The 139,817-nt window shown below is 38.2% G+C and overlaps 17 protein-coding genes, 2 non-coding genes and 1 pseudogene across 37 annotated transcripts; 9 read left to right on the top strand and 11 right to left on the bottom strand.

Annotated features, from left to right (window-relative positions):
- The first annotated feature begins 5,780 nt into the window (after positions 1–5,780).
- LOC112171689 (UPF0481 protein At3g47200) lies at positions 5,781–11,544 on the top strand. Its single transcript, XM_040508611.1, has 4 exons — positions 5,781–5,882; positions 6,115–6,210; positions 9,764–10,012; positions 10,137–11,544. The coding sequence occupies exons 1-4, from the start codon at positions 5,781–5,783 to the stop codon at positions 11,160–11,162; spliced, it is 1,473 nt and encodes a 490-aa protein (XP_040364545.1). The 3' UTR covers positions 11,163–11,544.
- Positions 11,545–14,758: 3,214 nt separating this feature from the next.
- LOC112173734 (probable sugar phosphate/phosphate translocator At5g25400) lies at positions 14,759–16,407 on the bottom strand. Its single transcript, XM_024311416.2, has one exon. The coding sequence runs from the start codon at positions 16,209–16,211 to the stop codon at positions 15,177–15,179; it is 1,035 nt and encodes a 344-aa protein (XP_024167184.1). The 5' UTR covers positions 16,212–16,407; the 3' UTR covers positions 14,759–15,176.
- An 8,909-nt stretch (positions 16,408–25,316) lies between these two features.
- On the top strand, positions 25,317–25,388 carry TRNAG-UCC. The gene has a single exon. It is a non-coding gene; the product is annotated as a tRNA-Gly (tRNA).
- A 215-nt stretch (positions 25,389–25,603) lies between these two features.
- On the bottom strand, positions 25,604–28,209 carry LOC112171687 (probable L-type lectin-domain containing receptor kinase S.5). Its single transcript, XM_024308832.2, has 3 exons — positions 27,915–28,209; positions 26,790–27,539; positions 25,604–26,424 (listed from the first exon to the last, which is right to left on the bottom strand). The coding sequence occupies exons 1-3, from the start codon at positions 28,207–28,209 to the stop codon at positions 25,604–25,606; spliced, it is 1,866 nt and encodes a 621-aa protein (XP_024164600.1).
- A 1,176-nt stretch (positions 28,210–29,385) lies between these two features.
- On the bottom strand, positions 29,386–30,264 carry LOC112171685. The gene has a single exon (XM_024308831.1). It carries the CDS (start codon positions 30,262–30,264, stop codon positions 29,386–29,388), a length of 879 nt encoding a protein of 292 aa, XP_024164599.1.
- A 5,188-nt stretch (positions 30,265–35,452) lies between these two features.
- On the top strand, positions 35,453–37,276 carry LOC112171684. The gene is made up of 2 exons (XM_024308830.1): positions 35,453–36,515; positions 36,771–37,276. Exons 1-2 carry the CDS (start codon positions 35,453–35,455, stop codon positions 37,274–37,276), a joined length of 1,569 nt encoding a protein of 522 aa, XP_024164598.1.
- Positions 37,277–48,785: 11,509 nt separating this feature from the next.
- LOC112172346 (DEAD-box ATP-dependent RNA helicase 15) lies at positions 48,786–53,521 on the bottom strand. 4 transcript variants are annotated; one of them, XM_024309644.2, is made up of 13 exons: positions 53,464–53,521; positions 53,286–53,358; positions 53,061–53,177; positions 52,832–52,932; positions 52,084–52,256; positions 51,703–51,934; positions 51,492–51,610; positions 50,809–50,865; positions 50,535–50,719; positions 49,965–50,109; positions 49,739–49,822; positions 49,587–49,650; positions 48,786–49,086 (listed from the first exon to the last, which is right to left on the bottom strand). In XM_024309644.2, the coding sequence occupies exons 3-13, from the start codon at positions 53,168–53,170 to the stop codon at positions 49,076–49,078; spliced, it is 1,281 nt and encodes a 426-aa protein (XP_024165412.1). In that variant the 5' UTR covers positions 53,171–53,177; positions 53,286–53,358; positions 53,464–53,521; the 3' UTR covers positions 48,786–49,075. The 4 variants fall into 4 exon arrangements, with proteins under 4 accessions (XP_024165412.1, XP_024165413.1, XP_024165411.1 ...); XM_024309645.2 differs by having other exon boundaries at positions 53,061–53,174; positions 53,464–53,514; XM_024309643.2 differs by having other exon boundaries at positions 53,286–53,514.
- Positions 53,522–62,198: 8,677 nt separating this feature from the next.
- On the top strand, positions 62,199–63,447 carry LOC112172181 (protein BUNDLE SHEATH DEFECTIVE 2, chloroplastic). 2 transcript variants are annotated; one of them, XM_024309424.2, is made up of 5 exons: positions 62,199–62,358; positions 62,442–62,530; positions 62,650–62,713; positions 62,811–62,901; positions 63,174–63,447. In XM_024309424.2, the coding sequence occupies exons 1-5, from the start codon at positions 62,301–62,303 to the stop codon at positions 63,259–63,261; spliced, it is 390 nt and encodes a 129-aa protein (XP_024165192.1). In that variant the 5' UTR covers positions 62,199–62,300; the 3' UTR covers positions 63,262–63,447. The 2 variants fall into 2 exon arrangements, with proteins under 2 accessions (XP_024165192.1, XP_024165191.1); XM_024309423.2 differs by having other exon boundaries at positions 62,805–62,901.
- An 86-nt stretch (positions 63,448–63,533) lies between these two features.
- On the bottom strand, positions 63,534–64,812 carry LOC112172179 (probable carboxylesterase 6). Its single transcript, XM_024309421.2, has one exon. It carries the CDS (start codon positions 64,501–64,503, stop codon positions 63,568–63,570), a length of 936 nt encoding a protein of 311 aa, XP_024165189.1. The 5' UTR covers positions 64,504–64,812; the 3' UTR covers positions 63,534–63,567.
- Positions 64,796–64,868, top strand: TRNAR-ACG. Its single transcript has one exon. It is a non-coding gene; the product is annotated as a tRNA-Arg (tRNA).
- A 99-nt stretch (positions 64,869–64,967) lies between these two features.
- Positions 64,968–67,688, bottom strand: LOC112172180 (SPX domain-containing protein 1). The gene is made up of 3 exons (XM_024309422.2): positions 67,237–67,688; positions 65,927–66,053; positions 64,968–65,647 (listed from the first exon to the last, which is right to left on the bottom strand). Exons 1-3 carry the CDS (start codon positions 67,546–67,548, stop codon positions 65,205–65,207), a joined length of 882 nt encoding a protein of 293 aa, XP_024165190.1. The 5' UTR covers positions 67,549–67,688; the 3' UTR covers positions 64,968–65,204.
- A 3,502-nt stretch (positions 67,689–71,190) lies between these two features.
- Positions 71,191–74,504, top strand: LOC112171683 (RNA-dependent RNA polymerase 6). The gene has a single exon (XM_024308829.2). It carries the CDS (start codon positions 71,191–71,193, stop codon positions 74,398–74,400), a length of 3,210 nt encoding a protein of 1,069 aa, XP_024164597.1. The 3' UTR covers positions 74,401–74,504.
- Positions 74,505–77,194: 2,690 nt separating this feature from the next.
- On the bottom strand, positions 77,195–78,761 carry LOC112173343 (ethylene-responsive transcription factor SHINE 2). Its single transcript, XM_024310953.2, has 2 exons — positions 78,350–78,761; positions 77,195–78,005 (listed from the first exon to the last, which is right to left on the bottom strand). Exons 1-2 carry the CDS (start codon positions 78,427–78,429, stop codon positions 77,399–77,401), a joined length of 687 nt encoding a protein of 228 aa, XP_024166721.1. The 5' UTR covers positions 78,430–78,761; the 3' UTR covers positions 77,195–77,398.
- Positions 78,762–79,684: 923 nt separating this feature from the next.
- On the top strand, positions 79,685–84,043 carry LOC112169271 (phospholipase D alpha 1). Its single transcript, XM_024306284.2, has 5 exons — positions 79,685–79,813; positions 79,966–80,065; positions 81,184–81,237; positions 81,355–83,218; positions 83,418–84,043. The coding sequence occupies exons 2-5, from the start codon at positions 79,976–79,978 to the stop codon at positions 83,852–83,854; spliced, it is 2,445 nt and encodes an 814-aa protein (XP_024162052.1). The 5' UTR covers positions 79,685–79,813; positions 79,966–79,975; the 3' UTR covers positions 83,855–84,043.
- A 1,081-nt stretch (positions 84,044–85,124) lies between these two features.
- LOC112173439 lies at positions 85,125–89,239 on the top strand. Of its 5 annotated transcripts, none has more exons than XM_024311062.2 (6): positions 85,125–85,478; positions 85,662–85,778; positions 87,481–87,736; positions 88,511–88,598; positions 88,850–88,916; positions 89,002–89,239. In XM_024311062.2, the coding sequence occupies exons 2-6, from the start codon at positions 85,770–85,772 to the stop codon at positions 89,053–89,055; spliced, it is 474 nt and encodes a 157-aa protein (XP_024166830.1). In that variant the 5' UTR covers positions 85,125–85,478; positions 85,662–85,769; the 3' UTR covers positions 89,056–89,239. The 5 variants fall into 5 exon arrangements, with proteins under 5 accessions (XP_024166830.1, XP_024166828.1, XP_024166829.1 ...); XM_024311060.2 differs by having other exon boundaries at positions 85,128–85,478; positions 87,486–87,736; XM_024311061.2 differs by lacking the exon at positions 85,125–85,478 and adding an exon at positions 87,057–87,062 and having other exon boundaries at positions 85,755–85,778.
- A 5,066-nt stretch (positions 89,240–94,305) lies between these two features.
- LOC112169606 (EIN3-binding F-box protein 1) lies at positions 94,306–98,065 on the top strand. Of its 2 annotated transcripts, none has more exons than XM_024306662.2 (2): positions 94,306–94,643; positions 95,363–98,065. In XM_024306662.2, the coding sequence occupies exons 1-2, from the start codon at positions 94,619–94,621 to the stop codon at positions 97,264–97,266; spliced, it is 1,929 nt and encodes a 642-aa protein (XP_024162430.1). In that variant the 5' UTR covers positions 94,306–94,618; the 3' UTR covers positions 97,267–98,065. The 2 variants fall into 2 exon arrangements, with proteins under 2 accessions (XP_024162430.1, XP_024162429.1); XM_024306661.2 differs by having other exon boundaries at positions 94,309–94,643; positions 95,342–98,065.
- A 2,844-nt stretch (positions 98,066–100,909) lies between these two features.
- On the bottom strand, positions 100,910–105,142 carry LOC112172135 (protein WVD2-like 5). 4 transcript variants are annotated; one of them, XM_024309329.2, is made up of 9 exons: positions 104,781–105,142; positions 103,937–104,207; positions 103,602–103,847; positions 103,434–103,477; positions 103,170–103,241; positions 102,955–103,054; positions 102,770–102,841; positions 102,586–102,696; positions 100,910–101,827 (listed from the first exon to the last, which is right to left on the bottom strand). In XM_024309329.2, exons 2-9 carry the CDS (start codon positions 104,192–104,194, stop codon positions 101,339–101,341), a joined length of 1,392 nt encoding a protein of 463 aa, XP_024165097.1. In that variant the 5' UTR covers positions 104,195–104,207; positions 104,781–105,142; the 3' UTR covers positions 100,910–101,338. The 4 variants fall into 4 exon arrangements, with proteins under 4 accessions (XP_024165097.1, XP_024165098.1, XP_024165099.1 ...); XM_024309330.2 differs by having other exon boundaries at positions 103,434–103,474; XM_024309331.2 differs by having other exon boundaries at positions 103,617–103,847.
- Positions 105,143–111,272: 6,130 nt separating this feature from the next.
- Positions 111,273–114,183, bottom strand: LOC112172770 (putative L-ascorbate peroxidase 6). Of its 7 annotated transcripts, none has more exons than XM_040507586.1 (10): positions 113,945–114,183; positions 113,750–113,882; positions 113,516–113,643; positions 113,360–113,430; positions 113,191–113,233; positions 112,962–113,058; positions 112,696–112,779; positions 112,428–112,546; positions 112,282–112,344; positions 111,273–111,632 (listed from the first exon to the last, which is right to left on the bottom strand). In XM_040507586.1, the coding sequence occupies exons 1-9, from the start codon at positions 114,108–114,110 to the stop codon at positions 112,331–112,333; spliced, it is 855 nt and encodes a 284-aa protein (XP_040363520.1). In that variant the 5' UTR covers positions 114,111–114,183; the 3' UTR covers positions 111,273–111,632; positions 112,282–112,330. The 7 variants fall into 7 exon arrangements, with proteins under 7 accessions (XP_040363520.1, XP_040363518.1, XP_024166012.1 ...); XM_040507584.1 differs by having other exon boundaries at positions 112,282–112,348; positions 113,945–114,182; XM_024310244.2 differs by having other exon boundaries at positions 111,273–111,712; positions 112,282–112,348; positions 113,945–114,180.
- A 153-nt stretch (positions 114,184–114,336) lies between these two features.
- Positions 114,337–115,703, bottom strand: LOC112174776 (annotated as a pseudogene).
- A 1,671-nt stretch (positions 115,704–117,374) lies between these two features.
- On the bottom strand, positions 117,375–121,053 carry LOC112172540 (G-type lectin S-receptor-like serine/threonine-protein kinase SD2-5). The gene has a single exon (XM_024309931.2). It carries the CDS (start codon positions 120,005–120,007, stop codon positions 117,578–117,580), a length of 2,430 nt encoding a protein of 809 aa, XP_024165699.1. The 5' UTR covers positions 120,008–121,053; the 3' UTR covers positions 117,375–117,577.
- Between the last annotated feature and the right edge of the window lie 18,764 nt (positions 121,054–139,817).

Raw genomic sequence — 139,817 nt, 5'->3', positions numbered from 1 at the left:
GAAGAAAGACTAAACCATTGGCATTTACTACAAAGTATATGGCAATTACCTATTACATCTCTTGGAAAAATAAAGACTTAAACAGAATTTGCGATCTATTGATCCCAGCCAGATTTGTAGTCTTCAGCCCTTCATTCTAGATCATCTTCATGATCTTCTTGTTCCAGATAGTGAGTTTCTCTTACTTCACAATATGCTTTGTAGGCGGTAACAATTTCTTCACAAGCTCTACAAATGTGTGCCCAATGACCTGATACTCAACATTGAGAACATACATCTTTTTGCTCAAACTCCATTGATTGAGGCGCTTTGAAAGTGTCATTTAGATGGCTCTTAGTGTTGGTGGCGCCATCAACATGGCCAGAGGCGTTGCCTCTCTCTCTCTTTCCACGCTGACCTCTTTGGTTCCGTGTTCTCCTATTTTGGCGGTTACCTTCTCAAGTAGGGCGATTATATGGACCAGAATGTCCAGAAGTATCCCTAAGATTAGAGTTTCGCTCTTGGCACCCTCTCTTAGGAGCGCGACTATAATTTTATTCATGAATATACTCTGTTTCCACGGATCTCGAAATTATAACTCTTTACAAGAACGTTGTCATGCTTTTCAGCGACATTCATAGCTCCGATGAGCTCATAAAACCTTGTGATCCGTCCTGCAGTAACATCGATTCAATAGTTCTTAGCAACCATCAATGCAGAGACAGGGAGGGTAGAGAGAGTTTTCTCAATCAATATCGCATATGTGATCTCTTTACCACATAATTCCATTTAGGATTTAATGTGAAGTGCTTCCAAGTTGTAGTCAAGAGCTGACATGAAATCACAGAAGAGGATGCTATGCCATCTCACTTCTAGGTCAGGAAGCAGGGAGTCACGGACGTTGCCAAATATTTCTTAGAGTGAGACCCACAGCCTTCTGGGATCTTCTTCATTCATACACTCGTATTGGAGCGAATCATCCATATGACGAGTCATTAGGATGATGGTTTTCTCCTTATTTGCCTCTAAGACTGTTCTATTTGCTTCCAATGCTTGAGCTTGCTCTACAGTTAGCACGTCCTCGCTAGGCTCGAGAATCGTATCCAGGATTCCATTAGCCTTGAGAAGCTGGTGGACATCACGAACCCACCTGTGATATTCAGAGCTAGTTGTTCCTAATGGAGCAAAGTTCAATTTGTTCAGGTTACCCATCCTGAAAGAGAACAAGAAAAAGGGTTAGTTTCGGAGCAGAAAAAGTTACCACGAAAACAATAAAAATTTCTGAGCGTAATCGTTTCCAAGAAATTAGGAATTTCTGAGCGTAATCACTTCCAAGAAATTCAATTCCAAGAGATATTGGATTAGATAAAAACAATGACGTAAGTGGTCGACCCATAAATTCTCTACAAACTCTAAGTTTGGAGATCTCAATAAGCTCAAAGTTTGGAGTGAGCACCAACCCCTACAGTTCGGCTTAATTAGGTCTCCCCTATGATGAAGAAAGGAGGGTAGAAGAAAGGAGTTTGCAAGTCCCCGAGAAAAAGAAGAGAAATTGAATTAAAAAAAAACTCTTAAAAAAAAAAGAGGGAACTTTTAGAAAAAAAATACCTCGAAATAGGTCGCCGGAAAATTTGACCAGAAAAAGTCGGTGGAAAGTTGACCGGAAAAGGTCAACCGAAGTTGACCGTTGCTGAGGTGGCGCTGGGGTCCGCTGTTGACGTGGTAGTGGGGTCCTATTGTTGACGTGGTAATGGGTACTTGTGCTGACGTGGCAGTGGTTCCTATGGTGATGTGGCAGCGGCTGTGGGTCAGTGGGTCAAGCTGACTTTGGGCTTCTGGCTTTGTTCCTTTCTTCTTCTGGGCTGGGTTGTCCTTTCTTCTTCTCTTCTTCTTTTCTGCCGGTTCAAAGTGCAGCCAAAACTTTTGGCCGGTTCGGAGATTTAATGGCCGATTCCTGGAAAAGTTTTTCCTGTTCGCGGATTATGGGATTGAGACGCTGCTTCTGGAAAAATTTGGTAGTAATTGGTGGTCGGGAAGGTGGTGAACCGGTGGAATATTTACTGCGGGTGGTTGGGAACTTCCAGTGGCCGGTTCAATAGGTTTCTGGCCGGTTCTTAGGGTGACGTCGCCGGTTCTAGACTCCTGGTATTAAGGGCTTCAATATATGCGGCGGTGGTTGCTAGGATTTGAAGGCTACGATTTTAGAGTTTCAGGGTTAGTGCTTCGTGCTGATAACGTGTTTAAGGAAAACTGAAATTGGAAAATAATTGAATGGTGCTTTAATTGATAATAGGGGCCTCTTTATATAGAAGATTATAAGACATAGAATTAGAGTTGTACAATTAATCGGATATCTATGAATATCTCTGAGAATATCTCTAATTCTAAACTCTATTACAACTAAGTCAAATAACCTAGAGTTTGGGCCAGACACATATTCTGAATTTACTTGAACACTTATAACTTAATTTTGCTCGGATCAAATCGATTTCAGCAGGCGGGTTTTTAATTAAGGAGCGAGGACTCGTGACACACAACAAACAAAAACTGTAAACTAGTCAAATTAATTTCAACAATGATATAAGTCAATCTGTGATTCTGTCCCTTGGCCAATTCCTAAAATGCCATCCAACCTAACAAAAAGCTAGCCAAGAGTCAATTAAGTCCAGCTGTTATAATAAAGACTGTGGTGCCTGCGACGACGACGACGACTTTAGTGACTGCGACGGTGAAGACTTTGGTTATTACTTATATCTGTAGCCCATGATTGAAGTTATGCTATGTGGCTATTGATTACTTCATATGCCAGAATCCAAGAGCACGCGTTAAACACTAGTGTATCTTTTCCACTTAATAACAAACTTGCTTCCTTAATTTATCACATACAAGGTGCGTACTCGATCATTGACTTGATTAATTTTCTGTGGAATTTTTCTTTTTCTTACACTTTCTAGTATATTTTACTACAATGTTTGTTTCATAAGTGAAGATACTGATTACCATCTGCAGTATATCAAACATAATGTAAGCACTTTTGTGTTGTTAGAAGCCCACGCATGCATCAGTTTTAATGTTCCAAATTTACTAATATAATGGTAATGTTGAACTTCACACCCTCGCACAAGATTTTCATTTTTTTTCTTTTGAAACTCTCACACACACGCACACGCACACATACTCATACATTAGCGGATCGAGATGCAGAAAATTCAAGATACAATTATGTATTATTGTGAGAACCGTTGCATGTGTGTATTGTATAATACGAATAGTGCTGATTATGTCATACTGAATCATAATAAACTTTTATGTGGTATAAAATCTTTGAAATATTTATCTTTCTCAACCAGTGAAAATCTTACCGTTAGTCATTTTCACACCTATGGTTAAAAATTCATAAATTGTTGTTGTGCCAGTTAACTTTTGACATGACACTACCACCGCGCAATAGACAAACGTGGTAGTGTTATGTCAGAAGTTAACAGTACGTCAACATTTAACAAAGTTTTTTTATCTCGGATATCACATTAAATAACAACGGAGGTATAGTCATGTCTATAAAATTATAAGATTTGAAATTTGAGCATGAAATTGAAAATGCTCCATAGTTTTTTTTTGGGGGGGGGGGGGAATATAATCTATTTATTTTGGAGAATGTAATTTATACTCACAAATTTACAATCCACACTCATTCTTACCTATTTTATAATGAATTTTTCATCCCTAAATTTTGGTTTTTATTTTTTGAGAGAAAAATAGAAAATTCATTCAATCAACCGGAAAGCATACAATTGGGGGGGGGGGTCATAAACTGAAACCCCAAGAAACTGTGGTTATAGGTACTATTAGACTAATGGGTCCAAACTCTAATCACAATTCACCCCTTTCCAAGGCTACTTTGAACATATTATCCCGAATGACCCAGCAATACCTAGTAGTCGACAGCAAAAAGACTGCGTCCTCTTCAACACCGTGGCCAAAAAGTACCAAACCTTGTGTAAAGGATCGCTCGTCAGCAAATTGCCTACAATAGTAAACCGAAGTTGAAACAAATAGTCCTCGGGAATGACACCATTTACATGGCATAACATCTAAACCTAATCCTAGCTCAAAAGAGTAGGAACTCAACCCTGACTCAAAGGAGCAAGGACTTATTAACCCTAACCAACAAACTAACTGAAAAAACAAAACCTTAACAAAAACTAAAAGGAAATCGTTGCTACTACCAATCCACTGCCAAACAATAGTCGCCGGACCTCAAATGACTGCTGCCATCGCTAGATTGGTACATGCACCATCGCACCACCCCACTGCAATTCTGTTTTGTGATGAGCCCCAACCAACAAAACCCAACCACCGCCATATCCGTCCTCCCTGCCAACAGACCCGACCCATCCTGAAAATCCTCCTCCAAAAACCCATATGCCCAGCCGCCTCCTGCCGACCTCTATCACAGAAAGACAGAATCAAATGTGATGGAGACCAACCCCGCCTTCCCACCCAGCACCGAACACTCTTGTTATGGACAAAAATCAGTCATTCACTCTTGACCAGATCAGAACAGCCATAAGATGAGCCGCCGACATCATCCACGGTAGAGAAGAGTCGCTCGCAACAACTTCGCCTCCATCCCCATGAAGAATCCAAATACCCGTCCGGCAACAACCACCAAGTACCAGCGAAGCCAGAGGCCCACACCAGCACTGGGATGCCACCAGACGAGACCGCTAGGCCAAATACGAGCAAACCCAAGGTATACGAGAAAACCCTAGGAGCTCCGAAAACCCCCTCGATGTTAGCTACACTAAATCATCCCTAAATTTTGGTTTTTATAAAAATACAAAATTTAAGATACTAAAAAATAAAAAATAGAGTGTGTATTATAAAATGAGGAGTGTGAATTTATTTTTATGTGAATTTCACTCCTCTTATTTTTATAGAAAGTGATCCTATGCTGTTACACTTTTCAATAAATTTTAAGATGCACGTGTACTCTACTGTTAAGTAGTCAAAACACTTTCCAATAAATTTTACTCTACTTTTAAGTAGTAAAAAAAGTGGAGTTCCAAATCTCTTCCATGAGAAAATGTTCACTACCAACAAGCCAGTAACCAATAGATGCATACTCCCTGCTTCTCAAAAAATAAATAAATAAAAAATTGCACCCACCCTCAGTAATTACCTGTTTGATTGTGGTTTCAGTAATCTGTAATCGTCATCATCCAGCAGCAAAATGGAAGGAAGTGTTGTACCTGCTCCAACTGATATAGAAAAGAGAAAAATTTAGCTACCGTCCTCAAACTATGCTACCAAGGCCAATTTGATACCCGAACTCCCAAAAGTATCAATGTGATACCCAAACACATGATACTTCCGTCCAAAATTTCTGACTGCGCCATTTCTTTGCTGACGTGGCAAGCACGTGAAGACCAAAAACAAAAAAAAAAGACCAATTTGCCCTTTTCTTTTGTTAATTTTTTTTTCCCTTCTTCTTTTTCTTTTTCCTTCTTCTTTATCTTCTTATTCTTCTTCTTCTCAGATGATCTGGGACTTAAAAAAACAGAAAGAAAATATCAGGGGGACTCGTGAGGGAGAAAAAGAACGCGCCCCACGCGCAAGAGGAAAAAAGAAAGGAAATTCGGAGGAGGGCTTTCTCTTCTGGCCGATCGCCGATGGATCCTCCATCGTTACGCTCCTGTCCGGGAGGGGAGGCTATTTGTTAAGATGTGGAGGGGTGCCAAGGATGCGGCGTGGCTCTGGGTAGGTGGCTGGGATGTTGTGCCGGTCCGCCATCTCGGTTCATGGGTGACGGTCGCGGGGGTGCTGCGGCGGATCTCGGGGCTCCGGCGGTGGCTTCTGACGTCATCGCCCCTGCGTGTTGGCTGTGGCTGTTCGGATCTGGTGTTGGTGGGGCCAATCCCGATAGGATCTGACTCGATCTCTGTCTTGGATCTGCTGGGGATCTTCAGATTGGTGTAGGGGTGTCTTGCGGCGTGTCAGGACAGTGCTGCGATGGAGGTTTTCGGGTTGGCGCTGTTTTGACGCGTGGTGATGGCGTGGTGGCGGTTTTCTAGAGCTTGTCGGCTATTCATGTAAATTTATGCTTTTACTGCACCTGCGGAAAATTTTGTTCAGACCGACGAGGATTTCTTTGACAAATTGATTGATGATGATGACATTGATTTTTCTGGGTATTCACATAGTTCTGTAGCAAAATTTGAGCTTGATGTGGTTTAAGATATTTTGAAATTGAGTATATCGGATGTAGGCACCAGTGGCAAGAACAGGGTTGAATCTTTGACTCATGGGAAGATATTCCTACATGAAACCCAGGAAGCATGTGTAACATCCCGTATCTTCATTTACCCGTTTACTAGTCATTTGAACGGTAAACGACAACTACTTTCACTTTTACAGTCGTTTCGATACTTTTAGTGGCCCTAAAATATGACTTTTTGTTCGGGTCAAAATTTGAGAAAATGTTCTTCATGAAAGTTGTAGAGAACGTTAAACCGAGCGCGTGCATATGTGGTTCGTAAAAATCGGAGTTCGCATGCGAAAGTTATACGCTAAAATGTGAAAGTTACTGTTCATGGTAAAAATTATATATATATGGAAAAATTACCGAGGTAGGTTTCCATTTCCGGAAACTCACCCCAGCTCTCTCTCTCTTCCCCGCGCTCTCCCCCTTCCTCTTCGGGCAGCAGCTTCCTCGCTGCAATTCGACGCCGTCCGGCCGTCCCCCGGCGTGTTCCAAGCTACCACAAACTCGCCTCCTTCCCACCTTCACGCTGGTGCCCTTGATTTGCAACGATTTGGCCGAAAAAGCTCAAATCGACGTGAAGTTCCTTCCGGGTCCAATTTCGATCCTTCAGGCGATTCCATCGTTTCCGACCACCTCCGACCGCTAAAGGTGGACAGCAGGGACTCCTCGAGCTGGTGAACGTTTTCCCCAACCCCTCTTGCTGCAATTTCCGGTGTAGAGGTCGAATCGAAGAGGGCATCTGAAAACCATTTCTGGGTTTTCTTCACGGGATTAATCCGGACGTTTAAAGGTAAAATTGAGAGAAGTTGTAGTTGAGAATGTTGTTGGGTCTGTGGTTTTGCAGCTACTGTTGAATTCTGGTGGCCATCGGAGGTGGTGGCAGCCGGCGCGTGAGCCCCACGCGCCGCCACTGTGGGTGGCGCGTGGAGGCGTGTAGGACAGTGTTTTAATTCAGGTTTTTAGCCCATTAAATTCTATAAATTGTGTAGAGCTTGTATGTGAAGTTTGGTGATTTTTGGAGAAACTTGGAATTAATTATGAATTTCTGAAGTTTAGGGTTTCGATTATCGAATTACGAGAATCCGACCGTCGGATATCTCACGGTTCTGCCTTGGAACCTTTAAATTAACGAATTGGTATTAGTAGTATAATTTGGGCTAAATCCGAGGAGAATTGGGAGGTGAAATTATGAGGAATTGGTTTTAGGAATTGTATTAAATTATTGAAGAATTATTCACGGAATATAATTGTGTACAGGACGACGTACCGAGCTATTGCTCGATGACGGAACACGAATGCGTGATCGTCGGAATAGTACTGTGAGTGGACTTTTATTTTTAAATACTGATGCATGCATTTATTTTCTTAAATAATGCTCTAGTTTTAATCATATTACTTATTGAGCAAATGATTTGATTTTCGGAAATCCGATCTCGGTTTATCTCGTGGTTTTGCTCTCGATAATGAGTTTCAAAGGTTGATTATGATTTATAATAGTATTTGACAAATTGCTTATTTCCGAGGTAATCTTCTGGAATTAAGTATATTTCTAATTGCCGATTTAAGTTCCTGGAAGATTCTCGAGATGAGTTTCGATGGAGTTGGATTTCTCATTTATTTATTGACTGTCGGTTTTGGCATCGGGGATGCCTAATTAAGGATTTTGGATTTGGTTGGTTTCTTGGAGATTTTGAGAGATTTTTGGAAATGGGATTTGCTTATACTAATTTCCGGTTTCGGTTACGGATTTGAGAATATTTTGGGCGTCGGTTTATTTCTATTTCTCACTTATTTATTTTGAGATTGAGAGTAATCTTGGCGTGCGGGGTCACGTCGTTGAATACATGGTTTCTATCTCGTGAGAAATGTGGGGAAGCTACATGGATTTACTGGTTTTCGATGATTTTTCCTCACCATACGCGGGTTATGTTATTAGGTCTCCTCCTCACTGACTTTGTGTTGGTGAGTGGCAGTTGAGGTAGCTTGTTCTCCTCCTCACCTACTTTGTGTTGGTGAGTGGTAGTAGAGGTGATTTATTCTCCTCCTCACGTGGGTGGCAGTCGAGGTTATTTGGTCTCATCCTCGCACAATCTATGTGTGAGTGGAAGTTGAGGTTATTAGTTCTCCTCCTCGCACAATCTATGTGTGAGTGGCAGTTGAGGGTAGGTAGAGCCTGGAGGCTCTATTGCCCGCATGGTGATATCTCTTCCCCATATCCTATCATTTCTCGACTAGCGGGGCCTAGTCTGATTTCCGTGTAACCAGCGGGGCTGGTCTTATCCTGTTGAGTATCGGAGTTTTGATCTTTCCTCTCAGTTGTTTGTGACTAGCGGGGCTAGTCGGTTTTTCTTGAGTGGAGCTTCTCGTGATTTGTTTTCTAAATCGTTGCATGCATCGAGAGTTTTTAAGGAAATAAATGTGGGAAAGTATAAAATCCACTTGGTTTAAAAATTGTTTATTTTTGTCCACTCACGCTAACGTATTTTATGTACTTTCCCCTGGGCCCTTCGGTTTCAAATGCCCAGTTTGCAGGCGAATTGGTTGAGGTCGGGCGTACACGGAGTTTAGGCATAGTCAACAGCATGGCTTCCGCATCTGTCGTTGAATTAGGTTTTCCTCTTATACCTTTCTGTTAGAATTGCTCTGATTTCCTATGAGATTTATGCTTTTCGAGTTGAGATGTGTGTTTTGTGAATTGGAGACTGATGTTGATTTAGGGAGCAGGGTGGCTCCAGGAGCATAGGGATGAATTGTTTGAGGAGTGTAAATGTTTTCTACAGGTTTGGGTTGTCCATTTTAGGGGAAGTTCCGCCAAATTTTTGGTAGAATTTTTTCTAAAGTGGGCCCCGCAGGGTCACTTTGGATTTCATGGTGAAATCCGAGGCGGGTCCTGTCAGCATGAATCTTTGACTCAAATTTCAAGGCTTTATTGAGCAAATAATCAGAAATAAGTCTCAAAAGAGCTGTTTAAAGTTCAAACAAAAACCCATAAAACATAAATGAATGAAAATAAATAAATAAAAAGTTAAAAACACGACTGGAAATTAAAGCAGAGGAAAGAACAAAAACCCAGAAACTGAAACTTGAATAGGAGCTCAGAAATGGACAGACAACACATATATGGAGGTGATAGATAAGATTATGTCGGAGATAAGATTGAAGAGAGGAGAGAGCTAAAGTAAAGCGAAGAAAGGAAGAGGTGAATCTGAGTTATGATTGGAGGTAGTGTTGGGAAGAAGAAGAACAAGAATTGGAGTGGGAGGAGGTAGTGTTGGGAAGAAGAAGAATAATTGGAGTTGGGAGAGAGAGTTCTGTTCATGGTTTCGTTTTTTTTTTTTTTAATTAGCTAGTAGTGAAAGATTATTCTGCCCTTAATAAAAAAAAAAATTTGTCTCCACGTCAGCAAAGAAATTGTGCCGTCAGAAATTTTGGACGGAAGTATCACGTTAGTGTCAAAATATGTGTTTGAATATCACATTGATACTTTTGAGAGTTCATGTATCAAATTGGCCTTGACAGCATAGTTTGAGAACGGTAACTGAGTTTTTCTCTATAGAAAACCCGTTAGAAACTTTGACAAAGGAGTTGGATAGCTTAAACCGGTTAGAAACTTTGAGAGGAACTTTGAGAAAGGAGTTGGATAAAGCAAACCCGCTAGAAACTTTGAGAAAGGAGTTGGATAGCTTGTCTCCCCGGTCCCCTTCGCGTTGCATCTACCGGGTTCCTGATCGACTCCGACGTGTAAAGGAAGAGGCCTACACACCTCGTGTAATCTCTAAAGGCCCATTTCATCATGGAAAAGAAGCCCTGAAAGCCATGGAAATTCACAAAAAGTGGTACCTTAAACGTGTCATGGACCGAACCAATTTAGAGCTGAATGATTACATAAAAAAAACGAGAAAAAAAATTGCGGACTTGTTACGCAGACACCTTTGATCTTGAAAGTGATGAATTTGTCAAAATCATTTTAGTGGATGCCATCTTCGTCATTCAGTTCTTACGTAGGTACTCGGACAGTGAATTGCAAAAAGAAAATGATTGCATCTTTGGAAAACCAAGGATGGTAGAGGATGTACTGACTGACTTGCTGATGCTTGAAAATCAGCTGCCATTCTTCATTCTTGAGTACCTATTCAAGAAATTCTTCATTCTTGGGGACAATCCAGCTTCTGTTAGGAGTCTTTCCATACAGTTTCTTCGTGAGCAGGGTGCTACAGCTTTCGGGATAGAGTTAGATGATTCTCCCAGAGTAGAAGCGAAACATATTGTTGATCTCTTTAGAGGGCTATTGATAGCTCCTATGTCGAAAGAACCACCCATGATCAAAACAGAAAAATCTGCAACAACACCTTGCATTGAAAAGCTACACCTGGCAGAAGTCCAATTTAAACCCGTCAAAACCACGAAATTGTTTGACATACGATTTGATGTAACCACGAAATGGTTTGGCATAGGATTCCATAAAGGGATTCTGAAGATTCCAAAATTGCACACAGGGGATACAACGGAGCTTGTACTTACAAATTTAATTGCCTTTGAACAATGCATTACTTCTGAAGATTATTGCATAAGGGATTATGTTAGCATCATGGATGAGTTGGTGGACGATTCAAAAGATGTGGGGTTGCTTGTCAAGTATAAAATTGTTGAAAATGATCTCGGTGGTGGCGATCAGGATTTGGCTACCTTGATCAACAACCTTTCAACTGGGATTGTGTATAACAAAAACTACTTCTATTATGGTCATCTTTGTGGAGAGCTGGACAAGTTCTACAGTTCGAAGTGGCACAAATGGATCGCAAATTTGAGCAGCAGTTATTTCAATACCCCTTGGACAACTATGTCTTTCGTGGCAGCAGTTGTTCTCCTCATACTCACTGCCATTCAAACTATCTGCTCAATTATCTCTCTTAAGTGACCTTTCCTTCATTCTGTCGATCGACTCTGCTATCCCATCCTTTTCCATCACTTTGGAGGTAAAAGATCCTAGTTGATTCGAAGAGTATGTCCCAGGAGACCAGCTTTTCTTGGAGTGAATGCAGAGTGTGCTTTGTTGTTTGAAGTGTGTACTTGTAGCTAGGGTGATATCCAGTATTATTGTTGAGTGAAGCTAGTAGAGTGCTTGTTTGGTTTGCTAGGTTGTTGAAATGAATTTGCTACTTTGGTATAATAAGAGAGGAGTTCCATTATTGGGAGGAGAGAATTCTCAAGATCTCCTCTCTTTGGCTCCTTTAAATTTGAAACTTATTATAATGGCCACTTGTGTTTGTGATCTTCTTTTTCTTCATATTAAAACCTTGTGCTCTGTAATCTCTCAATTAACTGTATCTTCTATTGCATCTATTAGTTCATGTTTAAGGATTTCAGATGAATTTCCACATATTGGGCGCTCCCGTCTAATGATCAGTCTATTTTCACTTATGCGGACCTTGGCCATTGCAGTTGAATCTTTACAGATCCAAGACCATGTTTTCTTGCTTTATAGGAAGGGCAAATCCCTCCGGTGGTACCGAGGTATCATGACAAAACCTACCTTTTATTTATTTTTTTATTTTTTTTAATTTTTTTTACAGCAAGAAATGTATGGTCGGATTGGAATCAACTAGCTCTTGAAGATGCTTCACCATATGCTGTCAAATTTGCATCATTCAAGTCCACAAAAAGTTCTAAATGAACACTTGGACACAGACATAACCAAAGTTTCATACAAACCTCTGCATAAATTGTTTCCTCATGAGGTCTTGATTTGAATGGATAGTCTTTCTCCAAACCATTCTTCTTAAACATAAGAATTTTGAGACAGGAATGAAACCCTTCATAGGTGAGAAACAAGAAGCAGCCAGTTTCTAGGAAATAAAAGTTTGCAGATTCTAACCATCCCTTCTAAGCTTTAAGTGTCAACATCCAGTGTCAATGCTATTGGCCATACCTTTGGAACCTTGAAAAGTAGTTTGATCTGCTTGACGGTTTTCAAATATCACCCCAACATAGCTTTCAATTCCCTGGAAGTAACAACTTCGTCATACTAAGATGTGCATGTAATTTAGCATACAGAACAAGCCCAATGTGAATTACATCATTGTACAGGTTGAAGTAAAAATCAATGAACCTACATGGGATATGCTTGTACGGAGTAAAGGCAAATCAACCAGCGAACAAAGGAAGGATGCGAAAATGTTCACCTGATCAGTTATTGACTAAGAAAATAATGTTCAATCACCCTTAGATGTAAATCCAATGGTAGAGATAATTATTATTAAGTTGAGGTGTTTTGTTTTCCACCCTTTGATGTAAATCTAAGGGTTATTGAGCATAAATTCTTTGGTCAGCAACTGACCAGGTGAACACCACTGCTTAAACATGTTACCAACTCGGAAAAAATAATGGATTCTTTAGTGACATTATGATTACAAATTTTTTTTTCTTTCTTTCTTTCTTTTTTCTTTTTTTGATTGATCAAGTTGTTCATTACTTTCATATTGTACATATTTGAACTATATGACAGACACAGAAACTTTATGCACAAGCATCTGCACCCTTTCACGTCCAAGCAAGTCTATGACCACAGCATCCACATGCCCCTTGGTCCTAAATTCACTCCTGCAACCGCGATTATTACTCTTAATCAGCCTGACTGAAGTATGTCATTACAATTGAACTATTGCAGAGTGCAGATTCAGTAGCTTTGAAGAACTTTTGTATATGTTTACTCTGTATATGTTGATATTCAGTTGATGTTCAGTTGTTACTCTGTATATGTCTACTTTTGGTAACTGGTAGCAAAGAATCAAAATAATGCTGGTGTTAGGTAGTTTGAGTTGGTACAAGTTCATCCTTAACCAAACTAGTATTGCGTCAGTTCAATTTAAAATATTGCTACCAACATACTCATACATATCATATGGAGATACAAACTAAATGCCCGATGCATTTGGTGTCATGGGACATTTAGCATTGAAGATATGCTTAACTTGGGTATGGGCCTCTAGTAGAAAGTGGCTTTATGGGGTTAGAGTCGAGGACACAGATACCGTGTCTCCAGCTTCATATTCGTTCTCCACCAGCTTGAAAGGTGGAGTTTTAGCTCCAAATGAAGTTTGAAAAATATCAAACTGATGTGAGAAAGATGATCCCATTTCTGAAGTGTACATAACCACCCATTTCAGCCAAATCCCAACTCGAAAACCTTCGTACATTGGCAAAGTAACCAGCCAAACTAAGCCGCCCAAAATCATAATACAACCCAAGATTGTGACACCTTATCTGATTTGGTACCATTTGTCTACTCATAAAGCAGTTGTGGAGTCTTTTGAAAATCCTAAAAGTCTCATCCTATGTTGGTAAAAGAAGAAGATTAATTCAGATTGAGCCCTCCACTAATTTAACTAATCAATCTTGAGTCAATTTTGTGACTAGTTTACATTAGAAAATGAATTACACCAATGCCACTATTAAGTAAAAATATTGATATTTTTGCTTTTTCTCACCAGTAAGCTCCTGGGCAAGTCATCAATGACAAATGACACCCCATGTGGATTTAGTTTTTCAATATGTGGATATCAAAATACTGTTTTCATAGCAGGAAAAGGAGTCAACTCTTTAAACGCAACAAAGATTGGAAGTTACTTCTTGTAAACAGGACCATTGTAATGTTAGCATAACAACCTTGTTAACCCTCATGTCAGAAGTTAATGGGGATCTTAGTTTCGGGTGCTTGCAGTTGCTCAGAATGCGTGGCGTGAAGGTTAGATAACAAGACAATGTTCAATCGAATTCTGACTCTGAAACTCTAGATACGTGAGCAATCAGATTAGTTCAATGTCAGAAACACAAAAGTTTATCCAATTTTAGATACCGTCTAATCTGACAGATAACCCTCATAAGCTTAAAAGGGAAGTAAGCATGAGTAAAAAAAACACTACCACATCAAGGTACCCAAAGCTAAAGCTATTGATCTTTCTTGGTTTGAACTGAAGCTAAAGATGTTGATCATTTCCAAGTGGATAAGAGGGTAAAGTCTAATAATTATGGAAGATAAAATCTATTGGAATTCAGTAACTTCAGAATAGAAGGTAAAAATAGGTGGCCCTCGTGTAGTAACCTCAGGGTTTGTGGATTACACTGAAAGCATAGATGGGAGATGAGAGCTGAGCTTGGGGCAAGAATTTCTAGCTCTTACCTAACTTGCTTGTATACCAATAGGAATTGGTCCTAGTCAAAGACACAAATCCCTAAATTATTGTGACCTATAATTTGAAATAGGCAATTTCAAAGTGCATTAACAAGTTGTTCCTTATGGCCATGATTTTTCTTCTCAAACTTGCATAGTCCCACTTTTGGCCAAATGAGTATCTGTCCTTCTCTTTACCATTTCACAACTAGATCCAATCTCTAGAGTCTCAACTTTTCTAGTGAATTGACAAAGCTAAATCCACTATAGATGAGAAAGAACACTAACTGTGACCCAATGCCAACTTCAGAAGACCACCAACAACAATCCCATTGAGACAAAGATAATGAATATGAATAAATAAGTATTAAAGCTTCGTAACCAGGAGTTCCTCCACGGACATAAATGAAAAGAGGAACAAAAAAATAAGGCATCTGAGATTCTTCCTTTACTAAACATACATATTGGCACTATAAGCAATAGTTGTGAATCTCAAATGCGCAACAATACTAAAATGGAAGTACTAAAAAGAAGAACAACCACAGCTAGCATAACAAAAACCGAAATCTAGAACATACCAAAACCCGAATTCTTCATTTCAAGAAGCAAAAGAAAACCGAACCTGGCAAAGTTCCTTTGGCCCCCCAATTCGAACCCGTTTTATGCTCTTCCACCTTCTAACCCAACAATGCTCTTATTATCATAATCTAGCTCAAATTTGTTCCTAAGTCAATTAGGAACATTGCAAATCAATTCTGGGACTCACTTTTCTTCCCGTCCTTGACCTTCAGCCTCCAGCAGCCTATTATTCGCCTCCTCATCCGCCGGAGGCACCTTCTTCTGCGCCTCCTTGGCCTTGAGAGCCTGCAATTTCGAGTGATTGTAATACGCAACCCCCAAAAACGCAAGGCCATAACCCACCAGATTGATTGGGGTCACAGTGTCCTTGATGACAGACCAAGAGAAGGCAATCAAGAGCCAATCTTTCACCACACCCGCCACATTCATCGTCAAAGCCGAGGTCTTCCCCACGAGCAAGAACACAGCAAGATTCAACGCGAACGCACAGAAGGAATTGGTCCCGAAAATCACGTAATCGAAATGGAAACTCGAGGTGTCCCTCAGTGTTGGGTACTCCACATAGATCCAAGGCACCAACAGAAAGGCCAAGCAACAAGGAGCCACATAGTACAAAGAGGTAATGGGATTCAAGGTGATCCCTTTAGATGTCAACAAGATTTGGATCAACACAAGCCTCGTGGCCTCGAAAACAACCGCGCCCAGTTGCAGAATCACACCCCAGGTGTCGAATCTGGCCTCCCCATAAGCCGCAATGGCCACGCCGACGGAGATCGAGAGCATGTTGACCATCGTGTCAGTCTTAAACGTCTCCTTCTTAAACGACACCCCGATGGAGTAGACGGCCACAGGCATGAGAGCCTTGAGCATTTGGATGAAGGAGACAGAGAGATAGATGTAAGCGGAGTTAGAGAGCCAGAGGGAGAGGGAGTAGAGGGCTCCGATGGGGACGACGGAGGAGAGGTAGACTTCTCGGGTCATGGTGATGGGCTCGACTAACTTGAAGACGCGGACGAGGAGGAAGGCGAGGCCGGCGCAGAAGGACATGTGGATCATGGTGAGGGAGATAGGGAAGGGCCAGTTGTACATCTTCTTGTCGAGGATGTACTTGTTGTAGACGATGACGGTGAAGCTGAGGAAGATCCATATGGCGACGTAGGTGTAGGAGAGGAGGATCTTCTTGATGACGCCTTCGCTGAGAGAGCCACCTTTGCCCATTTTCTGGGAAATGGAGGTGGAGGGTTAAGCTGAGAAAAGGGTGGAGGTGGAGGAGGAGGAGGAAGAAGGGGTCAGATAGAAACTGTGATGGAAGAAGGAATCAGGGGTTGAGTTGGGAGTGAGAGCTGGATTGTAGTGAAGGGAGAGAGAAGAGGAGGGGGAGGTTTTTTTATTTATGGGGAAAATGGGGGAAGTGCATTATGGGTGTGGGAGTTTGATGGGTGAGGTGGTATTTGGGCTTCATACAGGGCTTTGAATTTTCCATATTCTTTTATATTTTTCTAGCCAAAGTAAATACATTCATAATTTTATGTCTTGGCGACTTGGCTTATTATTTTGGTTGAGAATTTGAAATTCATTTTGTGGACCAAACCAAGACTCGGCTTATTATTTGGTCACATTGATAGAGAATTTGAAATTCATTTTGTGGACCAAAATGTTTTTTATTTTTTGTTTTGGAGCGTTGGGTAGGATTTGTGGGAGGACTTTGCACTGGAATTTTTTTTGTTTTTTTTTTTTGTCATGTAATCAGGATTTTTTTTTTTTTGAAACAAAGGTTCATTGCATTAGATGACCAGTCAAAAATTCAGAGTCTAACATAAACTTAAAGACAAAAAGATAGTGGTGTAACAACCACGCTCATATCTAAGTAATGTAAACTCATTACAAGTCAATTTTGAGCCCGCTTTGGAAGCGAACTCATAAACAAAGAACAACTCCGTGTCTTCTAAGGCAAAATCATTTATTAGCATCTCCATTAACCAAGCGCGCAATTGCGGTACCAACAGAGTGTCACTTCCTAGCAAACAAATAGAAGCAATTCCTTATCCATAAGCCGCTTGAACACCAATCTTATTCCAGATAATTACAAACTCCAGTAGCAGTCTTGATCCGAAACGATTGGTTCTGGACCATAAGTCGACCTGAAAACCCAAGAAGGTCCACATCTCAGGCCATATCCACCTTTATCACTAAGTGACAAATGAGGGTGGTAAAACACCCTCCCTACTGCCCATAACAGAAAGCCCAACAACTCAAACTTAAGCCCAGGCCTAATGACCCAAACCCAGCTCTGAGTAAAGTGAGCAGCAGCCCAATTCTGCTGTCGCCCCATCACCGCCGTCGCCAATCTCTCCGGCGGCTGGCCTCTCCAGCATTGCATCACCGTTCTTGGGTCCGCTTCCTCTCTGCTACGCACGAATCCAAGCCGGCAATCAGACCCAGTCGGAGAGGATCTGATCCCCTGCAATACCCACTGGAATCTGGTACCCCGACCTATCTCACCGATCGACTCACGCTCGGGAAATGTCACATCCGCCATTCTCCCACTCAAGAATTCTCCGTCACGGTGCTATGCCCAAACCACACCGGACCCACCACGATCGACTGCAGATCCAGATCTATACCAACCCAGAAACTAATCTGCCACCGCCGAACCCACCACGATCCAGACCAAAGTCCGCACCGCCGCCACACCGTCGTCGCACCCGAGAGCGCGCCGCAGTCTTGCCTGGTCTGGGGAGCGAAGCTACACCGCCGCCAGCAACACGAAACCTAGGTTTCGTACTCCGAGATCGCTCCAAGAAAATCGGAGGCCTCCTTGGAAAAACTTTTTTGTAATCACGATCTATTGTTTTAGATTTGGAACTATATATTGTATATTATTATTTTTTCAATTGAGGGTGGGGAAGTTGGTACTATATATATATGAGGTTTTTGTCGTGTATAATGGAATCTTGAGCAATCCACTCTTAAGCATAGGACTGATATTTTTCTCATTAATCGGTAATCACTTTGACGTGAATATGTGTAAGATTTTATTTTAAAAGACCTCGATATTATTATGATTAATCTAACCACTCATATCTCTTATATCTTTTTTTTATGTGAACGGTTATTATTTTTACATCTTAATTTATATCGAACCATACAATTCTAACTGGTTTACACAACCTCCATATATACATTCACTCGTACCTATTGTTCTGTTGGTGGGATTCTATTCGGTAGTGGTAGGAATTATCCGATTATGTCCTTAATCTATCATGGAAATGGGTATCAAGTAGTGGAATACTTTTCTTATAAGTAGAACACGTGGATTATGTTATTAAACAAATGTTGAGGGAAAAGAGTGGCCGCACAGGGACAAAATTATAATTAATAATTTAATGATGGAGTCAATTTCATGCATGATTATAAGCTCATTTCATGCCCGATCGTTCCTAAATAGGGTTATATACATTCCAATTATGAGAAGAGGTCATTCGAGCATATGTATTTCTATGTCGTTACATTTCATTTAGAATTAGGAATAGGTGTAATCAGACAGTTTGAGTTTGATAAAAAATATATAAAAAATGTCAACTTTGAGAGAAAATCGAGAAGTCACAATTGCACCAATGAGAAATATATGAGAAAAACTTAAAAACCAAACAAAATAATTAAAAGATATATAAAAAAAAACTAGGGTTAATTACATGTAAGTGCATTTTTGAATGTTTTGTTAGTCATAAGGCCACCAATTAATTTTTTCCCTCATAAGGCCACTAGATTAAAAAGGATGTTATATTTTGGATATAAAAAACCAACATATTTACATAAATGCCACAAGAGTAAAAAGTCAACAATCATTCTCTCTCTCCTCTCCGGCGAGGTCTCTGGTCAACTCCGGCAGGTCTCCGGCCGACCTCCGGCAAGTCTCCGGCCGACCTCCGGCGAGTCTCCGACCAACTTCCCACGAACTCCGACGACCACAAAAGTTACTGTCAGTAACACCAAAAACTACTGTGGCAAGCAACAAAAGCTACTCTGATGAGATTTCCGGCAACCTCCGGCGAGATCACAAAAGCTACTATCACTAGCAATAAAAGCTACTGTCACTAACAACAAAAACTACGCTGGTGAGATTTCTGGCAATGTCACAAAAGCTACTATCATCAGTCACAAAAGCTACTATCACAAACAAAAGCTACGTTGGTGAGATTTCCAACGAGACCACAAAAACTACTGTCACCAGCAACAAAAACTACTGTCACCAGCAACAAAAACTACTGTCACTAACAAAAGCTACGCTCTCCAAAATCAAAAGATACTATCCATACCAACAAAAGTTACTGTTACCAACACCAAAAGCTACTCTCACCAACAACAATAATCAGTCACAAAAGCTACGTTGGTGAGATTTCCAACGAGACCACAAAAACTACTGTCACCAGCAACAAAAGCTACGCTCTCCAAAATCAAAAGCTACTCTCTCCAAAATCAAAAGCTACTATCCATACCAACACCAAAAGCTACTCTCACCAGCAACAAACACTATTGTCACCAACACTAGAAAACTACTCTCATCAGTAACAAAAGCTACTCTAACCATTATCAAAAGTTATTCTGACCATAGTGCAACACAAATCTCAACCAAGAAATGCTAGAAAACTAAGTTTCATACAAAATTCTGATATAATGCTAGCATTACACCAACATACATGCAATAGCATATAAGATAAGACAACAATCAATCAATAACAAATGGCAATAGCCAGAATGTCAATCTTTTTGCTTCCTCTGAGCCTAACAGGGAATGCATTGTAAGCTGCAAGACCTCAAAATGCATTTTTCATTTTTGATTTGATTCTAAGAACCCATAGCAGTGAATACTACTCATCGATCATAAACAAAAGTTCGATCCAAATATACTACGAACAATTACTTCACAATTTCCACTAGGCAATTAAAATCGAGGTTTTCAAAACAATTTGCAGCTACAAATTCAAATTCAAACGAAATGGAAAATGCGAATTACTTGGGAGACGACGGAGGCGAGGCAAATCCGAGACTTGGAGACAACGAAGCCGAGGCAAGGGAGCACGAGAACGCTAGGAACGTCGAGGGCAGAACACCGAGAAACGCTGACAGCTCTCGGATCTACACCGAGAATGAGATCCGGAAGCACACCAACACCAAAGTCAGAGGACGGCGACGTCGGCCTTGTTAGTGACGACGACCGGAGCTTGCTCGCAAACCTTGAACATCTACACGCACTGGTGGAGCAACGCGAGCTTGTTGGCACCGTGGATCTTCGAGTCGCAGGTCAGGCATAGGTAGGCCGAGTCGGTGAGGCAAAAGAAGGTCGCCGGCAACAACTTGCAGGTTCGTAGGGCTTGGGGAGAGGCCCGAGAAGCAATCTCAACGCCGAAGTACGAGCACAAGGTCGAGTTCACAGAGAAACCACAGGCGAGTTGAGAATCGGAGATCTGAGTTGGACTCCAGTGAGGTAGCTCCGATCGGAGCTTATTCGTCGTCGTCTTCAGGCGTGGCGGCGCCGTTTCGAGGTTTTGCAAGCTTGGACCGATTGAAATCTCACCAGATCGGAGGCAATGGTCGCCGAAATTAGAAGGGGGAGCGTTATGCCGGTGGTCGCCGGAATCGGAGGCGGAGACCAAAGGTGTGAAAATATGTGGTCGAGGAGAGAGAGAGAATGTGATCGGGGAGAGAGAGAGAGAGAGAGAGAGAGAGAGAGAGAGAGAGAGAGAGAGAGAGAGAGAGAGAGAGAGAGAGAGAGCTTAGACTAATGGAAAAGAAAGTGGGAGGGTAAAATTGTCACGAATGAATTAATTTGTGGAAGCAAGTGGCCCTATGTGTACAAAAATAATTAAGTGGCCTTATCACTAATTAAAGTTTCAAAAGATCACTTGTGTGTAATTTTCTAAAAAAACTAATGCTTACCATCAAATAGGTGGGAAGTAATTTAGGAAAACATAATTGAAGGAATTAAAATTGTGTTAGATTGGGTTAAAGCCTTAAGGGGAATTTGATTCTACACCCAAATTGACACACCTCTTTTAGAATAAACCCATCCATAAGAGTGTTTTAATATATACCCAAACCAATTAATTAAATTTATGCAAAATAAAAAAACCTATTAAATAGACTAAATAATAAAACCCAATGTTGTTAAGAATTACTGAATCTACCACTTTCAAATTCCCATTCACCTATTAAATAGGATTGATAATAAAATCCAATAATGTTGTTGATGGAAGTCGATCATGAAACGGCTGCCCATAGACGTCGCCCAGAATTACTTAACCCTTGATTTCAGCAATTGATAATTCTCCTCTGGGTTGGAGGTTACGTAACTTCACATTGAAAAGTGTAATCTGCACATTCAAAGTTGGTGTCAATATGTCTACAAGCTTGTGATATAAATGGATTGCACAATCAGAGATTGGTGGGTTGTCTGTGTTCGACAGCATATCCGATTGGTACGGTTGATGAGTATTGTGATTGCTATCTATTCAAAAGGTGTGTGTGCTCCTGACGAAGAGGTATTTGTTTTGTGATCATTCTAGGTTTTTGATATTGAGTAGGTATGATAGACTATACAAGTTCTTGATTGCAGGTTTTTGTTTCATCTTCTTATTTCTCAATAGATACTACAAGTTAATTTTGATGGCTAAAGAGTACACCCACCTGGAATTTAGGTGCGACCTTCTCAAGTTTGGACGTGTTATGACCGACGAGTTAAGGGCTGAAATTACTGAAGTGAAGCTTGATCTGATTGCACCCTCCATCATCTACAATAAGTCAATAACATGGACCCTATTATGGAAAATTAATGAACATGGAATATTGATTCTATACCTACGCCTATTGGAATGGGGAATCAAATTTCATTCAAAAAAAGGGAAAAAAAAGAAAAGCAAAATGACATACCTTGATGAGAGGATGTTTAATCACTACATGATAGGAATACCTCCACAAAAGGATGTTTAATCAGATTGAGAAATCTACGAAATCTAATAGCAATATCTACACAACCACATCTACTTAAAAATAGCAAATATAAAGATCAAATCTGAAAGGAAGAGATATACAATAATTAAGACAATTAATCTTTTTAAATAAGGAATATCTACACAAACATATCTCCTAAAATATGGCATCAGTTACATACAATGATTAAGGCAATTGATCACGTTGACATATTTAATAATAGGATTATCTACACAAACATATCTACTAAAAAATGGCAAATATATAGGTCAAATAAAAAAGGAAGAGATATGCAATAATTAAGGCAAGTAATCGTTTTTAAATCAGGAAAAATAAATTGATGGTATTAAATTCTAATTTGTGTTTATAACTGATGCCATATTTAAATTTAAAAAAAAACACCTATATTTGAGGAATTTTTTCCTTCTTCGACGAGAAAGGTAAAATAGTCAAACTAAAAATAAAAGAAAAAAACTTAATTATAGACTTAAAACCTATACGGTAGGTTTAATTATGTGAATGGGTGTAGATTAAAAGAAAACATATGATTGGGTTTCCCTTAAAAGGAGCTTCATTTTTTGGGTTTTTTTCTAATTTTCTCTAAAGGGCAAAAAGAATGTGTTAGATCGAAGGGAACTGAAACGTGAGTTTGAAGTCCAAGGGGCTAGCATAGAAGTTATGCGCGCATTTTGAAATCACCACGTGTCCCAGAGTTGCACAAACAGTCTTCCCAATTTATGGCCTGTGTCCTACGGGAGTACGGGACCATTGCCCTCATACTTTTCTTCCCCATTCCCTATTACAATTTTTGGTCATGAACCCTGTCGGTGAGAGAAGTGATTGAAAAATTTATTTTATTTTTTATTTTTTTAAGAATGAATCCCTCAATAGTATTTTGACTATAGTAAAATTGTTGCAGTAGTTGATGGGATGAGTGAGTTAGCGTGACAACTATACTGCTTATGGCTTAGTTAGAGTAGCGATGAAGATGGTGTAATCTATGTATTGTAAAAAATTTGGTCATTCATGAATCCACGAGCTATTTAAGGTAAGCTAGTTGTTATCTCTTGGTCGGTCTCAATAACAAAGACTTTAATGAAGAGGTTCAGTTGTAATTTATCAAAATTAAAAACGACAGTAAACTAAAGAGTCCGAATAAAAGATCTATGTGTACTGAAATTTAGGTTGAATTCACTTTAATAATGTTAACATGAGTTCCAAATGAAGCTGAAAGTCAATATGATGCTTACCTAATTGGCTAATTCATAAGTTACCTAATCCAATTGAAAAGTATGCATGGTCTATTTGTTTGCAAAATTTACAAATAAGTTGACATTTCACTCGAGCACCTGCTTCTATGGACTCTTCCTACTTAGGGGAGTTGAAAATTTTCTAAAGTGGAAGTGATTCTAAGTTACGAAATTTTCTCAACCAACGAAACAATTTGATAGAGATACCGAGTTGCTTGTGACTTTTGAGATTGTCTTCAATTTGTATGAGGTAAATTATTGTGAAATTTTCCAAGGGCTTTGGACCATGCTCCTCCATGGAAGCTTGAATAAATCAAAGATAGAATGAATTAGCTAATTGACTATTTCCCATAGTGGTTGGCTGGCTACCAACAAAAAGCCATCTTGCTCCAATTTCCTTATTCATGTTTTATTTGACTTTGAAGTAGAATTTGGACATTTAACCACTCTGAGATGTGGATCGATGGTTTTACCAATTCCTAACTCTAATAATAGCCATGTCCCCATATTCTCAAATCAAGGTACTTAATTTGACTTGAGCCAAGGCTTGAAAATAAGAATGCATTTCAGAACTCTTTTCCCTTTTCATTACTTGATATTAACAACTAAAAAGTCTATCAGAGTTGAATAATTGCATATCGTCTTTTAACTTTATTTACAAAAAATAATAATTGTATGAAAGTATATGTTGAAAACACTTGAACGTACTATTCAACGAAAGCACACAATTTTTCTTTGTCAATTAAGGGAATCATTTTCCAAATGTGAATAAATTAACCAAACCAATTGACACGTGTGAGGGTTCTAGCTTAAGCACTTTCAACAAATGAATGTAAAGTATAAGCAAAAGAATGCATATATAACTTGGAACACAAAAGTAATTAGGTTATGATATATATGTCATATGTGCGTGTTCATATATAACTTGTGTCAAGAAAGCAATATTAATTGGTTGCATTTGGTCAAAGCATTGTGTTAAGTAGCTTTCCTTCAGTTCTTTTTCAACTTAATATACACGCACATATTGCCCAGCCAGAAGCCAGAGCAGAGAGAAAGAGTTACGATCGATTATAAAAGCAGATACTGTTACTGTATAGAATATATACTACTAGTTAGAATTCTTTATTGTTGGGGAATTTGTCCAAATTTAACCGATCCGTATAATCTGGTCCAACTCCAAGGAGCAGCCAGGGAAAGAGGATCAGCATCATCTTCAAAGCAATGCATGCAGTAGCTGAGTAGCAGACATGGCAGAGTAAATACTCGATCGTCAGCTCTTTACACCAACAGAGGCCAACACAGAAAAACACATCTCCTGCTTTCTGCTACAAGTCTACACCATCCAAGCAAAGATGGCACTCTCATTTAAATGCCATGTGTATGTGACCTGTGTGTAAACTGTATACAAAGCTGTTTGTAATTCTCAGCTGATTTAAAAAGTATTTGCCACCATAAAATGCACTAATGTTTTTTAGTTAGTTACTGATTACGAGAATTGTATTTGATTCCGTCTAATCTTGAGTTTAAGGTGAAAAATGAATCAATTCAAACTTAAAAATATTTTTTTTCTTTTTTCTTTAGTACACTTGAATTTTGATCACGTACCACCACGGACAACAGCTCATCAAGAGAACCCTAATAACAATATTATACTATACAAACCAAACCAAACCAAACCAAAAGGGATTAGGAACTGGATCATGCTTTTCGAAGTGATTTGGTTTGGCCACCCGACCTAACTATCTTTAGTAAATGTAGCATGGCCCAAACTAAATCAATACCTTTTCACCAGAAGAGAAAGGTCCTCCACCATGGCCTCCCCTATCCTATGACTGCATTCATGACTTCATGAGTTATGAACTTATGACACAAGCCATCAAATTGTCTTTCATTGATGCTCTCCCAAGATCTTTAAGCCTGTATATTGCTTTCCAATCATTTTCAATGTAAGCTTTCTCTGAGCATCTGGATGTTTTTTGAAAGATTCTATGGAAATGGGCCACTAGGGTTTCTGAGTTGGACAACAAACTTTAATGTCCAAAAAATAAGTGAAAATTCCAAACCTGGTGAGTACTAATAAGAAGCGTTTGTAGTCCAACGGTTAGGATAATTGCCTTCCAAGCAATAGACCCGGGTTCGACTCCCGGCAGACGCATCTGTTTTTTTAAAACATACTCTTTCTTTTCACTGTGTACATCACCTCCTACAGTAATTACGACATTTACAATACTAACCCCAAACATTTACTGTAACTATGTTACACCTATCAAGAATTAAAGATCATCATGAAGTTTTATGATTTTTTACACTATCACCTACAGTAATTACGACATTTACAATACTAACCCCAAACATTTACATCATGAAGTTTTATGTCATCATGATACTGGATGAGGCAACAGAGCCAAAATCAGTGATTCTAGGAGCAGAAGAAGATACTGATAGATATACTGCACTAGGCCTTGGCCTTGTATCTGGCAAATCTAGTAGAGGCTCATTTGGGTTCATCAAAATCTGCACCACCTTCCTTATCTTTGGCCTGAGCATAAAATCTGTGTGCAAGCAAGCAAGGCCAACAATCAATGTCCTCTTCACTTGTTCCACTTCAAATTTCCCATCAAGCACTACTTGGTCCACGCACTCGAGCAGCTCGTCTTTCGCGTACAAATTCCATACATTTTCTACTAAACTGTAGTCGTCGAAGATACCCTTTGATCTTCTCCCACACACCACTTCTAGCACCACGATTCCAAAGCTATAGACATCCGATTCTGGGGTAGCTTTTCCCGCAAACCCTAATACTTCCGGGGCCAAGTACCCGGGAGTACCGGCTAAGGGAATTGTAAGCTTGGGATCTTGTAGCATTACTCTTGCTAACCCAAAGTCACCTAGATGAGCATTGTAGTCAGAGTCCAGCATCACATTGTTGGGCTTGATGTCTCTGTGAACAACAGGGTTGCTACATTCTTCATGGAGGTAAAGCAATGCTGATGCCAAGCCTGTTAAGATATTGTACCTTGTTTTCCAATCAAGGATGCCATTTCCGATGTAACGGTCGAGGCTCCCGTTAGGCATGTATTCATAGATTAAAAAACGATTTTCGTTTTCGTGACACCAGCCTTGGAGTTGTACTATGTTCTTGTGCCGTAGGCGCCCAATTGTGCATATTTCTGCTAGGTACTCCCTTTCCCCTGTAATGTGTTTGAACATGAACATTACGTTAGTAAGCACAATTAGGTAATGAACACGTACATTATGTGAGAACTTTGCTTTCTTAGATTTGGGACACATTAAAACCATGAGGTAACCCTCATGTATGACGTGTTTAATTAGAGATGTGATCTACAATGTGATAACCTAAACATGACTAGAAATTTATTCTAATAACACAACTTTCTAAGTACACTGTAATGTCTGCTTTAATATTTTAAAAATTGACCAAAGTAACTAAATGATTTTTATTCACTAGTAAAATCACTAAAATGGTTTATTTAATTTCTTTTCAGGCAGAATTTTGCAGGTCAAAACACAACTTGAGTAGAACAGAATCACACACCTTGTTTGGAGGCTGCTGTAATCTTCTTGACAGCAATAGTTTTAGGAGGAACATGAATCTTATCTGGTATGATGCCTTTGTAGACAACTCCAAATCCACCAACCCCAATCAGATTTTCCTTGCTGAAGTCCTGAGTGGCCCTTGAAATCTCCTTGTAAGTAAACATTTTAGGGGCATTTGCAGCTGTTCTTGTCCTGCTTTCTATGTCTTCTGTCTCATTCCCACCACAGTGGTTTCTTTTCACAACTCTCAAAATGAAAGGGTAAGTGAAGGCCATCAAAACCAACACACACAGAAAAACAGGCACATCAACAGTCCAAATGTTCCTGGGCTTTCTCTTACGCCCTTTGTCATTCCCAGGAGGGCTAGGATTTGGCAACTGAAGGGAGGTGAAAACCCAATCACGGACTTGGTGGCTCTCAGGGAGAGTTCCAGTAGATGCTGTGAAGCCAACATAAACGGAGCTCGGAACAATACTGTCGAACATGGAGATTGAATGGTTTAAGATGGTGACTAGTGGGTTCTCAGAGTAGCCAGCTGAAACGTGGAGGATTTGGTTCCAACCATTATACTCAATTGTGAACTTGATGTCTCTCCCACTCTTGAGGTTAATGCCTGAACTGTTGAGACTCTGTATTGCAACTGGGTCCATAATGCTTGTTGTGTCAATGGCAATGTGGTTGTCATCTGGATCAAACTCATGGTTCATGAAAGTGTCTAGCTCAATTCCCAACTGCTTAATCACCCCACCTGGTTTTTGGACAGTTTCAAATTTAGAGAAGAGCAATATGTGCAAGGTTTAGCACAACAAATGGGGACTAGAAAAGTAGTAATGCTAAAGAGTACATTTTTTAAAACTAATTTGCATACAAATTAAGAAGTAAATTGATTCGGATCACATTTGCTTATCAACAACTTTAAGACACAATTCTAATGGAGGCAAATAATGTTGCTCCTGTCATTTCACCTAAATACATACGTGCTGTATGAAATTGTCACATAATGTAATTATGAAATATGGTCTCTTTAATATTACTCGACAGAAAACTCTGCATGTGGACTTAATAAAATTTTATTCGCAACCAGAAATTCAGCAAAAATAAACCAATATTTAAAGATATCAACCTTGTGTTGATCTATCTAGGAGTCCAAGAAATGAGCCATAGCTATCAGGAGGAGAAGGACGACTATCCTGAGCAAAAACAAATGCCATTCCATCTCCAGAGCCAGTTGTATTTGAGAAAGCCGAAATCCTGACAGTGAAGGTTGTGGAGATAAAAGAAGACCATGCCGGAACTGGGTACCGATACAGAACCCTCCCAACTTTGTATAGCGGTAAAACCGATGCTGAACTTGAGTTGCTCTTTTGTTGCTCGGGTGTGAGACTCAAATACCCTTCACCTGAAGTCACTGATCCCATGCATAGTAATTTACCTTCACTGCTGCAACTTTGAGGAGTGAAGGTGGGGAAGGAGAAACTGATAGGATCGTTCAAAGAGGCTTGGTTGTTGTGAATAAGAAGAAAGGTAGAGAAGAAGAGAAGAAAAACCATGGCTGTAGATGAGAGCTACAACCTAAATTAAACAAAGCGGATATTCATATGTGCATATATATAGGGGATGCAAACTAAGCTTAATATTATATAAGATCGATATTGTATTTCTCATTTGACCAATACTGACCTGTTTGAATTTTAGGTTGTTCTTAGTTGTTGTTTCTCTATTATTTTTCTTAATTTTGTGTCCAGGGTACGGTAATATTTGAATGGAGTTTTGGGTAATGGACTGTTGCAAGTGCAGATGCCATGGTTTGTATTTCACTATTTTGGTGGCCTTATCTAGCAGGTGTTGACTTACATTATGATGTGTTTATGACCAAAGAAAATTAGTGCAACTCTTGTCCTGCAAGACAAAACTTCTTTAAAATCAAACTAAGTAGAACAAGTTAAAAATCAAATCATTATAATTACCTGATAAAAGTATAATTAATCAGAACAATGTACCCACAATTTACCATGCATAATGATACCTAACTTGCATCACGTACAAGTCAAGAGTCAAGAGAATATAGATGTAGGAGTGCAACGTTACCACAGTGTTATCAAACTTGAGTCGCAAGTCATGATACATATTTCTGTAATTTATGGAATTATTATGCATATACTATGTTATCATACTGTGGTTGTGCTGTGCATCGGTTTTAATGTTGTAATTACAATTTAAAAAATACCAAAAAATGTTATCTTTATTATAAAGTGGAGATTCCTTTCTTCTTCTTTTTTTTATGCACGGCATTAATAATTAATTGTCGTCCAACAAATTCAAGATGCACGGCAAAATGCATGCACAGTATTAAATGAAAAACGCTAAATATCGTAAGTTATTTTTGTCCAAAGAAATGTATGCGATCCTAAAATAGAAAACACATCTCAAGAAAAAACTGGCATTGCAAAGAGCATCTGTATATCCATATTATTCAATCTCATCCAAAATGTGTCTACATTGGTACTTCTCTAGTGACAACCAAGCTCTTACAAACTAGAAGACAGAGTAGTACTGCTGTCACCCTCTAATCGATCTTATCGATCATCCTCCATCTAGTCTCGGCGTTCATATTTTCGAGCCCAGATGTGCTTGCCATTGATCCGAAACTTGGAGACGCGATTGCCTTTCAAGATCTTATCAACAAGTGTGACAGAAGATAACACCATTTTAGCATACAATGGTTGTTCATCAGAAGGAACATTTTCCATGTCCACATCTTCAACACACTTCTCCATCCCAAGAACATCTGAAAAAAGCTGCTTCACTTCTTCCACTGACACATGAAACCCCCTTGAGAATGTAAGAAACATAGTCCTGTCATCAGCAGATAACTCAATAGATGGGTTCCAGCCCCATAAGCCTCCTGTGGGAGTAAAGTCGGCAACAAATCCCGGGATTATATTGAGTGCACCAAACACTGGATGTGGAAATCCCGGAATCACAAGGGGCTGCTGTGGATGAGTAAACTGTGACAGTACTGGATTTGTACCAGGCAAAACACTCTGCAAAATATCAGTGAAAATTCGAGCACAAATATTAGTGAGAAAATTCTTTACCCCACTGATTGTAGTGTATCTGTTCTGAATGAACATTTGGAGTGAGATTTCCTTCTGCATGAGCCTTGAAGTGAGGACAATTCGACCGTTTGGCGCTAGACATAAAAGAGTACTGTTACTAGTACTGCAGTCCAAACACCTCAAGCAAAGCACAGCTTCATCAGCCAGGGCATTGACTATGCTGTCCGGAAGCCCCAACATCTTGACTATGATGTTGGGGTAGTCCTTTTCCAGCCATAGCCATAAGGCCATCACCAGAAGGGATTCAGCCGGGTCACGCATGAAGCTCACGACCAATCGAGAGAAGAGATCTCGATCAATCTTGTAAAAGGCATGAAGCTTCTCTTCGGTGACAATATTAATGGAGGTACTCATTTTGAGACTGAGAGAGTGTTTGAAGAACAGACAATGAGAATAAGCAAGAATGGCTGTTGCAAGTGAGACTTGATTATATAATGGATCGAGAATTTTTTGTCAAATCAAACAAAAATTACAACCAGATTATGTGTATAGTGCCAATTAATGGATCATCATATATGGTAAGTTTTCTGGCACACAGAATCACATCAGGTAAAAATTTGAAATTCAACTTTTTAGATAAGGTGTGTATAGGAGGTTATTTATTAGCACAGGGCTGAAGTGATTCACCTGCCATTGTAGTATCTACGCCAGAAGGGAAGTGTTAATGGTTTTTCCTTTTTTGGTTTTTCTTCTCGACATGCGTTTTAAGAACCTGTGGAATTAATTTTTAAAATCTGTGCCATTAGTTTGGTTACTTCAGGAACTAGTTGTATTACCCTCTAATCACAAGATTAGGTGATTCATTGTGATTCATGTTCATAATATCTTTGTTAGAGTAGATTAGTCGTTCTTTATATGTAGTTTACTAGATTTTGGGAAGTGATTGTTTCCAGCCATATTTTAGTTAAATTTATTTTTTCTGTTCAGGGCTTTCAATCATTGTTGGCTATGAGGGGAAACTAACGAAACAATTGTTGTAAACTCCCAATTTTAAAGCATAAAATAGAGTCTATATAGGATGACATGTGTACAAACGAAGGCGTCCAATTTAATATTTATAACTATTATTAAATTCCAGGACGACCATAAGGGAAAATTGTTGTAAGCTCTCATATAATAGTGTACAATGAATAATCTTGACGGTGGTGAGGTAGCAAGCATTTTGGTGCACGCCCTGTCTTGGTGAGCCGGGCTACCGGGCTTAACTTTGGTGATGGCGACGAGATGAGTGGTTATTATTCATGTGTCAGTTGATATTATTTTCATGTGTCATTTGGAATTCATATTTGTTATGAGCACTTTATAATATGTCACAACTTTTGGAACATTGAAAGATTGAACGGATTTTTTTTAATTATTTTTTCTATGAATTTTCTTACTTTTAGACTGTGAAAACTTATATATTATATATATGTAAAAAAAATTAATGAATAGTTTAATTATTCGGGCGGTCAATTAGAATACATTCTAAACATCGTGATTTATTAAAGATTTTTAATCTCGACAATTTGAATAAAAATTGGGTTTTGAAATAACTTGGCATGTTGGGAGTTATGAGGCTAGGGTATCCGTGAAATGTAATGACATGTTAACCCTTTTTAACACTATTTATCCTTACAGTTATCCTATACCATAAGCTCACCATTCATATAGCATGATTTTTAGATCATGTTTCAATTAACGGAAAACCGAAACATTGAACTATTTTTTTAATGAATTATATTGCTTTTTTACTTTAAAAAATCATTAAAAAAAATCGTAATGATTTTTGAGTTCCGTCAATTTGAGAAGTGTTTATAAATCACTAATTGAGGGTGAAAATTTTTAAGTGAAGATATAAGAACATGCAATTTTGGCCAAAAATTTTAGGTAAAAATCGTGGTCGTGGGGAAGTTTCATTTAATTATTTTGGTTTTCAACTTCCACGGGGTTCAGATAAAAAAAATTAAAAAAAAAAAATCACAGAGTTAGGGCATCATTTGTAGTTAGTTTATATATGGCTTTTAATTTTTAATTTTTCTTTTTTACTTTGAGAATAATTAAAGGTTTTTTAAATTACTAATTCAAAAATTCTAAGATGACACGAATGACTAAGATAATTTCATGTAACATTGAACATCAATATATCAAGTGCACTTTTGAATTTTCGCTCAAAAACTATTTGATTAGGGACTTAACTTTTCAGGAGTCGGCCAACAAGGTTCTCTATCCTAGGTTGGCTAAATTTCTTATGATGTATTATTCAAAAAAAAAAAAATTCTTGCAATGTATACTTGTCTTTTAACGTGCAATCAAAGTCGTCGTGTAATGAAAATTGATGATGCAATAACTTGATAGATTCTAAAGAAACCAAATGGAAAAATCCTCCTAGTGGTCGTCTAAAAATTATTGTGGATGGGGCTTTTCGAGCTGAAGATGGGAGTGGAGGTATTGGAGTAGGAGTTAGGAATGAAACTGGTATGAGTATTGCTGCGTTGGCTAAGCCTTTTTTACATGCACACTCGGTCCTTAATATGGAAACGGAGGGGTGTAGAGCTGGTTTACTTCTTGGTATCCACCAAGGCTGGACTGGTATTGATATTGAAAGCGACTCTGCCATTCTGATTACTGCTCTCAACAGTGAAGAGAAAAAAATTTCTGAAGTAAGTCGAGTTTTAGATGATTGTAAAGAGTATATGTGTACTTTTCAATCAGTAGAGAGTTCGACATATTTACAGTGAAGCAAATGGTGTAGCAGATAGACTTGCACTCCTTGCTAGTGGTTGTGATATTGATGATTTGTAGTTAGATGAGATGCCTGCAATTATTCAGAATATTCTTTATGAATATCAATGTAACTGTTTCTATGTAGCTCGGGGTTCAGGTTTTAGGTCCTCCCTGATGCAAAAAACCCTAATATTAATATAATAAATGGAACTGGGCTTGGGAATGAGCCTCCCAGCTAGGCTGGGTTTCGAACCCCTTTAAAAAAAAAACATCTTTTAATGTGCAATCAAAGTCGCAGTGCAATGAAAATTGACGCTGCAATAACTTGAGGATTCTAAAGAAACAACAAAATTATGTGATTGGACACTGGCAGTTGAATATGACCATAATTAAGTGAAAAAGAATTAATTGACTTCAAAAAAAAAGAAAATAAAAATATAAAATATATACTCTATAAATGAAAATATATAGATAATAAAGAATAAAAACATTCTGAAAAAAATACAAATCAGGTGTGAGAAAAAGAAATTAACGCAAAATAATAAAATAGAAAAAAAGGAGATACTGAAGCCTCCAAACCCGCCCCAAATCCCCAATAAGAATTTAATAAATAAAATAATTTTTTTTCATATTGCCTTTTTTAAAATCAAAATCTACAACAAATAAATTTAAAATATGATTAAATTCATAAATCATAATTCAGTGAGTGCAAAAATCAAAACATCATTAAAATAAAAGTGTAGCTATTAAACTAAAGTAATAAATGTATATATTTGCAATTTATATTATAAACAATAAATTAAAATATATATAAGTTAAATATATGTATATATTATTGGGGCAGGTTTGGGGATGGAGATCACAATACCATCTTCGCCCCATCCCCAATCTTAGATAGCGAAGATTGGGGATCCCCATCCCCATTCCCCATTTGTCCTCGAATTCTCCTCCCATTAGGGGCGGGTATCCAATAGAGCTCCTCCCCGCTGGGGATTTTTGCCATCCCTAATTAGATCATTCCTTCTCAAATTTTGATTTAGGATTTCTTCCCAAATTTAGCAAGTTCAGAAAATTTCTGATCATGATTTTACAAGTTACAACTAAATTAATTAGATGCATCCTTTATATCTCACATACCTGATACCATGACCTGGTCCGCATTGCACACCGGTTATGTTTATAAAAGAGCAACCTCCCTTAATTGCAATGCAGTCATCTCCTACAGTGATAACACTGTTACATGAGTGATCTAGCAATAACATTTCTAACCCTAATTACTGATGAATGATGAGATCAAGAGGAAAAGCCTAAATGACTTACTAGTTGCAATGACAGAATCCCTTATATTTACGTGTGTTGACCCAACAATACTGAAGCCATCGGTGTTGGGGCTGCTTGCAGGTGCACTTATATGAACGTTTGAGACTTGGATACCAGTACATTTGTGCATTGTGATATGAACTCTTGGACTGTCAATAGAAGTAAATCCATCTAGGGTAAGTTGGTCACAATTGTCGAACTGCAGAGCCTGCAATAGTACGTAATTAACCTAAATGATGTTTTAAACTGATAACGTTAGTGACAATTGTACGTGCTATTAATATGTATGTGTTTCTTTACAAGAATGATCTTTAAAAATAGGGGAAATGATCATTTACCCAATTTTGGGGTCATTTAACCCCACTTACCCAAGCACTCTAAGAGATTGCCCACTTAATCAACAGTTTTCATTTTTAAACCCTAATTACCCAACCCTTTCAACATGTGCCTGTTTTATCCAATTTCTCTGACCCTTTTGCCCCTCTATAACTGCAACGTTTCAAATTGTAACAGAAACGTGATTTAGGGAGCGAAGCTCTACTATTTTAGAGAGAGAGAGAGGATCGGCCTGGATTGTAGAGAGAGAAGCTCCCTGGTTTTTGATAGTGGAGCTCTATCATTTGAGAGAGAGAGGGGGGTTGTGCGATTTCAAAGACTGGAAAGAGAAGCTCCCTGGTTCCGGTGTGTGAAGCTCTCCGGCGATTTGTATTTAGAGCTGGTGGTAGAAGATTTGCGATTCCTAGAGAGAGAAGATTTGATGCTATTTTCACATGGAGCGAGATCCAGATGCTCTTTGTGTTCCTCCACTGCGGTTTGCTTTTTTTTCTTTAGCTCTGTCTAATCTGTTTGACATTTAGCTCGATTTAATCTGTTTGATTTTATGTCTTCTTGTGTACGAATTGTTGTGTTATTTTCGAACTGATTTTTCTGAATCAGAGCTTCGTGTTATGTTTGTTTTGGTTTTGAATTGTTTTTGCAGTTTTGATTTGAATTTCCAGGTGTTTTTGAGTGCATTGTACGTGTTAGTTTTGAACTTCTGTATTAACTTCGTGTTTTTTTTGGTGAATTCATGCTTGGATTTGGGTTTGAGCAGTTTCCGATGGTGTTGTAATAGTTCTGATTATATTTTTGGGAGGCATTAATATTTCTATTGGGGGCCAATAATGTGTGTTAAATGATATATTAGTCTCTATAATTGTTGTTTACTGATCTTTTATTTGAATGCATAGCAATTTATTACATTTTTCGAAGTGTGTTTAGTAGTTTTGACTATATTATTGGGGACCAGTAGTATGTTTATTGGGGGGCAGTAATGTTTTTTATGTGTTATTAAGTCGCTGTAATTGTTGTCTAGTTATCATTTTCATTATTTTAAAAGTAATTTGGTACTACTTCTAATTCGTTTTGGTAGTTTTGATTAAATCATTGGGGGGCACTAATCAGTTTATTAGGGGGCAGTAATATGTGTTTTAGGGTTAATAATAGATTCGTTCTCCGGTGTTTTTTTCGCAGGAGTATGGCTGATCCTCTGGTTGCTAGGTGCCTTTACTCTGGCAAAGGTTATATGACTTTGAATCAATGTATGAGCTACTCTGAGTTGTATGAAGACATTTTCCGTACATTCCAGTTTTTGCCAAGTGATGTTATTGAGCTTCAGTATTTAGTTCCTGGTTGTGAAGTTTGTTTTCTTCGTAACGATCGTGATTTCCATATGCTGTTTTGCTCTGCTAGAATACATAGGTTAGAGTGTGTTGATATTTTAGTTTTAAAGATTGGGGGAAGTTGCAGCAGAACTTGGTCAGTCGATAGTTGTTCGGAAATTATTGATGAAGATGATTATTTGGGTGATGCATTCAGGACTAAAGTTCACAAGACGTATTTGTCTGATGAGTGGAGTTCTTATATTCATCATGTTGGGGAGAAGTTTCATGGTGCTGTCGATCTCCGTGGGAAGCTCAGGAAGTATACAATTGCAGTTGGTTTCGAGTTTGTATTCCTGAGAAATGATTTGGACCGTATTCATGCAGTCTATGCAATTGTTGGAACTGAAGGTTGTGATTGGCATCTTCGCTCTCTTTCATCATCTGCCAATGGTTTCCTTTATATAATAGAGTTGAATAATATTCACACTTGCAAGGGTGTAGTTAGGACTCAAAAACACAAGCTTTTGGGATCCAAGGTTGTTAAGACTTGCATTGCTGCTGATGTTAGCTATAATCTTTCATTGAAGCCAAGGGAGATTATGAGCAAGTTCAAACCAACATATGAGTTTGATATTTCCTACAAGGTTGCCTTGAAAGCAAAGCATAGGGCTAAGGAAGCGATTTATGGTTCCGATGTAGATTCGTTCAGCAAGTTATCTTGGTATAAGGAAGCTGTTTTGGAGAGTAACCCGGGCTCTACTTTTGTGTTGGAAGTTGACCCATCTACTAATCGTTTTCAGAGGCTGTTCGTAGCTTACGGAGGTTGTGTTGAAGGCTTCCAATTCTGTTTGCCTGTGTTGTATGTTGATGGAACGTTTGGTAAAAGCATTTACAAGGGTCAGTTTCTTTCTGCAACTGGAAGGAATGGAAATCAAGGTAGCGGTATAGTTTATTGCCCCCCCCCCCCCCCCCCCCCCCCCCAAAAAAATAATGTTATTATTGGCCCCCAATAATATTGGCTTTTGTTATAGTTTCTTCATATGTGTGATTAATATTTCTTGTTTTAGTTTCTTTTATTGTTTTTGATATCATATTTGCTGCACAGTGGCACGCTGCCATAGTTTACTGCTCTGCAACAAACACATTATTGGCCCCTAGTAGACTGAGTTTTCTGTATTCTGGTTTATGCAGGTTTCTACCCTCTAGCTATATGTTTTTGTGATTCTGAGACAGATGCAAATTGGACATTCTTTTTCAAGCATTTGAAGAGTTTGCTTGGACCTCAAGGAAGAGTCATCACATTTATTAGTGATCGGGGTACTGGGTTGTTGAGTGCTTTCCATAAGGTATTTGCTGGTAATCCTCATCTGTTTTGTTACAAGCATTTGGCGGCGAACCTTGCCAGTAAATATAGGGGTAAAGGTAATTCTGTCTTGATAGAAGATGTTAAGCAGAAGTTTTTTAAGGTTGCATATTCCTCTACTGAGAAGGAATACTGTTTCAATTTACAGTTGCTTAGAGCAGCTGGTGGTGCCGATATTATTGACCCTTTTCTTGCTGAAATCCATGTGGAAAATTGGTGCCGTGCATTTTATACTAGATGCCGTTATGGAATTATGGCTAATGGGATTGCTGAATCATTTAACTCTTGGATTGCAATTGAGCGTTTGATGCCAGTTTATTGTATGTTGGATTAGACCAGAATTAAACAAATGGAGATGGCAGGTCAAAGGAAAGATGAGGCACAACGTTGGACCACAGAACTAACTCCCAAAATGGAGGAAAGGTTGAAGGTGCAGATGGAGAAATCTCGTCGTTTCAGTGTCCATTATTGTAGCCCTAGAGTTTACGAGGTTCGATCTGACTTTTCCTATGCAGTAAACATTTCTGATCATTCATGTTCATGTGTGAAATGGCAGATCAATTGTTTTCCTTGTCCTCACGGCCTTACTGCAATACAAGCTGTGTCTGGAAATGTCTATAATTATATTGGTAAGTACTTTCGTGTTGATATGTTCAAGAAGAGCTACAGTTTTCCTATCTGGCCGATAACCAATGCTAATATGTCTTTTTCTGAATCTGCTACTGAATGTATATTAAACCAAAAGTAAAAATCTGCCATCTGTAAAGAATAATGAATGTTTGAGCCTGAATATTCACAATTACGGGCCCCCAATAAACCCATTACTACCCCCCAATAGAAAAAAGTAAAACATATCAACTCTTTACAGAAACATATACTGCTGCTGAACGAGAGATTCAGTGCAGCTCAACTTGTTATGAGTGCCCATTTTGGCACAGAGGCCACAACGAATCAGCTTCTTTTTAACCTCTCCAACCGACTTGAACCGCTTCACCCTAGGCCTCCCGGGTGGCCTCTTCGCAAGGGGAGGTTTGATTAAAATTGTTTTTGTGTTAAAGACTGCTTCTAATGTGTTTTGGTATTTCTGATATATTATTAGGCGGCAATAATCTGTTTATTGCGGGGCAATAATATATTTGTTTTGTCATTTTTTGCATGAATATGGGTGATCCTTTTGTTGTTAGGTGCATTTATTCTTGTTAAGAGGCCACCCAAGAGGCCTAGGGTGAAGCGGTTCAAGTGAAGTGGAGAGTGTGAAAAAAAGCCAATTCATTGTGGACTTAAATTCACCAAGTATTGAATTTGAATACCTGTACTTTTGTAAACTAATTCAAAACTAAACTGAGTTACTTCTGACCATCTATAAAAAAAAATTATTGGGGGGCAATAAACTTTTTATGACCCCCCAATAAACCTAGTTATGTTGGTTAATGAATCTAGCAGCATTTTGTTGAAATGACCTGTAATAAATGAACCACAGTTAAGACATTATTGCAGGGCAATAATCTGTCTATTGCCTCCCAATAGACCACCCCAAAAATCACCAGTTTCTATCATTGACAGATTATTGTACTTTAATAAACTCAAAACAACATAAGACTTATCAAAACTCTAATTTCAGTGATTAATTAACCACAGTTAAGAAATTATTGGGGGCCAATAATCTGTCCATTGCCCCCCAATAGACCACAGTTTTGACGTCGTCCGAGACCTGCAAGCGAAGCCCAAACTCGATTCCGGCTTGGAGCTTCGGAGCTTCCCGGACATCTGACAAACAAAACTGGCGAAGCCCAAACCCGATTCCTGCGTGCAGAGTTTCCCGGACATCTGACGAACAAAACCGGCGAAGCCCAGAGGGGTTGGGATCGTGGAGTTGGATGGCGTCATTCTCTGGTGGTCCGACGGTGGGACAGAGCGGATGCGGTGGAGGCTGACATCGACGGTGGAGTGGTGGGCGTGGTGGCTTAGAGAGAGAGAGAGAGAGAGAAAGAGAGCCTGAGACAAGGTTAGAGAAAGAGAAAGAGAGAGAGAGAGAAATCGATGAGGGGGAGGAGAGAGAGATATGAGTGTAATTTGTTAATTAAAATGAGGGCAATACTGTCAAACACTGTTAGATTGGGTAAATGGGGTTAAAAAAACTCTTGGTGGAGTAAGTGGGCAATATTTGGGCTAAAATTGGGTAAGTGGTCACGGCCCCCTAAAAATACATCTGAAAAATAGACGGTACAATTAACTTGTATCATAAAGGTAATAAGTTCATTAGCTACTAAGCAGTAAGCATTATCAGAATAAATTACCGAGGGTAGTTTGATGTTCGTCCGACTTGCGACCTAAATAATCACATAATTAAAAACCCCGCCAATTAGTGGAGAAACGTTATTGATGAATTTATATTTGTCTGGAATCAACAATATGGAAAATTCTAGTGTACTTGTGGGTATCTCATACCCACATTTACAAAAGTGACAACAAATTTGTTGTCAGAGTGGTAATGTTGAGTCCTATTTTGTGTAATCTTAGTTCTAATAATGGTAATTATGATCTTACGACATTGTTACAAGCTTTTGAACAAATTCATTGTCAATCAAACGAAAATAAGTTTTAGCAACTTGAACTTGCATTGAAAAAACAGAATTTAAAATCCTAGCCAGCATGGATCTGGATTTCCATGTTGAGATTTTATGCAAGACTGCTAAAGACACTGTTATTACCTAATTGGAACCAATCTCCTAACTTTAATTTTTATTTTTTATTTTTATTTTTTATCACAAGTGAGGTAGCAAGCAACTTGTTGACGTTAGCGAGTTAATAACATACTCACCCAGTTTGTATTAGGATTGAAGTCCACGAGGGTATCCCTATAAAACTAGACTAATCCCCACTACCGGCGCACACACAAACCTGAATGCCCCTCAAACCTGCTGGCCACAAACTTGTGGGAGTTGGGACTCAAACGATAGATATGGGGATTCCATGCTAGGTATCTCGACCAACCTTCCCACACCAGGTGGTTAATCCCTTGACTTTTTAGCACCAGCATCATTAAACATTTCTATACTTTAGTCAAAAGCTATAAAAGTTAAAAACTAAAAACTAAAGAAAACTAAAGAGAAAAAAAAAGAAGGAAAATGAGCACATCTAGAACAAAATATAAGATAGGTACACTATTTAAAATAGAAATAAAAAAATAGATTTGAAAGCAGTTCGGTTATGGCATGATGATATTTTTTTGAGTAAAATGAGGTCAGCCCTTTATTGAAATTGAAAGATTACAACGAAATGATGTCAAGCATCAAGAAAGAAATAAACAGTACGAAATAAAAAAGATGAGAAAATTGCATCGGAAATACAAGAATTAAAAATGCAAGAGCAACAACGTCGAAACGCATCGCTGATTTTACACTACGGATTGCAACCGTGTAGTGAATTGAGTAGTCGGTGGTTTGACTACCCATGCAACTTCAACGCACAAATTGACAAAAATAAATTTGGCATTGGAATGAGGGCACTCTCCCACCTCAAGATTGAAGCTGGCCAAGGGTGTCAAAACATGGCCATGTTGGCAGACGATCTTTCACGAATAGGTACCATAAACTTGGGTCTTGAATCCAATACCAATAACGCCCAGGAGTCCCAAGCCATTCTAGCATTTGACACACAACACAACAAAGATAGCGTGTCGCGGTCCAAATCCAAAACCCACCCGGATCCCAGATCTGGATCCTGTTGTAGATTCCACCCTAATCTCATATCCGGATCTAGATACACAATTGGCTCCGGGTTAGAAGCAACAAACTCCCATTCCATTCCCATCGCCAGAACCACCGCTGACTCAATCCCACACCAACCGCCCCCAAGCGATGTAAAGCCCAAGATGAAGAGCGAACCACCAGACCTGCAAGATCAAAATCAAAACCAATAGAACCAGCCAAATCTCGATCAGTCCCTGTCAACCCTCAGTTGCTCAAGGCGGCGATGCCTCCACCTGGATAAATCAAATCGCCGCATTTTGCCACCTCTGTCAGCCAGCCAGCCACGGTGGACAACAGCCAAAACACCACCACTGTCCCATGCGCCCCTCACAACATCCTCCTTCACCGGATCTATGTCAGCAGCCATCTACACTGACAATCCACCACATCTCCATTGCCTAGACTTCGGAAACCCCAAGAGACAACCACCACCGCCTACGTCCTCCTCCCGAGCAATCAAAACAAACACCCCACCACCGTCACTGTGGAGAGCGACGAGAGTAAGGAGAAAATAGACTGAAACCCATGATATACTCCATCAATATGGAGTAGGTGCAGGAGCGGCGAACCCGTAGGAACGCCGAAATCCAAACCCTAGCAGAGCTAGGTCGGCAGGATATGGCATGATGATATTTGATAAGCTTTGAAGGAAATAAGTTTTATATAGCATTTCCCAACTAAAAGCCGTGGTAAAATATATTTTTGGAATGTAAATATATTTTTTAGTACTGATTTTTCTGTTGATGACTAAATAGTATTGGAGCTATAGGCTTGGCCGCTTGGAGCTCTTATTTATGTAAGAATTTCTATCTAAATAAAAAGTCATCTACAAAAGGCCAATATGTTTTTTTTTTCCTTCTTTTTTGGACCAAAAAGGTCAGCCTTTACATACCAACCCAAAATCCCAAATGAAATATATGATGTCAAATAACTGCAAAGTTCTAACAAAGATCAGAAGGAATGGACGATCATGCACCAAAATATATGCTGACTCAAGTTTTAAGCAGTTAAACGTTACTGACAAATCTCTATGAGTAGATGAGTTAAAGGACTTTTCGTCATTAAGAGTTTTGTATCTACAAACCAACTAAAAGGGTGGTACGATAATATATATAATACACACACACACACACACACACATGACATAATGAACGTTAATTAAACATTCAAACTAAATGATGGCTCTGCTAGGGTTGCGTTCACGCCGCCCTTGGCATCTTAGCACCTTCCTCTATCATCCATGGAGAGCTATTCCGATCTCCATTTCATCGGATTCATTGAGCACGACCACTACCCTCTCCATCAATTATAGGGCATGGCTAGGTCTTTTGCCTACCAAGACCGCTGTCTCTCAATCCCAATCTAACTGTGGAGCCCTGTCGCTATGGGTGTTGATGGGGAAAGCGAATCGACCTAGTACTCTACCTTCCTGGACTGCGACGTCAAGGAGAGTTGGGCATCCTCGATCAAATTGTGCATGTCTAAAATTGTCGTGGATAAACATGTTATGAATGGATAAACAAGAATATGGATTCTTAGACCAAGCACAACACAAGTTGGAATGAATGACTTATCTTATTGTAAAACAACTTTGGCTATTTAACAGCCTTTACAAAACAGAATGAGAAAATCTTGCAACCCACGTAAGCAACAAAGTACGTGGTAAACTAAACCATGAAACGTTCAAACACTAGCAGCACTGCCCTAGATAATAGGCAGCTTATTAACAGAAAACTAAAACCCTAAGTTAAAGGACCCTCAATCATATCATTCCCTCCCTTAAACTAACTGCACATGCACGTTAGTTTATTCTGGTAGCTCACATACTCCCAAGAGACCACGCAACTTTTGAAACACTTCAAGTTTGAGTGGCTTGGTTAACACATCAGCCAATTGCTCCTGTGTTCCACAATGAACCAGCTGCACCACTCCTTCCTTGGACAAATCTCGTAAGAAATGGAAACGCACATCAATATGCTTGCTCCTCCAATGCATTACTGGATTCTTAGATAGTTTGATCGCTGAGTTGTTGTCACAAAAGATGGTTGTGCATTCATCACCCTCATAACCAAGCTTTTTCAGAATCCTTTTCATCCACACTGCTTGACAAGCACATGCTGCTGCAGTTACGAACTCGGCTTCAGTCGTAGAAAGGGTGACTATTGGCTGCTTCTTGGATGACCAAGCCACTACTCCCGAGCTCATCATGAATGCATACCCCAAAGTGCTCTTCCTATCCTCCAAACACCCCGCATAATCACTATCAGTATATGCAGTCAAGTCACCACTTCCTCCTTTCTTATACATAATGCCAAAACCCACGGTCCCTTTCACATACCTTAACACCCTCTTAGCCGCCATAAGATGAAGCTCTGTAGGTTGTGACATGTACCTACTGATTAGACTTACTGCATACATCAAGTCTGGACGTGTAGAAGTTAAGTACATTAAGCTTCCAACGAGTTGCTTATAGAACGTACCATCAACCTCCACTCCATTCTCATTTTTGAAATTTTGAACCCTGGAACAATAGGATTTAGCACTTCATTACTTCCTTCCATCCCGAACCTCCTTAAAACATCTATTGCATACTTCCTTTGACTGATGAAAATCCCATCTGTCAACTGTTGCACTTCAATTCCCAGAAAATATCTCATTTTCCCTAAGTCAGACATATCGAACTCTTTCATCATTGAGCTCTTAAAATCATTGATCATTGCCTCATCATCACCAGTATAGCTCAAATCGTCAACGTACAAACTCACAACCAAAAGTTTACCTCGATTTTTTGCTTTGACGGAGAGTGTCTGCTCATTGTGACATTTCTCAAAGCCTTCCCTTAAGAAATAGTCCTCAATTTGACTGAACCAAGCTCGAGGAGCTTGTTTCAGTTTGTATAAGGCCTTTCTCAGTTTGTACACTTTGTGAGGCTCCTCCTTCTTCTCATAACCTTTAGGTTGTTCAACGTACACATCTTCCATCAGCTCACCATGCAAAATTGCCGATTTGACGTCAAGCTGGTATACATTCCATCTCCTATGCACTGCAAGGGCAAGTATCACTCTAACTGTGTCCATACAAGCCACTGGTGCAAAAACCTCCAAGTAATCAACACCATACTCTTGTGCATAACCTTTTGTGACCAACCGAGCCTTATACTTCTCTACCTCCCCATGTTCGTTCAACTTTGTCTTATAAACCCACTTGACTCCAATTCGCTTTGCTCCTTTAGGTAGATCAATGAGAAACCAAGTTCCATTCTTCTTTATAGACTTGATTTCAGAGTCCATTGCTTGTCTCCAGTTGTCACTCTCAACAGCCTCTTCAAAAAACACAGGATCTGCACTTGCAAACAATGCAAAATTCGCATCAATATCACCTTCTGAGAGCCCTTCACCACTCACATAATCGTCCATCCAAACTGGTAGTCTTCTATTTCTTCCTTCTTCTGAACTCGAGCTCGAGGGGCTTGAAGACACAACTACATCGACAGTGTTTTCCTCATCACCAACATCATCTTCATCTTCCGTGTCACTTGAGTTATCAACCAGCTCATCATCACTTTCTCCCCATTCTAGGCCAACCAACACTTGCTGCTTATAACTCTTGTCCCAATCCCATTCTTTGTTCTCCTCAAAAACGACATCCCGACTGATGATTATTCTCTTTGCCACGGGGTCATATAGCCTGTAACCCTTTGACTCATCGCTCACTCCGAGAAGAACACAACTAATGCTTTTATTCTCCAACTTAGTCCTCCTAGCATCTGGTACATGCACATGACAAACACACCCGAAAACTCTGAAGTGTCCAACTGATGACATGACACCACTCCAGACCTCTTCTGGTGTTACATTCTTCAAAGCTACTGTAGGGCAACAATTTAACACATAGATGGTCTAATTTACAGCCTCAGGCCAAAAGGTTTTTGGAATCCCCTTCTCGGACAACATACATCTCACCAAGTTCATCACAGTCCGGTTCTTTCTTTCTGCAACTCCGTTTTGTTGAGGAGTGTATGCAGTTGTTAGCTGCCTCTTAACCCCATTCAACTTACTGAACTCATTAAACTCTCCAGATGTGAACTCCCCTCCTCGATCCATACGCAAGCATTTGATAACAAGACCAGTTTGTTTCTCCACATAAGTCTTAAAGTATTTGAAAACAGCAAATGTCTCCAATTTTTTGGTTAGAAAATATGACCATGCTTTCCTACTAAAATCATCAATGAAGCATAACAGGTATCGTTTTTTACTATTGGAGATTGGAGAAATTGGTCCACATAAATCAGCATGTATAAGCTCTAACCTTTGGGAAGCTCTCCAGGTACTAGCTTTTGGAATAGGTTCCCGATGTTGTTTACCCTTCAAGCAATCAGTGCACATCACTTTTGAGGTTAGGAGCTGAGGTAATCCATGAACCATCTTCTTGCGTTGCAAGGCTCTTAGTCCCTTGTTACTGATGTGACTTAGTCTACAGTGCCAAAGATGAGTGAGATCTTGAGCTGTAGTGTTGAAGCAAATTTCCTGGTTTGTCTGGGAGAGATGTGACTGAGACTTTGTCACTAAAATGAACATTCGATTAGCTGTTATCTCAGTTTGAATGATTAACCCTCTCTGTGGGTGATATATCCTGCATTTTCCCAATTGTATAAGAATGGCTAAATCTCTCTCCTGTAATTGTCCTATGCTCAGGAGATTGTTCGTCAACTCGGGTACGAAAAACACCTTAGTAACAACATAGTTGACCCCATTCATCTCTAGTTTGACACTCCTTTAGCCGGCAACCTTCATCCTTGTATTGTTTCCCAGTTTCACTACTTGTTGAAAGCCTTCATTCAACTCAGAGAACAAGGACTTATCACCACACATGTGGTTGCTGCAGCCCGAGTCTAAGAAGTAAACTTCTTCTCTCCTAGCTCCAACGTCTTCAACATAAGCCATTAGCAGCATTTCCTCCTGCTCATCCAACTCTGCGTAATTGGCTTGCTTATCCCAGGTGGGACATTCATATTGGAAGTGACCGAGTTTGTGGCATCGGTAACATTCCACAGTGGCTTTGTTGGATGCTTGACGTCCTCTTCCTCTACCTTTACCTCTGAATGAAACTCTACCACGGCCTTTTCCACCAGCTCTCTCTTCCCATGACACCTTGAGAGCTTGTTCTTCACAATTCTGTCTCTGAAACTTCTGCTCATGTACAATCAGTGAGCTTTGTAGCTTATCAATGGTAAGCACGTCAATATCATTTGATTCTTCTATTGAGCAGACAATGTAATTAAATCTCTCAGTCAAAGTTCTTAGAATTTTCTCTACCACAGTCACATCTTTCATGTCTTCTCTATTTATACGCATTTTGTTTGCAATTGACATAACCCTAGAAAAGTAATCTGTGACAGACTCACCGTTTTTCATTTCTAGGGTTTCGAAGTCTCTGCGCAGGGCTTGAAGGACAGACTGCTTAACTCGTGCACTCCCTTCATATTTCTTCTTCATCGAATCCCATATTTGTTTCGACGTCTCCTTCAATATGGTCTCCATGATTGTCCTATCAATCGCCTGAAACAAGTAGTTCTTTGTCTTCAGGTCTTTCAGTTTCAACTCCTCGACCTTCTTCAACTGTGCTTCTGTTGCAGCTGCTTTATCTGCTGGTTCTTCATAGCCAGTCTCCACCAGATGCCAATATTCCTTTGACCTAAGGAAGTTCTCCATTAGCATACTCCAATGGTCATAGTGACCATCGAATAGAGGAATTGCAGGTTGAACATAATTCCCCTCACTCGTCATCTCTCTTTCTCTGTTTGGAAGTCACTCACAATAGCTCTCTCTTTTCTAAGGCCCAGTGGGGGCTCTGATACCACTTTGTTATGAACGGATAAACAAGAATATGGATTCTTAGACCAAGCGCAACACAAGTTGGAATGAATGACTTATCTTATTGTAAAACAACTTTGGCTATTTAACAGCCTTTACAAAATAGAATGAGAAAATCTTGCAACCCACGTAAGCAACAAAGTACTTGGTAAACTAAACCATGAAACGTTCAAACACTAATAGCACTGCCCTAGATAATAGGCAGCTTATTAACAGAAAACTAAAACCCTAAGTTAAAGGACCCTCAATCATATCAAAACAAAGGTTTTGGTGTGATGGAGGTCTTGTTGATCGAAGCCAGGAATAAGCTGATTGCGAGGTTTCGAGAAGATGGAGGTCAGAGAAGATGTGCTTCGTTTTGCAAGGATGGTAGCACAATGCTCTAAGTTCCAATCTCTGGGAATTACGAAGATGGCTGGCATGCACTGTTCTGTGTTCCGTCCTTGCCAGGGCCGCAACTCTAAGGGCCCAGGCAGGGTGACAGCGATACTTACGCTCCGACCCGCTGGTGTGGTTGTGGGGCTGAGAATGGTTGTCTCAGCGCCGAACTTAGGGAAGGCAAGGGCGGCTTTGGTGATGGCTATGATCGGGTTAGTAGCAGAGAAGAAGGTGCTCACTAGTGCAGGGGTGCCCAAATCATTCAGGTGTCCAAATCTGATTTGGTGGCCCAAAGCGAGTTGGAGGCCTAAATGGCCAAGGGCCTGGATGTGGGCTCAACAGAGGGCTCAAAGCTGGACTTGGGCTCTTTTATGGGTCAAACTGATGAACTCTAATTCTTTAGGATTTCTTATTTGGGACCCCGGTGGCCTCATTCAACAAACTACGTCTATGTTTGACTTTTTTAGCCTGCAGATTATGATGTTTTCTCTTTACATCTTGATAATGGAAGCTTCTGATGCACCGCAATTGAGCGCATTGGCAAAAGAAGTTTTCACACAAAATTATCTCTTTGCAGGGTAATGTTGTAGTTTGCCAGGCTCCTTATTTTAAGTGAGCTTAAATGTGTTAAGTGAATGGTGCATGATTCCCCTTTTTCTGTGAAATTTGTAAGTGCCGACTGGCCTGCAATTATCAATGAAATCTTTATTTACTAAAAAAAACCTAAAAGGCGTGGTAAAATATATTTTTTAGTACTGATGTGGTAAAATATATTTTTTAGTACTGATTTTTTTGTTGATGACTAAATAGTATTGGAGCTATAGGCTCGGCCGCTTGGAGCTCTTATTTATGTAAGAATTTCTATCTAAATAAAAAGTTGTCGACAAAAGGCCGTTCTTTTTTTTTTTCCTTCTTCTTTTTTGGACCAAAAAGGCCGATCTTTACATACCAACCCAAAATCCCAAATGAAAGATATGATTTCAAAAAACTACAAAGTCCTAACAAAGATCAGGAGGAATGGACGATCGATCATGCACCAAAATATCAGCTGAACTCAAGTTTTAAGCAGTCAAACGTTACCGACAAATCTCTACGAGTAGATGAGTTTTAAGGCTTTTCGTCATTAAGAATTTTGTATCTGGAGTCTAATTAATTTGGGCTCATGTTTTGACAATGTAACTAAATGTTTGTACACTAGATTGAATGAATTAGCTTCTCTCTTCATCATCACGGATCATGTATCACCTACATGAGCTTTCCAAATCTGAGGAGGCGAGATTACTGAACTTTCCCTAGGATGATCTAAACCCCCTTGCTCGTGGTACATTTGATAGCTTTGTTCCATCCACAAGTATTGCACGTCTTTGTAGGGAAGGTCATTGCTGGGAAGGGCCATTCCCTACCTTCCTTACCTTCCACAACCATGGCTTTTCTTTGTAGGGTTAACTAGGGAATGTCATTATTGCTAGGCAAAGTGACATCTTCCCTTCTTTGCTATCGCGGAGTTTCCCCACTGAAGCAGTTTGCTTTCACCCTGCCATTCAATCTTCATTCGTCAATTTTCAAAATGAGGATCTGACTGGCAGTAGTCCTGTAATCGTAGAGAGAATTAATATATGGCTAGAAGCTGCCGATAGCTCCATAGTGCAGCAGAGTGCCAACTAACACTTCATCTCCAAAAATGTATGTATCAAGAATCAAGTGAGACCAAAGAGTCACAGGCCGCAAGAATCTATATTTTCTAATAACCAAAACATGTAAAGGAATCCATTCATCCACCTGCCTATTGAAAAACGAATTATCACACATTTTTCCTACAAATTTCAGGACGATAAATACGAAGCATATCAAACAAGGAAAATCCATTTTGTTTTATCACAACCGTGCAAAAGCACAACTAGTTAATGTTACATAACACAGAAAATGAATTCTAAAAAATTTGAACACAGCTACATCTCAAAAGCCATAATAAGGTAGGAGCCACAATATGGTAATGTCTGCCTACTTCTGTGGAGGGCATTCAACATCTTAAATCAAATAGTTTAAACTCGTCTCAGGTAAACATAATTTGCTGCAGCTGCCTCCACATTTTAAACACATGAAGCAATTTTGCTGAGACAGAAACTTCATTCAAGATGGCACTGCAAACAAGAACAATAGTTATTAGCATTTGACGAACATTAACCAATTAACTGCTATATGACATTCTACTAAAAACCACAACATGCTAGTTTGATGAACATAAGCCAATTAAGCCCCAGGCGTAAAAATAACCCAAAAAACATAAATAAAAACATTTTGCGAGATATAAAAGGATAGAAATATAGAACAAGATCAGCAAGGACTTTAAATTTGTAAGTGAGATTATCACATTCAATACCAAAATTCTACAGGTACTGAACAGTCATTTGGGTCGAGGTGCAAAAGTTTAAACATTGGGTAGATAGACCCATTGAAGATAACGATAGATTGAATCAATACTTTACGAAATATTCATATTCTTTTGTTTTTTCCTTTTGCAAAAAGGAGAGGAAAGTACATAAACAGGGTACCAAATTAACCTCTATCTACTTTGTTGAACCAGTTCACCAAATGTACACAAGCGCAATGACACAGAATAAAAGAGAACAAAAGAACATACTGTATGTGGCAGTATCAATCTGTTCAGGAAGCTCCTTTATGTCAACCTCAAACCTCTCCTGAACCTGCAGTTGTAAAAAGTGACAAAATTAAATTCACCACCATCTGCGATAAACAGCTCTGTAAATAATGGTAACAAAAAAAATTGCATACATCATTAAGGACTTGAGAGTCCGAAGCAGATGATACAAATGTAATTGCCAGCCCTTTGGTGCCAAACCTACCAGCTCTGCCAACCTGTCAATATTTGATTTGAAGAAAGCATCTAGTGAGATCTGAAGGCAGTGATACGTTCATCTACAGTAATACTATATGGAAGTAATATAAATCCTACATGACATGGAACACAGTGAGTTACCATATTTCAAAATTGACATACCCTGTGCAAGTAGGTGTCCGCAGAGTCTGGCATGTCATAATTGATAACAATATTGACACGTTCAATATCAATTCCTCTACCAACCAAATCGGTGGCCACGAGAATCCTGTTCTGACCCTCCTTGAATCCTTTGTAGCGCTTCAACCTGCAGAAGGCATACAGTACCATTAATGTCTGAATACTGCAGTAAACAATGATTAACATCCTAATATCCAAAAATATTATATACTAATTATTACAACAAGCACAAGGAGAGACAGAGATAAAGATAAAGAGCAACCCCCCAAAACCAGAAGAAACATATTGTTACCAACTTGGGAGACAGCAAAAACTAACATGCTCACCTATTAAGCCAAAAAAAAAACCAAAAAAATCTGACTTCAAAGATTTCAGACATTATACACACACAGACGCCATGCATGATTTGTAGAATCTTAAATGTAAACTTCCTTGCAAATATTGTAACCAGAAATAATTTAAAAGCAAAACTGAAAGTACTTCAGCCAAATATTCCTAGATAACTATCAAAAGATGAGAAAATATAGAAGAATCAGATATGACTTTACATACCTTTCTTCTTGGTTCATTCCAGAATGGATGCATATAGAGGGAAAATTACACTCTGAGAGTAACTTGTTCAACTCTGCAGCTCTGCTCACACTTTTGACGAAGATGACAACCTGGTTGAAGTCCAGTGCATCAAGGAGATCATTCAGCTTGCGATTTTTCTCTGCCTCGGTTAGCTTGATGTAGTGCTGACATTTCAGATACGAAGGAAAGACTGTAAGACTCATATCCATGAACAAATATAACAAACTGACAGTCAACTTATAAGAAAGATTACCTGTACTAGACCATGAAGAGTCAACTTGGCTTCGTCATCAACATATATTTCCATAGGCTGAAAGGAACAAATGTCACAGTAAATCATATTAGGGGCCTTCCTCAAGCTAATAGAATCCAGAACGAAATGAATGACGGATGCACATCTCTTGGATGGATGAAGGATGAAGCTGGTCCATCTTTTTGTCTCCTCCAAGATACTTTTCTAAACCACTCAGCAACCACCTTCAACCCATTTGACGCTCAATATAATCTATTACCAAATCACCTACAACACCCAGCCCACTATCTCCAACACCCTCACACACTCAACTGGAACAATCCAAAAACACCTCAACCCCAAATAAAACCACTAATAAGACCTATTAGAAAAATCCTACACCAGAGGGAGAAGTAAGAAGATACTAATGCAGTACACAAGAGACTAGTTCGACGCAACTGTGATAGTCCCTAAACCCTAACCACCCCCCCCCCCCAGCATACTGTTATCTTTCCACTCCAGTTGTACACCATTATCAAGCCGCATATTCCAACGGCTGAATAAGGATTTCGTGTAAACGCAATGCCAACAGCAAGCACGTCATGGGATCACCGCATACTATGTAATTAGAAAACTCTTGGAGAAAGTGGGATTATGGAAAAAGAGACTTCAAAATTGAAGTAGTACTGGCCATGGGACATTACATCTTGCATAAATTTCTTGCAAACCGGTCGGATATCTTTGCTGAGTGTTGCAGAGAACATCATTACTTGCTTATCATGGGGCGTCATCTTGAAAATCTCTTGCACATCTCTCCTCATGTCTGTAAAAAAGCAAATAATGAGAAAAATATGGAACTATTGAGTGAAACATGTAGGATAACACAATGATTATTTGCAATAAACAAAACCATACCAAGTGACTCAAGCATCTTGTCACATTCATCGAGGATAAAATGCCTCACATTCTTCAAAGAGAGGTCTTTATCTCTTGCAAGTGCTAGTATTCTTCCAGGAGTTCCAACAACAATGTGGGGGCATTCATTTTTAAGTAAATCTTTGTGATTTTTGATAGTGACACCACCATAGAAGACAGCAACCTTAAGATCTGGCAAGTAGGTACTGAATCTCTCAAACTCATGGCAAATCTACACAATATCGAGCATAAGTGAGGAATAAATATAGATAAAAGATTCAAATTTTGAGGTTGAGAACGAATCAGTAAACAGATTTCTTATTAATTTAAGAAACAATCAGAAATCAGTTTTAAAATGAAAAATGTGGATCTGAAAGGTACCTGGTAAGCTAATTCTCGAGTATGGCAAAGAATAAGTGCAGAAACTTGGCCCGCGACAGGGTCAATCTGCTGCAAAGTAGATAGGACAAATACAGCCGTTTTCCCCATCCCAGATTTAGCTTGGCAGATAACATCCATTCCCAGAATAGCTTGTGGGATGCATTCATGTTGTACTGATGAAGAACGAAACAAAACCGCATCCAAGGAACCATTGGTAAGTAAAACAAAATGTCTCCAATCTTTTATGAAAGTCTTTACCAAACTCTGAATTCAAGAATATGGTAGTAGAACAAATTACCTGACAAAAAAAAACACATTAAATTAAGCAAGCAGGAATAGAAGAAAAGTGAAAAATCAACACAATGGGATGCGACACATCCAAAAAACACAAACTCAATACACTAAAAACAAGCACCACATATACGAACTAGACAATTACAATCCAAGAATTTCCATCTACAACCACTGCTCAAAGGGAATTCAAAATCAAGGGGGAAGAACAAAGAAGAGCCAGAAACCACAAAAAAGTTTCTACACTTAATTCAAATAGCAACTTCAAATCACAAAGAACTTCATCATGGAAGGCTGTACTTATTAATGTATAAACTACGAATCTCAAATAACTTCATAATGGAATATTGTACATAATAAAGTACAAGAAAACATATCACAAGGCTCCAAAGATAAATTGAAGGAATCGAGCAAGACAGTGAAAGAACAGAACCGAAGAATGAGTTCAATAGTATACCTTCAGAGGGATGCTCAAATCCCGAGTCCACAATAGCACGTAGAAGCTCCGGCTTCAAGAGGAAATCTCTGAATCCTGAGCTGTGAATTCCAACATATCCCCTGCACAAATCCAATAATAAACAAATTAGACCAACAGATCACTCATACAATCATATATTCCGATCGAATTTCCAATTCAAAATCAACTCGCCAGAAATAGTTGAAGAATATCGGGATCAGAAACTTACTTCTTGGCGGATTCGCCATTGACTTTAGCTGCGGAGTCAGGGGCCTTCTCGTCATCCTCTTCGTAATCGACGAGCTCTTCGTCGTAGACATCTTCCCTTGTTTCGCCCATCTTTCTGCTGAAGAAACGACCTCCAATTAGGGTTGCGAATCTTTGAGCCGCAAATTAGGGTTTCGAAATTTGAATCCGACATCGGAAAAAACCAAGTGTTTGATAAATAATTTACCTGTGCGTAAGTGTGAATAGGTTGAATTAGGGTTAGGGTTTTGGGGGTTTTGGGAGAGAGAGATACAGAGAGTCTGCAAAGGAAAACGTTAGCTGAAAAAACCGAATTTGAAAACTTTTCTTTTTTTTCGAGAGAGAGAGAGAGAGAAGAGAGAGAATGAGAGGGTCGGGATTTAGACCTCGACAGAAGGGAGCAAACTGAGAGAGAGAGAGAGAGAGAGAGAGAGAGAGATAGGGTTCAAGGATTGGAAGCCACATATATAGACAACCAGATGCCGCAATTGTCCTCGCTGTCTACCGATAATTACCATATTACCACTGAAGGCAATTATTATCGTTTAATATTTTTCTTTTTGTACGGATTTTTTTTTATAAAAAAAAAAAATATATATATATATCCGGAAAGATTTTCTTTTTCTGGGATTTTGAAAACAAATATTCCTTTGAGCCTCGTGTCATACTGTTACACTCGAATATTTAGTTCCTCCTCATGAATGGGGAAAGCTTATTCTTCGATCACATTTGCCTAATTGAGCGGGATGATTATATTTACATTTTACATACAGTTTAAAATTACTTTACCACATTACTTGATTTGCCGTTTGTAATTCACTTCGTAAAAACTAAATTGCTTGCTTCTTGAAGAGAGGTAGGTTGGGAAGAAAGCAAACTAGCAGCACATGAAGAAGAAAAGAATAAAGGCAAAAAAATATTTAAAATGTTGATATAGAAGTGTAAAACATTAGATCATGGTTGAGAAAAACAAAATTGAAAAAACAACAAATCAAGTCTCATTCAATACTCCTAGGATTTACCTTTTTGAATGCTTCAAAAATTGAAACATTGAGCTTCTATTGCCCATGAAAAGAAACTTTTATACCAAAAACAAAATAAAATACAGTTATCTCTAAACATTGAGAATAACATAACAAGAACAAATACTTGGTAATTTTCTTCAAGATTGATAAAACTTAGTCAAAAAGTTAAAAAAGAACAACCAAAAAAAGGTAAAAGTTAACAACTTTGGTGAGCTACTTAGGGCTAGTTTGGGATTGCTGTAACTTTAAGAAAAAAAAAAAAAACTGTTGTTGTTGTGTTGTGAGAATAATCAGCTGTGAATTAAAATAGTTTCGTGTTTGGTAAATAATATTTTTAAAAGTACTGTTAGTACATAAAACAACTGCAGAGTGTGTTTTGATCCACAGCAACTTCTAAAAGCAACCGGCTGCTTCTAAAATCTGCTGCCAGTGACCTATAACTTTCAATTAAAGCTGTTTTTTATTTATTTACCAAACACAATAAAATCTAAAATTTTGAATAAAAACTAATTTTTTTTAAAAGCGAAGCAATCCCAAATGGGGCCTTATACTCTAAGGCAGTGTTTGGGTGAGGTACTTTGAGGATGGAGATGACTTTTAGATGGGATTAAAAATTCCATTTGAAAAATCCCTCGTTTGGCAAAAACAATCCCTCATTTCAAGTTGATAATATGCGTAGGTGCATCTTTGTATTTACTGATGATAATAGAAAGATGAGTATATCTAAAACTGAAATCAGCTGGATGTTTTAAGTTAGTTCTCCTAGTTTTCCTTAGTTTTGTCATGAGTGAAAATGAAATGGTGGATTGCTGCAATGGAAGACTTGATCCTTTGGATTTGATGGTTTTTCTTTCTATTCTGTGCTTCACTGCATCTCTTACTTCCATTAACATTTGGAGTTTGTGATACACTTTCCTCTTGCTTTTAGTTTGATTTAATTTTTTCACTTCTTTTAATCTTGGCTACTGCTCTAGAACTAAAAGCAAATTTGTATAGTAGTACGTAGGCCTTTCTTTAATTCTTTCTGAATTATTTACAGGACTGAACTTATAAGACTCTAGGAAGAGTGAAATAGTGGTTCAATTTTTTTGAGAAGAAAATAATAGGTAGTAGGACTCTCAGGAAAATAACAAGTGTTTAATGAATCTTTTCTCTTCTCAATGTAACAAAACTTAATCTACTACCCATTGTGTAGAAGAACAGCTTTGTGATATGAATGCCAGTGGGCTTCAAGTCACAATTGAAAAGCTGCCATAGAGTTTGGCATGCATTTTGTACTAATATAGTGTTTAGATGAATTGTTTTTCCACTAAATTATTAAAGAAAGAAAAGTGATGACTTTTTTTTTTTTTAGAGAAGGAGGTAAACCCTTTATTGAAGAAACTGCAGATTACACCACTGGAACTTCAGTTGCAATAGCAGCTGCTAGGAAACTAGGAACTGAAACATAAAAACAATCCTGCAAGGTTGCATCATACAACTTCCATGAGCAGCTAACATATGGGCCACTACATTGGCCTTCCTACTAACATAGTGAACTTGCAAACTATTATGAGAAGCCAGAATTAAGCTCAGGTCCTCATATAATCGTCCCAACGCCGAAGTATTAACGCTCGCCTGGGCAGCGAGCTAACGTTGCACCTCTTGTGCATCAGTTCCAAAATAGCTGGAGTGAACCCATGATCAATTGCAAAATTAACCGCAGACCTGCCCGTAAAGGGTCTGCGCCCCCAGCTACCATTGCACCACTGGAATCCCTGATTACAAAACTGAAACCACCTGTTCTAGTGGTATGATGAAAGAAGCCATCGAAATTGATTTTTAAGACACCTGCTGATGAAGCCTCCCATACTTGCACTCTTCTTCTACGAGCAATCCCCAGAGTAGAGTTTGTATTATGAACACGAAACTCACATAGGCGAGAATCAGCTCGAAGAAAAACATCACAGGCCAATACACTCTTTCCTTCCCATACTCGTGAATTTCTTTCCTTTCAAATGCTCCACAATAGAAAAATCAAAACCCCCAGGTCTGTAATAGATAACGTCCTCACACAATATCCAAACCATGTCAACAAGTCACAATCTACAACTTGTGGATCAAAACACATCCTCTTCAGGATCACATGTCCGTGCAATACCTGCCTCGTAAAGGGGCAATCTCTACACAAATGTAAAGTAGATTCACCACTACCTCCACACAAAAAACAACCCTGAGATTCTACTTGAACATGCCTTGTAGCTAGTCTGTCCAGAGATGGTATAATGTTGTGACAAACCCTCCATGCAAATATTTTTGCTGCATTAGGAACTAGCACTTTCCAAATCCTTTTCCAAAAATTCCCACTCACCGCCAGAGTAAAAGGGCTACGACAAGAAGAGTGTAAAAAAGCAAACCGGTAAGCAGTTTTAACAGAAAATTCACCCTTTTTTTCCAACTTCCATACCAACCTATCAGGTATATTTCGGTGGCTAAGAGGAATGTTTAAAATAATTTCTGCATCCTCCCTCCCAAACAACCTTCGAATCAGAGCCTCATTCCAAACTCCCGTAGCTGACATCAACTCACTAACTTTGCTAACTTCCGCCATTGCTAAAACATTGGTACTCGGCCTCCCCTCATGCAAAGCAGGAGCCCAACAATCTGACCATATAGTAACCTCCTCCCCATTACCAATCTGCCAACATGAGCTTTTCTTCAAAAGATCCCTAGTAGAGCTAATACTTCTCCAGGAGTATGAGGGAGAAGCATGAATCGGAGCCTCCCAAAAAGAAGTCTTTGGAAAGTACTGTGCTTTATAAATTCTTGCAATAAGAGAATTCGGTTGATCAATCACCCGCCAAGCCTGTTTTGCCAACATTTCCGAGTTGAAATTCGTAAGGCTCTGAAATCCCAAACCGCCTTCCTCCCTTGGATTACACAGAGCATTCCAAGTCTTCCAATGTATTTTCTGCTTATCCAACGTAGATCCCCACTAAAATCTGGCACACATCTGTTCCAAATCCTCACAAAAATTCTTTGTCAAGTGGAACACACTCATTGCATAGGCTGGTAAAGCTTGAGCAACTACCCGAATCAGGATATCCTTCCCTGCACCACTTAACATCTTCCCCTGCCAACCATATATCTTCTTGGCCAAGTTATCTTTAATATATTGGAATGTAGCGGTCTTCTTTCTCCCCACATAAGTAGGAAGCCCAAGGTATTTCTCATGTGATGCCACCACTACAACTCCCATGAAACTAGAGACTTCCTTTCTCAACTCCTCTGAAACATTCTTACTAAACACAACAGAACTTTTACTAAAATTAACCAACTGACCTGAAGCTCGACCATATGTCTCAATAACATCCTGAATCTCATAACAGGCCTCCAAAGACACATTGGCATAAAGCATACTATCATCTGCAAACAAAAGATGATTAACAGGGGGAGCATTATCACATACTGCAATTCCCAGCAAAAGACCAGTATCCTGTTTCCTTTGCAGTAAAGCCGAAAAACCTTCGGCTCCAAGAAAAAATAAATAAGGAGATAAGGGATCACCCTGTCTCAAACCTCTGCTCGGACAAACAAAGCCCCGCGGCTTCCCCCGAATCAAGAAAGAATATCTCACCGAACCGACACACTCCATCACCATGTCAATCCAGTTTTGTGCAAACCCAAAACGAACCAACACTTTTCGAAGAAAAGACCATTCCATCCTATCGTAGGCTTTACTAAGATCAAGTTTCAAAGCCAAATAACCTTCACTCCCTTCTCTTTTGTTCTGAACATAATGAGCAATCTCATTAGCCACCAAAATATTATCAGTAATTAATCTCCCTGGCACAAACGCACTTTGAAAAGGAGAAATCAACGCAGGTAAAATCAATTTGAGCCGGTTAGCCACCACCTTGGAGCAGATTTTATACAACACATTACACAAAGCAATAAGCCGCAAATCTGACATCTGTTCGGGGTCATTCTTCTTTGGAATAAGACAAATATGTGTGAAATTGATTTGTCGTAATAACTGACCTATATGTAGGAAACTTTGCACCGCCAAGGTTATATCCTCCCAAATTGTATCCCAATAATGTTGGAAAAACAAAGGTGGCATCCCATCCGGGCCGGGAGACTTCGTAGGGTACATCTGAAACAAAGCATTACGGACTTCCTCATGAGAATAAGTGGCACACAACTGATCGTTCATAACCAGGGTAACACAAGGTTGAATAGCTTCAAGAGTTGTATTGACTGCATACATATCTATAGCTTGGGCTTCAAACATCTTCGTGAAATAGGTAGTAACAATGTTTTCCACCCCTGCATCATCCTCAAACCGTACTCCATTCTCATCATAGAGACCCTGAATTCGATTTTTACGTATTCTATTAGAAGCTTTACAATGGAAAAAGGACGTATTTTTATCCCCCTCTTGGAGCCAAGTAACTTTTGAACGCTGACGCCAAAAAGTCTTTTCCTGGGAAGGAAGGACTTGGAGTTGGTCTTGCAGATTCTTTTTCTCCAATTGAACTGCCACTGAGATCAGCATATCCATTAATGCTTCTAATCGGGAACGAATACCAAGCATATTCAATTGCCTCGCCCTAAAGGCCTGCTTCTGCCATTTATCTAACTTCATTCTAGTGTGCTTAATTTTCTGCGAAACACAGTACATAGGAGTACCTGTAACATCCGTTAGCCATGCCTCCTGTACCACCCCAGCACACTCTACGTGTTGCAGCTGATAAGCTTCGAATTTGAAACGATGATGGCACGGTCTAGGAGACAAAGGTACCGAACTAGCCTGAAGCAGAATAGGAACGTGATAAGAGTCACTTGGGGGAAGATGACGCAACGTGGCATAACCAAATATATCACACCACGAAGGTGTACACACTGCCCTATCCAAGCGCAACTGCGTTTCTGAGTTCCACCAAGTACACAGTGGTCCCAAAAACCCTAGGTCAAGCAAATCGCCATAACCTAGGGCTTCACAAAAGCCTCACATCTGACGCTCAGCCCTGACCGGTCCATCAATCTTCTCACTACTATTCAGAATCTCATTAAAGTCACCTATGACTACCCAAGGTAGAGAGTCAAGATCGCTAAGATCCTTTAGAAGCTGCCACGACCGATCCCTATCTCCCGTACGAGCAAAGCCATAGAAACCTGTCAAACTCCAAGAAGGTTCCCCTGGACCGCCGACAATAACTAGATCTATATGATGGGCAGACGAAGTTCTTTCCTGCACCACCACATCTCCATTCCAGAACATCTCTAGTCCTCCCAAATTTCCATCACTCAGAACCTCCTTGAAGTGTTGAAAGCCCAAAGCGGTATGAAGATTAATGAAGCCTACCATTCGACTAATTTTCGTCTCACAAAGAAAGACAATTTGGGGACGATTCTGGGATATCAAATCCTTCAGAGCCCTCTTAGTTACATCATTGCATATTGCCCTACAATTCCAACTGAGTATATCCATGTTCATGGTAGAAGATGGTCAGCAATCTAGATATCTAGACGCAAACCCTAGGTCAGAGAAAGTTTTTTACAGCTTTTAACGTTTCCGATTCTTGTTATAGAACCAAGTTCTAATCATGAAAAAAGTGATGACTTAAGAGCGGAGCAACTCCAACAGCTTCCCTATATTTTGATTTTTCTCTATTTTAGAGAAAAATGAGCTTCTTTTGCTCCAACAAATTATCTATAACTATCTCTATTTTAGGGATAGTGAGGAAAGAGAAAACGAAATTCTCTAAATTTACAGTAATCTCTAAAATTTTAAGGAAGAATTATGGAGATGTTAGAGACTGCTGTAAAATAGGGAATCTGTTGGAGTTGGAGAAAAAAAATTGCTTAAAGTTTTGACTTTTGCTTCCCTATAATACAAAAATTATGGGGAAGCTGTTGGAGTTGCTCTAGAGAGCTCTAGTAAGTTCTCAAAGCTGGAGTCGGAAAATGTTTGGTTTTCCATATAAAGTTATGTTTTAATTACATAAGCTCTATTCATATTTTCATTTTCGCCTCCATAGAGTACTTTTCTAGTATCAATTTGGGGATTGTACTCTCATGTGTACAAGTAAACCTAACAGCAAGGACCACTTTGGTTAACAGAGATAAATGCAAGGGCTAGTTGGGATTAGCGAAAAAAACCGGAGACCAAATACTGAAGGGGGTAAAGCACACGATGAAAAAAAACAAAAAAAAACAGGAAATGGTTTTCATGATTTGAGTGCATAGGTAATTCAAGTGCTCTTACTTGTGTGCTGTCATGATTGAAAATGGTACAGAAATTGCAAGGTTGTTCTATGTTGTTCAATTGCCTAGTGCTCCTTTTGATTTTTTTACCCACCTTTGTTGTTCAATTGAAAATAGCTGGCCTTGTTTGTTTTTACTGAAAATGGGTATTTGAAAAAATAATTCCTGACATCTACAGCCTACTACAGTTATAGACAGCATCCATCTTGTGTGCTTCCTCCATCAAGTAGGTTTTCTACTTCTGTTTACATTCTACTTCCTGTACCATTCAACTTTTAAATTTGTTAATTTTCGTGCAATAAAATGTGTCTTTGGAAAACATGTGTCTTTGGAAGTTTCTTGTCTAAAACTTAACTGTTTTTGTTTGACTCTTTCACAAATGTTTGGCTTAAGATAATTGATTTTCTTTCAGTAATTGCAACCAGAAACCTTTATTGTTTCAGTCACTGATATTATGTCTACGACCTCTCTTTACTCAATGTGGTTTGGTTTGTAGGTCTCTGTTTGTAACCTGTCTATGACTGTATTCATAAAGTTTTGATCTTTAACTCTCTCATGAGGTTTACATTCATGTTCATGACCCATTGTTGAGCGTTGCTTTTCTTATGACTATCATAATATGTATATGTCAATACTTTGATCCCATTTTTGTATATGGCAATCTTAGACCATAAAAGCACGGTACCTTAGTGGCCAGTGTTTGAATACATTGTTGCATCAGATTCCTTGTGCCACTTCTCTGAATCTCCGTTAATATTGGTACCACATATCTGTTCTTTCATCGGGATTGGATCATATCTGCTGAATATAAAAACAAATTTTTGAGTTGATTGGTTTTATGTATGTGCAGAATTCGTTGCAGTTAATATAAACTACCAACTAATGCTCAAATTTGTCTCTTTTTGAAGGTCCATGTGGTAACTACAAAGTCTGGTTTGCAGTTAAGGATATTAAAATTCAAAGAAAGCAAATGTGACGGTTGATGAAGTCTATGAAGAGATGATGACAATACCTGATTTAGAAAAAGACCTTCGTTGGAGAGCAATTGAAGTATTTGCTAACAAGGCGACAAAGTTTCAAATATTAAAGAAAATTTCACTTGAGAAGAAAAGTGAATTTGTTTTGAAGTCAATGCCACGAGATTTTTGAAATTTGTATGGTTTTGTTGTGACGTTTAGAATGTTATCACTATCACGTTATAGAATGTTCGACATTTTAAGTCTATGAATTCAAGCAAGACCAAAAATCGAATTGTGACTGTGAAATTTCAGTTGTTGCATTTTTCAAATTTTTAGTGTTTTTCATGCTTTTTTCATTGTAATGGAAGTTTTGGAATTAATTGATGAAGCACAAATTTTTCTTGTTTTACATTTATTTGGTAAAAAAAATATTGCAATTAACTACAATAGTTAATTTTGTCAAAAAATAAATATTGCAAATAACTACAATAGTTAATTTTGTCAAAAAATAAATATGTTTACAAAATCCTATAATTAAATCCATTCACTCAAAATAATTACCCAAGAGACAAGTCATTTAAATAATCCACCACTTATGTCCCTTCATCTTAAGATCCCACGTCACCTTATAATCCCATTACCTTGAAATCTCTTAGAACCTCCACATCTCCTATCCAAACACTACCTAATAGTCATTGATGTTGATTTCTTTTTGTCAATTTTTATACTAAACATTTTGGAGGAAATGACGATGAAAAAGTTCAGCAAGGAGGATAATGTCATTTTCAGCCTTTCAGGTCACTGGGGCTAGTTGGGTACAGTCTCAACCCTCCTTATTATTGGGTCTCAAGCTTTAGAATTGTATTCTATCACCAATCCACTCAGGCCCACCGGCCCAAATGAGTCCTTGAACTCCAGCCACACGTTTAGAGTCAAACTGGTGGTGCCAGGCTGCTTGCTAGCTCCTCCCTCATTCTCCATTCTTCAATAATGGCCTATGCTCTCTACTCAGCTCCTTTAAGTTCCTTCAAGGCCACACCAGCACCAGGTCTCTCTTCTCACATTTTGTTATGTTCTTTACCATGAATTATATTCCTAAGTGATGGACTCAATGCTTTCCCAATTCTATAGGTATTCATAGCAGTAACCAGAAGCTCAGTCATATAAACTACTTCGTAAATAGTTCTCCAGCTGCTAAAGTCTTCCATGTGAAGGCTAAGGTATACTGACCTAGAATTTAAATTACACTGACATTGATGTGATTTTGATGCATAGACATGTATTATCATATTACTTTGGTAAATGAGATGAACGTTGTTTGGTCTTTTGGATCCCATAGGCTGCCAAAAGTGATGAAAGCACAAAGCGAAACAGCATGGTTTGTTCTGATTGTGAGGGAAATGGTAAGCTGACTGTTGGTTACTAGAATATATAGCAAGAATGTAATGTATAGGAAGAAAATCTTATGTCGTGTTTGCCAATTGTATTGGTTAGGTGCAGTTCTCTGCTCTCAATGCAAAGGCAGTGGAGTAAACTCCGATGATCTGTTTAGTGGACAGTTTAAAGCTGGGGATTCATGCTGGCTTTGCGGGTAACATCACTATAACAAATTATATTCCTCTGGTTTGCGTGTAAGTCCAGAAATCTTCTCTTGTCAGATAGTCTAGCATGTTATGTTGCTAGATTGTGAATTTGGACCGCTAATAATGTGTAGTTTATGGAAATGTTCGATCTAGATTTACAGTCGGACAACAAGGTAACATGTCATATATCTGGCAAGAGCCAAGGGAGCGTTATTTATATGAATAGTCGAGGAAATCTGTTGATAGCTATTTACTCTTGCTTGTTTTTGTTTCCTTGTAGTGGCAGAAAGGAGATGTTGTGCGGAAATTGCAATGGAGCCGGCTTTCTTGGAGGTTTCATGAGCACTTCTGATACTACGTCTGAATGAGGAAGCTGGTCTCTGTCAGGGGCAGAGCTCTTCTATAGCTTGGACTAATTGTATGGTTATGTACATTGAAATATGTATCGTGTTCTAGTCTTCTTTATATTGATTCCCTTGCAATATATATGCCGATGATCTTGTAGGCTACAGTGGTTGCTATGAGAGGAAATTTAATTAATTGGAATTCGATCAGATAATTATATGAATTGCCATCTTCATTAATTTTGCATGCATGATACATATGAATAAGATAAATAGAAGATTAGAAGTACATATCTCCATTATTTTCCATATGGTCATCTGAATTAGCAGCTAATAGTTCCAAATGAACTCCTTCATGTTTTTCTGAAGCAAACGGGTTGCCTCACATTCAGGTTTGAATACATGAAACACATGGGACTCAGTCTCAGCCTCGACCAGCTTCACTTCAACTCCTTTTCTTTGCAGAAACTCTGCATACATTACACCCCTCTCTTTCAAAAAATCCAGTTCAGCAACATAAACTGTCACAGCAGGAAACTCATTGCGCCATTGGATTACAGACAGTTCTGTCTTGTCAAAGCTGCATCCGAAATAATCGCGATTGGAACCTTCAGGTATACTAAGTCTCCAGAACATGTCATTGCTTGCCACATTCCCAACTGCCTCTTGATCCGTCGACATCTCTTTCTCAGTTCTCTTTTCACTCCCAAAATAAGGATGTATCAACAACAGTCCTCTTATCTTGACATGAATGAGTGAATTGCGCATAGTTTTCACAGCAACATTGTGTGCTATGTTCCCTCCAGCACTGTCCCCGGATAAGAAAACCCGGGAGAGGTCAGCCTTGTTCAGCCATGGATCACAGCTTGCTTGGTGACCAAGCCAAACAAGTGAGTCATAACAGTCTTCATAAGCTATGGGAAGCCGGTTCTCTGGAGCCAAACGGTAGTCAATTGAAAGAACAATCGATTGGGATGAAACGGATAAGTCTCCTAGGAAATGATGGTAACCAATCCATGTGGTTGAGCCAATGCAGAAGCCTCCACCATGAAAATAAACCACAACTGGAAGCTTACTCAAGGATGTTGGATCACTAGGAATGAAAACCCTCCCAGTAATTGGTTTCGACGAGTCAATGATTACATCCTTGAACTTGTATCCATTAGATGGTTCTGATGAGGCAGGGACTATTCCGGGTGCAAAGCGTTTCACAGTTCCATCAGAAAAGACTTGGAGAAAGTCTGGTGATTCTTCAACTAAAGACATTTTTCTTGGAATGGGCAGGTGTTTATACACCGAAAAGAGCCACGGTTAGCGGGGTTTATATAGTCACCTTGAGCATTCTAAGAGAATCAGATTTTACATAATTAATGTACTAGAGCATGAACCGTGAGTCTTGATTTGATGTTAGGTTCCTCATGAAACTTGCATTCCATGATACAACAAGTAAATAGAAGGGTTGGTAGCAAGTAGAATGGTAGTCAACCTCTCAACCACTTGTGGTCAAAATTTTTCACAGCCATTGATATTCAAAATTTACCAACCGACTATCAACAGCGACTCCGTGGCCCAATGGATAAGGCGCTGGTCTACGAAACCAGAGATTCTGGGTTCGATCCCCAGCGGAGTCGACAGCTTTTTTTTTTTTTTTTGCTGTTTTTACCACACCGTTTTTTTTCCTTACTATCACACAAATCAAAAATCTTATAAATTAAAGACTTCCCTTCCAGAAAAAGAAAAATCATCAACCAACTTAAACACACATTTGGAGTTAATCATCTCTTGAGAGGCTATCTCGCATCTCACCCTGACACTCAGAAGGCATACTTGGTCATGGTGATTTACAATGACTAGGTAAAAAGGAAGGGATGAATCACAAGGCTTCATCCTTTAGTTTTTTTCCTAAGCATACAATTGGTATCTACTTCTGTAAAATCAATAGCAAGAGGAAGTTGTCATCCAAATTTTCATTTGGCTTCTTGTTGTAAAGCATGTATGTTCTTCGAATCCTCCTCCACCACATTTATTTGCAAAGGCGGCAGTGAAAATGCACTAACAGTTGAGCTTCCACTCCGAACATCCTTCAAGACACGCAATGCGGTTTCAGTTTGCTTTCCGTACACACTCTCCATTTGCTTTATTTCTGCAAGTTCTATAGGAGCTTTCAGTACAATTTCTCTAGTTTCAGCCACAGCCTCAGAGTCGAACTGTTCTTCTGCTTTGGCTGCTTCGGATGGACCTGATGGGTCATTCCTGGAGAAGACGTGATCAAGCATCACCTCACACTCCTTCACGAGCTTATTGAGTACATCAGTACTGAAGAATGGCTGTTGCATGACCCTTTGGACAAAGGGAAACCTAATTAGAGCACCGGTTCGCTTGTCATGTTTCTTCAGAATCTTCAATAGTCCTGTTGACAGGAAGCAGAAACACCAAAAGAAAGCATATGAGAAAACAGATATCAGAATTTCAAGAACTTCGAGGGAAAAAAAAAAACATATATAAATATAGAAGATTGACAAGTTGCTCTCTCAATTTTAACCATTGTTTTTATGTGACAAGAGGAAAAACAAGACGAATCACATAGACTACAGAAGAGATCAATATGTTCTTCAATCAATCAAAGCTGTATGCCTCATTCAAATTTGAACAATAACTGTCAACGTTTTCAACATATAAAGATGACTACCTGTATAATTAAGTGCACTGTAGTTCTCTAACAAAACCATCTCTCCATGAAAATCAACTATTTCTCTGCCTACTCTCATCAACTCCTCATTTGAATCTTTGGCTTCTGCCACCCTATCCTGTAGTTCCTGCATTTACAAACAGACCCAAAAAAGTATGAAGAACAAATCAAATGCCTTCACCAATTGCCAGGTCATTCAGTAATATACGCCTCATACAAACAATTAATGATTTGACGGGAATAGTGCAGGAACAGCTAAGCATATTTACACTTTTACTAAGAGACTAAAATATAACATCCATTATTTCGCATTCAACACATAGTCGTCCAGTGTCAGACTCTTGTAAAGAAGAGAGTGGAGCTGTACATTATCCAATGGCAAACAGAGCTTGACAGGGATACCATGGTGCTTAACGTCAAACAAGGACTGGAGAACGTATACAATCTCAAAAGAAAAGCAGAAAAGAGGAAACCAAAACAAACTTCAAAGAAGCACATAGGTTTATATAGATAATGCATTTTAGAGGAAAAGAAGATTCGAACAACTAGAAAACTGGTGGTCCATACATATGGAACAGCTATACATCTATAACACAAATGCTTCATACGAGAAATTCGGAATTCTTTTTGGTAATTTGACTGCATTTATAGAAGCAAAAAGATTTCATGAAAGTTATTACAAAAAGCACAAATCTTTCCCAAAAGGTCTATTAGTAATTCTGTCAAATCTGAGTTAAAACATCACTCGCCATTCAACAATAACAATAATAAATGCTTAAAGAATGTGATCGCATTACTACCTAACACGACAAAACAAAATTTGGTATTGGATAAAGCTTTACTAAACATATTTGTCCCCCACACACTTTCTAAGATCACACAACTAATGCATTCGAATGTCACACATGCCAACTATTCAATCGAGAGCAACTAACTATACTAGTTTCACCTGCAAAGCCTAAAGTTTCCAGCTGCATCAACAGTAAACCGAGACCAAAGCACATCAACTGAATGCCCTTGAGCTTAAATATTACCAATCCCTACTTACATTTGCTTCTAAATTGTGTGTATTGCAGAGCCTAAACTAAACTGAAGAAACAAACGCAGCTTCTCCTATTCAGATTAGCTAGTCAAGCTTTGATTACACGCATAAATCTTTCAAGATTAAAGAAAACTACACAAAAAGATACATGAATTTTCAAACCAAGTAACTAAATCAATCAAATTCTTGAACAATTTCTCATGCTCTATGAATCGAATTGTATCATTCAGTAAAAAGAAAAAAAAGAGATGAATTACAAAAACAATACCTTCCATCTAATAACGTACTCTTCCTCTTTCTCCTCGAAAAACGAATTGAACTTGTCCATTTCGTTCTCCAACAACCTCACGAAATCGGCGACCGCCTTGGAAACGTCACCGCCGTTGTCGTCGGCGAAATCCCCACCGTCCGTCCGCACATCCTCGTCGGACAATCTCGGCCGTTTACTCGGCGGCCTGTCCCCGCCTTTAGGGTAGATCAGCTTCAATTGCTTCTTCAAGTCCTTGTAGGACAAGAACTTGTCCCGCCATTCCGGCAAGGCCTCCTCGATCAGGATGCCGAGGCTCTTCGAGAACTTCATGATTCCGGCTACACAACAGCGCCGAGATGTGGAGCTTTCCGGTGAATAGACGGTTACGAAACGACGACGTATTGGCTGTGACAAGCAGAGAGAGAGAGAGAGATGGATGGAGATCGAGATAGAGGTTATAGTAGTGGAATGAGAATATTCGTCAAGTGGGTTATGCGGCATTATTATGGGAATATTCTCGTTGGTTGACTAAGAAAACGACGATTATATGGTATTTATTTTCTTAAATATCATTTTTTTGGATAACGTTCTGGGCAGTTGGCACACAGGTTATGGTAGAAGAGAAGGAAACAAAACGATCTTTCCTCATCTTGAAGGCTGTTTTCCTGTCTAGGTGAGATCGTGATACATCGAAATAGAGTCGTAATGTCCTATTTTGAGCTAATTCGAGTATAAAATAAAGGGAAAATGGTCATTTATATCAAATTGAGCTACATTAATCCCACTTATTCAAAGTATTTTATAAGATTTTTCACTTACCTTACATATTTTTTGCTCTAATACCCAATTAAGTATTCTTTTATTATTTTTTGTATATTATTGAGACAATTTTGCCCTCCCTCCCATTATCACTTAGAGAGAAATCAACGAAGACTTGACCGGAGTCCCGTCAATGCTCGCCGGAATCCGATCGTCGGTCGCCGGAGTCCGTCACCGATCCCCGAAATCCGGCCACCGGTCGCCGGAATTCCTCAAAAAGCTCGTCGGAGATCTCATAGGTCACTGGAGAATATTATTACTCATCCCCAATAATATTATTATTGCCCCCCCCCAATAGCCCCTAATAAAAACATTATTGCGCTCTAATAATATTATTTTTGCCCCCTAATAAAAACATTATTGCTCTTCAATAATATCATTATTGCCCCCAGTAGAAACATTATTGCCCCTCAACAATATTATCATTGCCTCCCATTAATATTATTATTGCCCCTGAACAACAGTTCTGGTCCTCCGGCTTCCCTGAAACAAGTTCCTTCAATTCTCGTATCAATCATCAAAAATCTAACACAATCAAACACTCATGCACTTTCATAACAGTCACAACTATAGCGAACACTATAATCAATTTAATCACCATAACCATTCACAAAACCTTAACAATCTCACTATATTCATAAGCCTCACAGTCCCCAACACCTCCACCTCTGCCAGAACCCCTCAGACCAAAAAAAAAAGGAAAAAAATATTGAAACCGGCAGTGCAGATGTTGAATTTATCGATGACGGAAATTGGGAAGTGAGGTCATAAAGGATGACTTTTAGGCGATGAGGTTGAAGGATTGGCCGAATCGAGACAAAAGTGGCCCGCGTGAAGTCTCGGACAGACGACGCCGGTGCCAGCCCCGACTTAGTTCGGGAGTCCAGGACTTGCAGAGGCTGCAATTGCGACTATCTTCTTCTTCTTGCGTCTTCTTCGCGTGGCTGTGGGCTCGGAATCGGAGATGCAGTCGACATCGACGGCGACGGAAACCAATCCAGCACACTGCTGATCGGAGATTGAGGGGTAGAGGGACGACGGAGAAAATAAAGAAGAGGAAGTAATCGGACTTGGTGGCCGAGTAGTTCAACCAGAGGGTCTCGACGAAGTTCCTGCAATGAAGAGAGAGAGAGAGAGAGAGAGAGAGAGAGAGAGAGAGAGAGAGAGAGAGAGAGAGAGAAAGAGTCAGAGAATGTAGTTTGTTAATTAAAATGAGCACAAAACTTTCATTGATGTTTAAATTTGGTAAATGGGATTAAAAACTTCTTAGTGGAGTAAATGGGCAATTTTTAGGCTCAAATTGTGTAAATGGTCAATATCCCCCACAAGACGCTTCTTTCATTCCAGTCTCCCACAAGTCTCTGATAGTCACACACACACTCTCACTCTACTGATTTAGGTCGGTTCCTTTTTCTTTCCTCTTCCCCCAATTATGGGTATAATCTGTGATCGTTGGTTAAGAAACTGTGGAAGAAAGGTTGGTTGAGAAACTGTGGAAGAAAGTTTTAATTTTTTGGTTTATACTAGAACAAAACACACCCGATGGGTGTGAATAATTATTAATTAAATAGATATGGAAAAGCTTTTTTCAAAATAAGTGGGGAGTTATTGGAATTTTTTTTTAGATGAAATGCACATGGTGGTAAGTGGGAAGTTATCTGCAGATAAGTAAATTATTATTTTCTTATTTTTTTCAATTTTAATTTTGTTATTTACCTTCTTATCCCTTAGGTATTAAATATAATTTTAAATCAATATATGATGTAAGGATCCATATGTAATTTCATATGCACCTTGGCTAACAAAGTCTCTTCTCTTAATAATAGTATAGATTGATCGGATGTTTAGCTCTTTATTTTGATGGTATGAACTTAAAATTAAAAATTATTTTTTTATAAAAAAAATTGGATTCAAACGATCAATTTTGGAGATATTGAGAATTGAGTTTAGTTTTACGAGTATGATTCTTGATTATGTGCAAATTGAAGCTCGTTGATTATGATCACTTGTGGGCTCATAGTGTGTTAATTACAGTTTAATTATGTGGTTTTGATGGTTGGATTAGGGTTAATTGGATGATGTTTGAATGGTTATATGATCCTCTTATGCTTCAACTTTCATTTACTTGGTATAGTTTGATTTCGTCGTTGATTAGAACTCTGATATTCATTGTGTGTCTATTCACAACATTAATCTTTTATCTGCATTTTCAGTGAACCTAATAAAGATGTTAAGGACTCGTTTGGTTCGCGGAATAGAAAGATTGGGAAAGGAAAGTTGATACTTTCCTGTGTTTGGCACACCCAAGGAAATGAACAACTTTCTTGTATGAAGGGAAAATAGGGGAGAAAATGAATCCTCACACCCCATTGGATTCATTTTCCCTCATACTTTCCCTGCGTTAATTGCACATTAATTACCTACTCTAAAAATTATTTTATTATTCAAGAAACTTTTGAATCTTGAATTGTTTATGTTTTGATAATAAGGATATTATTGAAAAATTGATGTTACATACTTTCCTATTCATACACAAACCAAACATCGGAAAGAAAGTAAAATACATTTTTGCAATTACTTTCCCGGTGTTTCCAAACATTGGTAGGGAAACTAGTGGAAAGTGTAAATACTCATGGGAAAGACCAATGAACCAATTTCCTTTTCAGCAACCAAACGAGGCCTACGTGCTTGAATCAGCAGCTATGTAATCCCGCTTTTAACAACAAATGAACTTAATTATTTCAAACTTCAACAATAAATTGCCATGTGTTAGCAGGTTCCATGTATATGCTGCAGTTTAGAGTCTCCTAAACTCTATAGGAAAAGGAATCCTTAACCGTTTAGGAAGTGTAAACCGTGACAAGACAGGAAAGGTTTTTGTCTTTGGGTATATCACGTTTCAGTGTTTTAGATATACACACAACAATCGGTTAAACAAATCCGAGGTAAGTTACAAAGAAGAAATAAATTAGAGAGCGTCATCATAGAGAGTTGACCCCTTGATAATAGGGATTGACAGAATTCGAACGAAGGCTTATCTCTTCAATGGAATCACATCGATTCTTGAACCATGGCTCTCCACCAATACTAGGGTCGTGTTCAATGGAGTCGATCAATCCACACTACACATACCTAAACAACACGAGTTGTGCTATGGAGGATTCTTATTCTCTAGGGCGTTGTGAAACTGAAACCCTATTCAGGCTTTACGATGTGCGTGTCGAGATCGGAACCCTAGTTCGCCAAGACCAAGATGAGTTCTTGGTTGCTTGGGAAGGACCCCCTAAAGGAGTTGCCTTTACTGTGGACCCTTCTACTAGGACTTGCAGGTTTTGCTTGACACAAAACACTGCCTTTTCGTATGGTGGTAGGAGAAACAAGCGTGTGAGGACGTACTGTGATTATAAAGTGGAGTTTTTGGTTAGGGACATCAGTGAGTTCAAGCATTACGAAACCTTGGAGATGGATTTTGTGATTCTGTTGAGGCTGGCTTGGTCGCCATGTGTTTCGTGTAGGTCTCCTCATGATGAGAGTTGGATCAGGACTACTGATTTCACTGCAAATGGCGCCATTGGAAGGAGTAATTTCTACAAGTTTTCGGTCCCTCGGTACTATGGGGCCGAGTGGAACAAGGCCGTTGATTATCTTAGACAGCTGAGGGTGCTGGAGTTGGATATAAAATGGCCACTTGGGATTCAGAAGGAGCCCTTTTTCGAGATGCCTAGTTCCGATCCTTTCTACTCTATTGGTCACAAACATGCAATTTGCTTCGAGATTATCTTCTTGGTTAATGCGGTAATGCACAAGGGAATTCTCAATCAGCATCAGTTGTCAGACAGCTTCTTCGATTTACTGAGAAGCCAATCAAAGGATGTCAATGTGGCTGCATTGAACTACTTATATTCGTGCAGCCGGCGCCCGGTGTTAGATGCCTGTCAGAGGCTGAGAGCTGTGCAAGACTGGTTTGTGGCAAATCCCGAGCTTTTCGAGAGTCCTAAAAGGTTGGATGATATTGCTCATGTCAGGAGGTTGGTCATTACCCCAACTAAAGCCTATTGTATTCCACCAGAGGCTCAACTGTCAAATAGGGTTCTTAGAAAATACAAACAAATAGGTGATCGGTTTCTAAGGGTTACTTTTATGGATGAAGGAATGCAGACTATTTATTCCAATGCTATGAATTCTTATGGGGAAAAATCCTGCCCTCAGAGAACAAAAGTATTTGGAAGGGTTGAGGCCATTCTGAAAAATGGATTTGACTTATGCGGCCGAAAGTACTCTTTCTTGGCCTTCTCATCCAATCAATTGAGGGAGCGCTCGGCCTGGTTTTTTGCTGAATGCAAGAGCATTACGATCCAGGATATCCAAACTTGGATGGGGAAGTTCACCAACAGAAATGTTGCAAAATATTCTGCTAGAATGGGTCAATGCTTTTCGTCTACATATGCAACGGTAGAAGTTCCATCAAGCAAGGTTAATCCTAAGCTTCGCGATATTGAGAGGAATGGATACAATTTTTCAGATGGGATTGGTAAGATTTCCCCTGCTCTTGTGATGGAAGTTGCAAAGAAACTGAAATTGGACTGCAGTGATCCTCCTTGTGCATACCAAATTAGATATGCTGGCTTTAAAGGGGTTATTGCTTGTTGGCCAAGCGAAGGGGATAGATTCCAGCTCTCTTTAAGGCCTAGCATGAACAAGTTTGAGTCGCACCATACTACATTGGAAATTTGTTCTTGGACTAGGCTGCAGCCGGGGTTTTTAAACAGGCAGATTATAACATTGCTTTCAACACTGCATGTTCCAGATATGGTATTCTGGAGAATGCAGCAGCAAATGGTTTCCAACTTAAAACTGATGCTCACAGACATGGATGCCGCATTTGATGTTGTCACTGCCTCATGCGGTGAACAAGGAAATGCGGCAGCTATAATGCTGAGTGCAGGTTTTAATCCGCAGACTGAACCTCATTTGCGCGGCATGTTAACATGTATACAAGCCGCGCAGCTTTGGGGCCTCCGAGAAAAGTCTAGGATTTTTGTTCCCTCGGGGAGATGGCTTATGGGATGTCTAGATGAGCTAGGGGTACTTGAGCAAGGTCAGTGCTTTATCCAAGTGTCTAACCCATCACTTGAAAACTGTTTTGCAAAGCATGGCTCTAGGTTTTGTCCGATAGAGAAAAACCTACAAGTAATAAAAGGATTAGTTGTGGTAGCAAAGAATCCATGTCTTCATCCAGGTGATATAAGGATTCTTGAAGCAGTTGATGCCCCAGGTTTACACCACTTACATGATTGCCTTGTTTTCCCTCAGAAGGGTTATAGGCCACACTCGAACGAAGCTTCTGGAAGTGACCTGGATGGGGACCTGTACTTTGTCACATGGGATGAAAATCTTATTCCCCGTAGTAAGAAGAGCGAGAAACCTATGGAGTATGATGCTGCAGAAGCCAAAACTTTGGACCGTCCTGTCACTAACCAGGATATTATAGAGTTTTTTGTGAGAAACATGGCGAATGAGAACCTGGGGGCGATATGCAATGCACATGTTGTTCATGCTGACATCAGTGAACATGGGGCTTCGGATGACAACTGCATCAAACTAGCGAAGCTAGCAGCAATAGCAGTTGATCTACCAAAAACTGGGAAGATTGTTCCAATGCCATCGTACCTAAAACCAGAGTTGTACCCAGATTTCATGGGGAAAGAGGGCTTCAAGTCTTACATGTCAACTAAAATCTTGGGGCTACTCTATCGCCAGATCACAGACGCCTATGATGAAGATCTGGCAACCTCTTTTAACCTAGGTTATGGTCCAACTGACATCCCATATGATATTGATTTGGAGGTTCCAGGAGCGCACAATATCGTAGTAGAAGCATTGGAGAGAAAGCGCTCTTATGATTTTCAGCTGAAGGGTCTAATGGGACAATATAATGTTGTGAGGGAAGAAGAGATTGTCACTGGGTATGTTTGGTCAATGCCGAAGAGCAGGAAGCGAGGGGAGCTCCAGGAGCAGCTGAAACAGTCTTACAGTGCTCTGAAGAAAGAGTTCAGGCAATGTTTTGAGAGAATTGATGGAGATTTCAAGTCGCTGAGTAATGAGCAGAAGAATTTTTTGTATGAGCAGAAGGCATCAGCTTGGTACATGGTAACTTATCATCCTAAGTTGGTGAAAGAATCACTCTATTTGCAAGGGCCAGATGGTCCTGGAGATGTGCCGATGTTGAGCTTTGCCTGGATTGCAACTGACTACCTTGCTCGGATCAAGATCAAGCGTTGTGGAGTGGGAATGATCGACTCTAGAAAGCCAATCAACTCTTTGAGAAGGTACCTTGCGGATAGGATACGGACAGCCATTTGAAGTGCATGAGAGTTGTTCCCTGTGACTAGTCAAACTTCACGGCTGCAGGGCCATTCTGCCATTTAATTAGCAGGTCAGCTTTTATCTTTAATTTTCTGCTTAGATTAATTCCCCACTGAAATGTGACCAATTGTACGTAGCTAAAATTTTATTGCTTGCTTGGGATGTAAACTGTTCCGAGAATTAGAAAATTGCGAAAGCCACTAGATTAATGCTTCTAAAACTCCAAATTCCCTACTATTACAAGTTGAGATAATCCTTGGACTACAGTTGTAGATAGCCAGTTTGGAAGGGAAGGAAGGTGCTTTTTGTGGCTGTTCTGATATTTTTGTTAATTCATAGTAGGGGCTCGGATTTTATATGAGCTGACAGAGCTGCATGTGCAACACTTTCATAAATACACTTGCAGACTAAATTACATGTGCTGCCGCCAATGCAATAATCTAAACATGATTATGAAATTCAGATATCTTCACACGTCTGCCAGCACATTACTCTTTCCGATTCTTCTAATACAAATTAAATACTTCTGTAAAGATAGAACAGAACATCTATGGATAATTGAAGATATGGTCCCCAAACTGATGTAGAACCTAAAGTCTTAGTATGTATTAGAGGTCTGGTTTAGGTATTATGTTAATAATGTCTTGTTTTCGGGAGCCTAAAATAGGTTTCTTGTTCTGGTCTCCTGCTAGAAGCCTATAGTTCCTTTCATATCAAAAGCTCAAAAATGTGTTGTAATCTTTCCTGTAATTATCGAGTTTATTGGTGCTTAATCCATCAATTTTTTCAAGCTGACCTATACGTGATCTGCGATCTATGTATTGGATTCTTTGTTGAGGATGGAGAGAGATCCACGTACGACAACAATGAACTATCCTTTTATTAATTAGGACTATAAATCACTGTCCCATCTCCATCAACTGCCATCGGATATGTCACATGCACTGAAATCAGTCCGGTTATAAAGACTCTCATGTGATATAAGTTTGGTGGCAAAAATGTCTTGGTCTTAGTCTCCCTTGATGTATGGAGCATTCATCACTCAACTACTGAGAGGGGCAGCCTCTTCATGATTCAGTCAATTTCATAATCAGAGTTTCGTCATCATACGGACATCAAAGAACAATCATGTGGTCTGAATTCATTGTCTCAACAAGCTTAACTTGTTCAGTTTTCTGCCTTAATCTTCAGTCCAACCTCTTTGATGATTGGCAAGTGCAGTAAATTACATCCCTACATTCGGGTTGAAAGTTCGATTGTTGTCATTCCTCCTCTTTAGGTCGATATTGGAGAACATTTCAGCAGTAAACTCAGATATGATAACCTTTTTGTTTTCCTATTTTACTCCAGATTGCTTGAACATGTGTTCTTTTCACAGGACTCTAGTACCTGTGTCTCATTTTCATTCCCAAATTTCATTTATTTTCATTTCCTAGGTATATAAGATTGTTGCCACTTTTATGACAATCATGGTATCATCATATACGTATGTCTTATGAGATATTATTGTATGTAACCATACCTCATAACAGGTATATATGCTAAAGTTATGTCTTCCAGCTGCCACCAACTACTTAGATGTGTACATCTTAGATATTTCTAAGTTAATATAGTGAACTTTATCAATTGATTCAGATTTTTTGTGATCGTCCTTATGTAATTCCTGGGTTTAATCAGTGACAGAGAGCTAGGGTGATGATAAGTCAAAACTGTGATCGCTTCTGATGTAACAAAAATCCAATAAAATAGAAGAAGAAGAAACCAGAACAATAATTATCAATTAACTACAGAATTTTCTGTGGAAAAAAAAATTAATCAGAAGATGGGGACTTACTAACTAATGAGATGGGGACTCATCTATCCTATTGTCGAATCTTGCTTCTTTTCCTTGGATTATCATTGATGAACAAGACAATTTTAAAATAACAGATACTTTTCTTGTTGTGTTTAATGAAATGCAACTGTTTGAAATATGTTGGCAATAAGCTCAACATTTTGCTTGAGTTTGGCCTTTTGGAACAGTATTCCTACACAGAAAAATCCCAAAATAGGATATATCCTATGCAAGATAGATAATACATAGTCAATTATAGGAACAAAAATTCCTATTTATAGAAATTTAGAAATTATCATAGATAATATGCCTTTGGTTTTGTTTTTTTTCTCCAAATGTTTCTTTTCATTTTGGGGTTTTTTTCTAAATAATTGCATGGCAAGTTCATTATTTTCTCATCAATCGGTTTTAGAATAGGAGATTTATATTGAGGACTTCAGGATGTGCAGATAAATATGATCAGTAACCTCTAGACTTACAAGTCGTCACGGTTTGATAAACTAACCTGACCGGTTTCAGGTTTGCTTGGATTCCATACAATGTGAGCTTCAATGCGATTCATCACTTACAATATAGGTCCATAAAACATCCTTTTGAGCTGTACATTCATCTTTCCAACTAGTGCTACTTGCTGAAGCCTAACATGTAATTTTTCCATCTAAATTGTGGTTATTCTTTTCAAAAATACACAAAACCTCTCTTGCTTGTCTCAAACCAATATTGGAATGGTTTAATTAATCTTCTACTCAATCTAACCAACTGAATTGACCAAAAACAAAGATGCCAAACTTTTTTACCAGGAACAGAAATCCTCTTTGAGATGATCTACACCATTAGGTGTCAATGCCATATATGCATACCTTCAGTTATAACTATACTGGAATCAACCAATCTGCAAAAAGTGGTTGGTTTACCTACACTACTTTTGTCGCACCAGTATCTAAGTACCTACATTAATCGATCACCACCAAGAAGCAATTACCTGAATATATAGAAGCTGTGCTTTAATTTTTTACAATTTTCACGTTGATCACCAATCACAAACATTGTTAGTGCGGTGACATTTTATGATTAATTACTACTATACGTAACTGAAATTATAATCAAGAGTTTGCAAATTAAGTACTAGCTAGCTAGAGAGCATGCAACTAGTCACTATACTTAATTCCCTTCTTGAACATTACTTGTAGGTGAAGGAATTGGATAACTATTCCAGTTGAGTAATTCCTCTATCATTTGCATTGCAAGCTTATCCTCTTCACCATGATCCTCATCAGCTTCTTCAATTGCAATTCCAGCCTCGTTAGTAATTGATCCAGCTGATGATGATTGACTTATTAAATATGATGGTGATGATGTTGATCCTTCATTTTCAATAACTGTAGTGTTATATTGCTTCTCCTTCTTCCCCAGCTCAATTCTCATGACCCAATTAGAGCTTGCGCGTGATCCAGCGGGGCGCTTCTGCCACACTCCAATGTGAGAATTGTCGTTGTCGAGTCTCAGACAAGTGAGGGAAGGAGATGGGTCTTTGCAACACTTCTTGAGCTTGGAGCTGAGCAGCTCTGCAAGTTCTTTGGGATCCCATGGAAGCTGATGACCATGAGGAAGATGATCAGTAGGTTTAGTTTCTTGATCATCAGATGGTGGGTTGTTATTGGGAAAATTGGTCTTGGCATTCTGACCGTTCATCAATATGGATGCTTGGTCATATGCTCTTGCTGCTGCCTCAGCTGTCTCAAATGTGCCTAGCCACACCCTCCTCTTACTAAATCCATCACAATAAAACAAGAAGAACATATGAGACATAAATCAATGATCACATTACACACTTTAGTGCAGAACAATAGCGTAAAGGGTGTTATATTGCCGGACATGTTATATTATGAGATCGTTGCATGATCCTGATTCACAGTCTTAACAAAATAACATGTAGAAACTATACGGGCAAGGGATCATTAGACTAGTGTAAGAGGAGGTATTTTGATCTCTATGCATTGTATGAGAGGCTATTGGGTTTATAGTGTTGAAGGAGAATGAGATGTATATGGGAGAAGAAGCTAGAGAGCTTGTACATATAGACGTAATAATGTGGGGGGAAGGACGACTTACAGTAATGGGTGGCGAATCTCTGACACCCAAGAGCCCCACTGGCGTTGCCTGACTCCTCTGAACTTCCTTGACTGTACCATGTTTGGTTGCGCTAATTATAGTTTCAGAGATACAGTTGCAGAGAAATAATCTGCATTCTAAGTAGTGTGTAGGAGAGATATTAGAGAGGAGAGTAAGTGAGAGGCAGTGAGAAGAGAGATAAGAGAGTGGGAGGACATTTATAAGAACTGTCGGTGGGCTTAGTAAAGCCGCTTGGTCGGAAAGTCCTTCCGAGCAGTACAATCAAAGGGTAAGGGTTGGGGTTGCAATAAAGATTTCACCTGCAAAACCCAAAAGCCATTATAACATATGAACGAACACCCCACACACACACACACACACAGTCAGTTTCTTGACAACTGGATCGTCGACACAAAGCAAGTGAAAGCAAATGAGCATCATGTTAACTATGATCTAGCCTTCTGCGCCCAGTGCCCACCAAAAAGAAGAGCATTTATGATTTCCAACTCCATTTTTCGTACCACAACATTAATTGTTTTCTTCTCGTATATTTCCACTCTACTTTTTGTGTTACCATCGCATGTGTTTCTTTTAACTCGCGTTTGCCTAATAATTTATATTTTCTACTTCTTTAATTCTTTAGGACATTGTAACAAACATAAATTTTGACTTATACTCTTGAAAATAATTAAAAAGTAAAAAATTGGGGCAAGCGATTGTTTTTATGGAGTAAATTAACGACCATGTATAAAGAAATTCTTGCATGCATTGATATAACTAATGAAGGATTTTACGGTGGAGTTGTGAGATGAAAATCTTTGGTTCATGCATAATGTCCATCCTAAATTTTGTGTTTTCTTTCTTTTCTTGTGGAAGCAAAAGTCTTAAAAAGTCATATATGTTGGTTAGGAGTTGACTCAAAGAACATTTTGTGGTTTCGTCATTTACTCTTTCTGGGGCCAGAAGTCCAGATGTCTAAATTATTGACCTTTTGGAGACTAAATTTATTGTTAGCTCTAAATTTTCACTATCTTTCAAATCATTGCTTGAATTATTTGACCTTTTCTATTGTTGTCTTTACCACTCAAACATTCAGACCTACCTCGATCTTGTGCTATGTTGTAAATTGCAAGTTTATGAATTATGTGATAAGCAAATTAAATGGAAGAAATTAAGGATCAGAATAGAAGTCTTCTGTTGCAAAAGCTAGCTAATTATTTTATGATGAAATGAATGGCTTGGAAGTTTACACAATGAGCTCCTCGGAAGCAAAGAAGGAACCAATTCTAGCTTGAACTATCTTCACATTTTATCCCTTCCTTCATGTACAAAATTCAATCACAGATATTCTCTTCCGGCCCCTCCCTTTTTATATGTATTTGATTCATTCCACATCCTCTACCCACAATTTTTTCTCCAACAAAGCTACTTTGTTGATCAGATATCATTTGTACATACTCCCACGTAAGTACTAATTCTTAAAAAAGTTTGTTTCATTTTATGTCGTTTCAACTCTTTTTCTTGTACATTACATATATATATATATATATATATATATGTAAATATATCGTTGCTAATATATGGGTATGTTTCTGGGTTTTGGTTTGTTTTTACAGATAAAAAACGATGCCACGTCTGCTTCATGGGATACTTAATGCAACAATTTATGGGATTGATAAGCTACACAGTGGATGTGGACTCGGCTTATTGTGGAAGGTACGAGTATTCGGGCATTTTCCTTTTTTGTTTTTTTTTTAAAGAACTGATCGAGGGTGCACCCATTAAAAGGGGAATTGAACTTATAAATTCCAATACTACGTGATCGAGGAGTTGTAAAGTTTTAGGGCACGTTTACTTACTTGGAAGGAAAGGGAATGATTACGGGGTAAAAACATTCATGCGTTTACTAACACATAAAGGAATCGGAATGATTCCGGATAAAAGAATTCCTGCGTTTACAAACACATGAAGGAATCGGAATAGATGTAGGTTTCACCTCCTTATCAGGAATCAATTCCTGAATACTCAGGAATTCGATTACGAAGGGGGGAGATGGGTTTAGGAATCATTTTTCCGGAATCAATATTGATTCCTTTCTTCTCCCATTCCACTTGTCTCCGATTCATGATTCTTTTCCATTCCAAGTAAGTAAACGTGCCATTAGAGTAAACGTTTGGACCAAAAGCCGAAATAATATGCAAAGTGTATTATCTTCAAATAATAACATATCTAAATCGGCATACTTTTTGACAATCTCATAGGAACTCAAAAAGTACTTAATCACCCCTAATATCTGGAGTTTAGCCAGATTGTCAGACATCCTAAATCCATTTGAATCACCTTGCCTTGTTATTTAAGTTACCAGCAGTTTGAGGTTTCTATGTGATTCAATCTTGCAATTACCAGTTTTGTCTGTGTTCGTCTCCTTGTAGATATCTGCTAATGATTTAGTACTTTCTCTTTTCTTTTGGGAGTGAATTGATGCGAAAAATAAATAAATATAGAGAATATCTATTAAAGAAGCTTATCTACTCGACAAAGTTCTTATATCATTTTCACAAGGTTGTCATCATCACCAACCATTCTGGTATGTAGCTAAATATTTCCAGAATGCTGAAAATAGTGCTACTATTCAAATTAATTCTGACAAAATTGTGATGAAAACTCGCATACCATGCTTGCATATTGTCTAATTCAAAGTTTCAAACTGCTTTCTCTATATTATCTTTAAATGCTTAATCTGTACAAGAACTAATAATTCTGTTCTGCCAAAGTGTTCTTGCCATAGTAACTTGCTTTTTATTTCTTACTTTCACATTCTGGATGCACAACAGTCGCCTAAAAAATGTGTAGATCAAATCAAGAGGCTGGTACTGTGCGGACCTCAGGTACATTAATTTTCCTTCGCCAAAAAATATCAATCTCATTTTCCCCCTAGACTACTCAATCAGTTAAAATTTATGTGCATAATTTACTTACTGGCAGACCATGAACTTTTTTTGTAGATTTCTGGTTCCAAAATCTATGCAACAGTTGATCTAGACAAGGCTCGGGTGGCACGAACCCGAATGATAAACAATCCCCACAACCCCATATGGAAGGAAGAGTTCCACATCTACAGTGCTCATTTCATCTCACACATTATCTTCACTGTCAAAGCTAATGATCCTATTGGTGCCACACTCATAGGAAGAGCTTATATACCTGTTGAAGATATCATAAAGGGCTACGTGGTGGACAGATGGGTTGAGATACTAGATGAAGAACACAACCCCATCCATGGAAACTCTAGAATTCATGTCAAGTTGCAATTCTCAAGTGTTGCAGAAGATGCTCATTGGTCTCAAGGACTCAGAAGTCCTGACTATGAGGGTGTTCCTTGGACCTTTTTCAATCAAAGACAGGGTTGCAGGGTTACCCTCTACCAAGATTCGCATGTCGCGGATGATTTTAATCCTGGGATTCCTATGGCCAATGGGGAATTCTACGAACCACGAAGATGTTGGGAGGACATATTTGATGCAATCACTAATGCAAAACACTTGATCTATATAACTGGCTGGTCTGTCTCCACTGAAATAAACTTGCTGAGGGATCCACAAAGGCGAAGAGCAGGAGATGAGCTCACATTAGGACAGCTTCTCAAGAAAAAGGCTGATGAGGGTGTTCTAGTTCTCTTGCTTGTTTGGGATGACAGAACTTCTATTCCTCAATTTAAAAAGGATGGTCTGATGACAACACATGATCAAGAAACTGAGGAGTACTTTCGAAACACAAAAGTTCATTGCTTCCTTTGCCCGCGGAACCCTGATCTTGGTAGAAGCACTATTCAAGGTTTTGAGACTGCTACAATGTTCACTCACCATCAAAAAACAGTAGTAGTTGACAGTGAGATAGTCGATGGAGATCCCTCGCAAAAAAGGAGGATTCTGAGCTTTGTTGGAGGCATTGATCTTTGTGATGGAAGATATGACACTCAGAAACACCCCCTATTTTCAACTCTAGGCACAACTCACCATAAGGACTTCCATCAGCCAAACTTTCCAGGCTCTTCGATTAGAAAAGGCGGTCCAAGGGAGCCATGGCATGATATCCATTGCAAACTAGAAGGGCCTGTTTCTTGGGATGTCTTGTACAACTTTGAGCAGAGGTGGAAAAAGCAAGTTGGTGACAAGTACTTATTTTCACTAAGCAAGCTTGAGGAAATCACAGTTCACCCTTTACAGAACAAGTTATCAAATGATAGTGAAGCATGGAATGTTCAGCTGTTTCGTTCCATCGACAATGGAGCTGCTTTGGGGTTTCCTGAGAATCCGCTTGAAGCAACACAAAGGGGACTTGTAAGTGGGAAGAACAACATCCTAGACAGAAGCATCCAGGATGCATATATCCACGCCATTCGCCGAGCAAAGAATTTCATTTACATAGAGAATCAGTACTTCCTTGGAAGCTCATTTGGGTGGAGGTCAAAAGATATCAAGGATGAGGATATTAATGCTCTGCATCTTATCCCAAAGGAGCTGTCACTGAAGATTGTTAGTAAAATTGAAGCAGGGGAGAGGTTTGCTGTCTACATTGTTCTCCCAATGTGGCCAGAAGGTATACCCGAGAGTGGTTCTGTTCAGGCTATATTAGATTGGCAAAAAAGGACATTGGAGATGATGTACACTGATATCTCTGAGGCCCTTCAGAGAAAGGGTTTGAATGCAAACCCTAGAGACTATCTTACATTCTTCTGCCTTGGGAACCGGGAGACCGTGAAGGATGGAGAATATGTACCTCCAGAGACTCCAGAGCCAGACACTGATTACATCAGAGCTCAGAAGGCCCGGCGCTTCATGATTTATGTGCACTCAAAAATGATGATAGGTATGTGATTACTAACTGCAAACATCCCATTAAAAGTTAAAGCATAACAGGAAATGCTAGATAACCAACTATTTGGTATGTGCAAGCATGTTAGAATGTGCGGTTCTAATTAATTACTGTCTGACAAACGATGAATTGATTACTCGTTTTGAGTTCAGATTACTAGATCAAAGCATTCTAACATGTGTTTTTTCTACAGTTGATGATGAATACATTATCATTGGATCTGCCAACATAAACCAAAGGTCAATGGATGGGGCAAGGGACTCCGAAATTGCTATGGGAGCATTTCAGACTAATTATTTGGCTAATTCCACTGACCCAGCTAGGGGAGAGATATATGCTTTCAGGGTGACACTATGGTATGAGCACCTTAAAGTGCTTGACAGCTCTTTCTTGCATCCAGAATCAATGGAATGCATCCGGACGGTGAATCACCTTGCGGAAACAAACTGGGATCTTTTCTCAAGTGACACTTTTCCTGGTGACCTTCCCGGTCACCTTCTTCGATATCCTGTTGAGGTAAGCAAGACTGGAGCTCTAACAACACTGCCGGGGTTCGAACATTTACCCGACACCAAGGCTCGAGTCTTTGGCACCAAGTCTGAGTACCTTCTTCCACTCCTTACCACCTAGCAGATGGGAATACTCAAAAACATGCATTATTACTGGTAATGCCTGGAGTAACTGTAATCTTACTATTACTTATTATTTGATTTAACATTCCTGCTAGTCATCAATAATGTTAGTCAATCCAATGTGTACAAAACTATGCCAATTGTTAAGTAATAACATGTAATGTTCATGAACTGTAATCCAATTGATTGTTCCTCTCTACTATAGGGTCCAAAATGCCTCTCCATCTCTAAAAAGTGTGTAGGCCTAGTCATGCCTCCAGTATCATCATCTCTATCAACGAGTCCAAAAAAAGCCAAGCAAAGCTTATTATCTAATCTAATCGTAAACGTCTCATTATTGTTTCAGATCCGCAGCCCCTCAATACCTTGTACGTGATTTTCAAGTAGGAAGAGACAAATCAATTTCTAAGTACCAAAAATAAATCTTCGGTGGTCTTCAAAAAAAAAAAAAAAAAACTTGGGTGAAACACAAATCAACCATTTTCTTATACTTGTCACTCATTTTCCTCTTGGGTTTCAAAATTTCAACCTATAATAATTAATCTCCATCCACCAGTTTGAATATGATGCATCTCAGACAGTAGGATGTGCTTCACGTCCTTTACAGATTGGTTGATACTTTTTTCCCTTATCCACAAAGTCAATATTCTGGTCCAGCCAAATCAATTCAGACACTGTTCATACATGTTGCTTAGGTACCCGTGTACAAGAAGGGAGCCAATTATATAAAACACCTGCATCTCCCTGGAAATTATTCTATGCACCGACGGTGTAAGTGACCTAAGCCTTATAAAATAATCTCAACCCTTGATATTTATTATCAACTTTATTTTATATAAACAAAAAGTGTATTTAATGCAATCTAGCCATTCATTTACGTTGGTGCAAGTGCACGGCGGTGCTCTGAATAATCTCTCGCATCTCCCACAGTAGAGACCCACATGAAATCAAATAATTGAGAGATTTCTTCTTCAGTATAGAATCAAATAATTGAGGTTTTTTTTTCAAGGAAATATTGGGTACATAGAAAGCATCAACGCATGAACATCACCTAAACCCAATAATAAAAGCAATCCAAAAATAAAAAAAAGTAGCAAAAAGGATGAGCCCAAAATACTAAAATGGATGATGAAAAGATGATCGATAAATTCCACCATTTCACCAATCACCACTATGGCATTGGACGCCCCATCACCCAACACAATCCGAAAACAAAAGTTATAACCAGGCATCCTTAGACTAAACTTTAACAGAAGTGGTTGTAACCTGCCACGACCAAAAAAAAAAAATGTAATGCCAAAGCAACCAATTAGTGATTACAGAAGTGGTTACAAGGAACAACCTTTGTTCGGCAAAAAGGCCAAAAAAAAAAAAAAAGCTACAACCTTTGGTTTTGTCTCCCTAATCCTAATAAAGTAACACCACCTGCAATCACAAAACACACAAAGAAAAACAGAAAAACTAGAAATAAAGAGAGAGGGGAAACAGCTCAAGAAGAAGAAGCAGAACAGTAAAGGGCGCCCCTTTGGTTGAATCAGAAACCAACCAAAAGGGCCAAACCCAACTGTTGTTTCATGAAGGAGAGGAGAACCCAATTTCAATCCAATCATGGCATCTTTCAGGTCCATTGTTGTTATTATTATTATTATAAGTAAAAAATAATTGGAAATGCAAATTGATTTTTTGTAAGGGAAACTGGCAGTAATTATTTTTCTGGGTGATTGCTTATGAATTTGGCTGAATTTGTTTTGGTATCTGTTTAAGTGATCTGTTGCCAGCTCTAATTGAATGAATCTGTTATGCAGGATTGTGAGTTGTGTCTCTCTCCTTGTATTTAGAGTTTTGGTGGAGTTTGGCCTCGTTTAGATGAAAAGCTATAGTTACTTTCCATCTTGGGTCTCTGCCATTTTCACATGCATGGGGTGAGTTTGATATTTTTACTTTTTGCTTTTCTTATTCCTGGATCTTTATGTTTTTCATAATGTTCTGGGTTCTATTTGTTTCCTGAGAAAGATGAGGAGAATGGAAACTCAAAAAAAAAGATGAGGAGAATGGAGGAGAAAAAAGTTGAAAGCTTGGTTTGTTATTATGAAGTTCCATTTGTGCTTTAAATGTTTAGATGTTGAGAATAGCAATGAGAGGAAAAAAGAGTTAGACTTTACATCTGAGAATGATATTTCCTCTTTCCAATTGCTGAGATTGTTGAGCTCAAATTGGTCATACTGATATTTGCCGTAAAAGAATTAATCTTGCTGTTTCTAGGAATGGTGACATCACCTAAAATAAAGATTCAAAAGTACAATGTTTCTTTTGTTTTTACCCTGGCTTTCTGGATGACCTGACCAATCAGAAGATTTAAGGCTTTCTTCTGTAGCTGAAGCTTGTTCCTTTAGCTTTGTTTTAGGAATCTTTGTACTTGAACTTGCTTGTCCGTTAAGCGAACTTGAGAGTCAGTTAATAAGGAAACGTGGTGTAGCCTTTTTATTTCCCATTCTTTGCTTCAAGTCTTAGGCATTTGGAATTCTAATAAGGGTTTTCCCTTTGCATGTAATTCTGTGGGAGTTATGTATTCTAGGTGTTGTTTGTTGTCCCAGACAGAGAAATGCTTTGGGAAGAAACCTTGCTCTTCATTTTTTGCGTTCTCCGGAACTTGTTTTCGAGCTCTTGTGGTTCTGCTAATGGAGAAATTCAAAAATAAATGCAAGGCACTTTTCAGTGTAAGGGGGAAAAAGATTTATTTCTAGTTGTTACCAGAAATGATTTCTATTGAATATTAGCTCCATTGCTCCAAGGAATTCTTCTTATTATAAAAGTTTTTCATAATTGACCACTGTGGCGGTGCGGCCTTGGATCTAGTGGTGTGAATATGAGTAGTTATATTTCTTGCTTGTGTTTAAATTGAATCCTAGGTGTGTTTTGGACTTTGGTATCAAGGCTCTTTCTCCAGGATGGTTTCTAATTTAGCAAAATTTTCCCATAGTGTGCAGTGTGCTGGTAACTTTTCCTCGTAGTGTATTGTACTTGTGCTCTATGTTTATGTGTGTATCTACCAACTTATCAATATTCTTCTCAAAGAGAAGAACATGTCCACATTCATGCATCTAAGTGTATTTTCAGTACGGTTAGTTGTGAATTCTAATGGGATCACGCACTCAGCAATTGCTACCTGTGTTTAACTATTTATATCTTTGTTTATGCAGACTATGGTATGCCTTTGACAGCTATCTAAACCTCAATACTGAGATTGCATGCTTCTTAGCTTACAACTTTGGTTGTTCTTTTCCTTTATTCTTCTTTTTTTGTGTATTTTGCTATCTTTCCACTTAAACAAGGAAAGCTTTTATTATAGGTAGCTTTCAGCATATAGAATTTTGCATGTTATAGAATCATAAGAAAATGTATGGTTTTTACTGTCTTGTTATTTTCTTCCTTTCGCGGAAAAGGGTATTCAAAAAGAAATTGTTTATGCAAATATATGCACTCAATTTGTCTTAGTTTTCATTTGTCCTTTTCTTTTCTTTTTTCTTTTTCTACAGTTTGTCATACAGTTCTGGCTCCTTGAATGTAATCAAGTTAGGTGGGCACTAATCATTTTTCATGGTTACTTAAACTAATTTGTAACAGAGCAGAGGTTGTCTTGGAAGCTGTAGCCAACCCAGATTTACTGTGGTAGATGAGCCATCAAGCGGACTGAGAATTCAAGGTCAACCAGTGAGGAAAAACAGCATGTCAGAGGATTTCTGGAGCACTAGCACTATTGAAATGGATAACAGTGGGATTCAGTCTCAGATAAGCATCTCATCAATTAGCACTTCAAACAATCCCCTTGACGCCCGTGGTGCGGGCAGCACAAGCAATACTCCTGAATTTGTAAACCACGGTAAATATTTAATAAACCCGTTATGTATGTGTGTTTTTGGGGCTCTCTCTCTCTCTCTATCTGTGTGTTTTTCCTTTCTTCTTTTTGGGGAGAGGGAGTGGGGGTTGTTGTTACTGATTGAAACTATCATTTGTGCTGTTTATTTGGTATCCTTGGTGTTGTGTAAGTCACCCACATAATGCTAGTTTTTTTCCATATGGAATATAGTCCAATGAAGCTCGGGGCTAGATGATTCTGATACTCATATTCTGGTAACTGACCGTCAGAGAAAGAGCTGCCTGTGGCCTATGTGGTTCAGTGTCTTAAGATCTCACCATATATTCCAAAGTTGAAGGTGCCATGGAATACAGATAATGTAGAACTGGAAGTACTTTTGCAATATTCTTTTATGGGATTTTCTTACTGGTACAGAATGCCTATGCATGTTTTAATTTGTATGTTTTAAGAACATAATAGGAAGACAATGGTGGATGGTCAAGAATGCTCACCTCACATGACCATTTAAATTTTTTTTTTTTTTCAGCTTCATTGTTTTTACTGATTTTATATGCATTGTTTGTCCAAATTAATATTTGTGATGTTGATGTTCCCTGTCTATTCATGTTTTTTCTGAAGTGAAAGCAATGGATGATAAATTTATGGTGATCTTCTCTGAAATTTGGTGGCTTAGCTTCTGTAAAGAATTATTATTTTTTCTGTGGAAAACTGGAAACATTTAATTCAAATTCATGTACCAAACTATATTGTTGATAATGAAAATTTCAATGGATACAGGTCTCTTACTCTGGAACCAGACAAGACAGCAGTGGCGTGGAAATAAAAAGTCTCGACCCCAGACACAACTTCGAGAACCTACAATAAGGTGATTTTTCTTTATTCCCTACGATGTTAGTGGTATTTGTTGTAGAGGCGTTCTGTAAAAGCAGCATTTTCTTTTTACATTTTGAATATTCATTAGATCGTCTCCCATTTGCCAATATTCAAGTATTTTTCAAGTATATACGTTGCCTATTCCTAGTTTGTAGAAGTAGGCATTCAACAATTTACTAATTTTCGCTTGATTCTATCACTTGTTGCTGCATAATACAAATGATCCGATGATTTGTTTTGTAGTTGGAATGCAACTTATGAGAGCTTACTTAGTACCAACAAGCCCTTTCGCCAGCCAATCCCTCTTCCTGTAAGTTGTTGACTCAGTTCCTAATTGTTTCACCTTTCTGATTCTGCATGTGCAAGTACTCATTCTCAAAATCTGAAAATGACAGGAAATGATCGATTTTCTTGTTGATATATGGGAGCAAGAGGGTTTGTACGATTGATCAAGCCATCAAAGCCCGAACAGCTTTCTTTTCTCTTTCGTTTTTGTCATGCTTTGTACAATTTACAAAAGTCTTTTGACATTGAATCATTGTAGCTTCCTAGATATCGATTGCTAATTAGAACACTTACAAGCTGTTGTTTGTACAGCCTCTTCACCTCCCTGTAATAATTACTCCTTGCTTGGTGGGTTGCAACAAAGACTGTTTTGGCAAAAGTAAACCCAGAAACTGAAACCACCTTGGCCAAAGAAAAATGGCCAGCTTTTAAAGGAAGTTGAAAGGTGGTTAAACTAGGAAATTGGGAAGAAGAAGAAGAAGAAATTTATAAAAGGGTCTGAAATATTTACTTGGGCCAAAAAAATCTTCCAAGGGAAAACTCAAATCCATTAAAAAACGTAGAGCAGGTAGAATCCATGAACCGAAACGATCATGAGATATAGCTGTTTCTGCATCTTACCCGAAATTTGATATTTTTGCGCAAGCATGACTGTAATGGCAAACTGAATTGACATTGATATTTCCCTAATTATTTCATCACTCTCCATCCACGAAACAATAGCTAGGTGCTCTCTTAGTGGGCATCACATTCACACCCTTGTGATTTTGTCACAAAGATAATCATTCCCTGATATTATCTCCACAACATCTCAACAATGGCTAGGACCATCCCCCATTCCCATCGTTTGAAATGAAATCCACACCGCGCGTAAAGAATAAACATATTTAATCTGGTGAAGCGTGTCAAACGTTTCGAAATTGAGAATGAACCCCAAATAAGATTTGAACATCTCTCCGAACAAGACAGTAGTGTACCAGTTACTACTCCAATGTGGAAGACGAGGTTTCATGTTTAAAATAGGTAAAAGAGTAACAAGTTTCTGAATGGAATACACCTTGTTTGACTTATTAGTTTGGAGTTTGGAATGTGATTCATGCATATTTCATGTTTCACGTTCAGTCCTGTATGAACTATGAAGGGGAAAAAAAGAAAATAACAACAACATTTTTGAGTGTGAAACCTTTCTTTTTTATAAAGACTAGAGTCAAGAACCTTCCTTCCCCCCTTTGGTTTGGTTGGGCAACACCATTGTACTTTTTATTTTGGGTCTCAACCAAATTGTACTTGATAATAAAGTTATTTTTATTTAAAAATAAAAAAATACACCAAGTTTTGTCCCACCTCTGGCAACATTGAAAGTGGAGGTGGGCCAGATTCTTTTAAACTTTTTAAATTAGACGGGCCAGCCCAATAATTCATTGTCTTTTTCATTGTTGGGCCAAAAATAATTCATGTTGTTTAATTATATGAAAAGACATGCATAAGCATATGCACCATCGGATTCATGTGACAAATACGTTTTATATTAATGCTTAAAAATTTGATGGACGCTGTTTAGATCTTAATGTAAACCTAAATTCAATGACGAAATAGTCAGGGCGGCAAATTTGTCTGGGTGGGTTGTGAATCATGATTAAACCCTGTTTAGTGTCGTATGTACGTGTTGATTCAATTAATTAATAAATTAAATGTATGAATTTTAAGAGAACTAGTTATTTGACCCAATAACCCACCTTATATCTATGTATGAACAAAAAATCTTTATTCTCATATTTATTTATCTTAAAGCATGTCGTGTTAATGTGTTATTAACACTGGTCATCTCGAAAACGACCATTCTTAGGCGATCAACATAGTGACTTTTTACACGGCAATCCTCCTCTAGCTAGTTCTCTCCAATGCAAACATGCAAACTCATTACCCTAGGTTTCAGTCTTAAACCTTAATGAATGGCAGTGCACACATATATATAGCTTATCTTAAGTAAGAGATTAGCTGGAAAATATTCCATAAAATCTGCATGAGGCCCTGAAATCCCCAGTCAATTAATGGAAACCGATATATTCTCATAGACTCGTAGTGATGGATAGAGCCAATGAACCAGAGCGATTGCATGCTTGGCTTAGTTGGCTGATGTCTGATGATCCGCGTGGAACTAAATAATTATTATAATTCAAGTTGCTAGATTTACTTGCTTAATTATGTTGATCTAATACGCAATTGGGTTTAAACAATTAGGGATTAGGCAGCTGGAAAAATGTTAATTAGTTTAATCAGCAGAGATTTAGGTTCAAAGAACCAGATTAGCAAGCTATGGCTGAATTGGTAATTTGCATAGTCAAACTTATATAGAGCAATCTGAGCTTATCATTATTATTATTAAACTCGTAAGGAAACAATTTCTTGGAAGCAAGTGGGTCAAAAAGGAGAATCATCTTGTGAGGAAAAGTGAGAAGCAATGAACCTGGGAATAGCAGTGATTGCCGTGTACAACGTACTTGGGGAGAGAATTTATTTAGAGGCACTTATTAATTTCTCTAATATATCCTATGTTTAGTGTATTGTTGTTTAAGGTAAGTGTTACTAATTACAATTATAAGAAAGACTGGTGGCGCCGACTGACCGACCCACTTGCATTAGGATTTAGGAGACTAGATCGCCATATAGCTTAATGGGCGAGCAATTATGTAATTAATCCTTGTGTGTTACGTTTGGAGATCTGAATCTGCGGGGAAGGGTAGGGTTTGTCTATTCGAGCCTGTACAAGTGGTGTGATCTAATCTATCATTATATTATTAATTGGATTTGAAGAAATTTTAGGTTTTCAACTGTGATCTTGATTTGATGCATGTACAAATCAATATTGATATCTTAAAATTCTCTATTTATTTTGAGGAAATAAGAATGGTTCGGTTTTATGGGAGAAAAGGAAAATAAACTAATTACGATTCTTTCAATTTTTTTATCTATCATTTTTATATGAAACTAATCGAGTAGAATGTACGTAAATGTAAAGAAATCTGAAAATATTTACTTTACGCTTATCACATGGTATGATACATGAATATTAATTAAGTTAATATTTGTTCTAACTTATAACTTTTGAAACGTTATTACCTTGGATAAAAAGAACGTTATTACATATTCATTAGGTGCATAAATATAATGTGATTCTCCAAAGCAAACAAAGTAATAATAACCGTTGAGCATGCAGGTAGTGCTGTTATATTAACCTACGTCTCAGTCAAAAGGACGGTTTAACCCTAAAGATTAAAAGAGAGTGAATTAACTAACCACTAGCTAGGTTTGATAACTTTGATTATATACATATTGGCCCCAGAAGGCCAATCACGAACTCGTAGCCGACTCTGCAATGCTTATCGATCGAAGTCACATATGAAACCAGACACCAGTAAGTCCACTTGTGGCTTCGGGTCGATATCCATGATCAATTATAGGGCATGGATTCGAAATACAGCTGCAGCTGGATATCTTCCACTAGTCGATCATGAATATATAAATAGCTCAACTTGCATGGTGCTCAGGTTAAGTAATTAGCTAATCGAATATAGTTTATTTAAGAGTACTTTGGATTGATTAATCCAGTCGTATGAACTGGGAAATGTGTGAGTGGGCTTGTGGAAACAGTGTAAAGGCAAAACAGCTTTGGCCAGCAACACTGGGAAAAGAAAAAAGAACAAGTAGGCATTTTGACAAGGAAATATGGCGATAAATACAAGTGAAGGAATGTACATGGTGAACATTTTGATCAAGTCCAATTCGATGGATAGAGCCACTAAACGTAACGTATGTCATTTTCAGTCCAATTTGAAACGAGCAAAGATAGGATTTTAAGTTCATTGCTTTCATGCTATGATATAGATTGAATTCATAATGGTGGATTATCATCGTTCTTTATCTTTCACTTTTTCAGTTTCCTTTTTTTAGTAGGAGAACCGGAAATATATTCAACGACTGATTGCTGTCATGTCAGAGTATTACATACCTCAAAATCTATAGTCTACAAACGATAATATGTCATTTCAACAAGACATATATAAAGATTCAATATGCGCTTTAGTGACATATTCGAATATTACCGTTCGACGACTAATTATGTTTTTCATTGATTATTGATCTTTAACTTAGAAGTTTCAAGCTATGAGTGGAAATTGGGACTTGAACCCTAAGTTTAGTTTTCAACAATTTCATACCCTGGAATTAGCAGCACTTTAATGCTAGACATTGACACATTAGCAACATTTTTTTCAACAACTAATTTGCACCGAATATGTAACAATCCATTGGATACATTCTTGAACATTAATGAAATAACACGTATTGATAAGTAATATCAAAATAATAGGTAACCAATTAACCGAGCGATTCCACTTTTCATAACTCTTTCACAAAATGAATAAAAAATATTTATTTTGACTGAAGAACATTGTAAATAGACACGTTTATTTTGTGCATCAGATTCGCCATCAATTTTGTTCGTCAAACATTCCATCTCAATCGTAAACCTAGATTCGTGCATTGTTCAGTGTTATCGAACACTCTCTTGATAGTGTTAAGTACGTACACTGAACGCCTTTAATGCATCAGATTTGCCATTAATTTTGCTCGTCAAACATTCCATCTATCGTAAACCTAGATCCGCACATTGTTTAGTGTCACCAAACACCCTCTTGATGGCGTTAAGTATACCGAATGCCTTACTATTTCAGCACCACCACCCCCTCCCAGTTTACCACTATAGAAGCGTGTTCCATAGCTGATCGCTAAGCAATTACAAGCATGCTCCACACCCGCATTGATAAGTAATACATCGGTGATTCTAATTTTCATAACTTCTTCACAAAAGGAATAAAAAATTTCTATCATGACCGAAGAACATTACAAATATACATGTTTGTTTTATGCATTAGATTCGCCATCAATTGTGTTTGTCAAACATTCCATCGTGATTATAAACTTAGATTCGCACATTGTTCAGTGTCACTAAACACCCTCTTAATGGCGTTAGGTATACCGAACGTCTTACTATTTCAGCAGCCCTTAATGGACACTATAAAAGTGTGTTGCGTAGCCGATCGCTAAGCAGACAAAGCGAATCTCAATCGAAGCCTGAGTGAGATTTTTCAAAAGAGAGAAAACAAAACGAAAACAAAAAAAAAGTTCTCAAGGTCTATAGGGAGCAAAAAGAGAGAAAATAGGGGGTTGGTTTAGAATTTCCCATCAAAATTAACCTAGTTAGATACCTAGCATCACCCAAACAAACCCACTCGGAAAGCAAATACCAAAAAACCAGAAAAAAGAATTGAGTGGTGGGTGTGGGGGAGTACGAATATAACAAAGAAACCCACTTCACAGCCTAAATGCATTGCACCTGAGAGTTATGCTTGCGTGTATCGTCATGTACCGAAACACCCATTTACAATAAAAACTCTCACAGGACCAACTCTCACCTTTCATTTCTCTTCTCCTTTCTTTCTCTCTCACCTCGCCTTCTTCTTCTTCTTCTTCATTTTCTCTGTTTCTTTTTTGCCCTATTTGATAGGGTTTCCAAGTCCTCGTAGCTCCAATCTATTTCATGCATATCTGCCTGTTTGCTCTATTCGTCGTCGTTTTTGTTGCTGTGGCTGTAATCCTTTCTGGGTCGATCTTTTTCGGTGGAAAGCCTTGCGTTTTTTACCTCCCGGGGTTTTTTGAGCTGCACCCATGTCTAAGCTCTTCGGATTCGCTGGTAAGCCTCCAGCTTTTTCGGTTTTATGCGTTTAATTTCGTGTTTTTGGATGTATGCTTTGAAATTTTTGATATATGGGATGTTGAGCTAATTTTGTTCTACATCATACATCGAGTTTTGAATATGAGATGTGATTAGCCGGGCTTTTGGTTGTGAAATATTTTGATGCATGTTCAATCTAGTTTATCTGTTACAATAATTTCATTGTTTTGGGTCGTGGGACTTTTGATTGGTATGAAATTTGTGCGTTTCTTAGGCTATATACATACCTGCTTAGCTTGAATAGTTTCAGATTTGGAAACCCTGAGATCATATGAACCCTGTTGTTTTGAGGTTGGGCCTTTTCAATTTCTCTTTTTCTAAGTCAAATTAATTGTTTTCTTAGTTTGGATGAGGATAAATTAGCTGGTCATGGATCTGATATCATAATATGGGTTGTTTTTTATCTGTCATCCATAAATATAGCCATAGCCAAGAGATAATTAATTTAAATCTTAGATCTTGATTGAAATCTAGTTTCTGAGTTCCTTTTTTTTTTTCCTTTTATATTTTGTTGAATTCCTTTTTTGGTGTTTGTAGTGTTTTTTCTTTGTCAATAAGTCATCGCTTTTCGCAGATATACTTCATTAGTTTAGCTTGTTTCAAATTATTATCTGGCTTATTGAGGCTGATCGAGTTTCTGTGCTCTTGGCTAACAGGTAGTGATGATTTTTTCCCAGGGGGGTCAATATATGAAAACCCCAAAGAAGCAGGCCTCTTTTTGTCTCTTGGTCGGCATGTGGATGTCTACTTTCCTCCTAGCAAGAGGTCTCGTATCAGTGCTCCATTTGTTTTCAATCAAGAGAGTTTTGAACAGAAGAAGCAGGTGTCTATCAATGTTCTTCCAGAAGAATGTCTCTTTGAGATCTTTAAACGGTTGCCTGGAGGTGAGGAAAGGAGTGCCTGTGCTTGTGTTTCCAAGCAGTGGCTTACTCTTTTGAGCAATATCCATAGAGATGAGTTCTGTAACAAGAACACAAACCTATCTGTGAAGTCTCAGGATGAGATCACTGGAGATGAGGCCGAAGACCAGGAGATTGAGAGTTGTGGATATCTTTCCAGGAGCTTGGAAGGCAAGAAGGCAACAGATGTTAGACTTTCTGCCATTGCTGTTGGAACTGCCAGTCGAGGAGGATTGGGCAAGCTTATGATTCGTGGAAGCAATTCTGCCCGTCCCGTGACAGACATTGGCCTTAAGGCGATTTCCCATGGCTGCCCTTCACTAAGGGTTCTATCTCTGTGGAACGTGTCGTCAGTTGGGGATGAAGGCTTGTGCGAGATTGCAAAAAGGTGTCATCTGTTAGAGAAGCTTGACCTCTCCCTGTGTCCTGCAATATCTGATAAGGGTTTGGCTGCAATTGCAAGGAGCTGTCCCAATTTGACCGACTTAACACTTGAGTCCTGTTCTAACATTGGGAATGAAGGTCTGCAAGCTATTGGAAAGTGCTGCCCCAATCTGAAATCTGTTTCAATCAAAAATTGCCCTCTTGTTGGGGATCAGGGAATTGCTAGTTTGGTATCTTCTACCTCTGATGTCCTGGAAAAGGTGAAGCTTCAGACATTGACCATAACTGATGTGTCTCTTGCTGTTATTGGACACTATGGTAAGGCTGTTACCGATCTTGTCCTTACCAATCTCCCCAATGTGTGCGAGAGGGGATTCTGGGTCATGGGAAATGGTCATGGGCTGCAGAAGTTGAAGTCCTTCACTGTTACATCCTGTCAAGGTGCAACAGACACTGGACTTGAAGCAGTAGCAAAAGGTTGCCCAAATTTGAAACAGTTCTGCCTGCGCAAGTGTCTATACATATCTGACAGTGGGTTGGTATCTTTTTGCAAAGCAGCGGGATCTCTTGAGAGCCTTCATTTGGAGGAGTGCCACAGGATCACCCAATATGGATTTTTTGGTGTTCTTTCAAACAGTGGTGCAAAGTTGAAGGCTCTATCTTTTGTTTACTGCCTGGGACTTAAAGACCTGAACTTGGGATTGCCTGTGGTGTCCCCATGCGAATCTCTTCGCTCACTGTCCATCCGTAACTGCCCTGGGTTTGGAAATTCTGGGCTGGCGGTTTTGGGTCAACTCTGCCCTCAACTGCAGCATGTCGACTTCAGTGGGCTTGAAGGAATGACCGATGCTGGATTTCTCTCACTGCTTAGGAGCACTGAGGCTGGTCTGGTAAAGGTTAATCTTAGTGGTTGTGTGAATCTGACAGACAAAGCGGTGTCCACCATGGCTGAGCTTCATGGTTGGACTTTGGAAGTGGTGAATCTTGAAGGTTGTAGAATGATCAGCGATTCAGGCTTGGTAGCAATTGGAGAGAACTGCCCATTGCTTAGTGATCTTGATATCTCAAGGTGTGCAATCACTGATTTTGGAATTGCATCCCTGGCCCTTGCAGACCAGCTAAATCTTCAGATCCTCTCTGTGTCGGGCTGCTCTTATGTATCAGACAAGAGTTTGTCTGCCTTGGTAAAAATGGGTGAGACACTTCTAGGTTTGAATCTTCAGCACTGCAATGCCATCAGCAGCAGCACTGTTGACCGTCTTGTGGAGCAGCTATGGCGTTGTGATATCCTTTCCTAGACTCATGTGTCGCCGCCACACCAGAGGAATAGTTCTCGCACTAGTCAAAAGTCCAGAATTTAGTCAGCTTTTTTCAAGTATCTGCGGCTTGCGTAGTTTTTGGGTCCATCAGCTATGGGTCTTTAGAGTGTCCCGGTTGCCTTTTTCCAGGGGGAATGGCCATATGCTCCTTTTTTGCAGGTTTCCTATCATCGGAGATCTGTTCCCAGAGTTATGGCTATTGGCAAAGGGGTTGTCACTTCTCTTGTCATTTATATCCCTGAGAATACTGCTACCGGGCTCTTGATCTAGGCTATCTTTACCGTTTCCAGTAGTCCTGGTTTTATAGTGCTAGGTGTAGGAGGAGCCCATCTTTTTGCTTGGTTGTCTAATGCTTGGACCAAGCACTTTTAGGCTTCCTATATCTAGTTCTAAGTCTGTCATTTTTCATTTTACCGAGTCGGTCACGTTTTTTCTTTAACTTGCATTCCACACGTGATGGTTGGGTCTTTGTTTACCTCAGAGGGTGGGTTAGAGTTCAGTAGTCATCCAGAGTCTTGTATTTGGTTGCTTTTTGCAGTCTACATTTTTTGAAGCCTTGTGGTTGGGGGCATTGGCCTTGGCAGCAGTAAGTCTGCCTCGACAATCCTTTGTCCTTTTTGGAAGGATTGTTTTTTTAGCAAGCCCCCGTTTTTCAGGCTTCATTGTTCTTGGACTGTACTCTGCAACTTCTTAAGTATGTAATGAACTCTGTATATGCCCTCTGTGTTGTATGCTTTATATCATAATAAATAAAATTCTCAGTTGTGTTTTATGAAATTGATCTTCATTTTTATGTGCTGTCGAATTTTCTTGTTGATATGTGATCATTGAATGTTTTGCTTTGGTTGTAAGCAAGTCTTGATAGTTTGGCAGCTGTTAATCACATGCGCCAACCTTTGTCGACAAGAACTCCATTACGCCTAACTGCGAAGCTTCCCTCTGATTCATGAATGTGTTTTGCGCGTCGGAAATCTTTCCTTGGCATTTGTAAATGCTTTGGACATTTCAATATATGATGGCAATGAATATCACAAGGATTATTGGTCAACCAAGGCAGATGGGAAGTTCACTTTCCTACATGGCCCATGACCAACTTTAGATAATGGAAACCTTAAGAGTTTCCTTGAAAATCACTTTCAACAAGATTGTCCATCTTGATGATGGTGCTCTTGATCTAGTTGCGTATATTTGGCTTTGTTATCAAAAGCAGGACTAGTTCATGAATCTTGAAGATAATGAATTCATTCACTTGCGCTTTAGGGTCTTTGTTTTAGAGGTGGATTGCTTTGTTATCTTCTCAATTATAGGTTAATGAGGTTTTATTGCTTGGGTTCATTTCATTTTCATGCTTTCTTGAATATTAATCATCTTAATTACTAGTGTGTTAACGTATAGTAGTAGGTCATGCAAATAAACAATTGAAGCTATCCATACATAAACAATCAACGAAAACGGGAAGCTAGAGGAAATAAGGGAAACCATTGACATTCTTTTGCTTGTTTCTACAAGAATTTTCATCTTATGAATAATACCTTTCATTTCTTTAATTCTTTTCAACTATAAAATAACAAAAAAAATAGGGACTCTGTATGTGGGTTGTTGTAGGAAGCAATATTTCTTCCATTGCCGTGCTTAGGAATGAGCAAACGGGGGTGGGGGGCGGGGTACCCGCGGGTTTTCCCCGCATTTGTCAAGCGGGGGCAGGGGCGGGGTTCCCCATCACATGTGCGGGGGCGGGGGTGGGGGCACTTATTTCCCCCGCGGGGGTGCGGGGGTGGGGGCGGGGTTTCCCATTACCCATGCGGGGTCCCCGTTTATCTTTTTTTTTTTTTTTTTTTTAATTGAGAACTATTATTTTTCAACCAACATATGGGGCATTTTTATAATTTTCTTATTCTAAAAAAAAAAAAAAAACTTATACGGGGTATTTATCTTTCCCATCCAGAATACACCTTTAAAACGATTCGGGAGGATCCGACCGTTGGATTGTCGTATAATTTTGTGAGGATGATTCTAAAGGCGATCCGGGATGATCCAACCGTTGGATCTTTGTATAATTTTGTGAGGATGATCCTAAGGGCGATCCGTGAGGATCTGACCGTTGGATCATAGTATAATTGTGAAAAGACGATCCTCTAGGTGATCCTTGAGGATCCAACCGTTGGATCGTCGTATAATTTTGAGAGGATGATTCTAAGGGTGATCCGGGACGATCAAACCGTTGGATCTTTGTATAATTTTGAGAGGATGATCCTAAGGGCGATCCGTGAGGATCTGACCGTTGGATCATAGTATAATTGTGAAAAGACGATCCTCTAGGCAATCCTTGAGGATCCAACCGTTGGGTCGTCGTATAATTTTGTGAGGATGATTTTAAGGGCGATTCGGGACGATCCAACCGTTGGATCTTCATATAGTTTTGAGAGGATGATCCTAAGGGCGATCCGTGAGGATCTGACCGTTGGATCATCGTATAAATTGGTAAAGATGATCCTCTAGGCGATCCTTGAGAATCAGACCGTTGGATTGTCGTATAATTGTGATTTGTGATTTTGGCTGTTAGAGAAGACGCAGCCGGATTTTTGCCAAAAAAAGAAGAAGAGTGAAGACGCAGTGGGATTTATAGAAACAATGATGAAAATAAAAAGAATAAAAAAATTATTTTTTGTCAAAAAAGAAAAGGAAAAAAAAACTGAAAAGATAGATCATAGAAAAGAAAAAAAAAAAAAACCAATGCGGGGGGCGGGGGCGGGGGTGGGGAACCCATTACCCGCGGGGGCGGGACGGGGAATCCCCCATCTGATAATATCCCCAGACGGGGAACGGGGGCGCGGGGGAATTTGGGCGCGGGGGCGGGAGCGGGGGGCGCGGGGGCGGGGGAATTCCCCGTTTGCTCATTCCTAGCCCGTGCTTCATACACCCGATGTTCATTATGGAATTGTTGGAATATCTTTCCCCACCTGCAAAAGGACGTCATATGAGCTTTTATTATCAGATTGGAAAATAACCTTTGCCGATGAATGTGAGCTTTTATTAAATTGGAAAATAACCGTTGTTGACAATTTATTCCGAGCTCTGAAATTGATCTTTGCCAATGACTCGATTGTCAAGAATTCACCAACAAAAAATTGAAGCAAGGTCTGATCATCAAAATTGATTGGATTACCATATAATGACCCGACCCATTTCCATCCTCCTCATTAACACGAGGTAAGGATGGTCCTTGTCTCTGTATCACTGTTATGACCGGTTGTGGTTGGAGAAGCAGTAGAAAGGGGATGTTTGGATTTGCCTTGCTCGAAAGTGACTTCATTAAGGAGGTTAGCGGTTAGCAAATACTCGGTAGTTAACGACGGTTGTGACTCCAAACACAGTTGGCGGTGGACATACAGTAATCCAACTACGACACTTACCACCTTCATGCTCTTCATTTTGAATCACATACGGATACATTGTTAAATTTGTCCCGACTCAAACGAAAACAACTGAAAATAGCAGACACCACAGTTTCTCGCAAATTGGACAAACCACAGTTTTCTCATGATTTATTGGGCTTCCAATGCGCACAATATTGACATAAAGAAAGCAAACAGTTCAAGGCGTGGGAAGCCTAAACATGATGTACAGCACAAAATCAGCCTTGATTGATTCACAATTCCCAATTGTTCAACAACAGAAGAGCTTAAACATGATATACTTCCAAGCACGAACTATCTAGCGGAGGTTTTCAAAATTTTCCCAAATATTTCTAATTATCTGGCAACTAATGCATGCTTAAACATATAAATTAGAAAACAACCTGAAAAATAGTTACATACAGTGCTGCAAACTGGAATGTAGAATCCCAGTGACAAGACCAGCAACCTCTGAAAGCAAGCACACAAAACAACCATGCTGCTGACTACAGACAAGACAGACATCACAAACCATAATCCAAAATTCTTCATGCCTTCTTCGTCTAATGATTTGGGTCTAAATACCTTTCTTATTTTCATAAATGGAGTCTTTTGAGATTTCTCATTGCGCATCCACTTATGTCCATACTTTTTGCTCAATTCTCCAGCGCTATAGGCTCTTGAACCAAGGTGGGATGATGTTCCTCTTCATTAACTGTCTCATCATCTGAATGGGACTGCTCCTCACTTATTGCAGCCCTGGGAACTGCTTCCGGCTCTTGGCTGTAGGGTTCAGTTATCTCAGCTCTGGGAACTGCCTCCTGCTCTTGGGTGTGAGGTCCACCTTCACTTGTTGCATTGGGCAACGCGGCAGCCTTTTCCTCGTTTGTTGCCTTAGAAGCAACCTTCCGCACACTCTTCACATTAGATAAAGTGGTCTTCTCAGATGGAAGTCTAGGAAGAGACTTTCTTTGTGGCTTCTTTGGATGCACAGGAGAAGGTCCTTTGGCAGAGTTTTGAGGAAGTTTCTCACCCAGACTAAGCCTGCCAGATTGACTCTTGGTATTACTGTTTCCTCCAGAATCTGCTTGAGGTAAGCTCTTCCTGCGGCCGAGCTTGGGAGACTTGGCTCTTGTTGTTGGTAACTGCACCCATTGCAAAAAGACATTTATACTAAATTAAGATTCGCCAAAATTTTCATATCTATCAAAATAACAGTACAAATAACTGAAGGGTTAATGCTGCTGAATAGCAGTTACATACAATCATGATGACATGCCAGTTTTAACCAGCGTTAGGCATTTGGTAACACATTACAGAAACCAGCGCAGAAATAAATATGAACTATAAATCTAAATAACCCCTTTACATTTATCAAGTAGTTCAACAGAGACCTAGTTTTTATAGCTAGGTAAAAATTTAATTAGGAACCCATTTCTGTATATGTACTTCTTACAGCATGCAACGAAGAATGGGCAACATGACCTATGACCACCAAATCAGCTAGACAGCTACTAAGGAAACAACTGTCAACAGTTACAAATGCTTAAAAAGCCTAAATAAATGCACGAGTACAAGGGACCATCTATTTCAGTGGGCCTAAGACTACCATGATCTATGACAATAACATGAGCCCAAACAAGGACAGGGCCACTGCAGTAACAATGGAGACATATTTGCTTACGTTTAGAGAACAGAACCTAAGAATACACTAGCATTATAAATTCATAAACTAATCACCATTCAGAAGTTTCTCAATAATTTGTTGCATGCTCCACTCATCTATCTGATTACACAATGAATGTTTGAAATTATTGCCACCAAACCAAGTTTACCAGAGGGACTGGGAATCATACAAGAAAATGCCTTATGCATTTTGACTTCCAAAAGAAAAAAAATATACCTTCTTTAGCTCCACCTTAGGAGGCGGAGGCTCCTGATAAAAGCTTGGCATTGGAGTTGCTTTAAAAGTCAGCTTCTTCCTGAGCATCTTAATCTCAGCTTCTAGAGTTTCCTGCAAAAGAATGGAAAACTTTCAGAATAACGGGTTGAACACACAGGTTAAATGATCTTAAATTAATTATTACCTTAGACTTGGCTTGCAAATTATTCTTCTCCATCTCCTTTGCATGTATCTTTTCCTCAAGTTTGGTGTAGAACTGTTGGCAGGATAATTGTAAGCATAAAATCGTGATGTAGGAAACATTTTTAATAGAAATAATGCTGGAGAACACTATATAAGAGATCAGAAAGATGCAAAACACAAACCAACCTCTCTTCTTTTCTCAGCTCTTTCATCACACTTAAAGCTGAAACCATACTTTGGCAGTGTACCCACCCTAGGTGCTTTCATATCTCCTTCCGTGGGACTTCTATGAAGCGGTTAAGGAAACATGATAAAATAACAGTGTGACTCTATAAACAAAATAATGTAGGAACACCATGAGAGTACAATGACAACAAATGGCTTCAGATTGATAAGGATACAAAGAAGATTGGGAGTCTGCATCAGCCTTATTATAGGAGCCTTTGTTTAGCGGCTTCAGATTTGTCTCCTCCCTGTAGAAGTTAAATCACATTGAACAATTAGCTTATTGGACAATTCAATATAGATACTACCAGATATAGAAACCTCCACTCGAGGCGGCCACCAAGGACTAAGGAGACAGGAAACTGAACCTTAAGAGATATAAAACCATAAAGGCATAACGAAGCACAAGAAAATAAACCATAAGCACAAGCGCTACTCACACGAGGCCTTCAGTCGATGGTGCCTCAGATTGTTTAGGTTGCTGCTGAATAAGATATAGTTAGATGCAATAATCAGAAATCAGTTATCAAAATCAAACAAAGTAGAAGTGTTACAAAGACAGGGCAAGCTACAAAAGAAAGGAACCAAGTATAACTATTAATATTTACATTGGATAACTGAACCTGTTGGCCATTCAATGATCTACTCTTGTTAGGCTGCTTGGCGAGTGAATTTGGACCTGCTGAACCATTGGAAACAGTAGCTGTAGCCTCTGCATCATTTCCATCTTTGCTTTTCTTCATCCGAATTGGCAAGGCGCTCTTGGGACTAGGGGGCTTCTCAATCTTACTCTTACCTTGACCCTTCTGCACTCTGGATTGCTTTGACTGAACAGAAACTTTCGGTCCCCTTTCCTGCAACACAGGTGGAATTGCAATCAGACATAATTTTATAAAATTACTAAAAGTCTAAACACCACCAGCCAAAATCCAGCAGTTCCTACCTTAGCAATAGTCAAACCATTGCTTGCAGAGTTGACACTGGATTCCTCTTTGACTTCTCCAGCAGATGAATTATAAGACACACCATCATCCGAGTTCACCACATTTTCAATTCTCCCATTCGGTGCTGCAGTCTCGGTAAGAGTAGTTTCACCGGCACTCCCATTAATGCCGTCTGGACCAACACTAAGTTGCCCATGACCACCATTTTCAAGAGCAACCTGAAGCCCATAGGCGGCTTCCAAATTATCCGAATCCATGACACACACGAAACTACAAAATAAAAAATAAACAGCAAAGTATCAGCAACATAAAAGATAGGGCATAAATACAAATCTTTATCAAACTGTCAACCATAAAAGAAGAGTTGCAAACAAAACTTGGAACATGAATTTAAGATTTGCGAAATCAAATTAATTAATTTTACTCTCATCACTGAATCAAACTAGCACGGAATTTCGAAATCACTTCAATCAGAATTCATCACAAAGCAACAGAATCAAAACGAATATCCTTTCTTTCTCAAAATACACCAAGATTCAAAATCAAAAAACCGAAAAACACAATAAAATCCACATCCACCAGAAACCAAAAGCACATTTCCAGCCACAAAAACCAGTCATTTCACATTGATCTAACCCAAACATGCATCAAACAATCAGTAAAAACACTCAGCGATCCGTTCTCCACCAATCCAACACTAAAAATCGAAAATCTAAACCTCATTTCAAGGCGAAAACAATAGCAAACCCCTAGATTCAACAATTCCATCACATTTGGGCCTCATTTTCTCAGCACCGAATCCAAGTGGCACCGAGAAACAAATTCGCCCAACTTTCTACTCACCTCGTTAAGCGTGCGGCAGTCAGAAGTCCATGCCTTGAAGGATCTGAGAGTCGCGGCGAGACAGTGGCGACGGCGGAGGCGGATCGGAGGATCCGAACCCGAAAAAAGGGAGGATCTTTTCGGATTCAAAAGCGGGACGAGCGCTGGGTTTTTCCTTTTCCTAATAATTTTTGTTTTCTCTTTTTTTTTTTTAAGGGGAAAAAATTCGGAATAATTTTTGAAATTTGAAACTGTGAGCAAGTATGAATGAATTATGAAATGGGGAAAATTTATGAACGCTGGGCTCACAGAGAGAGAGACAGAAAGATGAAGGCTGTGTTTTATACGATTGGATTTTAAATCCAAATCCAGGTCAGGCAGGTCACTCGGGTCACTCTCCCTTTTCTCTTACGTATTTTTATACTCACGGAGAATCTACGGTTTTACCCGGTACACACGGTTAAGTAACCACCACTTCTACCAACCACTCCTCACCGTATATTTTTTCTGTATTTCTTTCTTTAGTTTCCTTCTAGAAGAATTTGAAGAATTTGAATTCTTCCATTTTTTTAGTTATTCTTATCCTCAAAAATTAAAAATTCATACTATATATCGTACGATCGTTAGAGTTCCTCTCTGCTTGTTCTATTTCTTTCTTGTTCTTGTTCTTATTACTGGTTCTTTTGTTGTTACCATAAAAGGTTTATCTCATCTATTTTTTATCCTAACATTTTAGCACATGTAAACCGTCAAGCAAACATTGTAACTCACATTCTTGCTCAGACGGCTTTAAATTATGAGTTGTCCTATTCGTGGCTTTTGTATGCTCTCAATTTTATCCGAGATGCCTTTTTAAGTGATTCAAATCACTAGTTCAATGAAATTCTGACTTACTTCAGAAGAAAAAAAAATGTGATGCAAAAAATTAAGATATGTAATTGTAATTAAATCTCTTATTTTAAATCTGGCGCGTCCAAATCGATCAGGAATCTTATAACGTGTCCGAATGAGTTTTGAAAACACAATGCAAGCTTAGCAGTCTCGATCGATTGTGCTCTTGTCTATTTTTCTCTTTAGCTAGTTTTGATTAGAACAGATCAACAGCAAAGGATAAGGAAAGAGAAATATAACAAATTAAAGCCAGTTTTCATGAAAGAAGACTTTTACAGGCGACGGTAACAGACGGTGGAAGCGACGGCGATTTGAGTGTGAAACTTAAGAAGAAGAAGAGGTCGTGACAAACCGACCAATGGAGCTGACTTGTCGGGTGTTTGTAAAGACCTGCAATCGACACCGTTCTTTTCGTGCCACCGTCCGATTCCAACTGAACATTTAGCTCTCTCTCTCTCTGTACGTTTAGATTCAGTTATGAAGGCATGCACATGCAAACGCAGGTTTATAATTAAGGTCCAGGTGAGAGGATCCATATCTATATGTAAAGATTCTCAAGAAATATGAACGTTTTCTTGTCCGAGAGTTAAATAAATTTGGATTATTTATAAACAACGTTCACGTATGACATATCTTAGATTCTTAGTTAATTGTGTAAATGGAGCCACTCCGATTTGCTCGGAATGGTGGAGTACCTATAGTAGGATGAGCTCATTAGTCATAACTAAGTAGAAGATTAAAAATGATTGGTCGGTAAGAGATATTTATTCAGCCTAGTGCGGTGAACTTAATTGAGTGAAGTCACGCTAAACACACTCTCAGAGGCGGATCAAGGGGGTGGCGAGGTTTGGCAGCTGCCCAACCTTGATTCTTTCACCAAGCCATGGAAGCTTTTGTGCTTTGATTGTTTTATAGAAAAAATTTTATGAAAGAGAGGCAAGAGGTTGAAGATGACGAGATACTGCTCTTGATTCCTGGTCTTTAATTGAACTTATCAAAACGACACAGTATTGATAGTGGCATATTGGCATAATATATACCTCTATCTGTTCTTTCTTTAAATTTTATTTGAGATAAGATGTTTATTTTTTATTCTTTTTTTATTTAAAAGCTTAAGAGTTTCTCTAGAGCACAAACTCTACTACACGCCTCTTTTATCAACAGTACGCCTCCTCTAATCATTTCATGAAATTTTTTTTTTTAAATTCAATTTAAAGTAGATGTATTAATTCTAGTTTCACTATTCTATTTTCAGTTTTCGTGTAGCTCCTACTTATTTACACTTGTTGGGTCTAAATCTCAATTTCAAAAAGAAGAAGAAAAAACAAGAACAAACACGTTTGAGATAATTTAATTGACATCAGTTAAAAGTTAAGAATTTTTTGCTTCAAAAAAGAAAAATGATCTTATTACTTAATAGTCTTGCCCTATGTGAGAAATTTTTCTGAATCCGCCACTGCACACTCTTTAAACTTTCGAGTTAGTAAGGTGCTCCTACAAATGCAGGGTTCGTGCTAAACTCATTTTCTCATTTATAAAGTTGTCACTGATCTGTTCTCTCTCCAAGTAACCATTTCCCCATGCCATTTCTTTAACAAAGCATCCTGGCTGATGAAACTCTTTTTTCATGGCTGTGCTTTGAATGTACTTAAATCATAGTTTAAGGAACAGAGATTTGATTTAGCCAGTGTTTAATTATTGAGAGAGACGTTGCTTTGCTTAATTATCAAATTATATAATTACCTTTCAAGGCAAGTTGCCCTGAAACCATGGAACACTTTTATGCAAATTTAATCTGGTTTCACTATCTTTGACGTCCGTTAGGGTAAAAAAGAAGATTTGATGATCGGTTGAAATGTTCAATAATCTTATCGACAAGCATGGATCACATGCATATAATTTAATACATTTTATTACTTGAAATAACATATTGCCCGGTGTGAAATAGATCAATTATAGGTCATTTTTATATAATGAAATATATTCTTTATTAATCGGAACTGTCTATTCTTAAATTCATCCGTCTGAGATGAAACGATGTAACATTATTTCGAGTCATGAAAATTAAATGTTATTGAAACTACATCTCATTCTAATTCAAATGTCCTCATCCTGTTATATATATGGCCTGGAAAAGGGTGAGGGACACAAGGAAGCATAGGTGCGTGGGAGGTGACATAAGTATGCTCCCTTGTGCCTGTAAGTCTATAACTCTCCAAGACATTCTATATCATTTGCACGTGTACTCTGTGTCCTACTCTCTAGTCTTAATAAATCCTTATGGGCTCTGCATAGAGGTCATCGATCAGTCATAGAATACTCTCTAACTATCGTGTGATTATCTCCTCCTCTGTCTTCCCAATATTGCATACATTTTGCCAAGTGTTTTTCAGTCAACAAGATCGAAGAAGGTGTCTCATGGCATCCTTCAGTAACTATTATCAGAAAGAGAACCATCTACACCGTGAACTGATTAATACTTCTACTGCATATTGTTCGTAAATTTCTTATTAACAGGTGCTAGATTAAGTTTTTGGAGTCCAATTGATGTGTAACTTATATGACATCATAGTCTTGTTTGCAGACTTGCAGGAGGGATATCCTATGTTTGAATCTTTTCGGTTCCCGGAATGGGATTGTACGTACTTAAAAAAACTTGATATACAATGTTGACACATTTAATAGTAACTTAAGCTTTGCGTAATGTTTCCTAAACCCTAAGGGCCCAATGGTTATGTAATGTGCTAATGTATACCACTTCAAAACCTTGGTTGCAGACTTGCAGAAGAGAGGTCCTGCATTCGAATCGTTTCGGTCTTCGAAATAAAGGTGCGCGTGAAAGACTGTAAACTTAATATACAATATTCAATATTGACACATTTGATAATAACTTGAGCTTTGTGTATTGTTAACTAAACCCTAACAGGCGCAACATCGGCACATCGCCATAGAGGTAATATAACGATAATGTTTGACAAATGGACTACTTCACCATAAATCTATGTCTTGGCTACAAGGTGTTGGATTTTCATCACCCTCTTTCTTTTCCGGCCAGGAGTTGTGTACAGACACCCATAAAACCAAAGAGAATAATTCTTCTTCTTTCGTGGATATCTATGGTTTCGTGTGAGAATTAATAAACTTTTCATCATTTACATTAAAGAAAACTTTTCCATTTTCCATTGGAATGTGACGGAAAAGACTGAAACACATATGTATGCACTGAAACTTATCTTCTATCATAGACAAAACAGAAAGAAAATATCATGCTGACTTTAAGAATACTACTCGACTGAGCCACTGAGGTGACGTGGCCCAACTATTTCTTGTTCTCTTTCATTTTCCTCCTTTTACGTTTAATCACTCCCAACAATATATAAATAGGCCAAAAATAATTGTAAACAAAAAACTGATAGAGATTTGGAACTTTAACTTACAAGCAAACTAAGTTGAAGTCAATCTCTAACTGTTATTTCCAGTGGCCTGAAAGGGTTTGATCCCCTCTAGGCTTCCAAGAGATGTAGTCAAGAACTATATTGCATTATTTGAAAGAAAATGAACCCTAATTCATACAGACATAGTTTAGTGAAAGCCAAGCAAAATAAACCATGTATATTTCTAATAATTGTATGCTTTGCTTAAAGCTAAGTTGATTGCAGACATGCATGCATGTGATGGAAATTGAATTTAGGGAAACTAATCTATAAGATTGAACAAAGTGTTTAAGTAAAGAATTGAAGGATAAGGGTTGTGTCTTATTATTCTAGTTGGAGAAAAATACACTGAACTGAACCATTAAAAACTCTACATATATATACAGACTACACTACAGTACGGAAATCCAGACAATTCAGTGCGGGGACCCCTCAGAACTGTCCTTAGCTAGGTAGGTCTTGAACAGGGAAAGAACTAAGACTTGCGGGGGGATGAATAATGATGTATCATCTTTTTATATACCTATATATCTAACATGCATGGTCTGTTGCTTAAATTGTCACAATCAGATTTGTAAACTCTTGAGTGCATTCTAACAGTTTTCTTATTAATAATTTAATATAGCAGTTTTCTAATTATTATTTCGTTATTATTCGAATTCCATCATGGTATCTACTCAGCTACTTGTTTAGAGTTTCGAGACAAGCTAGTGTACTGGTGGGTATGAGATACCCTCATTTACAACTATTTGAACAAAAATTTACAAGTATTTGAACTAAAATTACAACATTGAGAACAAAAGTTACCATATTCATTTACACTATTTACATATAGTTAAACAAAAATTACAACATTAACAACGAATTTGTTCAAAAACTTGTAAAAATGTTGTAAGATGTAATTACCATTATTAGAACTAAGATTACAACATTGACAACGAATTTGTTCAAAAACTTGTAAAATGTCGTAAGAGGTGTAATTACCATTATTTGAACTAAGATTACACAAAGTAGGACTCAAATTACAACTTTGACAATAAAATTTGTTCTCACTTTTGTAAATGTGGGTATGAAATACCCACCACTACACTAGAATTTCCCTAGAGTTTCTTGTTTCTTAAAGAATGAAGTGTTCGGCAATAGGTCCCAATTTCGAGTTTGGGGTTGTGAAGCGGGTTTAAGAAATTTTAGGGTATTAAGAAAAAGAAATTATTTTTGGTTCTATGTATTAAAAAAAAATTCTATCAATTTTTCAATCTTATTTCCTTGGCACATGCTGCTCTATGATTCCCATTTCCGACCAGAGAGAACCCTCGGCCACAAAGACACAAGAAATGGTCAAATTACAAAATAAATTGAAGGAACAATGTGGGGTTGAAAGGCCTATCGAGCATCTAATCCTTCTTTTAGCTATGTATATTAACAAGATGTTAATGATACTGTTCCCATTTTAAGTAAAGACCACATACTGTTCTTAATTGATGGATATTTGGCATCTTATAATTTTAGTTTATCAATCTGAACCACACTTTAAAATTAAATCCCGCTTTGTTAGTGGTCTAGATGGACCATTAGATGAGAAGATTCTCACACTATACATATATATAGTCATATAGATATACAATAAGGGTTGCTTGACCCACCAGGAGACAACTATACCTTTGGACCTATATTGTTGGCTCAGAACGTCACTGAATATATTACTGGGTACACTTCTTTCAAGTCTTTTTCTTTTGGTTTCTTTCAAACCCATCCAGAGGTCCAATTGCTTCACCTTTCATCCATCCTACGTAATGAAATCTTTCTCTGCGATGTAACCTACAGAATAAGCTGACTTATGGGTTACTGGCTCCGGAGTATTGAATTTAGCGGCTTCCAAATCTAGACTCTTTAGTGAAATTGAACCTAATTCAGAAGGGTTTAGAAATCAACGCAAATTTCAATGCACACCAGCTGCGAATCACCCCACCAGTAGAGTAATAGTCAAGTATGTAACTATTTGATGGGTCACCTTTCTGAGATTGAATTATACACCCAAAGACTTACGATACAGCATCATTTCTACATGTAGGATTATAGCTATAATTACCTTAACAGTTCCCCACATAGTAAGTATTAGGTCTAGTCCAAAAGTTCATTCTTTTGTCCACTTAAAAGCGCCCAAAGCAAGTAAACAATTACTGATCAATTACGCATAAGAACCTGAATCATTTGATGGATAATAATGATTATATAAGATAAAGTCTTGTCTGGGTCATCAGACCTTCCACTCTTTCCGCTAAACATATGATTAATGTTCGCAGCTAATCATCTATATTGAGGATTTACCTAACTTTGGGCACGTACCTATTCAAGTGTCCAGTCTACCTCAAGCCCAACCAACCCTGAGCCTGCTTTCACTTTGAACTGTTTATAGGAGGCTATGGTTGCGCATTTGGTATACTTCTTCAACTCTTTACTGTTTTCATTTCTGCATGGAGCAGGCTGCAGGCCCAATCAAAAACATGATCTGCTGCTGCAAATATTCACAAGCTCTTCCACCTTGCTCCTGAATTGACCAACTTGATGTAAGCATTTTGAAAATCTTCAAAGAAACTGTTCTCATTGTCAGCATACTTTTTTATCCATCTGTTCATGAAAAGAGCTTTTCTTTAGTTGGATATGCGGAAGAAGAGAAAATATTCATAAACATAACATGCTAATACAGCTAACTATTTGTAGTCTTAGTTGATGGGTATACAGCGCATGTATATTCATCTTTCTTCTGGTGAAAATAAGAAAAGAAAGAATGTAGATGGTCATTCATAAAATTGGTGAGTATAAGGCACTGTACAAGCTAAAGCCTTCTTCACAGTAGCATCAACTCACTGTGACAAAATATTGTTCATTCCATATCCAGATTATTGGGTACAGATATTATTTTTTTATTTTTTTTTAGAATAATTGGGTACAGATATAAACCATTAATTTTTGAAAGAATCTTTTATTGCAATTTGTGAGATCACACTAGTTTCAAATTTTCAGCTACTTCGAAGAATTTGTGGATTGATTGTTCCACCAAATTAGATTTTTATAAGACAATGGCTCTTACCTTAAATCTTGGCAGAGGGGAATTACTGATTCTTGTTTGAGTAACTGATTTTACTAGCTCAATTGCTTAAAACACATATCTTAAAGTTTTTTGAGAGGAAATAGACCTTAAGCATTCATCATCCTTGGGAAGTGCGCGATCTGAAGGAAGTCCAGTCATGCTTGACATACTACCTGCATGCATAGTGTACAAGTAATCAAACAATGAAGGGGAAAAAGAAAGAAAAAATCTTTTATCCATCTTACTATTTACCTGAGGACACAGATTCCTCAAGAAGAACTTTGAAGTATGAATTGTCAAAAACAGTCGGGCTTCCAAAACCTTTATTTCCCAGAGTATGGGCACCTGACAGAGCAACAAGTTCTTGAGTTCTGCAAACAGAAGACACAATCATGGTTTACTTTAAACCTATACCAACTAAAGTGAAAGAGATCTAGAACTTTGCTTTAAATCTGGTTAACAACTTTAAATCTAGAACATCCAAATTGGAAAAAGGAATCTTCAACATATATGAACTCACGATAAGCCTTTTGCTCGAAAGCTTTGCTTTAGACCATATGCATCAAGAGTTTCTTCAGGAAGTTTTCCTTCAGGATCAGGCTCCCTGGAAAATGATGAGAGAGTCATATGTCTCAGCAACAGCAGTGAATTCGAAACACATTAATGCTGCAGATACACAAGACTTAAAGTTCTCTTAAGTCTATTTTTAATGTCAAGTATCCTACCCATACTAGGCAATTGAATGGTTTATACTCAATCATGAGGTTGCTTTCTTTGTTAGCTTACTTTGAGTCTAGTCTGCCCAATGCAACTGGGATAGTCGGACCTCCACATACCGAAACTGCTTCAGCTCCAGCCACAGCAATCATGTCTGCCCACGATACTAATCATCGGAAACATCCACAGAATGTTAGCAGAGTACCAAATCATCCATTAATACAAAAACCATGTCTTTTTAAGAAAAAAAAAAAAAAATACAAAAACCCTGTCTAACTGTATATCAGAAGATACAGACCTGGTTGTACTGCATCCACCTCAGTCTTTGCTATCTCTAAAATCTAACCAATAATTTAATCCACCCGGGAGTTAGCCGGTAGTACATCATATAAAAAATTAAATTTACTCACTATTGAACTCTAACAAAACAGGAACTTGAGAACGGAGACAGTGCTAGAGATGCATGCCTTAAAAGGAGTTTTAAGACCTTTATTTTCGGGTCTATCGAGTTCATATATGACTGAACCATTCATCCCACCTGCCATACCAATAGTAAATCAAAATGCATAAGGTTATAAACCAAGATAACAGAGCCTAATTTGAAAGAAACACGGATAATTTACCCGAATTGTCATCCAATTGAAAGGTCCCTGCATCATGAAATACAAAACGAAGCACACCAGCAGCTTTGCCCTTAGACACAACTTTCCTAATCTCTTCCTTCATAACCTCATATATACTTGTATCTGGCCTTTCAAATTCCACAAGCAAAACCAAATAATTACCTCACACATATTAAAATTCCGAAAGAATGAAAATTTTAAGATTGGGGGTATAGGGCATTTTGTTTGACTCACTCCACCGCCTTGGCTGTGAAGGCCTCCATGGATTCCGAGAAAGGAAGAAGCAGTGGCAGTGTGGCTGTGAGTGTGAACACCAGTCCTCTTCTCCCCAAAATCTCATCTTTACCTGTAAAATTGAATACGAATACTATTTCCTTTTCATTTTCTAAGTAACCAATCCAGTTTCGTTAGGGTTTGATTTGCTGTTACCTGAAGAAGAAGAAGAAGCTGCATGGGTGGCGGGGAGAGAGTTGGCGCGAAAATAGAGCGTTGATGAGGATTTGGCGGGAAGAGTTGTACTGAATGGAAATCTGGAGGAAGAGGTTGCGGAGCAGAGGAGGGAGACGGCGGTGGAGGTAGTTGATGATGATGCCATCTTTAACGGACGGTTAGGAATCAAATGGGAGCTTCAAATTTTAAGAGGTTTTACTGTTTTAGTTGCAGGGGGCCCTAATCACATGCCATCGAGTGCAGGGGCTCTATTATACACTAGCAGATTACATATGTCCTTCTCTGGTGTGACAAATTAAAACTCCGCAGACGTTAGAATGCGTAGAATTTAAATTCTATAGAGCACCGTAGAATTTTCGGTCAAAATCACATCAAAGAAATTGTGTTGCATACGTTTTTTTTTTTATCAGATAGTGTTACATAATTTGAGTGATCAAATAAAAATGAAATTTGGGAAATGAAAATGCATGCACTTCAGTAATGCCGTCAATGGCTTCAAGAAATTCTCTTCTCATGTTCACAGCAAATGTTTATCTTGGTCCAGAAAGGTTCTCTGCAGAAAAATAGGCACCAGTGTAGCAGCACGTTGGTCCTGAGGAAGTCATTGTTGAAGAAATCATTGCTGAGGAATTTGGACAATCATTGATGGCCTCAAACACATGTCTTGCTGTATACGCCACAATGCAACAATAATCGCGGTTATCTTCAGCTTGGAGTCAACAATGTCCTTCATTTTGCCTTCTTTTAGCATCTTGAAGGCATATGATGGAAATTGAGATTTTTCAGAACTTTCTGATTGGTCATAGTTCTTTCTCCCCACCGATAATCTCTAGCAACAGCATTCCATAGCTATACACATCACTCTTCTCCGATATAGCACGGTTTGTGATCCACTCCGGTGCAAGGTAACCCCGAGTTCCTCCAAGTGTTGTGAAAACATGGCTCTAGCTGCTCCTTGGTCATTAGCTTTGCCAAACCAAAGTCTTGAGACTTTGGCATGGTAATTATTGTCAAGGAGCACGTTTTGAGGCTTTATGTCACAGTGAATAATCTTTGAATCACATCCTTCATGGAGATAAGCTAGTCCTTTTGCTGTACCCAATGCTGTACTAAATCTTGTCTCCCAATCCAATAAGCATTCTTCATTTGTTTTCTTGAAAATCCATTTATCCAGGGAACCATTTGCCATGTATTCATAAGCAAGACGTCGGTGGCTTCCTTCTGCACAGAATCCTTTGAGCCGGACCAAGTGAAAATGATGGATACTACCAATGGTGGTTACTTCAGACCAATTCCTTCCAACTTCTTCACAGCCAGTTGGGTTCCATCTGGAAGAACTCCTTCATAAACTGATCCAAAACCTCCTTGCCCAAGCTTCTTTGAGAAGTTATTCGTTGCAGTTTGTAGATTCTTGTAACTGAAACGGACGGGCATACCAGCCATATTTTCGTAGATACTATTCTCTTCTGAAGTTGCTTCAAGAGATCCTGGTGAGTTTCTCTTCATGTAGTGATTGTATCCCACATAAAGTAAGCCGCGTACAGATAACAGGTGTTATTGAAATAGCTACTATCATAATGTAAGAGAACCATTTCTTGCTTCTGCTTCGACTTCCCCCACTGCAGCCAGCTCCATTGCTCAGGACCTTAACGTAAGGAGCAAACCCAGAGCCCTTCTCGAAGCTACCTATCCTGTCAAACAGACCAATAAGGCTGTGGTGTTTGGAAACCTGAAGAAAGAATCATGTCACCAAACTTGATTTCGAGAATATAGCTCACGTTGTTGGAGCTTGGATCGCTCACAAGTTTCATTCCTTCTTGAAAATCCTGGTTCCATAACAGCTAGGGTATTAGTTGGATGACTAAAACTCTGCCAAACTACTCCATTGTCATCACCAAGCAAAACCAAATTTCCTGAGTCCCGCAATTCCATTGCAGTAACTGTTTTGCCACCAGTATCTATAGACCAAACCACACTTCCACTTTTTTGCAAAGACACACTACCCTTGTCATCAAACACAAACTTATCAGTATTTGAAACTGGGGAACCCCTATTTGCAGCCCAGACTACTGCATAAGTGTTCATGTGAATCACAACTAGCAGAAACAATGTGACATCCTGGGGAGTAGGGTAGAAGCCAAAACCAAATTCAGCTGAGTAACAACCCATCATTATCAATCCAATCCTCCTGCCGAGCTCCTTGAAACCCGGGACTAATTTTCCCAAAATATCGAACACTAGCCAGGCAGGTTTCAGACAAAAGGAGAACATACACAAGTATGAAGCCTGTGAAATGAATGAAGTTCCAACCTCCCATGGCAACTATAACAACCAGTGTTTAGCTAATATTTTGAGACTCAAAGATTACAAAAGAGACTTCCACTAGAAATTAAGGACCATAAAGCGAAGGACGATGTGAAAATAATAAGCACTTGACTTCTTCAAGTGTTTGAACCTTTGAATAGGTACCCAATCATCTAGGTTCAGAAACTGAATCTAACACATCTCCACTGCAAGCATAATCCCAAATTTATTCAAAATGACAATACAGGAGGGGAAGTGTAAGAAAAGACAAACTAAGCTGAATCAAGAGAAAAGGTGTTGTAGCATACAGGAGCAGAACATAAATGACTAGTTGATGGAAAAGAAAAGAAGTTTCCCTACTTCACCAGTAAGAAATGTAAGGATCAAGATCAGAACAAATAAATGTGAACAGGAGAAATCACAGATGGATTTAACTATCCATGATACTTCAATGCTTTGAATACAGCAAAATACCCAAAATTTCTATAAGAAGACAGCTATGCCAAGTTCAGTGATAGTAGTGGGATCGAGAAGTCTATACTTGGGAATTAAAAATAAATAAATAAAAACCCCAAATTTGACAAAAACCGAGTTGAGATGGGTAAATCAAGAGGCTTACCAATCTCAATTGATGATGAGAAACAACTGGAATTAAAGACGGAGAAGAGGAAAACGAGACCTTATATATTCTGCGTTGAGAGTATATTATAAGTTCTGCATTAGTGGCGGTCATGCCAATACCCGTCAACCGGGGTGTTGACTCAAATTCAATGAGGGGCCCCTAAATTCGAGAAATTCCTGTCCCTTCCTACCAAAGATGTGATCTTTACCTGCGACATTAAACATTTGGTGCATTAAGGAACAGGGTTTAAGGTTTTACCTGAAGACGCGGCGGCGATGGTGGTGCAGGCCCATTAGTGAAATCTTTTGTAAAGTATCCAAATTGCAAATCACATCTGAATCATTAGAGAGATTATAATCATTCCAATTTGTCTGTGGTTGTTGTATAGGGTTCTAAAAATTGCACATCTATCCTTCCATTTTATGCTTTTGTAACACTGAAAGATCTGCTAGATCTCTTACAATTTTCTCTACTCTGCAAAACTCAACTACAATCGACACTCATTATTTACAGAACAAGCAGAATGATTTAGCTCAAATAGTAGAGGCTACATGTTACAAACTATAAGTAATCAAGGAAATATACACGATATATGGGAGAAAAGATTTTGTATACACATTAAGCATTTAAGCTTAGTCATCCATGAATGCTCAAGAACCAACTGTCACTCCCATATTCAGCAAATGTTATCTTGGCCCGGAAAGGCGCACTGCAGAAAGGGCACCGCTGTTGCAGTCCGATGGACCTGAGGAAGTCCCCCCTTCACTCATTGATTTGAAGAAACTCAAGTGAAGGCGTGACCCCATTGTTGAGGATGTTGGAGGCTGAGGAACGGAGCAGATGCCTTCAAGCATTTGGACAACCTTCGTCATTGCTGGCCTCAAAGTCATGTCTTCCTGTATACACCACAATGCTACCATAACCGCAGTAGACACCCTCTCGTCAACGTCATCTATATTCACCTTGGGGTCGAAGATGTCCTTGAGTTTCCCTTCTTCCAACATCTTGAAGGCATACGATGGAAAATGCGATTTTCCAGAGGTTTCTGATGGGTCATAGTTCTTTCTTCCACCAATGATCTCCAGCAGCAGCATTCCGTAACTGTACACGTCACTTTTCTCCGAAATAGCGTAGTTTGTGATCCACTCTGGGGCAAGGTACCCTCGAGTTCCTCGCATTGTTGTGAAGACATGGCTCTGCTCCCGGGTCATCAGCTTTGCCAAACCGAAATCTGAGACTTTGGCATGGTAATTGTCGTCGAGGAGCACGTTTTCAGGCTTTATGTCGCAGTGAATAATCTTTGAATCACAATCTTCATGGAGATAAGCTAGTCCTTTGGCAGTACCCACTGCTATGTTGAATCTTGTCTCCCAATCCAATAGGAACTCTTCATCTTTTTTCCTGAATATCCATTTGTCCAGGGATCCATTTGCCATGTACTCGTAAGCAAGAAGTCGATAGCTCCCTTCTGCACAGAAGCCCCGGAGCCGGACCAAGTGCAGGTGATGGATACTGCCGATGATGCTAACTTCAGCTCGAAACTCTTTCTTTCCCTGACCGATGCCTTCCAACTTCTTCACAGCAAGTCGAGTTCCATCTGGGAGAACCCCTTCGTAAACCGAGCCAAAACCTCCTTGCCCAAGCTTCTTTGAGAAGTTGTTAGTTGCAGTTTGAAGATCCCTGTAACTGAAACGGATTGGCATCCCAGTCAAATTTTCCAGGAAATTGTCCTCTTCTGAAGCATCTTCAGGAGATGGTGGTGCATCTCTCTTCCTCTGGTAGTATCGGTATCCTGCAAAGAGTAGGCCACAGATAACAACTACTGTCGAAACAGCAATGATCGCAATATAAGGGAAGTGTTTCTTGCTTCCGCTGCCCCCACTGCCTCCATCACTCAACACTTTAACATAAGCAACAAAGTCCTTGTCGGAATCTTGGAAGCTACCTATCCTGTCAAACATATAACAACTTCTTGTACTGTTTTGATAGAACAGAGCAACACATGAACAATTACCAAGGCAGGAGCTTTTGCAACCTTCCATGTCAGTTCTTGAAGAGGGTGAAACAAATCCCAATGCAAAATAATAAAGCCCATCACCAGCACTTGTAAGCGTTGTAGAACCCTTTGAACATGAGGTGACAATCCCCGACTTGCAATTCGCATGGGAGCTGAGACCTGAAGGGCACTGGCACTTGTTGTTGCTGAAACATTCAAAATATGCATCACAAGGTTCGGGGGTGCTGCATGAGTCCCCTGGTATTTTCGTTGTTGAAGGACCATTTGAATCTCCGTTCTGAAGATTGGAAAAAGAAATAAACCCATCATTTCCCAAAACTGCAATCCATGTGGCATTAGCATCAACATTGGATGAGAAAATAAATTGCCATAGTAGCACTTTAGAACTATCATAGAACTTCCATGAATTTGCACTGATAGAAGCTGAAGTGACTGCCCCACTATCTTTGTTGATTGTTCTACGGCTTTCCTTCCCCATGGACCAATAAGGCTGTGGTGTTTGGAAACCTGCAGAGAGAATCAAGTCGCCGGACTTGATTTCTAGAATATAGGTCACATTGTTGGAGCTTGGTTCGCTTTGAAGTTTCATTCCTTCCTGAAACTCCTGGTTCCATAATAGAGTATCAGTTGGATGACTAAAACTCTGCCAAACTACTCCATTGTCATCCCCAAGCAAAACCAAATTTCCAGAGTCCTGCAATTCCATTGCAGAAACTGATTTGCCACCAGTATCTATAGACCAAACCACACTTCCACCTTTTTGCAACGACACACTACCCTTATCATCAAACACAAATTTATCAGAATTAGAAACTGGGGAACCCCTGTTTGCAGTCCATACTCTATTCCTGCCGTCCATGTGGACAACACAAAGCAGGAACAAAGTGACATCTTGAGGAGTGGTGACGAAGCCAAAAGCAAAATCGGATTGATTAGACAAGAGAAACAGCCCATCATTGTCAATCCAATTCATCTGAGCCCCTCGAAACCCCGGACTAATTTTCCCAAAATTTCTAACACTAGCCAGGCAGGTCTCCGATAAGAGGAGAACAGACAACAATATGAAGCCTATGAAATGAATGAGATTCCAACCTCCCATTGCTACTCTAAGAACCAGTATTCAGCTAAGATTTTGCAAAATAAAAGATTGAAGAAGACAACAGAGCCAACCAAAGAATAGACTAGAATTCTTCACACCAGAAAAAGGGATACAAAGAAAAGGAGGGTGTGAAAAAAGACAAAGAAAAAAAAATGGTGTAGCTAGCTAATCACAGGATCAAGGTTCAGAAACTGAATCTACCCAATTTCCACTATAAACAGAATCCCATAGTTTCTAGAAGAAAAAAGTCCATTACCAAAAGGAAGCACAGAAGAAGAGAGATGAAGCTGAATTCAAAGAGAGAAGAAGAGAAATGATTGACAGAGATGAAAATAAGATAACTTTGACCCGCTTAGAATCAAGATGAGAACAAATATGTGAAATAGAGAAAGAGTTTCAACTGTTTAACACATGGATTTAACTTTTGCTATCTGCCAACCACCTTTAAATCCTTAACATCATTGCGTTGAATACCAAGCTCGGTGGCTGCAAGTCTGCAACTCTCTATATTCGGAACTTTTAGCAACACCAAAATTGACGAAAACCCAATTGAGGTGTGAACTTAAAAATGTGATAAAAAGTAGAACAACGTCAACGGATGATAAAGAACCAAAATTTAGGCCAGAAAAGAGGAAAACCAACCGTTATAAGAAATGGGTTAGCCATGAAATGGAAGCATGTTGCAGAGAAACAAAGATTTTGATGTGAAGAGAATCAGGAACAGGGCAGTAGCGTCTGATATACAAGAAGATTATGACAAACAAACCCGAAGAGAAAGAGAGAGTGAGGTAGCTCTCACCTCCGCACTTTAAGAAGCTGAGGCTTAATAAGCAAGTGGTTTTGCGTCATGGGTGGCTCTGGCTTTTTGCTCAATCTGTTTTTTGTGTCACAATTTTGACAGATCTGAGGTGTGGGCTGTGTGCGTTTGTTTTTAAAGAAACTGTCAAAAGAGGTGGTCTTGTTGTTCATTGACAGATCCAATGGGAAATTGATATTTAAATCTTTTTTCAATGTCCCATTTCAATCTCTCTGAAAGCCGCCTTCTTTTCATTCACACACTCAGCTAGTCAGCTGCAATTGCTTAAACCTCATTTGGTTTCAGTTGGGGTAGAATTTGAATTGTAAAACAGCGCCTCTATTTTCTTTGGGTCAGTTTTAGGACTATTCACCGACCCTATTCTAGGGGTCTTTGAAGTGTACTAGAAGGTACGTTTGCTTTTAAGAACTTTTTGCGTCGTTCATATGCTCCTAAGTAAAGGAAGTTTGGCTTATTTGTTATGGGTCATGTTCAAGCTGTTAGTAAACTAGCCACAGGGAGTATGTATAATTCAGTGGTTGAGCTTCAAATCTTAAAATTTTTTGGGGTTAGTTGTCGTCCTCGTCGGACTCCAAGGATTGTTGAGGTTAATTGGAATCCTCCAATTATGGGCTGGGTGAAGATTAATACAGATGGTGCATGGCAATGTGTTTTGGGAAGAGCATGTTGCGGTGGAGTGTTTAGGGACTATTAGGGCTCTTTTATGGGTGTTTTTGCTTCTAATCTTGAGATCCCTAGTTCCGTCGATGCGGAGATCATGGCGGTTATTCAGGCAATTGAGCTTGCTTGGGTTAGGGAGTGGAAGCACATTTGGCTTGAAGTTGATTCAACTATGGTACTTAGTTTCCTTTGTGCACCTCATCTTGTTCTATGGAGGTTCCATGTTGCTTGGGATAATTGTTTGTACTGTATCTCACAAATACAATTTAAATCTTCTCATATTTTAGCCAAAAAAAAAAGGAACTTTTTTTATTATTTTTTTTTTTTTTTATGTAAGATAGTGTTAAATACTTTCATCTATGGTAAATTTCTTTAACAGCTTCGTTACTTTTGTAATATAATACTTGGAAATAATTTTTCGACCGTATTTTATTTACAGAAATAATTGTTGTTATCAGACACGCTTCGAGTCTTGTCCGTAAATTTTTTTCATGGAAAATGGGGATGCATTTGGTTACTTATCAGTTATCATTAATTCATTATGATGCAGAGTTATGATAGATGACTAGTTTCTAGAGTTGCAATTGAATGCAAAGCTGGGATAATTAATTGGGTTTGTTTGGAGTATACAGAAGGTCAAGAGGGGCATTACTTGTCGGCTGTTGCCCACTGGGACGGGGCAGCTCTCCTTAATTTCAATGGTGGGTCATGTTGTAATTCAACTTCTTCTTCTACCTCGTCCAAGGGGTTCCATTATTTTAGGACTCGTTTGATTCACGGAAAAGAAAATAATTTCTTTGTCTTTTCCGTAGAAATGAAAATGAAACTTTCCAAGAACTTTCTATTCCAATGTTTGGTAACGTAAGGAAATTTATCAGGAAAGTTGTTAAACAGTTTGTAAATAATGTAATAAAATAATATGTTGTGAATAATAAATGCAAAGAAAGAAGGAGGGAAAGTGATTCCTTTGGGTTTTAGAAGGAACCACTTTCCCTTCTTTCATGAAATGATTTCCTTTCCTTTTGCATCCCAAACGCAGGAAAGGAAATTTTTCAGGAAATGATTTCATTTCTTTTTGCATCCCAAACGCAAGAAAGGAATGCTTACTTTCCGCGAACCAAACGTGACCTTAGTCCAACGGCAAAGCTCAAGATCAAGGTATCGCCATCTTTGTATGTTAGGTAATTTTTGAATACCTCGTAACTAAAGAAATGGGAAAAGATCGATCAGGATATGATTAGGCTAATAGTTCAGGTTACTCTGTTTCTACAATTCAATTGCAATCCGTGACCCTCCACCACGGGACTTTTAAGTTGAAGACTCCACTTCCATCCTATATGAATGGTTGAATACTCGGGCAATCCTTCTTTGCGGTTTGCAATTGAAGGCGGTGAATCTTGTAAGTATAAAAAAAAAAAAAAAAATTAAAAAAAAAACACCACGTCCCATAATCTCAGTCCTAGATGGGTGTTTAGAATCCTTTAATTTGTCGCAGAAAACCTCAACTGCAGCAAATGAATCTGGACAGCCTGTGCTAGCTGGTGGGATGGTGGGAACAAAACCATGTGCTATGACCTTGAACTTGTTTAATTTCGGAATATGAACCTCCTCTGTATATTTGCTCAACATATCATACCAGTACTGTAACTGAGCGTGGATTAGATAGAAATATACAGGTGGAAGAATTAAGGTGGACAACACTCCAGGACAAGATCCTCAAATTCTGATTCAGTTGATTATAAGTTTATATATATGCAGAAACCAAGAAAACAAAGAAGCCCCAAGAATGAATTCATTCACTCGTGTAATCAGCAATATGGTTGGTAAATGTGCAAAATTCCAAAAGCCAGTGAAACATTTTCGCGATATCTTCTTTTCATCTTGGATCTTTTGCTCCTGATTAAAAACAACATGCTCCAGTTGATTAAGCCCTTAATTAAGCAAAGGAGTGATATAAATGACTATAAGATTAAGCCACAGTACATACAACCATAATATTTATTGAGAAGTACATCAATGAGCATTTGATGGGGATGATCACATGGATTCGTACGTGTATCATGTACAGAGATTTTGTCTGTCAGTTCCAATACTGGTCACCCAGCAATCAGAGATTGTGTGTGTGTGTATATAGGGCAATGATATAGGGCCTCATTGAGGCCTAAAATTTGTGGTCTCAATTTTAAGTGTCAAGTCATGTCACCTATACACCTCATTAATTTGTCAAATAATGTCATATCATTCTTAAATAAAAAGATTATCTTATCATTTCAAAATCTAATGACTCTAAATTATTTTTTTTCTAGAAAAGATATATTATTTTATTTTATTCTTTTTCTTTTTATCTATACTATTATTAAGAGAATAGAGTTTGTTAGCCAAAATTCAAAATTTTAACAGAAATGACCCTAAAAAAATTAATAAATTTTGAGAATTAATTAAATCACAAGGACAATTATGACATTTATAAAATATATTTTATTAAAAAATAAAATAAAAATATAACCCACAACCCACTTTTCTCTCCCATAACCGTTTTCTTTTTAATTTTCAGAAAACAAGAAGAAAAAAAAACTTGCACATGCAAAGCATGTGTAGAGAAATGCTAGTATTATATACTAGAACAAAACACACCCGACGGGTGTGGATAATTATTAATTAAATAGATATGGAAAAGCTTTTTTCAAAATAAGTAGGGAGTTATTACAAATAGTGGGAAGTTTTGTCTCAGATGAAATGCACATAGGGGTAAGTGGGAAGTTATCTGCAGATAAGTAAATTATTGTTTTCTTATTTTTTTCAATTTTAATTTTATTATTTACCTTCTTATCCCTTAGTTATTAAATATAATTTCAAACTAATATATGATGTAAGGATCCATATGTAATTTCATATGCATTTTGGCTAACAAAGCCTCTTATCTTAATAATAGTATAGATATATAATTCGTCTAAAAAAAAATCATATTTATATGTTTTTGTGAATATATATATATATATATATATATATAATTTGTCAATATATATATATATATGTGTGTGTGTGTTGTTGAATATATAACGGCTCTAAATTATTTTGACTTTCTTCTAAAAAAAATATTGTTTGGTTTTTTTTCCTTTCTTTCTTTTTCATGATTTTGGATTTTTTTTCATTATACATATTCAAAAAAAATATGGGTGTGTGTGTGTGTATATATATATATATATAATTCTTTAAAAAAAAGTTATATATTTTCGATGGAGAATTAATGTGGTGTGTGTGTATATATATATATATTAATATCGTAATTATAATCCATGAAATCTGGTAAATTGAAGTAATATTTAAATCTTTTAATAAATAAATTTAATAAAATTAATGGAAGATTAGTTACCTTACATTAACAAGTTAATTTGAAAATTCAAAAATTAAATTGGATTCACAAAAATGGAAAGAAAATGTATTTAAATCATAATTTTAACTCATAAAATCTGGTGACACTACTACAAAAATTGAAACACACAACACTCATCACACAACAGAATAGAAATCTGCTGTTGTGTGTTAACACTAACTCTATCAGACAATGGTACAATTCTATTTCTGTTGTGTGAATGTAAGCAAATTGAAAAAAAAAAATTAGGAAGATATTGCACAACTGAGTTAAGACGTTTCTGTTGTGTAAATGGGAAGCTGATTTCCCTCCATTCCGAGCTCATAATTCCCTCTCAGAACAAGCTCACCAATATGGAATTTGAACTCTACAAACAACAGTCTTTTCTTATCTGTTGTATGATTGAATGTTGTATGAAGTTTGAAAAATCCTACTAGGTATACCTTGTGCAAGATGCACAACTTTGTGTACAACAGATTGTTATAGATCTGTTGTCTGATCATGGAACTTGGTTGCAGAGCGCGGCAAAGTTTCACCCAAATCAAACATATGTAGGCCTAGGTGGCAATTTTCCCTCCCCTTGTTTGTCCAAATTTTTACCTATATACATTCATACAACAGATTCTTAAGTATACGTTGTCTGACAGACTTAAAAAAACAAAAAAAAAAGTCACTAGCTTGCCCACAACCACATTTCAATAAACTTTTCTTTGTCTTCCCCGACTCTCTTTCTCGCCCTCTCTCTCAATACTCTCTTATCTCTTCCACTCTATCCTTTCCCTCACACCTTCGCCACCTTCCTCTCCAGTAAGATGTCGTCGCTTTCCAAGCCTTCTCTCACCGCCTCCTCCTCTCCTAGATCCGCCTACCCCAACTTCCTTGCTAACCTGGGCGCAATTGCATGCACCCCTCGCCGCCCTGTCTAAGCAGACCACCACCACCTCTCCATGGGAGCATGTGTCGAAGCCTCGCAAGCTGTTACCAGAGATACTGATCCTTGTCAGTGTGGGTAAGTGAGAGAGAGCGGCGAAAGAAGAACAACGACTAAAGAACACAACCCTCATCGTCATGCCGAAGTAGGCCACCACCGCTGCCAGCCAATTCCACCCAACCACCTAGCCCCCGCCTAAAACCATTCCAATTTCCACTGCTCCCAAAACCTAGGGTTTCGATTTTTTGAATCTCCCATATTTTCAAATTAGGGCTCTTAATTTTTCACCTGAAATGCATAAATGGCAGCTTTAGCAGAATCTATCTCACAACTTGTGCTTCAGATTCCACTTTATCAAGGCTTTAATCCAACCCTATGCGATTATCAATCCTTATTTCAATTTGGCAATGGATCTATTACTGGAATCAATTCTATTTGATTTGTGGTTTTTGTGTTTTGATATGATGTTTTCGATGTGATGTTGTTGTTGTTGAGCTTAGATTTGTGTTCGTTCCATTTTGATCTAGGCCCTGCAAAGTAGACTTTGGGATTTTGGGGTTTTCAGCAAGATGACGCAATCTCTCTCTCTCTCTCTCTCTCTCTCTCTCTCTCTCTCTCTACAATTGTGCATATATGGCATGACTGCTCAGACCCAAGAATAGCTCCTTGCCGCCCATCTCAAGCAGTAAACCATCAATGTAAACTTTAACTCTTTGTCAAGGTGCTTTTTAGTGTAGAAATCGAGTAATTGTTAATCAAAGTTTTAAGACTTGTAGGTGGGTATTGTAAATGTTAACATGTGTTAAGATTGCAATCTTAACATTTACTTGAAGCTTTTGACATATCAAAGTTTGATAAAACAATTATTCGATGGGTATCAAAGATTGCAAATGTTAAGAATTATTCTTTTGAATTGAGCAGGTATGTCTTATTTCAAATCAGATATGTGAGTTGTTGTTGCCATGGTGCTACCTGATTTGCATTATCTAGCAATGACATTTGGTTATGGCAACAACTCCATGAATTAGGTTTGTTTGCATTTGCTTCTTGTTTTGGTTTTTTCAGCAAATTCAGTTCTTTATAGTAGATTGTTCTATGGAGCCTAAACCCTAAGAAAAGTAGAATCTGATTAATTATAATTTGGTTGTGTAGTTTTACTGCTAGTGATGGAAAGATGAGGCTAAGGGCGATGTTCAACTCACATCTAAGTTTTTATGCTATCTCTGGCAGTATTCAGAACCTGGGCCTCATTTGTCTTCTTGATTACACGTTTAATGACATTCCAAGCATGCCCAATTAGTGATCACTTCTCTATCTCTTGGTTTATTTCTTCTGAAGTATTGGGTTTCAAATGTTAAAGTTAATAATTATTGCTTAGTGGTCTGCTAAAGGAAGTTGACTGTTCGCAGCTTGCAAACTATTTGAAAGATCTTGGAGTGAAAAAGGGTGATGCTTGTTGCGGTTTACTTACCCATGTTAATGGAACTTCCAATCACAATGCTTGCCTGTGCTTACATTGGTGTTGTTCACTTGGTATGTAATGGTCTTACTCTTTGCTCTCGAACATCCATAGCTTTTTCATTTCTATCACTTTTTTTTTTTCGTTCTTTGGGGTTGTATTTGCTGGATTTTCTACTGAATCTCTTGCTCAAACAATAGTATATTGCAATCTGAAAGTTGTGATCACTTGCAATGCTGTTAAAAGGGGTTCTAAGGTCATCCACCACAAGGATATAGTTGTTGCTGCCCTTATTGAATCAACCAAAAGTGGGGTTTGTGTAGGTGTGGACTGAATTCTTTGCGTGTCATATTGAATAATTTGTATTTGATGTTTAGGTCCCAATGGAGTTTAGGTTTCTGTTTGATCATCTATTGGCAGGACAGCCCTCTAGGTTTGGATTTGACACATTCTGGAACCTACATTATTTGCCAAAGTCGTGTGCCTAGATACAGTAACCAACCATGAGAGAATACCAAATTACTCTTCTATACTATATTTTCTAAAACCAAGGATTAATTTTCTCATCTTTACTAACCAAATAGATATATTTTATGATAGGAATCTGATTGATATATGATTTCTTGTTTGAGCAGATGTATGCTTAACTTATGAGAATGAAGAGGGAAGTACTAATTTGGAAGAAGGATGAGATATATGGTGGCAGGTTAGTAGTAGTACAAACTCCTCTTTCTATAGGCTTTCATGAAAAAGAAACAATTTTTTTTTCTTTTCTCTTTCACATTCATACTGCATTGTTTATTCTTTCTTTATTAGTGTTTTTAACTTTTTATCAAATGGTTATAGGTGACTTGAACATTTACTTTACAGATTGGTGTTGACTGATGACTTGTAATTATATTCCAGGATGGCATACCTAAATATCCAACTACTTGTGCAGTGGAGTGGGTTGATGCAGAGGATCCACTTTTTGTGCTCTATATCAGTGGGAGCATTGGGAAGCCCTAGGTATATTTGTTCCGTACTTCAATTTCAATTTTTTTTTCTTCTTCTTTTGGATTTTTCTAATTTTAATCTTATTAGCGAGTTATGCACACAACTGGGGATATATGGTGCATCTGCTACAACATTTAAATATGCTTTTGATTACAAACCATCCGACATCTACTGGTACCCTTCACAACCAAAGGCTTATATTAATTTGTTAATTTGACTTTTTCATGTTAAACTGTATACCAGAGATCAATGAAAACTTTGATTAATTGGATTGAACTGAGAGCCAAGCATTTGATGAACTATTAGGTAGTAATCTTGTGCTAATATTAGTTATTCAATCTAATGTTTATCATGCTTAATAGTTTGTTTTCATTTGATTCTGTAATAACAAATTGCAGGTGGAATTGAAACTCTAGCAATCGCAAAAGTCTTTGGGGAATTTAGGTGAGTTATGTTTCTTTCAGTATCACTGGTGTCCATAATCTGAAATGTTTCTTTGAGTATCACTGTTGACCATTGCTTGTATTATACATAAACACAAATTTCACGTCTGGGAAAACACAGCTTGCACACACACTCTGCGTAACCACACAGGTTTGTCTCTCTCCTTGTTTGCATACTGGAAATCACACCATCATTGTGCAAAATTTTGTTGTGGCCTTTCACTAAAAGTCTGGCATTTGAGTAGTGAAATGTTCAGTTTACATTGACTGTGATTTTCAGTCTTCTTACATATCATTCAGTTTGATTAACGGAGAATTATACATATGGACTATTGCAGTGCCATGCCAAGTAAAGTTGAATGCCAATACTGCTTTTACAACTTTGCATCCCATATCTGGTCTTTCTCAAATAATAAACTAGCAGATACCTAAGATTTCCATACTTGAACATGCTCTTAGTTACATTTGATATGCACAATCTTTTTATCAAATTAAATTAACTTGGCTCTTTGATGCAGCAAATACATCTAGTCGATGGAGACAACTGCTGCAGTTCAATCAGCAACTGAAACTACTGCCACTACTACAAAAATTGCATCACACAACGGTGGAAATCTGTTGTGTGATGTGGACCATTCTGTCGTCTATCTCGATGTTGTGTGATGAGCACACTCACACAACGGTGAAACACCGTTATCTGAATATCATAGACACAACGCATTGCTTATAACCGTTGCACCAATTATGTGCATGCCAATGCCAGAAATTGGATGCGGCGCATTTTAGATGGTGATCAGACAACAGAAGTAAGCACACGCTGTTGTTGGTTAACTTCTCACACAACAGAAAAATAACACTCAGACAACAGAAGTAAGTACACGATGTTGTTGGTTAAATTATCATACAACAGAAACATATGGCGACTGTTGTTGGTTGTTCCTTCACACAACAGGTATCATAAGTAACTGTTGTATGTGTGAGGCTCAGTGTTGAATTCTTCACAAGTCATACAACACATTGTTTCTATACCATTGTGTGATTTAACATTGGACAACTGATACCCATTTATTCTGTTGTGTGAGTACTAATGTGATGACATAATTTTATAGATACTATTGTGTGATTATAAGTGGTTTGTTGTGTGATTGACGACATGCGTATTCATTCAACGTAATTTAATTTACTATTGTTCGTTCATTATCGATTATTTACCTGGAATATTTGCATAAAAATAATGCTCTATATATTAAGTACTGAAGTACTCTAATTCAAGCATGTACCAAAAGAGCTAGTATTTATCAATCATCCATACATTCATCTATACCATGTAACAAAAAAAGAAAGCATTCTAGCTAGCTTGATGGTTGCTGCATTCTAGCTAACAATTAAAAAGAGCAAAAGCTGATACAATATAAAACATGCACATATGCAGTTGCTGCATGTGAATATATGTATCAGCAAAACTTAACAAAATGCTTTCCTTCAACCAACTTGATGGCTCCTTCCAACTCTCCTGCAAGATCTTTAAGTGATGGGTCGAGCTCTCATTCTCAATGCAGGGTAGCCTTTCGCTTATTTCAGCTCTCTTACTTGCAAACAACAAACTGTACAGGTCATTTCTGTCACCAGACCACATGAGGATATACCACTAAAGTTTCAAGCTTGATAATGAAAATCAATACTTCCAAATCCAAACTTACAGTTCTATCAATATAAATGAAAGAACATACTTATATTTGAATGTATAGTGAAGTTGAAGTACTGAAATAAGGATACCATATTTACATTTGCATGCTGTGCTTGCTGATTAGTACCCTGATTAAGGATACCATAAATTAGTTCCCATATGTTAATACATGAATTATACTAGCAAGTTAACTGAAAAAGAACAATCATGTGAGGCATGCAACTCACCAATTCAATTAAAAAGAACAGTGTTCTAACCTTCCAATCATGATTAGTGCATATGATTAACATTACATTATAGAATCATAATTACAGTAAAACTAAAGCATGGACAGAAACTAGAGGGAAAGGAAACATGATTACTCTTTTGGTGTGATATGTAACTAAGTGATATGTGAACATTTGATTACAATGTCAAACATTTTAGATGATTACAATGTCAGGTCATAATAACTTACATATGAAATTAGGGTGCGCATAGACTCTAAGATGATCTGCAGTCCCAGTGTTGTCATGACAAAAGCAAATACAAAGATTCCCTGCATTTTTTTTTTCAAGTTTAAGAGGTGAATCAACATTAAGATAAAGAAAATGAGAAGACATGCAATGAAATAATTCTAACAAAATACTTCTTGAACTTGTTCCATGTCTACCCAGTTCTAAGCTCACCAGCCTAGCACACACCATAAGCAGGTTCATTTGGCCAATACCCAGACGAACTTAAGGATTAGCTTAGAGATGTGCAAGTTGGCTTGTAACACACTCATAAGAAATATGTGTTATCCTCCACACTCATAATAAACTGGACAGATTTCTCCACACTCATAATGACTGTGTCAAAAGTATTGACAAAAAACTGGAACTTTCAGCAACAGAAAATAGAACCAGACCTTTTGACAAAATAACTAAATAAGAAGAGAGTATATATAAACAATTTATGTATAAATAACCCGGAAACCCACATTACCAGACAAAAGTTTTGAATTTAATCATCAAATTACAGATGGCAAAAACATATAAACAATTTACTTAGTTTCATATCACAAACAAAAGGGATTATCCAACACCACTAGTCAGGACTAAGAAGTAAATGGCAGGATAAAATATAGGATGAGCATTAGACCTGTGAGTATACATAAACTATTGGAAATTGATGATAGTTGGAAATTTTGCGACTATGGATTGGCTAACACTCCAAAATGGTTTCGAGTTTCCCCTTGATAAAGTAGGCAAAAAAAAAAAACAGAGACACTAAAAGTAAATAATACAATATCAAACAAGTAAATACATACCCAAACATTCCCCGAAAGACAATAGGGGTGAATCTGATAGCTCTAGCAAACTTCAGGAATAACTCCCCCCACTGCAGCATAGATCATATGATTAAAAAGAGAACATCATCTCATTAAGAGTTGAAATGCTAGATAGACAAGGAAAGTATAACTCAACCACTAAAGAACTAATAAACATTATGCCACCCCTTTAATGAACACAAGTGGCCAAGCAAAAATTACAACAAACTGCTCTTAATAGTTATGTAACTATTGACATCCATACACATTAGACCAGTAAAGCAAAACGCAGAAATGCAAAACAACTATAATACAACTGCAACAAGAATTGAAACCAATAACTCTCTAGGTATACCATGAAAAACTAGATAGTAAGAAGGTGATACCTGACCAAAGCAGAAAACTGAAACCAGGGGATAGCCATTATCCAGGGCTATGCGAACAAATCCTCTTCTCGTCTTAAGGAATACTTTCTACAAAGTATGCAAAAGATGAGCATTAGACCTGTGGGCATTACTGAATGAGAAAAGTAAATAAAAATAGAGATCAAAGCAAGAAAGAAACAGAGAGTGACCTTCTAGGGCGTAACAGCAAAAAACACATAAACCTCGCCTTCAAAATAAATAGTGAGCTCACTAGTCCTCGACAACAACAAGAAGAACTAGTGCACTAGACTTCTGCCTTATTACAAGCAATGATGTTGTCCCCATATATTCACAGCAAGTCTCCAATATCTAGCCAAGCTTGTAGCAGATGATCAAATCCAACAAATATATACTAATCAAAAGTAAGTGCAATTTTGACTATATAGAAACCCGCAGCAAGATTGACCGATGCTTCTAGCTCTTTAAGCACTTGTTGTCACTGCAATTTGTTTGCAACGGATATTGCAGCTCAAAAATCTGCAAACCTCGAAAATTCAAAGTCATCTATATGCCAAACAAATTGGAAAAAGAAACATATATAAGAAAGCTAAGTAGCACAATATTCAATTATATATGGTTGCTGGTTAGAACTGGAGAGATATAGAAGCAAAAAAAAAGCACAATTAATGAAAACCAATACCTCCAAATCCAAACTTACAGTTCTAACAAAAAGCACAGTTAATGAAAACCCATAAAACCTTAAGCTAGAGAGAGACCCGGAGCATGAAATTACCTTAGAATTGCAGTCATTCCTTTCGGTCATCCAAACCCAAAGCCTCCACCTCCATACTAGATAGCAGATCCTAAATCTCTTCACTTCAAGATGTTTAGCATAAACCCAGGCAGATATAAAGATTAGAATTGACTTTAGACCAACTATAGGGTTTGGGAGAGAAACCTTTGGTCGATCAACTCAGCCCCTTCGGTGTAGCGACCTTTAGCCCAGTTGTGCTTGGCGCGTATAAGTCGAAGAAGAAGTTTTCCGACTTGAAGATCTGGCTGTACGATCTAGATCTGACGCTATTCATGGGCATGAACCTAGCTAGTGCGACTGGCCTCGTTATAGTAGACATTGATCCTCTCAAGTTAAAGCGCGTAGCCTTCATACCTACCGAAGCAGTTAATGCCGTGCTCGACACAGAGCACCTCCCAGAACTTGGCTCCAATATGGGTGCAGCCTTGGATGTGGACAATCCCACTCATCTTAAAATTTAAAAATTGGAGATCGAAGAAAAGATGGGTTAGGTTTTGTGACTTAGAGAATCACAGAGAGCATGGAGTGAAATGAGAGAGAGAAGGGGCACAACGAGAGAGGGGTTAGGGTTTGATTTCTAAGGTTTGATTTCGAGCTTATGGGCTATTGGTTGGAGGGAGTAAATGGGGCTGTTTTAGAAGGAGTAAGAGTGGTTGTCGAGTTTGGTGGGAGTAAAGGTTTTGATGGGAGACTACAATTTGTTTTGAGTTTTTCCAACAACAGATAAGTAGTGGACCGTTGTGTGAGTGTATGATGACAAAGCAGGCTGGGAGGGAAAATTTGCCGCTTGTGCCTGTACATAAGTTTCATAAAATTGAAACTTTGCCGCGCTGTGCAACTTGCTTTCGTGCTCAGTGATACAGCTCAAAAGTAAGCGTATAATTTAACCCTGCAAAATGTCATCGTTAGTATATGGTAAATAGGGATCGTTCTAATCGGGGATTGAGGGTACACCTGTCATTGCAAAAACAAATAAAGAATTAAAATAAATACAAAGTATAATATTTACAAAAATAAAACAAAAGATATATACAAAATAATAAAATAAGGGGGGTTTTAACATTAGGGTTTCGAAAATTAAACTAAACAAAATAAAGCAAATATGAAAACACATATACAAGGGTGGAACGCAAATAACAAAGATCAAAACCACAATCATATGCAAGAAATCCAATCACAATTCCTATAGTTGATCTTCTATGTCATGAGAAAGAAGTTGACCATGTGAAACGTTAGAAAGCAAACGATTTCCCATTTTTTACTTTCCTTGAATAATTAATCTAAGTGAAAGCACCTAAATTAATCCTATTGAACATGCAATCATAGTCTAGAAAGCTAGCTAATCAAGAACACATTCAACGCATTAAGAACAAAGAAAGGATGTCAACCAAAGTGCACAACCTAGTTATGAATAAGTTCACCTATTTGCAATCCTCCTTAATTGATTTCAACCTTTGTCCAAAGCCTTCACTACTTAACCTAGCTCCAATTACATGCATATATCCTAAGTTGGCCACCAAAGAATATAAACATGCAAAAGTTTTCTGTAATCCAAAATCAATCAAGCAATCTCACATAAGCAACATATAAATCAACATATGAAAATCACAATTTTATTTCAAAACATATAAACGGGCTTTAAACTTTGCCCTTAATATCATGTTAACTAGAATTCATAACTCTACGAATCAAACAAAGGAAAACAAAAGAAAGTATGAAATACACTGTGAATGATGAATGACAAAGCCTTGAGACGAAGAACTTGAAAATCCTTGAAACCAAGCAATCTTCTAGGGACGACATATGGGTGGATAGCGGTTAGGATCTTGATGTATTGCATGACTTCTTCTCCTCCTTCGTTGAGACGCAAAGCTTCTGAAGACTAGAGAATGGAGAGAATTTTTCTGATGTTTATTTTCTAATGGAGAGAGGTATGTTGTTGTGGTTGGTGGTGTGGTGGTGTTGTGAAGTGGTATGATGATGTTGTGGTGTGTTGTGTAAAACGTCTAGAGAGGAGGGTATATATAGGGGAAGGCAAGGCTTCATGAATTTAATTTCTAAGGAATTTTCTGGTTGCACCACACAGCTCCAACCAATGAATTAATGCCACGTCAGCTCTGCCATGTCACTCAACCAATCAAAAAGCTCTAAAATAAGTCCATAATCTTTCCAAATATATTATTGCTGATTTTTCCAAGATTTTATATGATTTTCTCTTAATTTTCGGCCAAAATAATCTTGAGTGAAAATAGGAATGAATCTGTACTTGTTTTGGACCGTTTCTCCCTTAAATCTCTCCATGGCATCATTATCCTTGATCTCTGTTGATTTTTGACATTAACTCCATAATTTCCCATGGCAAAATCATTTAATTCCCCAATAATATCTCCAACGTCATCTTCAAGCCATGTGGTTTCCTAGTGCCATCAGGACTCCTCTCTTTTCGCCATGTGTTTTCATTTCAGCTCATTTCTTCTCCATTTATTCCAATGTACCTAGAAAATAAAAACTAAATTAAAATTTATTTATTTAAGGAAATAACTAAGTAAAATATGAGGAAATAACTATTAAAACATCGCATTATAATGCTCCTATCACTCAGACAACAGAACTATGACAATCTGTTGTACAAATTTGTGTATCTTGCATTAGGTGTACCTAGTAGGATTTCTCTAAGTTCATACAACACTTCGTTACACAACAGATAACAAAAAACTGTTGTGTGGATAGTTCAAATTTCATTTTAGGGAGCTCGTTCTGGCAGGAAACTATGTTCTCATTTCCCTCCATTTTGGGTCTCCCATTACACAACAGAATCGTCTTAAATCAGTTGTGCAATACCTTCCGGAAAAAAAAAATTTCAATTTACTTACATTCACACAACAGAAACAGAATTATACCGTTGTATGATAGAGTTCGTGTTAACACACAACAGAAGATTTTTGTTCTGTTGTGTGATGAGTGTTGTGTGTTTCAATTTTTGTAGTAGTGTGCTGAATCCTCTTGCACTCTGTGTTTTTGTTTGCTAGTTTGGAAGAATGTGATAGCTGTCATTATTTTCTTTGAAATTGAGAATTCCCCTTGTTTTCTTACTAGAGTTTTATACAAGTTAGATTTGTTAAGTTTGGGTATTGATTTTGGTGGTCCAGTTTTCGCTTTATTGCTGGTTAGCTTTGTTGCATGTGCTGGTACCATAGTTTTTCTTTTGGTTGATTGCACTCCAGGTTTCTTTTCTTTTTTGAAGATTGGATTTTCATTTTTTCTTGTTGGTTTTACTTTGGCTTATTTAGAATCTGTTAAAGCTTTTGAAGTGTTAACTAATTGGTTAAGTTTGGTGTCTGATGACATGAGTTTTGGAGTTACTTGACATTGCCACAAAGAAAGTCTCTTAATTCCTAATATGCGCTGTGACATTGCCAAGCTTCTTGAGACTGGCCAAGAAGCTACAGCTCGGATTCGGGTAATTTCTCTTTTTTCATTAGGGTTAATTTACTTGCACAGTATCAAGAACAAGTTCTTAGTTTTTGGTTAGTAATTATTTGGTATATGTATTTTAGGTAGATCATGTTATTAGAGAAGAGAATACGATGGCAGCTTAGGAGATCATCGGGCTATTTGCTGAGCTTATTTCTATTCGCAGATTGAGGTTTGCTGTTCTTCTGCTAATTACTTCTTCTAAATATATTGTAAAGAAACTGGGGCCTTGTGTGCAATGAAGGAAGTCTCCTTCCTGATGATCCTAGATCTGCAAAAAGTATAAAGCAATTGGAGCAGGTCCTTCTGGGTTTTATTGAAGCCAAAGGCAGCTGAAGGCTAAGAGCCATCGAGAATATGAATGATCTGGATTATGTATAACTAGCTAGGAATGCTCTTGTCTGGTACATTATCTAGTTACTTGAATGTATAGATGTTTGAATAATAGTACTTGAATTATATGGATTATAGTACTGTTTATATTGTAATATATCGAGCATTATTTCTGTGAATATTCTTCTTGTTGTCTAAGTTTCAGTCATACAACACAATACAAAACAATGTGTTGTATGACTGCAAAAGAGTTCAACATTAAGGCTTCTCCTACAACAGTTACTAGATGTTATCCAATTTGATTACAATATTCACACCACAGTTAACCAAATATAGTTTGTTATGTGAACTAACAACCAACATCAGAAAACAATAAAATTATGTTATGTGAGATTATAACACAGAACAGAAATATAACTATCCCTGTTGTCTGAATGAATCAACAGACAACAAATACAGAATTATAGCTGTTGTGTCTTATACATCTCAGACAACAAGAAAGATTTATAACTGTTGTGTGTTATGAACCTTAGACAACAACTAATTTCTTCTTTTGTTGTCTGAATGGCCATGTCAATGTCAATGCATCTCCGCGCATGCCATGCCAGGCACATGCCTGTGCAGAATTCGCACAACAGAGATAATTATCTGTTGAGGAAATGGATATTGCACAACGATGGAATCACCGTTTTAATCACACAACACTCGTTTAGACCACAGTGAGGCTGGTCATCACACAACTCTAAATATCTGTCGTCTGATTAACTTTTTGTAGTAGTGTGATTGAAAACCTAGATATTTTTTTTTTTTTTTGAATAAAAAAACCTAGATATCTAAATTGATTGGGAAGTTGATACATGAAAAGAAATTTCTTAATATGGAATACAATATATTGCACATGAGGAAATTAATTTTTGAAAGTATACTTGTTTTGTTGATCCCATATTTTTCAATAGACAATAATGATTTTTAAATGTGAATGATAGCTTCTATTTTAGTGTAAATATGTAATTAGAAAGAAGTTCCCAATGAACTCTACTTGTTCATTATTAGCTACTTAGTACTTTTTTGTTCGTATAAGACATGTTAGTACTTAGCTGACTTTCAATTTCAATGTGAATGATAGATATATGGCTTCAATTTTAGTGTGAATATGTTATTAGGGAAAGATTCCCCGTTGAACTTTACTATTGGCTACTTAGTACTTACTTGTTCGTGCAAGACAAACTAACTTATTTTAAGTTTCAATTGATGATGGATTCTATTTTAGTGTGAATATGCCATTCAGGAAAGGTATCTAGTAAACTTTACTGGCTCATTATTAGCTACTTAGTACTTATTGTTCGTGTAAGAAATGCTAGCTAACTTTAAATTTCAATGTGGATGATGACTTCTATTTTAGTGTAATTATGTCATTAGGAAAAGGTCCCCAGTGAACTTTACTAGCTCATTATTGGCTACTTAGTACTTATTTGTTATTATAAGACAATGTGGATGATGACTTCTATTTGAGTGTAATTATGCTGTTAGGAAAATATCCTCAGTAAACTTTACTAGCTCATCATTGGCTACTTAATACTTACTTGTTCGTGCAAGACATGTTAGCTCTTTCAGTTTCAGTAGATGATAGCTTCTATTTAAGTGTGAATATGCCATTAGGTAAAGGTCTCCACTGAACTCTACTAGCTCATCATTGGCTACTTATTACTTATTTGTTACTGTAAGACATGTTAGCTGACTTTAAATTTCAGTGTGGATGATGATTTCTATTTCAGTGTAAATATGTCATTAGGGAAAAGTCCCCAGTAAACTTTACTGGCTCATTATTAGCTACTTATTACTTATCTATTCGTGTAAGACATGTTAGCTGACTTTAATGTTAATGTGGACGATGACTTCTATTTTACACCTTCCTTAATTGCAATTTTTCTTTGATTATTGTTGTGTTATACACCTATTGTTCATTGAATTTCTACATAGTATTAATAGAACAATTCTTAGGTTCACCCCTAGGGTGAATAAACATATTCACCCCCATTGTTGATTAACGCATAATAACTTTATAATTTTCTAATCCAACTTCCTGTTGTATAACGTAATACAAAGATTAGCTTTGTAAAAAATCAATCAAATTGAAGTCCTTTCAGTTATTCATTTCTATGAAATATATGGACGGTTCATCATAATAGTAGTAAGTGTTGTTAGAACCATCCATTTGTTTGATTCAATTAGATAATTAAACGATTTTTGATTATATTGATTTTTTACAGAGATAATCTTTAAAGACTAATTTAAGATATGGACCGTTGTATTATAAATTTATTAAATAAAAATATGTTAATCGACGATAGGGGTGAATATGCTCATTCACCCTAAGAGTGAACCTAAGAATTGTTCGTATTAATAACATTATGATTATTTTTTCATGTAAAAATAAACGAACAGTTGTATTAATGAAGTCTCACTTGAACTTTAAGGAACACTTCCTAATGTTGCGTTTGGATGAGACAATATTAAATTATCGAGAACTTGTGAAATGATAGAATCTATAATTTTATCAATTAAATTTATTAATGATATTTTCTTACCTCTTCAATTACAAGATTTCATAGGTTTTAATTACGATTTCAATACATTTTCTTTCCATTTTTGTGGATCCAATTTAATTTTTTACTTTTCTAATTAACTTGTTAGTGTAAGGCAAACTAATCTTCCATTAATTTTATTAAATTCATTTATTAAAAGAGTTGAATATTACTTCAATTTACCAAAATTTGATGGGTTATAATTAAGATATTAATATATTTTCTTTCCATTTTTGTGGAATCAATTTTAAATTTGATTTTTTTTTTAATCAATTTTTTTTATAAATTTTGTGGGTTAGAATTATGACATTAATATATATATATATATATATATTTATACCATATTAATTCTACATCGAATATATATATAAATTTTCCGTACGAATTATATATATGTTTGTGAATATATATATATATATATATATATTTATACACTCAAACACATATTTGTATATATATTTTTTTTGACGAATTATATATATATATATATAAATAAATAAAGAAAAAGAAAAAAAAATTAAAATAATATATTTTATTTTTAGATGAAAACCAAAATAATTTAGAGCCATTAGATTTTGGAAG

This window comes from Rosa chinensis, chromosome 6 (assembly GCF_002994745.2).
Source record: "Rosa chinensis cultivar Old Blush chromosome 6, RchiOBHm-V2, whole genome shotgun sequence".
NCBI lineage: Eukaryota > Viridiplantae > Streptophyta > Magnoliopsida > Rosales > Rosaceae > Rosa > Rosa chinensis.
Note: the sequence above shows the minus strand (reverse complement) of the source record. Positions and strands in the feature narration are given on the sequence as shown.

Excerpts from the sequence above, each read along its gene's own strand:
- LOC112172179 (XM_024309421.2), bottom strand. The coding sequence starts at position 64,503 with ATGTCTTTAGTTGAAGAATCACCAGACTTTCTCCAAGTCTTTTCTGAT.
- LOC112169271 (XM_024306284.2), top strand. The coding sequence starts at position 79,976 with ATGCCACGTCTGCTTCATGGGATACTTAATGCAACAATTTATGGGATT. Across the intron at positions 80,066-81,183 it reads GACTCGGCTTATTGTGGAAG|TCGCCTAAAAAATGTGTAGA; the intron begins GTACGAGTATTC and ends GATGCACAACAG. Across the intron at positions 83,219-83,417 it reads GCACTCAAAAATGATGATAG|TTGATGATGAATACATTATC; the intron begins GTATGTGATTAC and ends TTTTTTCTACAG.
- LOC112172181 (XM_024309423.2), top strand. The coding sequence starts at position 62,301 with ATGGCCTATGCTCTCTACTCAGCTCCTTTAAGTTCCTTCAAGGCCACA. Across the intron at positions 62,531-62,649 it reads TCTTCCATGTGAAGGCTAAG|GCTGCCAAAAGTGATGAAAG; the intron begins GTATACTGACCT and ends TGGATCCCATAG. Across the intron at positions 62,714-62,804 it reads TTCTGATTGTGAGGGAAATG|GTGCAGTTCTCTGCTCTCAA; the intron begins GTAAGCTGACTG and ends TGTATTGGTTAG.
- LOC112172135 (XM_024309329.2), bottom strand. The coding sequence starts at position 104,194 with ATGGATTCGGATAATTTGGAAGCCGCCTATGGGCTTCAGGTTGCTCTT. Across the intron at positions 103,848-103,936 it reads ATGGTTTGACTATTGCTAAG|GAAAGGGGACCGAAAGTTTC; the intron begins GTAGGAACTGCT and ends CCTGTGTTGCAG. Across the intron at positions 101,828-102,585 it reads CTAAGGTGGAGCTAAAGAAG|TTACCAACAACAAGAGCCAA; the intron begins GTATATTTTTTT and ends CAATGGGTGCAG.
- LOC112173343 (XM_024310953.2), bottom strand. The coding sequence starts at position 78,429 with ATGGTACAGTCAAGGAAGTTCAGAGGAGTCAGGCAACGCCAGTGGGGC. Across the intron at positions 78,006-78,349 it reads GAGATTCGCCACCCATTACT|TAAGAGGAGGGTGTGGCTAG; the intron begins GTAAGTCGTCCT and ends TGATGGATTTAG.
- LOC112172180 (XM_024309422.2), bottom strand. The coding sequence starts at position 67,548 with ATGAAGTTCTCGAAGAGCCTCGGCATCCTGATCGAGGAGGCCTTGCCG. Across the intron at positions 66,054-67,236 it reads AGTACGTTATTAGATGGAAG|GAACTACAGGATAGGGTGGC; the intron begins GTATTGTTTTTG and ends TTGTAAATGCAG. Across the intron at positions 65,648-65,926 it reads CAGTGCACTTAATTATACAG|GACTATTGAAGATTCTGAAG; the intron begins GTAGTCATCTTT and ends TCCTGTCAACAG.
- LOC112171687 (XM_024308832.2), bottom strand. The coding sequence starts at position 28,209 with ATGGGATCAGTGACTTCAGGTGAAGGGTATTTGAGTCTCACACCCGAG. Across the intron at positions 27,540-27,914 it reads CCTAGATAGATCAACACAAG|GTGGGGTGATTAAGCAGTTG; the intron begins GTTGATATCTTT and ends TCCAAAAACCAG. Across the intron at positions 26,425-26,789 it reads TACAGCAGCCTCCAAACAAG|GGGAAAGGGAGTACCTAGCA; the intron begins GTGTGTGATTCT and ends AACACATTACAG.
- LOC112173439 (XM_024311058.2), top strand. The coding sequence starts at position 86,421 with ATGTATTCTAGGTGTTGTTTGTTGTCCCAGACAGAGAAATGCTTTGGG. Across the intron at positions 87,737-88,510 it reads TCCTGAATTTGTAAACCACG|GTCTCTTACTCTGGAACCAG; the intron begins GTAAATATTTAA and ends CAATGGATACAG. Across the intron at positions 88,599-88,849 it reads CTTCGAGAACCTACAATAAG|TTGGAATGCAACTTATGAGA; the intron begins GTGATTTTTCTT and ends TTTGTTTTGTAG.
- LOC112172770 (XM_024310244.2), bottom strand. The coding sequence starts at position 114,110 with ATGGCATCATCATCAACTACCTCCACCGCCGTCTCCCTCCTCTGCTCC. Across the intron at positions 113,234-113,359 it reads GTCTTAAAACTCCTTTTAAG|ATTTTAGAGATAGCAAAGAC; the intron begins GCATGCATCTCT and ends ATTATTGGTTAG. Across the intron at positions 112,547-112,695 it reads TTTCGAGCAAAAGGCTTATC|AACTCAAGAACTTGTTGCTC; the intron begins GTGAGTTCATAT and ends TTCTGTTTGCAG.
- LOC112172346 (XM_024309644.2), bottom strand. The coding sequence starts at position 53,170 with ATGGGCGAAACAAGGGAAGATGTCTACGACGAAGAGCTCGTCGATTAC. Across the intron at positions 51,935-52,083 it reads CTCGAGAATTAGCTTACCAG|ATTTGCCATGAGTTTGAGAG; the intron begins GTACCTTTCAGA and ends GATATTGTGTAG. Across the intron at positions 49,651-49,738 it reads ACTCTCAAGTCCTTAATGAT|GTTCAGGAGAGGTTTGAGGT; the intron begins GTATGCAATTTT and ends TTACAACTGCAG.
- LOC112169606 (XM_024306661.2), top strand. The coding sequence starts at position 94,619 with ATGTCTAAGCTCTTCGGATTCGCTG. Across the intron at positions 94,644-95,341 it reads TAAGCTCTTCGGATTCGCTG|GTAGTGATGATTTTTTCCCA; the intron begins GTAAGCCTCCAG and ends CTTGGCTAACAG.
- LOC112171689 (XM_040508611.1), top strand. The coding sequence starts at position 5,781 with ATGGGTGACGGTCGCGGGGGTGCTGCGGCGGATCTCGGGGCTCCGGCG. Across the intron at positions 5,883-6,114 it reads TGTGGCTGTTCGGATCTGGT|ACCGACGAGGATTTCTTTGA; the intron begins GTTGGTGGGGCC and ends AATTTTGTTCAG. Across the intron at positions 6,211-9,763 it reads CAAAATTTGAGCTTGATGTG|CATAGTTTGAGAACGGTAAC; the intron begins GTTTAAGATATT and ends TGGCCTTGACAG.
- LOC112171683 (XM_024308829.2), top strand. The coding sequence starts at position 71,191 with ATGGAGGATTCTTATTCTCTAGGGCGTTGTGAAACTGAAACCCTATTC.
- LOC112172540 (XM_024309931.2), bottom strand. The coding sequence starts at position 120,007 with ATGGGAGGTTGGAATCTCATTCATTTCATAGGCTTCATATTGTTGTCT.
- LOC112173734 (XM_024311416.2), bottom strand. The coding sequence starts at position 16,211 with ATGGGCAAAGGTGGCTCTCTCAGCGAAGGCGTCATCAAGAAGATCCTC.
- LOC112171685 (XM_024308831.1), bottom strand. The coding sequence starts at position 30,264 with ATGAGTACCTCCATTAATATTGTCACCGAAGAGAAGCTTCATGCCTTT.
- LOC112171684 (XM_024308830.1), top strand. The coding sequence starts at position 35,453 with ATGGCTGATCCTCTGGTTGCTAGGTGCCTTTACTCTGGCAAAGGTTAT. Across the intron at positions 36,516-36,770 it reads TGGAAGGAATGGAAATCAAG|GTTTCTACCCTCTAGCTATA; the intron begins GTAGCGGTATAG and ends TGGTTTATGCAG.